General features: G+C 53.9%; 3 protein-coding genes across 4 annotated transcripts in view; 1 reads left to right on the top strand and 2 right to left on the bottom strand.

Annotated features, from left to right (window-relative positions):
* Positions 1–8122, top strand: part of LOC100089965 (coagulation factor XI) — a 13479-nt gene extending 5357 nt beyond the window's left edge. Inside the window, exons 5-14 of one of the 2 annotated variants that reach the window (XM_029076383.2) lie at positions 856–965; positions 1841–2000; positions 2895–3004; positions 3214–3376; positions 3457–3563; positions 4192–4360; positions 4585–4760; positions 4999–5094; positions 6148–6287; positions 7711–8071. In XM_029076383.2, coding sequence (XP_028932216.1) covers positions 856–965; positions 1841–2000; positions 2895–3004; positions 3214–3376; positions 3457–3563; positions 4192–4360; positions 4585–4760; positions 4999–5094; positions 6148–6287; positions 7711–7869 — 1390 coding nt within the window. In that variant the 3' untranslated portion in view covers positions 7870–8071. Of the gene's footprint in view, positions 1–855; positions 966–1840; positions 2001–2894; positions 3005–3213; positions 3377–3456; positions 3564–4191; positions 4361–4584; positions 4761–4998; positions 5095–6147; positions 6288–7710 lie in introns of both variants that reach the window. The other variant, XM_029076382.2, reaches the window with a different exon arrangement.
* A 1277-nt stretch (positions 8123–9399) lies between these two features.
* MTNR1A (melatonin receptor 1A) lies at positions 9400–17512 on the bottom strand. Its single transcript, XM_001519082.2, has 2 exons — positions 17347–17512; positions 9400–10271 (listed from the first exon to the last, which is right to left on the bottom strand). Exons 1-2 carry the CDS (start codon positions 17510–17512, stop codon positions 9400–9402), a joined length of 1038 nt encoding a protein of 345 aa, XP_001519132.2.
* A 5360-nt stretch (positions 17513–22872) lies between these two features.
* On the bottom strand, positions 22873–82285 carry FAT1 (FAT atypical cadherin 1). Its single transcript, XM_029077016.2, is given in 28 exon segments — positions 22873–24181; positions 29271–29408; positions 31334–31968; positions 32411–32521; positions 32823–32976; positions 33309–33774; positions 34600–34757; positions 34862–34993; positions 35935–36772; positions 38082–38279; positions 38596–38739; positions 38976–39122; positions 39586–39800; positions 40776–41165; positions 41880–42113; positions 43633–43786; positions 44728–44924; positions 45816–47835; positions 47837–49902; positions 50877–51087; positions 51372–51647; positions 52209–52348; positions 55966–56176; positions 56901–57215; positions 58599–58660; positions 61012–61320; positions 71508–74848; positions 82138–82285. Coding segments are annotated over 27 exon segments (13815 nt in total). The 5' UTR covers positions 74830–74848; positions 82138–82285; the 3' UTR covers positions 22873–23609.
* Positions 82286–142448: the final 60163 nt, after the last annotated feature.

The raw sequence follows: 142448 nt of genomic DNA, 5'->3' as shown, positions 1-142448 counted from the left end.
GGCCACAGTGCGATTCGGTTTGCCCTGGACCAGGGCCACTCTGCGCGCTGCGCTTTGGGGAGAAAGTTTCCAGGACCCTGCTTCTTCTAGACTGTGAGACCGCTGTTGGGCAGGGATTGTCACTATCTGTTGCCGAAATGTTCTTTCCAAGCGCTTAGTAAAGTGCTCTGCACACAGTAAACGCTCAGTAAATACGATTGAATCAAATTGGCCCGGGCCCTCAGGGAGAGCTGAGGCCGGGAGAGAGACAGGGAGGGGCGGGCGGACCAGAGGAAGGGAGATAACGCGCTCAGATCCTTCCCCAGACAGTGAAGCAGGAGCCACCCATCCGGAACAGAGAGGGGGCAGTCTGGGGGTCCTGGGTCCCCAAGGCTCCACAACCTATCTCTCTTCCCCCTCTAAATCCCCAATCTGCTAGGCCCTCTTTCAGGGGTTACAGGCCGGCTCAGGGTTTGAGGTTCCGATAATAGTAGTGGCTGTGTTTACTCTGTGCTGAGCGCTGTAGATCGGCGCGATCACAACCCCTGTGCCACACGGGGCTCACATCTAGCAGGAAGAGAGAGCACAGATCTTTTCCCCATTTTGCAGAGGAGGAAACGGAGGTCCAGAGAGGTTAAGTGACTTGCCCGAGGTCGCACAGCAGAGCAGGGGCAGAGCCAGGGAAAGAAGGGTCGGGTCTCCTGATTCGCAGCCCCGCTCTCCGTCCACACAGGTGCCGCCACGCTGCCTCGATTCACAGAGCAACTTGGTCAAGGACGGAAACGCCTGGTCCTTTCTCAAGCGGGACCGAGGGTTGGGGGGCCAGAAATGCGACGGACACAGCCCCGACCCGATTTTTCGTTTGTTGCGACTCAGGAACACCTGCCTGTTGAAACACAGCGCGACAGGGGCTCCCACCAGCATCACGATTCTTGAGCATGTCCTGTCCGGGTTCTCGCTGAAGCCTTGTGCCCTTTCTAAGATGGGTAACTATCTCTAGTCTCGTTGACGCGTTCTCGTTTCCTCTCAACACATGGGAAGATCCCTTCTGAGTCTAGGGGACCATTTGCCCGGAAGGTCCTGGAGGGCCGGGGCTGTGTCTTTCATCAATCAGTGGTATTAACTGAGGGCTTCGAACTTTTATAGTGTGTTTCCAAGTGCCTGGAACAATGCATTGCACAGAATATTTACTGAGCGCTTTCTGGGTGCAGAGCACTGTACCAAGCTCTTGGGAGAGTACAGTATCACAGACGCATTCCCAGCTCACAACGAGGTTACAATCTAGAGGAGTAGACAGACATTAATACAAGTAAATAAATTACGGTTACGTACATAAATGCTGTGGAGCTGAGGGGACGGTGAATAAAGGGAGGAAATCAGAGCGACACAGAAGGGATTGGGAGAAAAGGAAATTAGGGCTTAGTCAGGGAAGTCTTCTTGGAGGAGATATGCTCTGGGGGTGGTAGAGTAATTCAGCATCTACAAGTAATAGGCGCCCAGTACAGAGGCCTGTACATTATCTATCAATCCTCCAATCAATGGTATTCACGGAAGTCCTTACAATGTGCAGCGCTTCCAACTTTTATAGTGTTTTCAAGGGCTTGGGACAGTGCATTGCACAGAGTAGGGTAATTCAGTGTTGGACACGCAGTAGGGGCCCAGTGCACATTATCAACTAATCCATAGTATTTACTGAGCGTCTACTGTGTGCAGAACACTGTACTAAGCGCTCAAGACAGAGGCAGATGCTGAGGAAGGGCCACAGAAAGTGAGATATGGGGCCCCCCGGACTGGACTAAGCTGATCTAGTTTTTCCCGGGCCTCTTCGCCCTCCATCCCCTCCCGGTCCCCTTCTCGGTAGCCTGCCTCAGGGACATATTTTCGGAGACGGCGTTTGCGGACAACGACACGGCCAGGGCGGTGGCCCCGGACGCCTTCGTCTGCCGCAACCTCTGCACCCACCATCCCTCCTGCCTGTTCTTTACCTTCTATTCCCAAGAGTGGCCGGACCCGTCGCAGAGGTGAGGGCGGGAAAGAGAGTGGAAGCTGCAGAAAGCCACATTCTCTCCCCAGAATGGGCCAGGCCCCAGGGAAGCAGCATGGCCTAGTGGCAAGAAAACGGGCTTGGGAGTCAGAGGTCGTGGGTTCTAATCCCCCTTCACCACTTATCTGCTGGGTGACCTTGGGCAAATCACTTAACTTCTCTGTGCCTCAGTGACCTCATCTGTAAAATGGGGATTAAGACTGTGAGCCCCACGTGGGACAATCTGATTACCCTGTATCTACCTCAGGGTTTAGAACAGTGTTTGACACATAGTAAGCGCTTTAACAAATACCATAATTATTATTATTATTATTTGGGACTAGGACTGTGTCTAACCTGATTACCTTGTATCTACCCCAGCACTTAGAACAGTGCTTGACACATAGTAAGGGCTTAACAAATATCATAATTATTATTATGGTTCCTCTCAGAACCAGAACGGAGGTCCCCAGGAGAATAACGACCCGCCAGCGACAGAGGGTGGGAATGGGAGGGTGGGGGCGGGGAGGGGAAGGGAGGCAGGGCGGGGCGAGGGGCGCCCCTCCAAGGGCTATGGCTTTCTGCGGGGGGCCAGTCTCGCCCCGACCCGTTGGGGAACCGCGGCTTCTCGCTGCCCCTCGGACCCCAGGGACAGTGGACACCAGGACCTCGGACACAGGGAGGAAAGTCAGGCGGGGGGGTGGGGAGGAACGACAGTGGGTCTACCAGATCGGAAAAAAACCACTCTGCTCCCCCCACCCCCCTCAAGCTAATGCCTGAACCCCCGGGCCCGCGAGGGGATCCCGGCTCCAGGTCCGTCCATTTGGTTGGTGGACGCTTGACCTTTCAACGTCTGCTTCTCGCCATGGACGGCTCTTCCTTTCCCTCTGAGGAATCTGTGTCTCCTGAAGTCGTCCGCCAGCGGGATTCCCACGTCTCGGCTGTCCAGGGAGCGGGCTTACTCCGGCTTCAGCCTGCGTAGCTGTAGGCATGGCGTCCCCAGTGAGTCCAGGGTGGCGAAGCTGGGCTTCTGCACCCGGGGAGTGGGGAGGCTGGGAGGCTCGGGGAGTGGGGAGGCTGGGAGGTCAAGAAGAGGGAGACTGAGGGGTCCGGGGTGTGAGAGGCTGGGAGGCTGAGAGGCTAAGAAGAGGGAGGCCCGGTGAGCCTTGGACAGCTGACCACCCTCCCGCCTGAGCCTTGCCCCCCTGCAGTTTTCTGCCATCCGTCCCTTTACTCCGACACTGACTTCCTGGGCTTGGAGCTGGACGTGGCTTATGCCAACGGGCCAGCTGCCTGCCAGAAACTATGCACGGACGTGGCCCGCTGCCAGTTTTTCACCCACTCTCCGCTCCACCAAGCCGATAACCCCAGGAGGTGAGGCTGGGGAGGGGGAGGCCGGCGGGGCGGGGTCGGCCCCGGCGGGACTCTCAAAGTCCCTCGCTTCCCGCCCGCAGGGGGAAATGCTCCTTAAAAATGTCCTCCAACGGCTCACCGTCCAAGATCGTCTACGGCCGAGGAGGCATCTCCGGCTACACGCTGCGGCTATGCCAAATGGACAACGGTTGGTGGGCCGCCCCTTCGTGGTGGTGTAGAGAAGCGGTGTGGCCAAGTGGATAGAGCATGGGCCTGAGAGTCAGAAGGTCGTAAATTCTTCCTGAGTTCTAATACCGGCTCGGCCACTTGTCCGATGTGTGACCTTGGGAAAATCACTTCACTTCTCTGGGCCTCCGTTACCTCACCTGTAAAATGGGGATTGAGACCGTGAGCCTTCCCCCCGTCCCCCCACCCATGGGACAGGGACTGCATCTAACCTGATTTGCTTGTATCCATCTCAGTGCTTAGTACAGTGCCAGGCACATAATAAGTACTTAACAAATACCACAATTGTTATTATTATTAGACGGTGCCACTCAGGGTGGGGCAGTGTAGACAATACTACTGGAGATGTGGCAGTGCAAATGGTGCCGCCCAGGGTGGGGAGGGGGAGACGGTTCTGGGAAGGAGCTGACAGTGAAGACCATGCCACTCAGGGTGTGGTGATATAGACGGTGCTGCAAAGGGTGTGGTGGTGTAGAAGATCCCACTCAGGGTGTGACAGTGTAGACGGTGCTGCAAAAGGTGTCTTGGTGTAGAAAGTGCTGGGTAGGGGCTAGAGGTGTAGACCCTTCCTGGTAAGGCTGTCTTTGCAGTATGCATGACCAAAATCCGTTCGAGGGTCGTTGGCGGCGTGAGGTCTGCCCGAGGCGAGTGGCCATGGCAGGTGAGCTTGCAGGTGGTCCAGCCCCGCCAGAAGCACCTGTGTGGCGGTTCCATCATCGGGGACAGCTGGATATTGACGGCTGCCCATTGCCTGGACCGGTCAGTGCTGACTCCCGGTGCCCAAGGGTCCCCCAGGGGCCTAGTCTCAGGTGGGCCTAGCTGCTCGGGTTCTGTGGGCCAAATGGGAGAGACAGAGATGAGGGGAGGCAGCAGTGGGCAGGGGGAAACAGGGGTGGGTACGGGGAACAGAATGGCCTGTGGTCCAGGCTGGACGGAGGGGGAAAGACTGCTCCTCCTGGCCTCTCTCATCTGCCCTTCCTCAGGGTGGTAACCCTGGAGGAGCTGCGGGTTTACGCGGGATTCCTGAACCAGTCCGAGATCCGCCAGGGCACCCCGTTCTCCCGAGTCCAGAAGGCCATCATTCACCGCCAGTACCAGTCCGCCGAATTTGGGTTTGACATCGCCCTGCTGAAGCTCGCGGCACCCATCAGCTTCACCGGTACGTGGGTGGGGTGGGAATGGGTCGGGCGGGGGTGGGGGAGGCTCTGGGCAGGGGATGAGGAGGGGTTCAGGAGACAGACAAGTGGTGGACAGGGAGTGGGCAGGAGAGCAGGTATAGATGGGCTGGGGCTGGACAGAGGGCAGGCGGGAGGCAGGAGAGGGACTGAGAATTTAGATGCACTCCGGGGACCTCGGGGGTTTCCCACTAGTCACTTTCTCCCCACTTGACAACCTAGATATCCAGCGACCCATCTGCCTGCCGCCGGAGGGAGATCCCACCTTGGCTTTCAGCAACTGCTGGGTGACCGGATGGGGCTATGGCAGAGAGGACGGTACGGGAGGTTACCTGCTCCAGCCTGCAGTCCGGGAGCGGAGGACTAGATTGTCAATTTCTCCAGAGCAGGGATTATGTCTTCTAATTCTGTTGTATTCTTCCAAGCGCTCAGTACGGGGTTCTATCCTCAATAGGAGCTCAATACCTACTACTGTTTGCTCAGAAACCACATTCCTGGTCCACATTTGCATGCTAGGCAGAGGGCATTCCGTCTCCAGTTCCAAAGGGAAGCTAGTGTTTGAGCTAGTGTTGGACATAGCCAACCTCCCCTGTGTCCTGTACTGCTCTGGGGGTAGGATGTCAGCCTCAAGGACAGGATAGTGAAAGAGTTGTCCCAGGACTTTACACTAACCCTCAAACATCCCGGCACCCAAGTGTGCTCAGGGGTTTGATGCTCGACGTGACGGGAGGCTCCTGAAGAGTGCTCAGAACAGTCTGGCTTCCTCACATCCAACCATGCTGGTGATGTCAGGATTCATCCACCCATCCACACAATCATTCATTCAATCATTCAATCGCATTTGTTCATTCATTCAGTCGTATTTATTGAGCGCTTACTTTTGCAGGGAGCATTGTAGTACAACAATAAACAGTGACATTCCCTCATACTTCCATCCACCCACCCATACTATCATCCATCTACCCATCCATCCATCCATCCATCCATCCACTATCCAGTCATCCACCACCAATCGATCCATCCAATTAAGGAGCACTGACTATGTGCTGAATGTTGTAATAAAGACTTGGGAAAGCCCAAAGAGGAAAAGACAAGACCCGTTCCCCTTCCTCCTCCTTTCCTCCCTCCCCCATCCTCAGGGAGCTTACAGTCTAATGGTGAGGGAGACAATGGAAAAACAGATAAACAAGGACAAAAGCATGTTTCCACCAACCCCAGCTCTGCAGGTGGCAGGATGGGTGGTAGGTGAAGGGGATGATGATGAAAGGGGAAATTCTAGTTTATTTCCCAGAAGTTTTCCAAAGTGTTTTCCTGGTTGTGAGTTTGAGCCGGTCACTTTGACAGGCAGAATTCTGGCTGTGTCGTTGGCAGGTGAGATTCAGAACACACTTCAGAAAGTTTCTGTTCCACTTGTGGCCAATGAGGAGTGCCAGGCTTGGTACAATCCGAACAGAATAACAGACCACATGGTCTGTGCCGGCTCTGAGGAAGGGGACAGAGACACTTGCAAGGTAACACCGCCAAGCCAGCTCCCACCAAGCCAGCTCAAGCAGCACGGGAAACGTTTCATAAAAAGCGGCTTCGATTCAGCTAGTACTGTGGGCTGGAGAAGATTCAGTACAATGGGATCGGACACATCCCCTGTCCCACACGGGGTTCACAGTCTAAGAGCTCCAGGGGAGCCAGGGATCTTGTCTCCATTTTGCAGAGGAGGAAAGAGAGGCCCAGAGAGGTTAGGTGACATGCCTGAGGTTACCCAGGATAGAACCCTTCCAATACTGTAGTCTCTCCACTGGGCCACACGGCCTCCATGGAGAGCTGCTTTCTGCCCAAAGTCCACCAGCATTCTACCAACCAGCAGGCCGAATTCAATCAGCCCTTACCAGCTCAGAGGCCCATATGAGACTGAGCAGCACTGAGAAGAATTGTCACCCATGGTACCCATTTCCCTTTTTAAACAGTGAGTCAAACAATGCCAACTCCATGTGCAGAGCACCGGCTCTGCCACTTGTCTACTTTGTGACCTTGGGTAAGCCACTTAACTTCTCTGTGCCTCAGTCACCTCATCAGGAAAATGAGGATTAAGGCTCTGAGCCTCACGTGGGCAACCTGATTACTTTGGATCTACTCCAGCACTTAGAACAGTGCTTGGCACATCGTAGGCACTTATCAAAACCATAATTATTATTATTATTACTGAGCTCTGGGGAGAGCACTGCAGAAGCAGGATCCAGGTTCCCTGCCCTCCAAGAGCTTACACTGTAGTTGGGTGGGTTGAGAAAGCAGCGTAGCTTAGTGAAAAGAGCATGGGCTTGGGAGTCAGAGGTCGTGGGTTCTAATCCCAGCTCTGTCACTTGTCAGCTATGTGACTTTGAGCAATTCACTTAACTTCTCTGTGCCTCAGTGACCTCATCTGTAAAATGGGGATTCAGCCCCACGCGGGACAACCTGATAACCTTGTATCTACCCCAGCACTTAGAACAGTGCTTGGCACATCGTAAAAGCTTAACAAATACCATATTATTACTATTATTATTATTGAGTCGATGTTTAATATGAGTGCAACAATTGAAACGGCTAGGAGATCCTGGATGCTGTCTTCCTTTTGAAGGGATTTTACGTTAGGCTCAGCATTCGCTAAATCAATCAATTGTATTTATTGAGCGCTTACTGTGTGCAGAGCACTGTACTAACTATTTGGGTAAATCCAATACAACAGAGTTGGTAGACGTGTTCCCTGTCCACAAGGCGTTTACAGTCTAGAGGGGGAGACAGGCACTGATAAAAATAAATAATTGACAGATATGTACCTAAGTGCTGGGGGGCTGAGGGAGGAGTAAATAAAGGGTGCAAATCCAAGTGCGATGGCGACCTAGAAGGGCGTGGAAGAAGGTTTTCTTTGAACTCTCTTGTCTCCTCGACTTTGTCCCTTAGGGGGACTCCGGGGGGCCCCTGGCGTGCGAGGACCACGGCGTCTGGTACTTGGTGGGCATCACCAGCTGGGGCGAAGGCTGCGGCCGCAGGACCCGGCCCGGGGTCTACACCAGAGTGTCTGGGTTCTACAACTGGATTCTGGAAAGCACGCTGGCCTGAACGGAGAGCGCCAGGGAGACCCTCGACTGCATGGACGGGCCTGGCCTTGGCCTCCTCTAAATCCCTGGTGGCCCAAAGAAGCTCCTCCGCTCCACAGCCCTGGAACCCTGGAGGGGCAGGGGGGAACAGGAGGGAGGGAGCTCGGGAATAAACCCGCCCTTGTCCCCTTCTCTGGACAATGGAGCATGTTTGCTCAACGGTATCCTTATTTTGTCAGCTGAAATGATCTATATACATATCATTTATATTCCTTCCCCTAAGCGTCCTGAGTCGGAGAAAATGCTGAGAGTGTGATCTGGTGGAAATAGCTCAGAACTAGGGTTAGTCACGTCTAGTCCGAGTTCTGCCACTGACCTGTTGGTTGTTCTTGGTCAAGTCACTTCACCTCTCTGGACCACAGCTTCCTCATCTGTAAAATGGGGTCACTGATTCAATCCTATTTATTGAGCTCTTACTGTGTGCAGAACACTGCACTATGCACTTGGGAAAGTACAATACAGCAATAAAGACAACCCCTGTCCACAATGAGCTCACAGTCTGGGGTGGGGGGAGAGACAGGCATCAATATAAATAAATAAAATTATAAATATATATATATATAAGTGCTATGGGGCGGGGAGGCGGGGAGCGAGTCAGGGTGACGCAGAAGGGAGTGGGAGATGAGGAAAAGTGGGGCTTAGTCTGGGAAGGTCTCTTGGAGGAGATGTGCTTTCAGTAAGTCTTTAAAGAGGGGGATGAGTCTGTGTTCTCCGTCTCCCTGTGGGACAGAGACTATGTCCGATTTGATTATCCTGTATCTATCCCTGCACTTAACATAGTGCTTGGCATCTAGGAAGTGCTAATAAATATCCTATTAGGGGGCTGAAAAAGTAGGGTGGCCAAAGTGTTGCCGTGGCTGGGGAGACACGTGATTTTGGGGGGCAGCGCGGAGCACACACTGACACGGAGGAACCTGGTGGCTGGGTTGACATTTCTGAGGTTAGTTAAATGGGTGGGCCCAGCTCCTTCACACTCGAACAGTTTGGTGATTTTCAGGGAGATCTGGGTCTCTGCCCCTCTCTGTCATCTAGTCTCTCTTTGCATAAAGGACAAAGCGGCAAAGTAGTTTCAGGTGCTCCCTTAATAATAATTATAGTATTTGTTAAGTGCTAAACTATGTGCCAAGCACTGTTCTAAGCCCTGGGGTAGATCCAAAGTCATCAGGTTGTCCCACGAGGGGCTCACGGTCTTAATCCCCATTTTACAGATGAGGTAACTGAGGCACAGAGAAGTGAAGTGGCTTGCCCAAGGTCAGACAGCTGACAAGTGGCGGCGCCGGGATTCGAACCCACGACCTCTGACTCCCAAGCCCGTGCTCTTTCCACTAAGCCACGCTGCTTCCTACAGGGCGGGCGATGCTTCAGCTCAGATGGGAACAGCCACCACTCTTTGCCCTCCTAAGGCCTCTCCCTCACCCTAGGACCACCTTCTCTCTTGGGCATCAACCGACGGTCCCCGGACCCACCGAGTCCCCCCGCCGCTGGCCCTGGGTCACACCGATTCCACCTGGACTCGGTCGCCTTGGGAGGTGCGTGGGAGAGTCTCTCCCTGGGCTCCGGGTCCGGGTCCGGGGCAGTGGGGTTGGCACCCCCCGGCGGGGCAGAGGCCCAGGGCGAGGTTCCAGTACTCTCGGCGAAAGTGGCGGTTGAGGAGCCCGTAGACGGCGGCGTTGAGGCAGCTGTTGAAGTAGGCCAGGTAATAGCTGACCACGAACAGCCAGTCCGGGAGCCGGGGCAGTGTTCGGCCGGGAGCGACGGCCACCGCCAGGCCGATGAAGTTCAGGGGGGCCCAGCAAAGGGCGAAGAGCACGAACACCGCGAACATGGTGACGAAGTTGCGGAGGTCTTGGGGTGAGGGCCGGGGCCCGGGGGACGGCCGGCCCCGCCGCCGCCGCTGGATGCGCAGCACCAGGCCCCAGATGCGCAGGTAGCAGAAGGCCACGACGGCCATGGGCAGCAGGAAGTGGAAGCAGACCACGGCCACGGTGTAGGCCGCGCTGACCGACTGGGTGAAGGTGCAGGAGAAGATGCGGGGGTCGTAGCGGAGGGAACCGACCAGCACGTTGGGCACCACGGCCAGGAGGGCCAGCAGCCAGACCAGGGCCACGTAGCCCAGGGTGTGGCGGGCGCTGAAGAGGCGGAGGTAGCGTGGCCCGTGGCACACGGAGCAGTAGCGGTTGAGGGCGATGGCGGTGATGTTGAAGACGGAGCCGACGACGCTCAAGCCCATGAAGAAGCCGCTGACCTGGCAGTGCACGGGGCCCAGGCTCCAGCCACGCTGTAGGATGGCTCTGAGTACCAGAGGGTACGGGTACACGGCCACCACCAGGTCCGCCACCGCAAGGCTCACCACGAATGCGTTTCCTGAGGGAGAGGCGGCCGAGGGGCCGGTGAACAGGAAACCATTTCTGTGGGAGCCGTTCATGATGATGATGATGACGGTGATGATGGCATTTGTTAAGCTCTCACTATGTGCAAAGCACTGTTCTAAGCGCTGGGGAGGATACAAGGTGATTAGGTTGTCCCAAGTGGGGCTCACAGTCTTAATCCCCATTTTACAGATGAGGGAACTGAGGCACAGAGAAGTTAAGTGACTTGCCCAAAGTCACACAGTTGACAAGTGGCGGAGTCGAGATTAGAACCCATGACCTCTGACTCCCAAACCTGTGCTCTTTCCACTGAGCCACCCAGCTTCTCGGACCCCACACTCTTCAGGAGGTCATCAGTCTGTCTGTCTCTCTCTCCCCACCCCCCCACAAACTCTCTCTCTCTCTTTCTCTCTCTCTCTCCCTCCCTCCCTCTTTAGAGGCAATTAGTGATGTCTGTCTCCCCCGTTTAGACTGTGAGCCCGTTGTTGGGCAGAGATTGTCTCCATCTGTTGCCGAATTGTACATTCCAAGCGCTTAGTACAGTGCTCTGCACATAGAGGGATGGGTTTGGCTCAGTGGAAAGAGCATGGGCTTTGGAGTCAGGGCTCATGAGTTCGAAACCCAGCTCTGCCACTTGTTGGCTGTGTGACTGTGGGCAAGTCACTTATCTTCTCTGTGCCTCAGTTCCCTCATCTGTAAAATGGGGATTAAGACTGTGAGCCCCACGTGGGACAACCTGATTCCCCTATGTCTACCCCAGCGCTTAGAACAGTGCTCGGCACATAGTAAGCGCTTAACAAATACCATTATTATAGTAAGTGCTCAATAAATACGATTGAATGAATGAATGGGTAGGGGTGGAGGGACGTAGGGGTGAGTGGATGATCTGGATACTTTGCCGAGGAAGAGGGGAAGGGGAAAGAGGCAGAAGATGGTGGGGGAGGAAGGGCAGCGTGGCCTAGTGGAAAGAGCTCGGGCCTGGGAGTCAGGGTATCTGGGTTCTAATCCCTGCTCTGCCACTTGTTGCTGTGTGATTTTGGACAAGACACTTCACTTCTCTGGGCCTCAGTTACCTCATCTGTAAAACGGGGATTCAATACCCACTCTCCTTCCTACTTAGACTGTGACCCCGGTGTGGGTCAGGGACTGAGTCTGACCTGATGATCTTGTATCTTCGCCAGCGTTTAGAACAGTGCTTGATGTATAGTAACTGCTAAACAAATGCCAGGTATTATTATTATTATTATTGTTATTCTAAGGCCCACTAGATTACAAAATCCTCCAGGGCAGGAATCATGTCTTCTAACTCTCTTGAACACTCCCAAGCGTTTAGTACAGTGCTCTCAATACTTGCCATTGATTAATTGCTCAGCACACAGTAAACACTCAATAAATATCACTGATTGATTGTTTGCTCTGCACGCAGTGAGAGCTCAATAAATTCCAATGATTGCTGTTTGAATTTCTCCTTTCAACAACAGCCTAAGAGATTGGAACTGGAATCGGTTTCGGTCTGTGCTTGTCACGGCCCCAGGGAGAAGGGTGTCTAGACCAGGAAGACCGTGTGCAACCAGAGGTCTGATTGCCACCCTCCCCCCTCCCCGCGCCAGGTCGCGGGATGGAGATAGAGCCCTCGGCCCCCACCTTCCGGCCCTGCAACCTACTGTCTACATCACCCCACCTGAGTGGCACCGTCTAATAATAATAATAATAATAATTGTGGTATTTGTTAAGCACTTACTATGGTCCAAGGCACTGTACTAAGCGCTGGGGTGGATAAAAGGAAATTGGGTTGGACACAGTCCCTGTCGTGCACGGGGTTCACAGTTTTAATCCCCCATATGAGGTAACTGAGGCACAGAGAAGTGAAGTGACTTGCCCAAGGCCACACAGCAGACGAGTGGTGAAGCCGGGTTTAGAACCCATGACCTTTTGATTCCCAGGCCGGTAAGTGTCAATTTAACTTGGCTCATTCTGAAGCCCGAGAACCATCCTGGATAAGAAATGAGATAAGGAGGCTTGTCGGAGTACATTTAATCTCTCAGGAGATTAAAGACGTGCCCCCCCCCCCGGCCCCACCCCGAGCAGAGGGATGGGGCCAAGAGAGGTCACGAACCAGAAACTCAGAGGAAAACACTTCTCATCTGGCAGGGGGCAGTGGGTGAGAAGAGAGACCCATGGTTAAGGGGTCCTGGCCCCATTACTGGGGGAGAGTCAGGGATGGAGAGGGTAGTGTCTTAGAGCAGTGCTTGACACATAGTAAGAGCTTAACAAATACCATAATTAATTATTATTAGAGTCATGAGTGTTGGATGGTCCGTACTGGGTCACTGTGGGAGAGTTAGGGATGGGGAGGGGAGAGTTAGCGGTGCTGGATGGTCCATGCTGGATCATTGGGGAAGAATCAGGGATGGAGAGGGGAGAGTCCAGAGTGTTGGATGGTCCGTGCTGGGTCACTGGGGGAGAGTCAGCTAGTTGTGGTCAGGGAACTTGCCCACTGATTCTTATATTCTCCCAAGCGCAGTGCTCTGCACACAGGAAGCATTCAATACATATGATTGCTTGATTGAAAGTGAAGAGTTGGACGATTTGTGCTGGATCGATGGGAGATAGAGAGGGAGAGGGGAGAGTCAGGGATGTTGGACGGTTTATGAAGGATCATTGGGAGAGAGTGAGGGATGGAGAATGAAGAGTCAGAAGTGTTGGCCTGTCCGTGGCAGGTCACTGGGGGAGACTCATGGAGGGAGAAAGGGAAAGTCAGGGACATTGGATGGTTCGTGCTGGGTCACTGCAGGAGAGTCAGGGGTGGTGAACAGAGAGTCGGGGGGCTGGATCACTGGCCTAGAGTCAAGGATGGACTTATATAGCTGCTGGGTCGAAACGTCTGCGGGCTCCGGAACATTGGGTGAGCCAGTGGACTGACGACTAGCAGGACCAGGTGTCTTGGCCAAAATGGCGCCCGAATGCCCGGGAACCGGAGCCCTGCTCTGGCTCCTCCGGCCAGTGAGGCTGTACTCATCAGACCCTGCGGACACGACGTCTGGCTGGGCCTGTCTGCACCCTCCAAAGACGGGGCCCACGGTCACGCTTCGAGTGATGTTCATCTGTTCATCTCCTCCTTTCGAGTCAGTTAATTGTAGTGGAAGCAGAGAAGCAGCTTGGTGTAGTGGATAGAGCACGGGCCTGGGAGTCAGAAAGTCATGGGTTTTAATCCCGACTCCACCACTTCTCTGCTGTGTGACTTTGGGTAAGTCACTTCACTTCTCTGGGCCTCAGTTCCCTCATTTGTAAAATGGGGATTGGGACTGTGAGCCCCACATGGGACAGGGACTGTGTCCAACCTGAGTTGCTTGTATCCACCCCAGAGCTTAGTACAGTGTCTGGCACAGAGTAAGCCCTTAACGAATACCATAATCATGTGATCTTCTCGAGGGAAGGACGGGTGTGCCTGGCTTCTGCCAGACTCACCCACGCGCTCAGGAGCCCCCAGCACTCTGGTTGACTGATGGATTGATTAGGGTCCATCTTGACACGGGCCCTCTTGCCCAGTGGCTTCTTCTAGCCATGTTCGCCCAAACCCCCTCTCCGCCCGCTGCCCCTGGCAGGAGCGGATCAACAACCTCACTATTGGCTTTTAAAGCTCTCCATCACCTTGCCTCCTCCAACCTCACCTCCTTTCTCTCCTTCTACACCTCAGCCCACACACTCTGCTACCCTGGTGCCGCTAACCTTCTCTCTGGGTCTCCATCTCCCCTGTCTCGCTGCCGACCCATGCTCACATCCTACCTCTCGCCTGGAACGCCCTCCCTCCTCAAATCTGCCAAACACTCACTCTTCCCCCCTTAAAAGCCCTACTGAAGGCGCACCTCCTCTGAGAGGCCTTACCAGACTAAGCCCCCCTTTTCCTCAGCTCCCATTCCCTTCCATGTCACCTTGGCTCACTCCCTTTGCGCTTCCTCTCCTCTCCGCCCCACAGCACTTATTTCTATATGTATATGTCTATAATTCTATTTATATTGATGCCAGTTTACTTGTACTTGATGTCTGTCTCCCCTGCTCTAGACTGTGAGCCCATTGTGGGCAGAGATTGTCTTATTGCTATATTGTACTTTCCCAAGCTCTTAGTACAGTTCTCTGCACACAGTAAGCGCTCAATAAAAACGATTGAATTGAATGAATAAATGAATCCCTCTCTCTGGCCGGGGCACGGCTTAGGGCTGAGCCACGAGGCCGGAGTGCAGGATAAACTGAGACGTTGTTGATGCCTGGCTGAGTCACTTGGGATCATCGCTGACACGAGCTTCGTCCACGAGCGACAGCCCCGCATGCGGATCCTATTTCCCCTCACGTGGCCTTCTACACTCTCCCCTCCCACCCTATCCTGCCCCCCGAACCCTCCCAGAAAACTGGACCTTTGGGACGCAGAGTCCACGGATCTGGGGTTTGCCCAGGGTCTCTGATTCCACCCTCGGAACACGTGGCCTCACAGTGTTGGGCCACGCTTCGGGGAGAGGCTCTCCCTGCCTTTTTCCACACGTGTCTGCCCAGACCGCTCCGCCCCTGGAGACGCTAGGGTCCGTCGCCCCCGCCCAGAGCCCCGGTTCGCTTTAGTTTGGGAATAATAATAATAATTATGGTATTTGTTTAAGTGCCAAGCACTGTTCGAAGCGCTAGGATAGATACAAAGTAATCAGTTCGCCCTATGAGGGGCTCACATTCTTAATCCCCATTTTACAGACGCACAGACCCAGAGAAGTTAAGTGGCTTGCTCAAGGTCACACAGCAGACAAGTGGAAGAGCCGGGATTAGAACTCATGCCCTTTGAGTCTGAAGCCTGTGCTCTTTCCACGAAACCACGCTGCTTCCCTGCAAGATTATGGTATTTGTTAAGTGTTTAATATGTGCCAGGCACTGTACTAACAGCTAGGTAGATACAAGCAAATTGGGTTGGACACAATTCCTGTCCCACTCGGGGCTCACAGTCTCAATCCTCATTTTACAGATGAGGTCACTGAGGCACAGAGAAATGAAGTGACTTGCCCAAGGTCACAAAGCAGACAAGTGGCAGAGTTGGAATTGGAACCCATGACTTTCTGACTCCCAGGCCCATGCTCTCTCCATTACACCTATTCCTGTCTTCCCTCCAGAAGACAGGACCGGTCATGCCACCAAGCCTGACGGTTCTGCTGTGGCTTATAATAATAATAAAAATAATAATAATAATAACAATGATGTTTGTTAAGCACTTACTATGAGCCAAGCTCTGTTCTAAACGCTGGGGTAGATACAAGGTGATCAGGTTGTCCCACGTGGGGCCTACAGTCTTAATCCCTATTTTCCAGATGAGGTAACTGAGGCACAGGGGAGTTAAGTGATTTGCCCAAGGTCACATAGCTGACAAGTGGAGGAATCAAAATTAGAACCCACGACCTCTGACTCCCAAGTCCGTGCTCTTTCCTCTAAGCTACGCTGCTGATGTGGTTTCTATAGATGGGCGGGATCCGGAGTCCCGGAGCCCCGGAGAGAGCATTTGAAAGAAATAGGGCTCGGGCCTGACCGGAAAATTTCTGGGTCCGTCGGGGCAGCGTGTCCACGGTCCAGTGTCCGTGGTCCACTCTTGCTCACAGCTCTCCAGGGCTGGGTCTGCCCAAGGGCTTGCTGGAAACGGGGGCCGGTGCATAGGCGGGGGCGAGCCAGTTGGAGTTACATTAATAATAATGTTGGCATTTGTTAAGCGTTTACTATGTGCAGAGCACTGTTTCCAGCGCTGGGGTAGACACAAGGTAATCAGGTTGTCCCACGTGAGGCTCACATTCTTCATCCCCATTTTACAGATAAGGGAACTGAGGCACAGAGAAGTTAAGTGACTTGCCCACAGTCACTCAGCTGACAAGTGGCAGAGCCGGGATTCGTACCCACGACTTCTGACTCCCAAGCCCGGGCTCTTTCCACTGAGCCACGCTTAAGGACGGAGTGGGGGGAAGGTCCATCCGGCGGGGAGAGTGGCTATCGTCCCGCAGGGGCTTCGGAGGAGTGGAGAGCCAAGGTGGCAGGGGCGAAAACAGGGCCAGGCGCAGCAGCAATAAACACGTCGAAAGCAACAGAGGACGGGAGAGAGAAAACACGCAAAAGACAGAGAAAGAGAGAGAGAGAGCAGTGCTTGGCACATAGTAAGCGCTTAACAAATATCATCATTATTATTCATTATTAGGACTCGGAGGCCGAATCCCGGGAAGGCGTGGTCCGGCCTGAGGGAGGCCGGAGTGAGGGCGCAGGTGTCCAGAGCCCGAGGAGCCGGGGGAAGGAGAGAGGAAGGAGCGCCCACTCCTTAAAGTCCAGGTACTACCCCCCGGGGGAGAATGTGCCCTACAGCGCTTAGAACAGTGCTTGGCACGTAGTATGCGCTTAACAGATATCGTCGTCATTATTTAGGCCCTCACTCCCACCTCCTCCCACTTCGCACCACCCCCCAGCCCGGGCTGGTTTGCATCGCTGGACTCTTCTCCTAGCCGAGGGTGGGGAGAGGGTTTAGAAAAATAATAATTATAATGTTGGTATTTATTAAGCGCTTACTATGTGCAGAGCACTGTTCTAAGCGCTGGGGTATTCAGGGTAATTAGGTTGTTCCACATGAGGCTCACAGTCTTCATCCCCATTTTACAGATGAGGGAACTGAGGCAGAGAGAAGTTAAGTGACTTGCCCACAGTCACACAGCTGACAAGTGGCAGGGCTGGGATTAGAACCCATGACCTCTGACTCCCAAGCCCGGGCTCTTTCCACTGAGTCACACTGCTTCTCGTACTACCCCCGCGGGGGAGAATGTGCCATACAGCGCTTAGAACAGTGCTTGGCACGTAGTGTAAGCGCTTAACAAATACAGTCATCATTATTTAGGCCCTCACTCCCACCGCCTCCCACTTTGCACCACCCCCCAGCCCGGGCTGGTCTGCACCGCGGGACTCTTCTCCTGGCCGAGGATGGGGAGAGGGTTTATCCTGACGCCCCTCCACCCCCCGCCCGACCCCTCGGTTTCCCCTCAGCCCGGTCCTCAACCCGGCCCGGCTCCTACCCGCGTTTCTCAGCTTCTTGTTCCGGGCCACGGACACGATGACCAGTGCGTTGCCCAGCAGATCCCCCACGATGGTGACGATGAGGACGAATGCCAAGGCGGGGCGCACCCAGGGGGGGCGACCCGGGACCCCCTCCTCTGCTCCCTCGCTGCCATTCGCCCACATCCCCCCGCCCGCAGCCCCGCTGCCCTATTTTGGACGGTGCCGGCCAGCCCCCGCAGCGGGGTTCGTGCCCCTGGGTCGGGAGAGAAGGGACTGCGGTCACCCCGGACTGTGCCGGCCCTCTGCGGGGCCGGCCCCCCTTTTATAGCTTCCCCGCCCTTGCAGCTGCTGCTCCTCCCCCCCCCCCCCTTCCTCTTAAGCCCCAGGCTTAGTGGCAAGAGCATGGGCTTGGGCGTCAGAGGTCGTGGGTTCTAATCCCGGATCGGCCACTTGTCAGCTGTGTGAGCTTGGGCAAGTCACTTCACTTCTCTGGGCCTCAGTTGCCTCAACTGTAAAATGGGAATTAAGACTGTGAGCCCCACGGGGGACAACCTGATTACCCTGTCTCTACCCCAGCGCTTAGAACAACGCTCTGCACATAGTAAGCGCTTAACAAATACCAACATTATTATTGTTATTCCCCACCTTGACCGCTTCCACGGGAGGACTGGAGCTCTCAGTGCCTAGGTGGGACCACAGTGACCCGCCCTCGCCCACCTGCAGCGGTCCTTCACGCTGAGCCCGGAGCGGCCTACGTGTGTATGTGTGTGTGTGTCCGTGTCCCCGTTGGGGGCAAGGGGCATGGCCGGAGCTACTCACGCGTGTATGTGTGCGTGTATCCACGAGGGGCGGGGGTGGTGTATGGGAGTGTGTTCGGAGAGGCCCGTGTGTGCATGTATGTGTCTGTTGGGGACAAACTAATAACAATTATAATTATGGTACTTAAGCGCTTACTATGTACCGAGTACTGCTCTAAGCGCCGGGGTAGATGCAAGGCAATCAGGTTGGACACAGTCCCAACCCACAGGGGGCTCACAGTCTTCATCCCCATTTGACAGGTGAGGAAACTGAGGAGTGAAGGTCACACAGGCCCAAGGTCACACAGCAGACCTGTGGCGGAGTCGGGATTAGAACCCAGGACCTCTGACTCCCAGGCCCGGGCTCTTTCCACTAGGCCATGCTGCTTAGAACAGTGCTTGGTACGTAGTAAGTGCTTAACAAATAACATCATCATCAACATTCTATGGAGCAGCATGGAGGCATGGCCGTAGCAGTCCACGTGTGTGTATTTGTGTGTGTTTATGTGTGTGTGGGGGGAAGGGCGTGATCGGAAAGGCCCACTTAAGTATGTATGATGAGTCATGGGTTCGAATCCCGGCTCTGCCACTTGTCAGCTGTGTGACTGTGGGAAAGTCACTTAACTTCTCTGTGCCTCAGTTACCTCATCTGTAAAATGGGGATTAAGACTGTGAGCCTCACGTGGGACAACCTGATTCCCCTGTATCTACCCCAGCGCTTAGAACAGTGCTCTGCACGTAGTAAGCGCTTAACAAATACCAACATTATTATTACGTGGGCGGGGGGCGGGGAAGGGGGCAGGGGAGCGGCCGGAGCGTTTCACGTGTGTGTGTGTGTGTGTGTGTGTGTGTGTGTGTCCTTGGGTGTGAGCCCTTCTATTCATCATCTGTGAACACAGGGAGGGGTGGCTAACAGTAGCCTGGGACTGAGTCTCCATCCCGACCCCGGGAGCTGGGTGGAGGCCAGGGGAAGCTCCCCTGGGGGAGGAGGGCGGGAAGGCTGACCCGACTGCAGACTAGCCCCGAGCTCCGGGGGGTCGGGGGAATCCCTAAAGGAAGCCAGACAAGGATATCCACCCCCCAGCCCCACCCCCGTTTCTTCCAGACAAGGATATTCCCCACCCCGCATCCTCCAGGGGGCCTATCCGAAATTCATTTTAATGTCTTGATTGCGTCCAATCTGATTACCTGGTTACTAGTACAGTGCTTGGCACATAGTAGGTATTTAACGACTACCACAGTAATTTTACCTTCTCCAGAGTCACCAGCACCACTTTCAGTGCGCTTGTCAGCACCAGCACCAGCGCTCACGGTCTGTAGAGCCCTATCACAAGTGGGAATTTGTGAAGCAGTAAGTACCAGGGTCGGGGTAGATAGGATACAGTCAGATCAGACACCGTCCCTGCCCCACATGATATTCATAGTCTAAGAGAAAGGGGCAACAGGGGTTTCATTTCCATTTATGAGGAAATGAGGATGAGGAAACTAAGGCCCAGAGAAGTTAAGTGACTTGCCCGGAGTCACACGGCAGGCAAATGGGAGGATCTGGGTTTAGAACTGAGGACCGTACAAGTTGCATGAGAAGAATGCCAAGAAGACCACATTCTCCACAAATGGCTAGATGGGGTTCTTGAGCTGTGCAGGGGGCTCCCAGCCATGTACAGTGCTCTGCACAGAGTAAGCGCTCAATAAATACGATTGAATGAATGAGTAGCCTGATGAGTACTTGTAGTGTCGCTTATCAGTCACGGGGGGTGAAGAGTGAGGGATTTAAAGCTGAAACGGGGCTGTGAAATTGCTTGTTGGGATCTTGGAGATGCTGGGACCTTCTTCCTGGGGGGAAAAGCCTGAGGCTATAGAAGCCCCCCCAAGCCTGGCCTTCACTCGTTCCCACCACAGGGGAATTTACTGCCGAAAAGACAAGAAGCTGTTCCATTCTCCCACCCCAGCCACCCCATCCAGCTGGGCTTGGAGCCCCTGACCCAGCCACCACAAACACCATCTTGGAGGAGACTGCAGTTGAGGGCCGGCCCTGAGGCCATTGGCTGCAAGCCTACTGGACCATGGCTTGGCGAACCAAATATCTGGGGAGAAGAGGGAATAGAGACAGGGAAAGAAGAAGAGCATGGTCTAATGGAAGGTTCACGGGCCCGGGAGTCAAGAGGACCTGGATTCTAATCCCGGTTCTACGACTTGCCTGCTGTGTGAGCTTGGGCAAATCACTTCTCTGTGCCTCAAGTTCTTCAACTGTACAATGGGGATTCAATATCTATACTCCCTCCTATTTAGACTGTGAACCCCACGTGGACAGGGACTGACTTGATTAATTTGTATCTATCTACCCCAGCACTTAGAAAGATGCTTGACAAAATCAATGCTATTTGTTGAGCATTTACTGTGTGCAGAGCACCATACTAAGCATTTGGGAGAGTACAATACAGTCTGTAAACACATTCCCTGCCAATACAGTAAGTGCTTAACAAACACAATAATAATAATAATAATAATCATTGTTATTAAATAAGGCCAAACAGAAGGCCCAATAGAGACACCATCTACCCCAGTCTCTAAGCATTCCTTAGGGAGGATGGCTTAGATTGAGATGTTGGGCTTTGTTCTCCCATTAGGCCGTAATCTCCTCAAGGGCATGAACTGTGCCTTTGTTCGCATGTTCCCTATGAACCAGTACAGCTCTCTGGACACAGTAGGTACTCAGTACTCAGTGCTCAATACAGCATTCCAGACACAGTGGGTGCCCAGCCCAGTGGTCACTGGTCACTGAGAAGCAGCATGGCCTATTGGATAGAGCAAGGGCCTGGGAGTCGGGTCATGGGTTCTAATCCCAGCTCTGCCACTTGTCTGCTGTGTGACCTCAGGCACGTCACTTTACTTTTCTGGGCCTCAGTTACTTCATCTGTAAAATGGGGATTGAAACCGTGAGCCCCACTTGGGACAGACACTGGGTCCAACCCAATTTGCTTGTATCTACCCCAATGCTTAGTACAGTGCCTTGCACATAGTAAGCGCTTAACAAATACCATAATCATTCAGTCATATTTACTGAGCGCTTACTGTGTGCAGAGCACTGTACTGCAGAGCATAATCATCATCATCATCACTGCATAGAGCAGGCGGTCAGGAAACACTATTGATTAATTGCTAGGTGCCCAGTAATGGCAGTTGATGATGACAGCGATAATGACGACGATGACAATAATGGTGATCGGAGTGATGCTGGTTCTTTGGGACTGGCCTGGCCTCCGATGCCCGGCTAGCCCGGAAAACCAGGCCAGCACCATCTCAGCAACAAACAGAAATTACTTACCTTTGGCTTTATAGCACTTTGACTCCTTGCCCATGTCTTCCCTCTGACCTGGAACTCCCTCTCCTTTCATATATGACAGACCACCACTCTTCCCACCTTAAAAGCCCTCCTAAAATCACATCTTCTCCAAGAGGCCGTCCCCAACTAAGCTCTCCTTTCTGCCTGGCTTAGGCACTTGGGTCTGTTGCCCTTAAGCACTTAGTCACCCCTCCCTCAACCCCACGGCACTTATGCACATACCCATCTGAAATTTATTTTAATGTTTGACTCCCCCTGGAGTCCGTAAACTCCTCCTGTACCTACTCTTTTATATTGCACTCTTCCAAGTGCTTACTACAGTGCTTTACACACAGGAAGCACTCAATAAATACTATTGATGAAGGGGAAACTAGTGAAGGATGGAAATTGCATCACTGGGATCCAGGAAGAGTCTCTGGGGTGGACACCATGGGAGGACAAAAGAAGTGCACTGAAGCCAAGAGTCTTCCATAAGGAAGGCCCCAGCATCTCCAAACCACACACACACAAACACACACACACAAACACGAGACAGAGACAGAGAGGTAGAGACAGAGAGACGTGCTGTTTTGTGGCAAGAGAAGACTGTCATCACCATCTGACACCCAAGTCTTCCAAGGCCTTGGGAAAACAGGAAAGGGAGAGGGGTAAGCAAGATGAAACAGCATGGCCTAGTGGATAGACCATGGGCCTGGGAGTTAGAAGGACCTGGGTTCTATTCTCAGCTCCACCACCTGTCTGCTGTGTGACCTTGGGCAAATCACTTAACTTCTCTGTGTCTCACTTACCTCAACTAAAATGGGGATTAAGACTGTGAGTCCTTCATGGGACAGGGACTGCATGGATCTATTCAAGCGCTTAGAATAGTGCTTGACACAAAGTAGGTGCTTAACAAATATCATTATTATTACGAAGTGCACTGAAGCCCACACACCTACACACAAACACACATGGACAGAAACACAGAAGAAACATCGAGAGAGGGAGACCAATTCAGGGAGGTAGAGATTCATTCATTCATTCATTCATTGTGGTATCTTTTAAGCGCTTACCATATGCCAGGCACTCTTCTAAGCGCTAGGGGTGGATACAAGTAAATCAGATAGGACACAGTTCCCATCCCACGTGGGGTTCACAGCCTCAATCCCCATTTTAGAGATGAGGTAACTGAAGCCTAGAGAAGTGAAGTGACTGGCCCAAGGTCACACAGAAGACAAGTGGCAGAGCTGGGATTAGAACCCAAGACCTTCGGACTCCTAGGCCCGTGCTCTATCCATTACACCGTGCTGCTTCTCCCAGATGGAAAGATCTATACTGCTGGGTAGCAGGGGACTACTGTCATCACTGTGTGACACCCAACCCTGCCGAAATCTTGGGAAATACAGAGGAAGGGGAAGGGGGGGTAAAGCTAAATAATTTTATTAATAATTTATTGTCAGTAAGAAAGTCTGGCTAATGGTATATTTCAGTAAAAACCTTTACAAGTCCATTGCATCACAATATACAGACACTTTAAAACCGGTGTCAGAGTGACCCGTTCTCACCAGGTGTGGGCGTTGGGGCCACCCAGAACCCTCTCAGAGGGGGGGGTATTCTGGGGATCTGCCCTGGTGGGGGGCAGGGGGGGCCTCACCCCTCCCCCTTACACCTTCTGGCCATGCCTGAGGGCGTTGAAATGTTTGGAATGAAATGGCTCACACAGGGAGGGGGACAGAAAGAGACAAGACAGCGCAGGGGGCCCTGGATGTTGGGGTCGGGGTAGGGGCTGGAGCAGAGCACTAACAGCGAGAGATTGGGTGGCAAACAGAATTCACAGAAAATCTACAAAACCTATAGAGGGATAGGGCCAAACTTGGATAGGACATTTGCACTGAAGGCAGGAGCAGATGCAGGGGTGGAAAAATCAATATAAATACAGGACCACGTGAACATGGCCAAGGGGGAAGGGCTGACGACGGTCCGTCCCGCCGACGCTGCCAGGCAGGGATGCCGCCCATAAGTGCCCCGGTTATGCCAATCCCAGCAGGGCGATGGGAGAGGCCCCAAAGCTGGGGTGCACTGAGAGAGGGAGTGGGGGGGGGTCCTTAGGGTCTTTCTGGTCCGGTCAGAGTCCAGGCACTTTCTGTTTGGGCGCGGCGGGTCAGACTTGGGTGTGCTGCTGGGCATCGAGAGGCGGGATGACGGCGTCATCGAAAGGGCAGCCCTCATCGTCGTCTCCGCTTTCATAGTCGCTCAGCGCGGCCTCAGACTCCAGCTCACAGCAGGCGGACAGGTCAGAGCTCGAGGGCGCGAACCCTGCGGCCAAGGCCGTGGCCGCCGCCCCTGTGCCTCTAGGGAGCCCCGCGGGGAAGGGCCCGAGGGCGCCCCGACCCACCCCACCGCCGGCCTGCCGCCCTTCGGACGGGTTCCCGGGGTAGAAGCTGGGCAGGTATTGGCTCGGGTCGAACCTCTGCCCGCCTCTGGGGGGTGGGAGGGTCTCGAACTGGTCGCCGAACTCAGGGGGCAGAGGAGGGAGGTCATCCGGGACAGGAAAGTCATCTGGGGGTGGCGGGAAGTCGCTCTCGATGTCATAGCCACTGGGGTAGTAGTCGGCCTCCAGGGCGCTGGGGTCGGCCAAGAGCGGCATGGGCTCCAGGGCCTCGTGGTGTGGGAACTCCTGGATGTCCGGCAAGACCACGGCGGGCATCCAGTCCGACGTGTCCCAGTGGTAGCCTGTTGGAGAGAGGCCCGCCACAGGTCAGACACTGCCCTAGGCTTTGGGCCCATCGCCTGTTCCCTGCCCCCCACAGCTGGCCCTCGGGACATTTCCTGCATGCCCATCCCCAGCCCTTCATGCAGCCTTCAGGCCAACCAGAGATTGCCATGCAAGGCCCCTGGTTCCCGGGTACCTCCCGGCACAGACATCAGATCAATCACAGACTACCATGCATGAGGACCTCAGTCCCCAAGGCCCCACACACAGACACTGGGTCAACTACGGACCACAGTGCATGGGGCCTCCAATATTCCCAGGTCTCCTAACCCCTGGTGCTCCGACACAGACATCAGACCAATCACAGACTGCCATGCATAAGGCCTCCAGTGCCCCCGGTCCCCCTGTGCAGACACTGGACCAATGACAAACTGCCATGCAGGAGGCCTCTGATGTCCCCAGCTCCTGTCCCCCAGGACAGTGCCAGGGCATGTGAGCGAGGCGCTGGCTCTGTGAGATGGCCTGGCGGACCCTGTTCACTGTTCCAGCCATAAGTTCCCGGAGACCGGGTTCCATTGCTGCTTTCCCCATCCAGGCCCGCCTGCTTGGCATCTCCACCACGATTCTCTGGGAGAGGCCCAGCCGCGGCAGCCTGTCTGAGAGCTTCCAGAACCGCCGTGAGTCCGGTCTGGTGGCCCCGGCCCCGGCATGTCAGCCATCGGACCGCACGCCCCATTCCGCTTCCCGTCTGCCTCGTGCCCACTGGGCAAAGTGGCTCCCGTAATCGAGCAAAGATCACATCGCCTCAATGGAAAGCTCTGCCCGGGTCCGCCAGCTGGATGGCAGGATCCTCCATCTTCCCGCCTTTGCCGTCACTCCCACTCTCCCCTGGCTTGGCTATTGCCAGGCCCTCAGGCCGGCCAGTGGGGCTGGAGGGGGCTGCCTGTTGGGGTTCTGGCCCAAGGTTTACAAAGAGTAAACATCTGAATAAACAAGAGTAAAAAACAGTGAGGCCCCAGCATGCAGACTTCACCTCTGGGAATGCTGAGCTCAGGAGCAGCGAAAGGCTCTTGGGGAGGCACAGTGGAGAGAGAAGAAAACATTTTCAGTAAGAACCAGGCACAAAAAGCCACCGAGCTATCGGAGCAACAGGGAATAGGGCAGCAGAACTCAGGGGAGTTGAGGGGGTTAGAGGGAGGAAGACGGGACCAGTGAGGGCCAGTGTGGGGCAGAGAGGAGAAATGGACAGCAGTTCTAGAGTTCCATCCGGGAGCTTAGAGCTCATTATCAGAACCAACTTGCCTCTGTCGAGATGGGTGAAAGTCAAGCCCCAAACAAGGAACTTTGCCTTTCCGTGCTAACATCAGGCCTTAGGGCTAGGCAGGCCCCAGCATCCAAAGGAGTTTGACACCAGGGCCTCATCCAGAAACTCCATACCAGAGGTTTTGAAGTACTCAGTTATAATAATAATAACAGTATCTGTTAAGCACTTACTATGTATCAAGCACTAAACTAAGAGCTGGGGTGGATACAAGCAAATTGGGTTGGACACAGTCCCTGTACCACATCGGGCTCACAGTCTTAATGGCCATTTTACAGATGAGGTAACTGGGACACAGAGAAGTTAAGGGACTTACCCAAGGTCACACAGGAATCAAGTGTTAGAGCTGGTATTAGATATTAGAAACCAGCTCCTTCTGACAATCTCCTTCAGCCCAGCTGGGAAGCAGCGCAGCCTAGTTGATAAAGCACGGGCCTGGGAGCCAGAGGACCTGAGTTCTAATCCCAGCTCTGCCACATGCCTACTGTGTGACCTTGGGAAACAACCTCTCTGTGCCTCAGTTTCCTCAACTGCAAAATTCATTCATTCATTCATTCAATAGTATTTATTGAGCGCTTACTATGTGCAGAGCACTGTACTAAGCGCTTGGGATGAACAAGTCGGCAACAGATAGAGACAGTCCCTGCCGTTTGACGGGCTTACAGTCTAATCGGGGGAGACGGACAGACAAGAACAATGGCACTAAACAGCGTCAAGGGGAAGAACATCTCGTAAAAAACCGATGGCAACTAAATAGAATCAAGGCGATGTACAATTCATTAACAAAATAAATAGGGTAACGAAAATATATACAGTTGAGCGGACGAGTACAGTGCTGTGGGGATGGGAAGGGAGAGGTGGAGGAGCAGAGGGAAAAGGGGAAAATGAGGCTTTAGCTGCGGAGAGGTAAAGGGGGGATGGCAGAGGGAGTAGAGGGGGAAGAGGAGCTCAGTCTGGGAACGCCTCTTGGAGGAGGTGATTTTTAAGTAAGGTTTTGAAGAGGGAAAGAGAATCAGTTTGGCGGAGGTGAGGAGGGAGGGCGTTCCAGGACCGCGGGAGGACGTGACTTGCAAAATGGGGATTCAATACCTGTTCTCCCTCCTACTTAGACTGTGAGACCCATGTGGGATAGGGACTGGGTCCAGCCTGATTACCTTGTATCTACCACAGCACTTGATACATAGTAAGTGCTTTAAGAAATACTGTAACAAAAAAAAGTCCAGCACACTAACTTTGCTCCTCTAACACCAACCTATCATTTTACCTTGAGCTCGTCTATCTCGCTGCCAACCCCTTGCCCACAACCTCCTTTGGGCCTGGAACTCCCTTTCCCTTCTTATCTGACAGACCACCACTCTCCCTACCTAAAAGTCACACATCTCCAAAAGTCTTTAATGTTGGTATTTGTTAAGCGCTTACTATGTGCAGAGCACCGTTCTAAGCGCCGGGGTAGATACAGGGTAATCAGGTTGTCCCACGTGGGGCTCACAGTCTTAATCCCCATTTTACGGATGAGGGAACTGAGGCCCAGAGAAGTTAAGTGACTTGCCCACAGTCACACAGCTGACAAGTGGCCGAGCCGGGATTCGAACCCATGAACTCTGACTCCCAAGCCCGTGCACTTTCCATTGAGCCATGCTGCTTCTCATGCTTTCCCTGACTATGCTCTCATTTCCCCTCACCATTCACCCTCCCTTCTGCATCACCTACGCCCTTGGGTCTGTTCCCATTATGCGCTTTGATACTAGTAATAACAATAATATAGTATTTTGTTAAGTGCTTATTATGTGACAAGCACTGTTCTAAGTGCTGGAGTAGATACAGGTAATCAGGCTGTCCCATGTGGGGCTCACAGTCTTAATCTCCATTTTACAGATGGGGTAACTGAGGCACAGAGAAGTTAAGTGAGTTGCCCAAAGTCACACAGCTGACAAGTGGTGGAGCCAGGATTAGAACCCACAACCTCTGACTCCCAAGCCCTTGCTCTTTCCACTAAGCCACGCTGCTTCTCGTCTACCCCCACCACTTCGGCATTTATGTAAATGTTCATCTGTTATTGATTTTAGTGTCTGTTTCACCCTCTAGACTGTAAGCTCCTTGAAGGCAGAGATCATGTCTACCAACTCTTGTTGTACTGTACTCTCCCAAGCGCTTAGTACAGTGCTCTGAACACAATAAGTGCTCAATAAATACCACTGACTGGGGTCAGAAGACCACCAGCCTTTCCACCCAGCTCCGTGCTGAGCCGGCAAAGGTGCACCCTCAGCATCCTCTCCTCCTGGGTAGTCCTGTCTGACAGCCGGCCCAGACACTGAGGAAAGTGACCGGCATGGAGGCCTCCCAGCCCCCCACCCTGGTGAACCCCTACCCTCTGGAAAAGCTGCTTCAGCTGCTCCTGTTCCAGAGCTGTGGACACCCCAGGGGCCTCTTCCTGGACCCCTCTCCAACCCACAGCCCCTAGGGTCATCGACGGGTCTAACGGGGGCCATTAGTGAACTCCAAATGGCTCCCATGAACAGTCATGTCCAGCAGAGAGGGTTGTCAGATAACGGGGGAAAAGTCCATCTTCCGAGTCTACGGACCGCACAACCCCTGGTAGAAAATTCCTCCGTCAAAACCCAAGCTTGGAAGCTCCAAGGGCAGGAAACGTGTCTTTGGCTTCTGTCGGGTGGTCGAAAGTACTCAGGACAATGTTCTACTCTGCAGACAGCTGGTGCGCAGGACAGTGCTCTGTAAGGTGGGACCCAGCCCTACATAGAGAAGGCATCCAGTCCAGTGCTCTGCATGTGGAAGGTGCCCAATACAACCTAGAGTACAGTGCCCTGGGGGAAGACCAGCAGTACCTTCTATGGGGTCAGAGTAAAGTGCACAGAGAATGGGGGCAGGGAGGATGGGGGCAAAGCCTGATATTCAAAGCCCTCTGGCCTCACTGATCTATCTCCCTGTGTCTCCTGAGCTCTACAGCCTGATGGGGTGGAAGGGTGTTTGGGAAATGGGACCTGAGGTTTGGAGGGAACCTGCTGAGGAGCTTCTGGCCACGTCCCGGGGGGTCTGGAAAAGAGTCCAACTCTGGGTCACTGGGGGAGGGGGGCCACGGCGACCCAGGTGCCACTGGAGACAGAGATGCAGCATGGCCTAATGGAAAGAGCATGGGCCTGGGAGGCAGAGGACCTGGGTTCTAATCCCAGCTCTGCCACTTGCCAGCTGCGTGACCTTGGGTAAGTCACTTCACTTCTCTGTGACTGTTTGCTCATCTGTAAAATGGGGGTTCGGTATCTGTTCTCCCTGTTACTTAACCTGTGAGCCCTGTGTGGGACAGGGACTGTGTCCAACATGGTGATCTTGTATCAACCCCAGTGCTCAGGACAGTGCTTGGTACATAGTAAGCGCTTAGAGATACAGTTATTACCGTACTGGAGCTGAGGCCCCACCACTGCGGGATGTGGGTGAGGGAACGAGTGAGCATCGTCACATAGAACACAGCACCCCTGACCCCTGGCCTTTCCCGCGACCATCCAGTCAGAAAGCCCATCTCTTCCCCTGGACCACTGCCCACCCCATCAAACGGCCTATCCCTGGCTGCGCAGCTTTTCCCAGTAGTTCCCCGGGGATCAGACCCCAAAGCTGTTGGGACGGGGCCAACGAAGACACTTGTTCTCCTTCCCAGAGTCAGCCCAGGCTCGGGCTGCCCCAGGTCTTGCAGAGTCCAAGAGATTTAGGGTGCTCAGGGGAGCCCAGGAAAGCTCAGGGGAGCGCTGAGGGGGGAACTCGGGGAGGGGCTGTCATACCGTTGTCATCACACGACTCTGACTGGAAGGAGCTGAGGGACTGGACTTCGGACAGGCTGCCCCTCGCGCTGTACGGCTGGGATCCCTTCTCCTCCAGGGCCTTCTTGGGCAGGCACGGCTCCAGCTCCACCTCCTTGGCTGTAAGGACGGGGACCAACAGAGCTGAACCGAAGCAGCCCCCAACCCCAGGAACCGCTAGAGCCCACCCAGAGCCTCGCCTCACTTGCTTGGCACCCCACCACCCCACCCAGGTAGTCGTGGACCCCAGAAATCCACAGGAATTGTCTACAACAGAATCCGTGTTATCTATACTGTAACGGACAGGACAGTGCTCTGTAAGGTAGGGACCCAATACATTGCCCTACGTAGAGAAGGCGCCCAGTTCAGTCCAGTCCAACACCCCAACCAGGTATCCATGGACCCCAGAAATCCAAGGGAATTGTCTAGAACAGAATCTGAATCTGGGGAAGCCACGTGGCTTCGTGGAGTAGAGCATGAGGCCAGAAGTCGGGAGACCTGGGTTCTAGTCCCAGCTCTGCTGAGTGATCTTGGGCAAGTCACTTAGGCTCTCCGAGCCTCCGTTTTCTCCTCTGTAAAATGGGGAGATTACCCGCTCACCCACCCTCTGAGATGGTGAGCCCCATCTGGGTCAGGGAGGGTGTTTTAGCTGATTATCCTCTATCTCTCCCAGGGCTCAGCATAGTGCATAGCACAGAGTCAGGGTGTGGGAAATGCCACAGTAACTACTGTGATCCAGATGTGATTTGCCTAGAGAAACAGCACAGGCTGGGATCCAGAAAACCTGGGTTCGACTCCTGGCTTTGCCACTTGGATGCTGTGCACTATCTGTTCTTCCTCCTACTTGGATTATGAGTACCATGTAGAGCAGGGACTGTCTCTGACCTGACAAACTTATATCTAGCCCAGCACTTAGAACGGTGTTTGATCCACAATAAGCACGTAATATTAAAAAAAAAAAAGCAGCACGGTTTGGTGGAAAGAGCACAGCCCAGGAGTAGGAGGACCTGGGTTCTAATCCTGCCTCTGCTGCTTGCCTACTGGGTGACCTTAGACAAGTCAGTTAACTTCTCTATGCCTCAGGTTCCTCATCTGCAAAATGGGAATTTCAGACCTGTTCTCTTTCTCCTCTAGTGCTGAACACTGACTGCTTCTGGCTTGATTAACTTGAATCTACCCCAGTGCTTGGCCCATAGTAAGTGCCTAACTAACTAACACTATTACTACTAGTACAGAACATTATAATAATAAAGACAATTATAATAAAAACAATAATAATACTAATACTGAATGGCTCATGGCCCCGAACAGGCCCATGTTGCCACAACCCGGCCTCTGCCCCAACTCTCTGCCTGGACTGGTCCCTGCAAGGAAAGTCTGGGAATAATAATAATCACGATATTTGTTAAGCACTTATTATGTGCCAAGCACTGTTCTAAGTACTGGGGTGGATACAAGGTAATCAGGTTATCACACATGGGGCTCACAGACTTGAAGCAGTGTGGCTTAGTGGAAAGAGCAAAGGCTTTGGAGTCAGAGGACATGGGTTCTAATCCCGGCTCCACCACAAGTCTGCTGTGTGACCTTGTGCAAGTCACTTAACTTCTCTGTGCCTCAGTTACCTTATCCATAAAATGGGGATTAAGACTGTGAGCCCCCCGTGGGGCAACCTGAAGACCTTCTATCTACGCCGGCACTTAGAACAGTGCTTGGCACATAGTAAGTGCTTAACAAGTGCCATCAGTAGCATTATTATTCTTGTCATTATTATCATTAATCCCCATTTTACAGATGAGGAAACTGAGGCACAGAGAAGTGAAGCAACTTGCCCAAGGTCTCACAGCAGACAAGTATATCTGATCTTGGTCTGCATCCCAGACCAACCCCCTCCCTTAAGTCCCTACATCTAGTACTCAGCCTGGGTCCCTGCCTGCTGTTGTCCCCAACTGGCCCCCGGCTTCCATAGGCACCTCTCCAGCCTCCCCCATCCTCCTGTGCAGAAGCAACCCTTCTCCTCCTCCCCTGCCGCCCACCCCCATCCTCACCATCGTAGTCAAAGTCCCAGCTGGGCTTCCGGATGGAGTCGCTGTCGGATGGGGAGCTGGAGGGGGGAGGCGGGGGCAGGTTGGGGGCCACGCTGCAGACCGCTACGGCCTTGCGGGGTCCATGGCCGGCATCCGGGCTGAAGGTGCTGAACTCAGGATGTTCGGGGATGGCCGAGCCCTCGAAGGAGTGGCGGTCCAGGTTGTTGCGGGAGTCGCTGGGGACACTCGGAGTGTAGGAGGCGGGACGCACCGGCACCTGAGGGGGTACCTCTGGGTAGCCGCCCTTGGCTGGCGGGCCAGCCAGGAAGGGCCGGTGCAGGAAGGGGGCGGTCACGGCCGGGCGCTTGTCCTCCGGGTTGGGTGGGAGCTGGCGGCGCCGGCGGCCCAGGCCCCGGCGGCAGGCGACGAAGGCGGCGGCCAGGAGTGCCACGCCAGCCAGGAAGACGACGATGCCCACGCCCTCAGCGAGGCCGATGTTCCAGGGTGTGGACACGTACAGGTTGGGTACAGCATCTTCGCAGTGCTGTCCCCGGAATGCCCGACTGCAGTTGCACCGGTAGGAGCCGGGTGTATTCTCACATAGTGCGCCGTTGTGGCACGGGTTGCCCATACATTCGTCCACGTCGCTCTGGCACCTGCCGGGAACAGTGGGAACTCAACAGGGACACAGCACAACCGGGCACTTCCCGCAGGCAGGACGCCAGGCTGGGCGCCTGCTGTGTGGTGGACACTGGACTGGGTGTTGGGAACATACAATAAAAGGAGAGACGAAGCTCTTGCCCTCAAGGAGCTTCTAGTTGAGGGGGACTTCACTCTTGTCACAACCATGGCCACATGAGAGATCTGGGCAGCTGGTACAGGTCGGATTCCCCCAATGCCCGCATGTAGTCAGTGCTCAACAAGTCCCCGCCCCACCCAGACACAGGCCACAGATATTGCTCCACCCTCAGGAACCCCAGGGAAGACTGGGACAGCAAGTTTCCTGGCGGCTGCGGGGCAGGGGGTGGGCATCGGGGAACCTCTGGGAGGGGGTGCAGGGTCCGACCTCTAGTCCCACTGAGACGCATGGGAACTCACCTGTCTCCCCTGAAACCGTGAAGGCAGTGGCACACAGCCCCGTCCAGACTGTCGAAGCAGGTGCCACCATTTTGGCACGGGTCAAACTTACAGTACGGGCTCAGCTGGCACCTGGACACGCAGATGAAAACATATCTCTGACCACACCCATTTGCTCCAGCCCCCACCCCAGAAAAAGGGGAAGATAGAGGACAGCAGAGGGAACCTCAACCAGCAGGGAGCTGTTTCAGACCAGCCACTCATTGGGTAGAAGCAGGGTGTTCCACCCTCCCAGCTCAGAAGTCTGGGACAGGAGTGAGGAGCACAGCCCCTGAGTCAGGGACAGGGGCATCCCATCCACACTGTCACCACGGGTCAGGGTCAGGGACGCATCCGACAAGACACACACACATACCCACACACATACACACACCTGTGCCCGCTGTAACGTCCCCGGCACTGGCAGGAGAAGTCGCCGCTGTTGACCACGCAGGTGCCTCCATACAGGCAAGGGTTGGAGGCACAAGGGTCAGTACTCACTTCACAGAAGGGGCCCAGATATAGGGCTGGACATTTGCAGTAAATTCCTGGTGTGAAACAGAGAACAGTCTGTCTGGAACAGAGAACCCAGACTTCCAGCCCCGCCTGAGTGTCGGCCTGACCGTGTGGAGTAAGGGGTCACAGTGGAGAGGGAGGGGCAGGCCCACGGGGACAGGGAGCGATGAGGAGGGAGGGGACATGCTGGTGACTGGTGAGCAGGGGACATAGAGAATATGAGGGCCAAGGGGTATAGTGGAGATAGGGACATGCGGAGGCATGTGGGGTAATGGGAAGGGAAGGGGGCATAGTGGGGAGGATGATGGGGAGGGAAGGGGCACGGCAGGGGGAAGACTTTGGAGCAAAGGTACACTCATCTTACCTCCACTAGGTGAGGGAAAACAGGTGCCACCGTTCTGACAGGGGCTGACAGAGCAGTCGCCCGGGGCGGTCAACGAACAGCCCGGAGAGACGCCCACGGCTGCCTCAATGTGGGCGGAGCTGCGGGGCGGGACGCCGGGCGGAGGCAGTTCCTGCCCGTTGAGCACGACAGAGTCCAGGCAGCCACGGAAGCCGCCACCCGGCTGTGGGGTACGGCCGGGCCTCAGCCCAGAGGAGTGGATGTGGCCCCCAAGGTAGACGTGGTGGTCCAGGTTCAGCGTCTTCAGGTTGCCCGGGGCTGTGCCCGATGCCGAGTGCACCCGGTCCAGGACCAGCCGGGCGTGGTTCCCGGCCACGTCCAGTGACACCGCGTGCCACTGTCCGTCGTCCAGCTGGGCGCTCTGCACAGATACGATGCCGGGGCCGCTCCCGCAGTCAAACCGGTATTGCAGCCGGCCGTGGTGGACCTATGCGGGACATGCCATGCTCACTGCCATGCCATCCCACTCTAACCTTGGCCACCTGGCGCACCACTGACCATGCGCTGGGTGTGAGGACTGTACGATCGTTAAGGGCAGTGAATGTGCGTGTTGTGTTGTAATAGTGTACTCTCCCAAGCACTTAGTACAGTGCTCTGCACAAAGTAAGCACTCAATAAATACGACTGATTGATTGACTGATTGACTGATTGTGAACTCAGCCCTACTGCTGACAAGACCAGCGGTCAGTTTCCCATAGTGGCTTGGGGACACCTGCAAGAACTGTGTGCTAGTCACCACCTTCACGGCTAGGGTCTGTAAAATGGGGATTAAGACTGTGAACCCCACGTGGGACAACCTGATTCCCCTATGTCTACCCCAGCGCTTAGAACAGTGCTCGGCACATAGTAAGCGCTTAACAAATACCAACATTATTAGGGATGGACCAACCAACAGCCCTAACGCTCCCTTCTCCATCCTTGACTCTCCCGCAGTGCCCCAGTGTGGACAGTCTAGTATCCTTGACTTCCTCCCAGTGACCCAGCACAGATGATCTAACACCTCTGATTCTATCCCAGTGACCCAACAAGTGTGTCCGACAACACTGACTCTCCTCCAGTGACCCAGCAGAGACCATCCAACACCCCGACTCTCCCGTCTCCAACCCTGTCTCTCCCCCAGTGACCCAGCAAGGATCGTCCATAGCCTTCGACTCTCCCCAACTGACCCAGCATCCCTGACAAAAGAATACCCACAGGGGAGGCCGCTGCGCCCATCCCACCTGCCGCCCGGCCCTGAGGAGCTAGCAGGTACCTCGAGGATGCTGTAGTCGGTGCCCTGTGCGTACATGATCACGCCATTGGCTGCCAGTGTACGCAGCCTCAGGGTGAGCTTCAGTTCCAGAGGGTTCTCACGCTCGGCCAGGCGGTACCTCACGTAGCCATTACCAGAGAAGGTCACCGAGGACCCACCTGGGGATTGTCGGGCCAGAGAAGACAGAAGATACAGTGAGCCAGGAAGTGGGCGGGGTGTGGGGAACCCCCTCCCTAAAGAGAATCCCAAGGGAGAACCTTACCTGGGCACGGCCCCTCCGTCACCGGGCACACACAGGTGTACGCATCTTCATCCTCCACGTCGGGAACACAGTCAGTCCCCGCGGGGCACGGGTTGTTCTCGCAGCCGCGGCTCAGCACGGGGCACTTGCCATCTGCAAAGCAAGGACCGGGCGGGGAGGGGGTGTCAGGCCTTGGCCCAGCTGGCCCAGTGGGTGGTCACAGAGTGAGGTCCAGTGGGTCATTTCCTCCGGAATTTTGGGTGCTTTGTTTGCCCGGAGCAGTTTCCCATCAGGGATCACAAGCCGGTCTCACCGGGCTCCGGGCATGTCGGGAGAGCTGGGGAGACCAGCCCCTTTATTCAGTTCAGGGTACGGAGGCCCGGGGAGTCTGAATCACTCATCCAAGGGCAGATGGGGACACTGAGGCTCGGAGAGGGTGACTCAGCTAAGGACACACAGCAGACGAGGACACAGAGGCCCAGAGAGGCTATGGCACTCGTCTGATGATACTCAGCAGATGAGGACATGGAGGCCCAGAGAGGCTAAGGATCTTGTCCAAGGACACACGGTAGACTGAGGCCCCGAGAAGATGGGTGACTTAAGCAAGAGCACACAGCTAATGAGGACTAGGAGACCCAGAGAGTAAGAGAAGCAGCATGGCCTCTTGGATAACTATGGGTCTGGGAGTCAGAGGACCTGGGTTCTAATAGCAGCTCTGCCACTTGTCTGCTGTGTGACTTGGGGCAAGTTACTTAACTTCTCTGCGCCTCAGTTATCTCATCTGTAAAATGGAGAGCAAGACTGTGAGACCCATGAGGGATCTGGACTGTGTCCAACATGATTAGTTTGTATCTACCCCAGTGCTTAATACAGTGTCTTACACAGAGTCGGCGTTTAACAAAGACCATTAAAAGAAAAAGAAAAAAAGGGACTCTCCCCAAGTTGTGCAGTGGGTTCTGGGTGGAGCCGAGCCTAATGTTCCTCTCTCTGGCCCAACATCTCTTCCCCTGCTGCCTTCCCCTCACCCCGCTCCCCTTCCCCTCGGTCCCCCCGACCCCAAGCCCCTTCCTCTTGGGCCCCCGGGTAGCTCTCACCTGAACAGAGGCACTGGGCTGTGCGGTGGTGGCGGGGGGTGACGAAGCTGAGCCTGGCTGTGCTGTGTGTGGACACGACCTGCTGGTCCAGGGTCACCCGCTCCCGGCAGAGCTGGCCCGGGCAGCGCAGCCCCATGCACAGGCGGCGGTAGGCCCCCAGGACCCGCACCCCGGTCAGCTCCTCCAGCTCTGCCGCTGACGCATTGATGGCGCGCAGGACGGCCCCCGCGGCCAGCGGCGCTCCCCCAGGCCCCTCCACCAGGAGCAGGGCATCCAGTGCCGGCGGGGCCGGGGGTTCGGATGGCTGCAGGCCGAGTAGGTGGATGTGGCCTCTCCGTACCCCCAGGATCGTGGCCAGAGCGCGCCGGACGTCGCGCCAGTAGTCACCGACGAACTCCTCGGGCCCGAGCCCGGGGAACAGCACCGCCACGCTGTGGTCCAGCAGCACCCGGCCCAGCCGCCGCACCCGCACCGTGACCTCGGCCAAGGCGGAGAAGCGCCCGTCCGTCACTGTGACGTTCAGGATGTAGTGCCCTGGCTCCAGCCCCCGCCGGGCCACCAGCTTCCCGCCGGCCGCAGTCACGGAGAACAGGCGGTCAGCCCCGGGATCTAGGCTGTAGGTCAGCGTGTCGTAAACATCCTGGTCCGTGGCGTGGACTTTACCGATGACGCCGCCAGCGTAGCCCCCGGAGGCTGCATCCCCCGTGGCTGCATCTGCCGCGGCCACCACCACCAGGATCTCCAACGGCAGGATGGCAGGCGGGTGCACGCTCTCCTCAATCACGCGGATGTCCACGAGCGTCGTCGAAGATAGAGGCGGCTTCCCACTGTCGGTCACCTGGAAGGGACGAGCAAGAGCAACAGATGGTACCCTTGAGGCTCCCCGGGGAATGGGCGTCTTCGTGCCCCGGGTCCCAATCAGGGTGATTTTTCTCTGAGCCAGGCGCACTAGCCATAAGTATTAATTAATTAATTAATTCATTCATTCATTCATATTTATGGAGCTCTTACTATGCGCACAGCACTGTACTAAGCACTTGGAATGTACAAATCAGTAACAGATAGAACAGTCCCTGGCCTTTGACGGCTTACAGTCTAATCGGGGGAGACGGACAGACAAGAACAATGGCAATAAATAGGATCGACAGGATGAACATCTCATTAAAACAATAGCAAATAAATAGAATCAAGGCGATGTACATCTCATTAACAAAATAAATAGGGTAATGAAAATATATACAGTTGAGCGGACGAGTACAGTGCTGAGGGGATGGGAAAGGAGAGGGGGAGGAGCAGAGGGAAATGGGGGGAAAAGAGGGCTTAGCTGAGGAGAGGTGAAAGGGGGGTAGAGGGAGCAGAGGGAAACGGGGAGCTCAGTCTGGGAAGGCCTCTTGGAGGAGGTGAGCTTTAAGTAGGGTTTTGAAGAGGGGAAGAGAGTTAGTTTGGTGGAGGTGAGGAGGGAGGGCATTCCAGAACCGCGGGAGGACATGGCCCAGGGGTCAACGGCGGGATAGGCGAGAACAAGGGACCCTTAGGAGGTGGGCGGCAGAGGAGCGGAGCGTGCGGGGTGGGCAGTGGAAAGAGATAAGGGAGGAGAGGTAGGAGGGGGCAAGGTGATGGAGGGCCTTGAAGCCTAAGTAAGTAAGGAGAGTGAGGCCAGGGGCTGGGGCTCCTGTCTCTCTTCTCCCCTGTACCCCCATCCACCCCTTTGCATGCTATCCCCAGGGCTGAGAGGGGCAGAGTCTCTTGGCTTTACCCCCGGCACTCCCTATCTGGACTGGGCGCCTGTTGGGTGTATAGCACTGGACTGGGCATCTCGTGGTGGCAGGGAACTGGACTGACTGCTTGGGAGAGCACAATGTAAGTAGGTTAGCCAGTCCCCACCCCTGCCATGGTCCCTGCCCTCACTACAGTTCCTGGCTCCGCCACAGCCCCTGCTCCAGCTATGGCCCTGCCAGTCTAGTTGGGGGAGGAAGGGAGGCCCAGTCCGTTCATATACAGTGGAAGCAGGACTGTTAATGGCATGGGGATGACCCTTGTGCTCCCTCTGCCCCCCACAGTGCCCAGGCTGCCAGCTGCCCAGGTGCCAGGCCACTGGGCTTTGGGAGGGGAGAAGGATAAGTGGGGCCAATGCAAAGCCCATATACCTTGACCCGCAGGCGGTAGCGATCGCGCACTCTGCGGTCGAGAGGGGCGGCGGTGGTCAGCAGTCCATCGGCATCCAGTCGGAACACACCTTCCTCGTTCCCGCTCTCGATGGTGAAGACAAAGGGTGGGCCATTGTGGGAAGAGTCCCGGTCGCGTGCCTCCAGCTGCAGAACGCTGAAGCCCACTGGCTTGTTTTCCTACAATCAAGCCCAACATTGCCCTGGCTTCAGACTCTTCTGGCGGGTTCCTGCGGCCCGGCTGAGCAGAGGCAAAGCTGACCACCCGCTGGGACTGGGGTCTCCTGAGCCACCCCAAGGGAGGGAAGTCTGGCCCCCTGCTATGGAGTGCTAGGCTAGCAGTGCCCAGCCCTGGAAAAGTGGGCCCTGGGTGCCAGCGGGGGAGTTGTGGGGCTAGGGGGTTGGGCTCATGGGAGGGACTGGGGGCGGGTGGAGGGAGTGTGCAGGGGGTGGGCCAGTGCCGGGGGCTAAGAGGGGCCGGGTCATCATCCTGTACCTGGAGGATGATGCTGTGATTGGCGGGGGAGAAGAGCGGGGGGTTGTCGTTGACATCCGACACGTCGATGTTGGCAGTGGTTGTGGTGACCCTCGGGGGGTGGCCGTTGTCTGAGGCTCGGATGGTCAGTGTGTAGCCTGAGACCTTTGGAAGAAAAGGTAGTCGGCCAGCTGGCACAAGTCACCCGGTCTTGTCTGGGAGAACAACCGTGACCCACGTGAGCCCTGATACTGGCCAGGAGAAAAAGGCTCGCTCTCCGGGCTAAACAAGAGCAGGGCCCCAGCCATCGGCTCCCAGCCCACAGCACGCCACCTCAGCCCTCAGCCCCCAACCCTCAGTTCCCGCCCACCCCGCCAGCCTCCTCCAGAGACTTTGCTGACCGTTTCTCGGTCCAGGGGTCCGGTCAGGATCACGTGGCCCTTCGCTGGGTCGATGATGAACGGGGTCCCGCGGCCACCACCGTTGCCGTCGACGATGGAGTAATGAATGAGGCTGTTGGATGGTCCATCTGCATCGTCAGCTGCCACCTGGATTGGACAATGCTGTGTCAGTACCCAAGAGGGGTAGGGAGGCCAAGGGGTGCACCGCCTGTTGGCAGCCCCACACATACATGGAGCAGAGCTCACCTGTTCCGGGACTGACCAGGAACAAGCAAGGAGCAGTACACATGTTCTGAGATTGACCAAAACTCTATCCCACTGTCAAGCCAATCCCTTCCTTGGGAATCTACGGTCTTCTAATAATCACCTCCTACTGCTACTCCCCATCCCCCACCACCACACAAAAAATACACAAGCATAACCTCTCCCAATTGCTTAGTAAGTGCTTCAGTAAATATGATCGAATGAATGAATAAAAGCACATGTGCATACGTGTCCCTGGAGCAGCACACACAGGGAGTATGGTAGGCCTCTGGCAGCTGGAGCCGCCAGGCTGCTGGTGGGGAGATCCTTCTTCCAGAACCCCACCCCCAACTGGCAGTGTGCGTACTGTGAGGATAGACTGGTCCGGTGCCGCATCCTCACTGACGACGGCCGTGTAGGAGTCCTGGCTGAATACAGGGGCGTGGTCGTTGATGTCGGTCACGTTGATGTTGACCGTGGCCACGTCGCTCAGAGGAGGGCTCCCGCCATCGGTGGCTTCCACGGTCAGGCAGTAGTCGCGGGCCTGTTCATAGTCTAGGCTGGCACTGACGAACACGGCTCCTGCCCGACCAAACAGAGACCAGCCAGTCAGAGGGTGTGACACCCGCAGCTCTCGGAGTCTGGGGGCAGGTTGACCGGAGGCAGACAGGAACACCTCTCTGTGTGCCAGGCTGCCTCACCTGCCGTGCCAGAGCTGCCCTTCCCGCACAATCTCGCCCTCCAGGGGCCAGTTGCCCCGAGGGTTCCTGGCCTGCCCAAGACTCTGCCCACCTGCTGCCCCCTGGACCGACTGAGGTACCAATTTCATATGGGATCACTCTGTGCTGACAGGGTCCCTGGCCCAGCTTGCTACAAAGTCAAAAATGCAACAGGGGTCTGAAAGAATGTTACAAAACCTCTGCCTTATTCCTCTCACTGAGCAGAGCCATGGGTCCGGGAGAATTTAAAGCCCTGACCACCCGGGCCCAGTGGTTCCCCTGTTTACCACCCCTGTCTACTGCAGGGACCTTGGAAATCAGGTCTTGGGCCACGCCGGGACTCTTCAACCCCCTTTGAATCTGCTGGGACTTTCTGTCCCTCACCAAAGTGTCTGGGCCGACACCAGAGGCTCATTCTGCCACCCGCCTGCTGTTATCATACCGGAGGCCCAAGGCCTGGCACCATCACCCCGGGGAGACGGCTACATCTATTGGCCATTGTTCTAAGGAGCAAAAGCCCCGCCGCCTTGTGGTCCAGATCGAGTACACTGGGCTCCACCTGGATTCTCTCTTCTCCCACCAGCACCTTTACTCCAGCCAACTCCCTCCACTCTCAGCCCCACCCTGGGAGGCAGGAGGGGCAAGTATGACCCTCCCATTTTAGAGATGGGGAGACCGAGGCCCCCAGAGAGGCAAAGCGACTCACCCAAGTTCTGCCAGCACCGGCCAGTGGCAGAACCGTGATGCAAACCTGGACCCCTTGCCCGCCCAGCCTATGCTGCTTCCACAGGCCCCGCACTTTATTTCTCCCCACGGCTCCAGATGCAGACGGACGTACCCGTGGCCGCGTCCACGCCGAACCTGCCATGCTCATTTCCGCCAACGATCGCATACGTGATCTCTGCGTTGGCCTCAACATCACGGCTGGCCGCGTACACGCGTAGGACCTCGGTCCCGACAGGCACGTCCTCGGCCACGGCGCCGCCGTACTCCCGGTACTCGAACTCCGGAGGGTTGTCGTTGATGTCCAGCACGGACACCACCAGCGTGGCCGTGGCGCTCAGCTGCCCGGCGGGGCCCCGGTCCACGGCCCGCACGGTGAGCGTGTGGACCGCCTGCACCTCTCGGTCCAGGGACCGCTCCAGCCACACAATGCCCGAGTCCGCATCCACGGAGAAGTGGCTGTCAGCAGGGGGTACCAGCGTGTAGCGGATCTTCCCGTTCAGCCCTGGGAGGGGAGAGCATCAGAGGGGAGGTCAGCGGCCGGCTGGGAGCTGCCTGCAGTGAACCTGGAGGACTCTCCATGGGGCCCCTCCCAGCGTGAACCAGGGGGCTGCCAGCTGCCTGCTCTGATCTCAAAAACAGTCTGAGACACAAGGGACGGTGGGAAACAAAGCCTCTTCGTCACAGGGGGAGCTGCTGTGCCGGAGCCCACTGGCGAACCCCAGACCAACAGTGCTGCTGCCCCCTGACTCGGTCCCACCTCTCTGGGTCAGGAATTGGTTCTCCCAGAGGAAAAGGACAGCTCTAAGCAAGTGAGTCACACCCATCTCGACTCTCAGCTTACTTGGCTCTCCACTTCCACCCTGCCCCTTTCGGGGCTGCCAACTCTGCCCTGCTCCCCCGCCCACTGATCAGGACAGAGTAGGATGGCAACTCCTCCAGTCTGGATACCAGTTGCTGCTGAATCTCCCATCTCTCAGAGCGACTCCAGATGCTGCCGGGTCAGCGATGGCTCCTTCCCAATGTCCCCAGATCTCCCACCGTGCCACTGGGCAACATCTGCTTTACTTGGCAGCACCTAGGACCTCAGGGCAGCACCCACCGGGCCCGATTCCCTACCTCCACTGTGGCACGTCCCAGTGGCTCGTGGCAGCAGCAGGATGGGATGCTGCTTGCCAGACCCCCAAGGTGGGTCAGCATCAGGGGTGGATCATAGTACCTGTGTCGGCATCTGTGGCCTGGATCCTGGTCAGCGGAGTCCGGGGCTCAGTGTTCTCGAAAACGGTGGCGGTGAAGGGGTCGGCCGTGAAAACCGGGGCATTGTCGTTAACGTCGTCAAGCCAGAGCTGGACGCTGGCGCAGCAGGATCGTCCCCCGCCATCTGTGGCCGTGACCAGGAGGTTATAGGTTGCTTGCTGCTCACGATCCAGAGGGCCGAAGGTCTTCAGTTCGCCTGTCAGAAAATGGCCCACGGTGACGAGGCAGGTCCCGGGGCTTTCACGGGAAATTCCCACCCCACCTCGATGGTCGCCCTGTTCCTCCCCAATACTGGTCATCTCAGAGTGGCCGGCAGTCAATCTATGGAATCTGTGGGCTGCCTTTTGTGTGCAGAGCACTGGACTCAGCGTGGGTGTGTGTGTGTGTGCGTGTGCTTGCATAGGGTGTGCAAAGGATGCCTCTTGTGTGCAGTGTTGCAATGGATGCCCGCTGAGTGGGCAGCACTGTGTTGGGCACCTGGTGTATGCAGAGTGCTGTCCTGGGTAATCAACACCTGCCTATCATCATCAGTGGTATTTACTGAGTGCTTGCTGTGTACAGAGCACTGTACTATGGGCTTGGAAGAGTACGATACAAGAGAGTTAGTAATAATAATAATAATTATGGTACTTGTTAAGTCCTTACTATATGCCAGGTGCTGGGAAGGATACAAGCAAATCGGGTTGGACACTGTCCCTGTCCCACAAGGTACTCACAGTCTCGATCCCCATTTTACAGATGTAGCAACTGATGCACAGAGAAGTGAAGAGACTAGCCCAAGGTCACACAGCAGACAAGTGGCAAATTCGGGAATAGAACCCAAGACCTTCTGACTTCCAGACTTCTGTTCTATCCACTGCACTATGCTGATTCTCTAGTAGATAGTAGTAATAGAGACATTCCCTGCCCACTTTATAGGGGGAGACAGTATAAATAAATGATTTTATAGATATGTACATGAGTGCCGTGGGGCTGAGGGTGAGGCAAATATCAAATGCCCAAGGGTCAAAGATCCAAATGCATAGACAACACAGAAGGGAGGTCCGGGTTCACCCCGGCTCTGGCTCCCGGCTGCTCAGCCTTGGATCTCAAGAGCCAGCCAGCTGCATCTGCTTTCTCAACCTCCCCAAACACCACTATCTCTTAGCTTCAAACTAATTATCCCCCACCGTTTGGCTGAGTGGAGAAACATCATGGACTAGATGGTTTAGTGACATTCACATTGTGGGGGAGGAAGAGTCAGTTAGGGTGTGGAGAACCAAATTCAACAACATTCAGGATTTTAATGAGGACTGAAAGGCTGCGGCTTCGTGGGAGCTCAGTGCCAAGCCAGGAGCTGCTCAGGGGAGAGAGTAGCTCACCGACTCCAAGGAAAATCAGTGCTGCGCTCTTCCGGTGGGCAGGGCAACTGGGTCGGGTAACAACTGGCATCTCCCCTCAAGCCCCGCAACTCCTGCTGCCTAAACGCACCCGCCTCCAATAGTAGTGGAGCAGCTTCAATATATAGAATCTTAAGGATTCAAGGACAATAATAGTCATCATTGTAGTGTTTGTTAAGGGATGATTATTATTCCGAGGACTGGGTGGACACATAATCAGGTTGGACCCGGTCCCGTTCCACCCGGGGCTCCCGGTCCAGTGACACGCACTTCAAACCCATTTTCTGGGTTAACGCAACCTGTGGGCTGGGGGTGAAGGGAGGGAGGGATCCTCACCTGTCTCCGGATGGAGGTTGAAGTTTTCTGCCCCGGGGCCGGACAACGTGTAAGTGATTTCCGCGTTAGTGCGGATGTCTGCATCTGTTGCAGACACCTGAGTGATGAGTCTCCCGGGAAGAGAATCCTCTGGAATAGTTTCTGTATACAGCGTCTAAGGGATTGGGAAAGCACACGGGAATGTGAGGGAGTGGGGCATGGAAGGATTGGACAGGGTCTGTTTTTGGCCCATCTGGGGCCCCTGAAATGGCCAGATAGACAGACGTGCCTAAAGTCAGAGAGGTCTAATTGAAGTCAGAAAGATCTTCTTCTAATTAAAGTCACAGAGATCATCTTCTAATTAATTGCATTGCATTTCCTAGATAAGTGAGGTAATTGACTGCCCACGGCTGCCCAAAGCCCCCGGAGCCGTGCTAGGCCCCGCGAGGCACAAGTTACAGGTCGGCGGAACAACTCTGTAATCGTGCAAACCCAAGCCAAGTTATCACAGATGATGCAGGTTCTATTTGGCTTTAAAGATTGAAAAAATGAAAAAGGAAAAAACCAATTGCTTTAGATAAGAGAGTCAACCCGGAGGGTTTGACTGTGACCCCACGATTATTCCCAAGTTGGAAAGGGAAAATGCTGAAATAGACTTTGGTCCTGAGCAGTCAGAACTGGATTTCTGTTTATTGTCTGGCCACACCTAGGAACACACACACACTCACACCCATATGGCCCATAAAGATACACATGCACACATTCACACAGATACAGGCTTGTACATACGCGCGCTCACACACACACACACACACACCCCTTCTCCCCATCCCCCCCCAACATAAAGGCAGACCCACAAACACCCTCCCACATGACACAAAGGCAGGACCTGGGTTTCAGTTGGGAAATCGGCAGCGAAGGTCCAAGTCAAAGCCCATACACAGGGACCAACGTCGTTTAAAATAAGGAAATGGAGTTCGACGACCTGAGGAGCTCCAGACCGGCCCTGAATCTTGGGGGGTCAACAAGGGGGGGGGACCCTGATTCTGGGGTCCCGAAGTGTGGCTGGCGGTCACTCCCACATCGCAGACATGTGCCCGGCCATTGGGAGCTCACCTTGTCGCAGACAGGGCTGTTGTCATTGGCGTCGAGGACCTTGACCTCGACCACGGCCCCGGCCGTGAAGGTGCCGTCGGTGGCAGTAACATTCAGCAGGTAGCTGTCCTTCTCCTCTCGGTCCAGGGCCCTCTGGACGAAAACCCTCCACTCGTCCTGAGCCTGCTCCACTGCAAACTGCCCTTGAGGGTCCCCACCTGCACACAGCCAGTGGGGAGGGAGGTATTATCAGGATGCGCTGAGAGACGGCCTCCCAGTGGGAACCCCCCACCCCAGGGCCCTCCTGCCTCTGCTGCCTCCCCTGGCCGGTCCCCGCCCACTTCCCCCACAGGTCTCCCACTTTTCCTGCCCAGGGATTATGGCCCTTGGCTCTACAGGGCTCTCCTGCATGCTTAGCACAGTGCTAGGTGCCTAGCAGGAGCTCAGCACATCCTACCGACTGCCCGTGCTCACTATTCGAGAAAGTCAAGCAAGGGCTCTGAGCATAAACTGCCTACAGGCCCTAAAGATTCCTCTTGTGCTGTGGCTCTCAGGATTTAAGGAGGGCACAACTCTCTAAACTGCTTGTGGGCAGGGAATGTGTCTGTTACATTGAAGTAATAATAATAATAATGGTGGTATTTGTTAAGCGCTTACTATGTGCAGAGCACTGTTCTAAGCGCTGGGGTAGACACAGGGGAATCAGGTTGTCCCACGTGGGGCTCACAGTCTTAATCCCCATTTTACAGATGAGGCAACTGAGGCACCGAGAAGTTAAGTGACTTACCCACAGTCACAGAGCTGACAAGTGGCAGAGCTGGGATTCGAACCCATGACCTCTGACTCCAAAGCCCATGCTCTTTCCACTGAGCCACGCTACTTCTCATTGTACATTGTTATACTGTACTCTCTTAAGAGCTCAGTACATTGCTCTGTACACAGTAAGCGCTCAGTAAATACAACTGACTGACTCTCCTCTTCCCCACCCCTTAGGGAGGATAGGCCGGAGCCCCCTAGACACCTCAAAGCACTGCAGTACCAGGGCAACAGGGAACCCCTTCCCACCTTCCTCCGTCCGTCCATACCCACCCGCCCGCCACCACCCCTACCCGTGATGTAGTAGGTCACCCGACGATTCATCTCGTCCGCGTCCGCGTCGGAGGAGCTCAGCACGGCAACCACACCGCCAGAGGGGTCGGCCTCACTCACTGTACCCTTGTAGACCTCTGCGGAGAAGCGGGGTGGGTTGTCGTTCTCGTCGGCGACCGTGACCTCCACCGTGGCCGTGGAGGACCGCCGCTCCCTCTCACCACAGTCCGAGGCCACCACCAAGACCCGGAACGTTGCCCGCTCCTCGCGGTCCAGCTCCCGCAGTGTGGTCAACCAGCCAGAGTCCGGATGGACAGCAAAGGCCTCCAGCACTGCCCGGTCCTGAGCCGGGTCCAGAGCATACTGCACCTGGCCATTAGGGCCTAAGTCCGGGTCACTGGCCCGCACCTGGACCACCGGGCTGCCGACTGGCCGGTTCTCTGCCACGGATGCAGCATATGGGTCGGCCTCGGGCATGGGGCTGTTGTCATTCACGTCACCGACCCGGATGCTCACGTCCACTGAGGCCGTAACCTCGTGGCCCCGTTGACGGCCCCGTGCCCTAACAGTTATCTGATACCACCTGGAGGCCTCGTGGTCCAGACTGCGCAGCAGCGTCAGCCGCCCGCTGCGCCGGTCCACGGCGAAGACCTCGCTGGGGTCGTTGTCCTGGCCGGCGGGACCCCGGTCCAAGCTATAGTCCAGGGCCGCTCCGCCCAGGTCGGCACGAAGCGTTCCGATCTCTGACCCGAGTGGCAGGTCTTCTGGCACGGCGAAGGAATAGAAGGGCTCGGCGAAGTGGGGCAGCCGCACGTCCGGAGGCAGGACACGGACGCGGACGGGGACGGCGGTGGCCAGAGGGGGTGAGCCTCCATCCCGTGCCTGGACCGAGAAGGATAAGACCTGGCCATCCAGGCCTACCAAGGTCTCTCGGACGGAGATGATGCCCAGTCGCGGGTCGATGGCCAGGAGCTCCCGGGCCCGGGACGCATCCGCCTCCAGGGCGTAGGTGACATCTGCGTTGGAGCCCTCGTCGGCATCGGTGGCCAGCACCGTGAGGACCGGCTTGCCCCGCGGTGTCCCAGCATCCACGTCCGCCTCATAGATGGCCGCGCGGAAACGGGGCGCGTGGTCGTTGGTGTCGGTCAGGATCACGCTGACCGTACAGAAGGCTGCCCGGCCGCCACCGTCGCGGGCCATTAGGCGCACCGGGACCACCCTCTCGGATGGGTTCTCGCGGTCCAGCTCCTGGATTGTGAAGAGCCTTCCACGGGCATCCACCCGGAAGCGGGCAGCGGCAAAAGCATTCACGATGGAGTAGGCCAGGAGGCCATAAGGTCCCACATCCTTGTCCGTCGCCTCTGCCGTGGCCACCAGAGTACCGGCCGGGGCGCTCTCTGCCAGCTCCGCCTCAAGCTCACTCTGTGCAAAGGTAGGTGCGTGCTGGTTGGCCCCGGTTACGGCCACACGGACTCGGGTCTCACTGCGGAATACCCCATCGGACACAGACACATTCAGTTCGTAGGTGGGGGGTGGCGGCGAGGGGAGCCGCCCAGCCAGTGTTATCACACCCGAGGTGGTGTCCATGGAGAAGAGTCTGCCCCTGTCACCCGCCACAATGGCATACTCGAGCAGGCCAGGCCCATCTGCATCGATGGCCGCCACACGGGTCACCAGGTGGCCTGGGGCAGCCAGCCCCCCCACTGTGGCCTCGTACAGTGGCTGGTCGAAGAGCGGCAGGTGGTCGTTGAGGTTGCTCACAGTCACGGTCACCAGCACCTCGGCGCTGAGAGGGGGCCGGCCCCCGTCCACTGCCCGGATCAGGAGCTGGTGCTCCCGGGCCTGTTCATAGTCCAGTGGCCCCACTAGTGTGATAGCACCACTGTCCTGGTCCAAGAGGAAGAGGTCATCGTCTAAGCCAGCATCCAGGTGGTAGGTGAGACCCCGGCCAGACTCCAGGTCAGCGTCGGCCGCCCGGACCCAGACCACGAGGGTCCCTACGGCTGCAGCCTCAGACAGGGTGGTGGCATAGGCCATCTGGTTGAAACGGGGGGGGGTTGTCGTTGACATCTCTCACCACAATGTCCACGAAGACATCTGCGTGGGCACCGGTTAACGAGTCAGTGGCCCGCACAGTCAGCTTGTAGGCTGGGTGTGCCTCAAAGTCCAGGGGGGCGGCGACGTGCAGAGTGCCTGTGTGGAAATCGGCATCAAACTGGCCGAGGGGATCCCCATCCACAATGCGGTAGCTGACCCTGAGGCCCTCAGGGGCGCTGGCCCGCAGGTGCACCACTGGGCTGCGTGGCGGGGCATCCTCGGGCACCTCTGCCCGGTAGAACGACTGCTCGAAGATGGGCGCAGCCCCACCGACCACGGCAATGTGCACGACTGCCTCGGCCGAGAGCGCTGGGTCCCCGCCGTCCTCAGCCACCACGGTCAGCCAGAACTCTCGGCCCAGGGCGTCTGGGCCGAGCTCCCGGACCAGGGTGATCTCGCCGGCTGGTCCGATCCGGAAGTGCTCCCTGTGCCCCCGCAGGGAGTAGCGCACCAGGCCATTCCTGCCCACGTCGCGGTCCACAGCCGTCACCATACGGACTGGGTGGCCGGCCTGGGCATCCACACTCACGGAGGCTGAGTACGGGAGGTGGAGAAAGGTGGGTGCGTTGTCGTTCACATCTTCCACTGCCACTCGGACTAGCACATGGGCCCGGGCCGCCCCGGGTTCCGGCTCCGCCCCCGGCTCCCGGCCCGCCTCTGTAGCCTCCACCACCACGTCGAAGGCTGCCTGCTGCTCCCGGTCGAACGGGACCCCGGTGGTGGACAGCACCCCAGATGTGGGTCCCAGCCGGAACCGGCCATCTGGGTTGAGGATGCGGAAGATCAGGGGCTCGTTGATCGGGCGGCCGGGGAGTGTCACCATGACCACGTCCCGGGGCTCAGTGCTGTTCTCCAGGACCGTGGCTTTGTAGGATGACTGGCTGAAATGCAGCGGACCCACGGGGCCTTGGCGGACAAGGACCCGGACCACTGTGGTGTCAGAGAAGCGGCCATCCGAGACCCGGACCGTCAGCTCGTACCGGCTCCGAAGTCCCGTGGCATTCCATACACTGAGCACCCCAGAGCGCCCGTCCAGGTGGAAGGCCTGACCCACGTTGCCGTCAGCGATGGTGTATGCTAGCGGGGCAGAGGCAGCCGCATCAGCATCTGTGGCACTGAGTGTCAGGACCTGGACATCTGGGTAGGTGGGCAGCAGGAGCAAGGCCTCGTAAAGAGGGAGGGAGAATACTGGGGGGCAGTCGTTGACATCCACCACGCGGACGATGACATGGGCAGGGTGTTCGGCTACCAGGCGTGGGCTACCCGCATCCTGCGCCTGGACAGTGAAGCGGATCACGGCAGCGTGCTCATAGTCCAGGCTGGCACCTGTGCGCACAGCGCCCGTGCGGGTGTCGATGGTAAAGAAGCCCCGTGCGGGGGCCTCGACTATGTGGTAGCTCAGCATGGCATTGGTGCCCGAGTCCTCATCCACTGCTCGTACCACCAGCGGGGCGCCGTCTTCTGTCAGGACCAGACTGCCGGGACCCGCTGCCTCACTGACCAGCCCAGTGTAGCCAGCCTGTGGGAAGACTGGCGCGTGGTCATTCTCATCCCGGAGCCGCACACGGACCGTGGCCTGGGCCGCCTGACCAGCCATGTTGGTGGCCCGCACCTCCAGAAGGTAGGAGGCCTGCACCTCAAAGTCCAGGCCCCTCCGGGTGGTGATGACCCCCGAGTGTGGGTTCACAGAGAAGGCATCGCCCTCATTGCCGCTGCTCAGCTCGTAGAACACCGCTGACCGGCTGGAGGCCGTGACCTCGGCCACAGGGGTGCCGGCAGGGGCTGCCTCGCTGACCTCGCCGGCGTATTCCCCGGCCGAGAAGCGCGGGGCGTCGTCGTCCGAGAGTGTGACCAGGACATGTGCGGTGGTCTCTGCGCTGAGTGGCGGGAGGCCCCGGTCAACAGCCCGCACCACCAGTGTGTATTCCCTGTGCCGTCTCCGGTCCAGCTCTCTGGCTGTCCTCAATGAGCCCAGGACGGGGTCAATGGTGAAGGCGTTCCCCACGTTGCCTGGAATGAGACAGAGGCAATTGAGCAAACGGGGGAGGGTGGGGGCAGCGGTGACAGCAGGGGAGGGAAACAGATGGGGAGAGGGGCAGAGGGAATCAAGGCTTAAGTCTGACCGACTGGCGGAGCAGATCTCCAAATTCAAAAGGAGAAAAATGGTGCTGGTGTTGACCGTGCATTTTGTTTGTATATGTGCACATATATGTGAGAAATGGTAAACTCCATTTTCTTTCCACGCATTTCTGATCCAGAAAATAATCCCTGGCATGCATTCTGGCCTCCCCAGGACTTCACTCATTGACCTGTTGCAGAGGCAGTGGCCAGAAAGCAGCCAGAATTTATGAAGCAGACTCCTCCAGGCTGAGGGGGTTAGAACTCTCTCACCGACCCCATCACTGCACCCCTACCCCCGCTCCCACTTCCCAAAAGGCCAAGGAACAACCCAGGCTTGCCACTGGTGGGCATGTTCCCAACAAGACTTTGGGATGGGATTTCCTTTAAGGAAAGAAGATGGCTTTGTTTCTACGGCCAGCTTCTCCTGCTTTTTGGAAATTACTGTACCCTTTGGGAACTTCCTCTCCCCCTCCCATCTAGGCCCGCAGGCTGCAGTTCTCATTGCTTAGACCCTCCCTGAAGTTGCCAAGGGAATCTGGCCCCAGCTCTTTGCCATTACAAGTTCGCTGTGGGCAGGGAACTTGTCTACCAACTTTGTTATACTGTACTCTCCCAGGTACAAAGAAAGCGCTCCATAAATGAGATTGATTGACCGACTGATCGATTACATGAGACACTTCCCAGTAAGGAAGCGGTTGGGGAGGAGTGATCACCTCCACCATCACTGTCGAGTGTCACCACCCACCCCCTACTTGGTAAGGGTGACCTGGGGTGCATCCCCTGAGAGCAACCCAAGGAAAAAGTAGCATCGGTGGGGAGGGAGGAGCCCCAGGTACTGGGAAGCAGTGGCGGCGATGCTATACCTGATTCGATCGAGTACTGGACCTCGGCGTTCTCCCCTTGGTCCCGGTCGAGGGCGGTGATCTGGAGCACCTGGGACCCCACCGCGGCCGATTCGTAGACCTGACCCTCATAAGAGGCGCTGGTGAACCAGGGCGCGTGATCGTTGGCGTCAATGACGTCTACCACCATCCGGGCAAAGTTACGCTTGACGGGAACATCCTGGTCTCGGACCTGTGAGCATCAAAGTGTCCTCGTTGGCACAGTGTGGTTAGGGGGTTGGGAGGGGTAGCAGTGGATAGAAGGACGCTGCAGGCAGGGGGGGGAGGCTGGAGGGAGAGGGTAGTAGCTGAGGGGAGGAAGTGCTTACTGTGTGCAGAGCACTGTGCTAAGCGCTTGGAAAGTACAGCAGGAGCAGGGTGGTGGCGGAGGGTGGAGGTGGTGGGTGAAGGAGGCTGCAGGAGAAGGGTGGCAGCGGAAGGGAGGAGGGCTGCAGGAGGAAGGTGACGGTGGCTCACCATGACAGTGAGCACGTGCTGGCGGATGGCCTCACGGTCCAGGGTCTCGGCCGCGTAGAGCGCGCCGGTGGCGGGGTCCAGGCGGAACAGCTTGAGGCTGGCGGGGTGGGCGCTGCTCTGCAGAGTGTAGACCAGCCTGTTCTTCTCATCCCCATCCACCGCGTGCACCCGCAGGAGCTCGGCATCTAGGGCCACATCCTCGGGGACGGCCACCTCATACCGCGGCGAGGAGAACCGCGGCCTATGCTCATTGGTGTCGATGACGCGGATGGACACCTATAGGAAGAATGGGATGGCTCAGCACTTGGGGCCTGGGTTGCGGGGGGGAATCGCCCCCTTGGCTCACAGGACGAGTTGCCAGCCTCCTCCCCACAGTAGCAGCAGCCTTTCCCCCACCCCCAGCAGCAGGCCTCTCCCAACAGGGGCAAGGCTCCTCCCCAACCCAGGATTTCAAATGTGGGAAGGGGCTGCTCCAGCTCCACTGACATGGGCCTGGAACTGGAAGAGATCTCAGTAAATGGGGGTTTTGGCTGGCTTCAAAGTGACCTCTGGCCCTCACACAGTTCCCAGTGTTCCCTGTGGATAGGTATGTCTCCACAGTCATACCCAGGGAGTCAACGGAAGCTCTCCCCCAGGGGAATCCCAGCTTCAGCTAGCTCAACCCAGCCGCTCCACTGGAAGGCCCCCAGAGACATTTGGGAAACCTCAGGGGCCCAGACCCTAAGGTCCCTGGCACTTTCAATCAGGGACCCAGAAAGGTCAGCTCAGGGTCGTGAGAGATCTCCACCTTTGGGGTTCCCCCCAATTCCCCACGGCTCCTGGCCAAGGATCCGGTACCTGGGTGGTGATGGTGGTTGTGCCGTCGGTCGCCTCCACCGTCAGGTTGTAGAGGGATTTCTGCTCCGCATCAAGTGGCCTGGCCACGATGACAGTGCCCGTGCTCTTGTCCACATCAAAGCGGCTTTCGGCATCGCCCCCTGTGTCCACAACAGTGACCGGACAGGAGTGAGAGGATGGCGGTGCATGCTTCGACCTGGTCCCATCAACACCCCCCATCACATATGTATGCACACACACACACACATTGTCACATTGAGTGTCTGCAGCTTTGCTGGAGGAGAAAGGAGCCGGGTTTGGCTGGGAGAGTCAATGCCATGGTTGGAAATCTGTCACCATCTGTACCTTCACACTAGGTTCCCTGGCTGCTCAGGGGCACTGGACTCACCACAGGCATACAAGGGAGTGTGTGTGGAAGGGTGTGCGTGTGTGTATGTGTGTGTGTAGTGGGGTGGAAGGTGGATGCGTATGGTGTGTTTGTGTGACAGGGTGTGTGTGTCTTTGGCATTATAGGGAGGGAGGGGGAGAAGGAGAGTCGCTCATGACTTGTGCCCTCCCTTGAACCCCCAACCCGACAGGCCAGCCCACCCTGGGGCCTGGGGGCAGAGAGTAGCGGTGCCAGGTGCCTGACAGACAGGGGTCAGAACAAGAGGCACCAGCATCCTTCTCGGGACTACCGAGCCAGGGTCATGGGGGACACTGCCGAGATGTCCAGGCATGAAAGGACCACAGATAGGTGGGGTGCAGGGGGACCACCACAAGGGGCCACAGTAAGGGCGTGTCTGGACATCGAGGGGCCATGTACGAGAACGGAAGGACCGCCATGGGGGGTAGAGTCAGGAGGTGTCCAGAGGGGGAAGAATCATCATTGAAGGCATGCCCAATTGGGAAGATTGGGCAGAAATGACCTCCTGGGCCCGATCCCTCAATGAGAGCTGGGCTGGTGGATTGTAGGATCATGTGGTATCTGACTTGGCCGCCAGGTCCAGGGTGAGGGCCATCACAGAGATGTGAAATGTCTCCCATGAGAGCTCCTCTCCTGCCAACGCCCCCAGAGGGCCAGTGTGGAAAACAAGCAGAGCCTTGACTGGGGCGGTGGGGGGAATGATAGCATGGGGGCACAGAGGGGACAAGGAGAGGAGGCACAGAGGGGGTAGACAGTCCAATCCTCAAGGAAGTGGGCAGAACTGAGAAGCCTAATCCCTTGGAGAACTCATTTGTTCCCACAGTTTCAGGTACCATCTCTATGCACACGATTCCCAAATCTACATTTTCTCTGCAGTCTCACATTTTCTCCTGCCTTCAGGACATCTCTATTTGGATATCCCACCGATACTTCAAACTTAACATGTCCAAAACAGAACTCCCCTTTTTGCCTCCCAAACCTTGTCTCTCCAGATTCTCTTATCACTGAAGACAACAGCGCTATCCTCCTTGTCTCACGAGCCTTTAACCTTGGCAAGTATCCTCAACTCATTTCTCTCAACCGACCTTTATATTCAGTCTGTCACCAAATCTTGTCGGTTCTATCTTCACAGCATCTCTAGACTCTGCTCCTTTCCTCTATTCCAGTTGCTACCACACTGGTCTAAGCAATTCTCATATCCCACCGCAACTACTGCATCAGCCTTCTCACCGACCTCCCTGCCTCCAGTGTCTTCCTGCTGCAGTCCATACTTCACTCTGCTGCCCAGATCATTTTTCTAAAAAACATGTTCACTTCATATCTCCCCACTCCTCATAAACCACCAGTGGTTGCCCAACCACCTCCGCATCAGACAGAAACTCCTTACATTTGGCTTTAAGGCACTTCAGTCAGCTTTCTCCACTACCTATCCTTGCTTCTCTCCCACTACACTGCAGTCATCTCACTTCACTCATCTCACACCAACTTACTCACTATAGTGTGATCACATCTATCTTGTCACTGACCTCTCACCCATGTCCTCCCTCTGGCCTGGTACTCCCTCTTTATTTGAGGGTATTTGTTAAGCATTTACTATGTGCCAGGCACTATTCTAAGCAGTGGGGTAGATATGAGGTAATCAGGTTGGACACAGTCCTTGCCCCACACTGGGCTCACAGTCTTAATTTGCATTTTACAGATAAGGTAACTGAGGCCCAGAGAAGTGAAGTAACTTGCTCAAGGTCACAGAGCAGACCAGATTAGAACCCAGGTCCTTCTGACTCCCAGGCCCATTCTCTATCTACTAGGCCACAATACTTCTCATTTTTGTACCTATCCCTCTACTCTGCCCCTTCCTCTACTTGTCATTTATTTTAATCTTTGCTCCCCCCAACTATTCTATAAACTCCTCGAGAGTTCAGATTGTGCCTACCAACTCTATCATACTGTCCTCTCCCAAGGACTTTGCCTAATGCGCTGCACACAGTAAGTGCTCAATAAAACCATTGATGGATCGATTTGGGGAAGGCTCCAGGCAGAGGGGGACAGGAAGCCCTCTCACACAGTATTTTCCTAGCCAGCGCTACCAGACTCCTTCTGGAGCTCTGGGAGCAAGGAAGGAAAGGAGACTGGGGGCAAGGAGGAACAGGACCTCCCTCTACCATTGGTCCCATGGTCACGCCCTGGACTCCAATGAGTCACAGCTGCTTTGGGGACAATTCGCCCCACCAATCCATTCATTCATTCAACAGTATTTATTGAGCACTTACTATGTGCAGAGCACTGTACTAAGCACTTGGAATGTACAAATCGGCAACAGACAGAGACAGTCCCTGCCCTTTGACGGGCTTACAGTCTAATCGGGGGAGACGGACAGACGAGAACAATAGCAATAAATAGAATCAAGGGGATGAACATCTCATTAAAACAATAGCAACTATATAGAATCAAGGCGATGTACATTTCATTAACAAAATAAATAGGGTAATGAAAATATATACAGTTGAGCGGACAAGAATAGTGCTGAGGGGATGGGAAAGGAGAGGGGGAGGAGCAGAGGGAAATGGGGGAGAAAGAGGGTTTAGCTGTGGAGAGGTGAAGGCGGGTGGTAGAGGGAGTAGAGGGAGAAGGGGAGCTCAGTCTGGAAAGGCCTCTAGGAGGAGGTGAGCTCTAAGTAGGGTTTTGAAGAGGGAAGAGAATTAGTTTGGCGGAGGTGAGGAGGGAGGGCATTCCAGGGAAAGGGTTCTAAAAAAAAGTGCCCTGCCTGGAGCAGACTCAATCTGGCCTGCAGCAGAGTCCCACTGGCCCTGAGAGGAGTAGGTCTGCCCTAGAGCAAAGTCTGGCCCAGAGCAGAGTCTCACTACTGGGTCTCAGATCCTAAGGTCTTGGAGCACCGGCCTGCAACACGGTCAGGACTTTGAGAGCTCTGACCTATGGCATCCCAACTTTGGAGGAGCAATTCTGAAAGGCCTCACCAGGTTCATATGACAAGTCCCCTCTCCTCACAGCAGTTTCCCCGGTAGAATGGTGAGATCCCAGGGGGCCTGGGGTCCACAGGGGGCCTCAGGGTCACTATCCTCACTATCATCTTGGGAATCAGTCAAGCTCTTTCTGTTCTCCCCAGCATGTCCACATCGACACCCCATTTACCCCATAGCATCTATGTGATGGATGGAAAGGGGGCAGGGATCCTATTCTACAGAAAAGGAAACTGAGGCCCAGGGAGTGCGTGGTCCTGAGACATACAACCGGCTGGGCAGAACCAGGCCCAAGCACCGGGCCCTCTGACCACCATCAGCCCATGGCCACCCTCTGCCCTCTCCTGCCCCTGCCTCCAGTGGCCCCGCTCACCGACGATGTCGAACCAGAGTGGTGACCTCGGGGGCTCAACTGCAATCACGCCGATCATATGTGAGACCGGGTCACTCTCCATGACGGTGAAGGAGAACCCCGGCTCCTCAAAGGACAGGGGCTCGGCTGGCGGCCGTGGCCTGGCAGTCCACTCGATGTGGAGCCGCGTCGTGGATGTACTCTGTGGCCGCCCGTTGTCTACAGCTCTGATCTGTGGAGTGGGAGACAGACACAGGCAGGAAAGGGTTAGGGACACATTAGGGAGGATACACTGGGCCCACCAGGCGTGGAGCGGAGAGGCCCACCACAGGACAGCAGAGCGGGGTGGACAGGCCCAGGGTGGGTGGGCCGGACAGGCTGTGGGCTGGGTAGTCAGCCCCACCAGAGATACTCATCATCATCATCTTCAACATCAGTGGTATTTATTGAGCACTTAACTGTGTGCAGAGCACTGTACTAGGCACTTGAAAGAGTACAATATAAGAGAGTTGGCATGGGGTAGACAGGCCAGGGGCAGGTAGATATGCCCACCAGGGGTGGAGCAGATAAGCCACTGACTATATGGACAGGCTGAGGATGGAAGGGACAGGCATGTCAGAAGGGCAGCGTGGGGCAGAAAGGCTCACAGGGCATGGGGCAGACAGACGGGGGCAGGGCAGTCTGGCCCACTGGGGATCATAATCAGTGGTATTTATTGAGAGCTTAACTATGTACAGAACACTGTACTAAGTGCCTTGGAAGAAATACAATATAGCAGAGTTGGCAGGGGGTGGACAGGCTGGTAGGGGGCAGGCAGACAGGCCAGGGGCAAGGCAGACAGCCCCATTCGGGGTGGGGTGGACAAGCCGGGGGGCAGAGCAGACAGGTCTACTGGAGAAGGGGTGGGTGTGCTGGGGCGGACAGGCATACTAGGGGCTGAGGCACTCCCCACTCACCGTAAGGATGTCGTACTCCCCAGCTCCTGAAGCCTTCTCGGAAGAGACGAGGCCGGTCCTGGGCTCAATGAAGAATTTGCCATGCTCGTTGCCCGCCTCGATGCTATAAGAGATCTCGGCGTTGGCCCCCGTGTCCCGGTCGGCCGCTATGACCCGGTACACAGGCACCCGCCTCATGCTGCGCTCTCGCTCTGGAAGCTGGATAGTGTAGAACTTCTGCAGGAACTGTGGCTTGTGATCATTCTCGTCCAGAACTTTCACGATAACCCTGGCCACCGAGGTCAGCTGGGGGCTTCCGCTGTCTGCCACCATCACCTACGGGAGCAAGTGGCCAGGTTGGATCCGTCCCCCAACTCTGGTCCTTGTGAAGCCATCTTGGGCCACAGTTGGGGCTGGGACATCACAAGAGGGAACTAGGTCACCACTCCCCACTTTCGACCTGATTTCACCCTGGCATGCAAGCAACACTGCTCGGCACAAACTGCACGCCAGCTCACCCCTGGATGTAGTTCCTTGGTGGAACACCCCATGAGGTGATAACTGGGACTTTCTTTCTGTGTGAATTTTCACCCCTCAAACACCCAGGGGTGTTTCCCCAATTTGGGGAGAGCCTGGGTTTGAGGAGAAGAAGCCTGACCCTCACCAGCCTGGCTGTAGCCTGGCCTGACTGGCACGCCCCCTATTAGACTCCCCACCCTCTGAAGGCTGCACCGCCATGGGTCACCTTCCTCTGCCAGGTGCTGGGGCGGCTAGTGAGCAGGCACAAAGAAGCCCATGAGAGGTTCTGGTCCTGCCTTGTCTCCTCTCAGAAAGACCAGCCCTGGGCATAGAAAAGGGGCCACTGGGAAGAAGTAGATGCCAGAGGAGGCCGCTGGAGAACCACTTTCACAACTTCCTTTCTAGTTCCAGGCTGAGGCCATGCTCTGAGAACTGGGAGGGGTGCGGCTGGGGGTGGGATGACTCTCTGCCTGCTTGTGAAATGTGGGGATGGGCTGTCCAGTTCACCGCCCCCGCAGGCTGCCATATACCCCTTTCCCAGCTCAATCCCCAGGCTTCACCCAAGTAGCCCAGGGCAACCTCGGTCCCAAGGGAAAGAGGCTTCAGAAACAGTTTAACAGGGCAAGCTGTGTCATGGGGACACCCTTCTGGAAGGTTGGGGAGACGAAGGACTTAGAGAACTTGTTTCCCTTCTGACTTGTAGAAATGGAGCTGTTCTGGGCCCTCCCAGTGGCAGGCCCAGTGTATAAGACACAGACTGTCTTACAGCAACACAGACTGTCTTACAGCTTGAACTAGGGATTTCACTTGTGGCTCAGTGGTCATTAGTATCACAGGATTTGCACCATTTAAAATCAGTTTTTGGTAAACACAAATTTTAAATACGTGCAATTGGTTCCCTTTGAAATGCAAATGAAGGGCCGATAACAAGGCTCTCACAGATCCTGTCATTTATCTGAAACAACATTTTCTAGCCTTACAGAGCTAGGTCCTTTTACAGCACATTTCCACAACGCCCCGAATTCTTCCTCACATACTATCCAGATGGCAGCAGAGCATCAGGCAGAAACTCCACAGTGAGTGAGGGACTCAGGGCTCCTGAGGGGCGAGATCAACCGTTTCCCAGGTGGAGGTTGATGGAACTGTTCAACACAGGTCTAGACCACCGGGGGGGGGCGACGACCCTCAGAAGACACTCACCTCCAGGACGTGCTCCTCTTGTTGCTCTCGGTCTAGCTTTCTTGATGTGGTGGTGATCAGACCTGAGAACGAGAAGAAAACTCATCAATTTCAAACGGCAAAGGCAAGAAAACTCTGTGTGCACCTGCTACAGGGAACCAGGGCTGGGGGAAACCACTGTTCATAATGTTCGATTTCTTGCTTAGGACAGTACTCCGCACACAGCAGGCACCCAGAGCAATGCTCTGCATTACAGCAGGGCCCCAGTAATAATAACAATTAATTATAATTGTGGTATTTGTTAAGCACTTACTATGTGCTAGGCACTGTACTAAGGGCTGGAGTGGATACAAGCAAATCAGATTGGACAAAGTCCCTTGTCCCATGTAGAGCTCATAGTCTCAATCTCCATTTTACAGATGAGGTGACTACAGCACAGAGAAGTTAAGTGACTTACCCAACATCACACAGCAGACAAACAGCAGAACCGGCATTAGAACCCACGACCTTCTGATTCCCAGGCCCATCCTCTATCCACTACACCATGCTGCTTCTGCACACATCTGGTGGACGGGACAGCACTCTGCACACAACAGGTGCCTAGTACAGTACTCGGCTCACAGCAGTTGTCCAGTACTTTACTCTGCAAACAGTAAGTGCCTAATACATTGCTCTGCACACAACAGGTGCCCAGTCCAGCACTCGGCAGACCTGGTGTTTCCCTTCCAGTCCAGGTGAGGATATGATATTTTTAGAGTAGAAATCAGCAAAATCTCTCGCAGTCTACTTGAAGACTCAGTGGTGAAATTTATCTTTACTGCTGTCCACACAGGGAGGGGAAAGGAGGAAAAAATAGGGGTCTGGGGACAAGGGGGGAAGGAAGGAGGTTTCCAGATGGTTGACCTTCCTGGCCGGCCACCAGGCCAGTCCACTCTGTTTGCTCTGTAGGGTGGGGGGCACAAAGCAGGAGCTCTCTCCCCTCTGCCATACAAGCCAACCCCACAGACCATCTGATTCAATCTACCGGAAGCTGCCTCCCTGCTACAGAGAGCACAGAACCAGGCTGATTGCCCTGGGAAGGAATGATAAACTCGAGGCTGACAGCCCCTGTAGGCCTCAGGACCCTAAATCGGCATCATCGACACACACTGTTTGCCTGCTGGGTGCAGAGTGCCCACCGCTCGCCACTCCTCCAGCGGCCCCCCCATGCACTCTCCCGACACAGAGCTCCCGGAGGCCTTCCCAGTGGCCACGGCGGAGCCATCGGAAGTCACTGGAAGTTATTAACGGCCCAAGGGCTTCCTGTTTCCCCTGGCTGAGGCCTGGCCGTGGGCGGCCACAGGAAGCGCTGGGCGGGATGGGGGGGTAGGGGTTTCCGGCACCAGGTGGGGGACGGAAAGTGAGAATGGCTGGCCTGAGGGCTAGCTATGGCCTCCTGCAGAGTGGTTGGTGGTGGCAAGGTGTCCCTGGAAGGGAAAACTTTCCCCTGAAAGCTCTGGGGATGGAGGAGTCAGTTGGTCTGATTGCAGCCCTTCCTTCCAGGGAGGGGACTGGGACATCCAATTCATTGTAGTGTCCCAAGCACCCAGGATAGTGCTCTGTACCGGGAGGCACCTAAGACAGTGCCTTATACATGGCAGACACCCAATGCAGTGACCTACATATAGCACGTGCCCAGGACAGGGGTCTGTACACAGCAGGGCCCTAGGACAGTGTTCTGCACAAAGCTGGCACCTGGTACAAGATTTTCTGGATTGCATCCCCAGGTTTTCTCTCAGGAAGTTCCCCCCAACAAATAGCAGAAGGCATGACCCCCGCCTGGTAGCTGGGCCCCTGCAGGCTCAGAGAGTCTGCATTCCCCTCACAGGGATCGGATGGACCTGGACTCCGTGCCCCTCCTCCCTGTGCCCACAGCCTCCCTCCACTTCCTCAATTGACATGGCCACAGCATCAGAAGGCTGACCACACTGGAGATCACCTGCCTATGCTGGCTAGAGGACCGCCGGGGAGACACTGCTGCCGGGCTGTGGAGTAACCAGCAGGGAAGGACTGTGGCAGTGGGGAGGGTGGTATCTGAGCTGCCCCATGGAGAGCCTGGCATGGCTGGACACAAACCACCACTCAAAATGAAAACGAAGGTACAGGGGTCTGGACGCCAGCATCAGGGAAACGGAAGCACTGAACTCTGAACTCTAGGCATCACAGATGGAGATGCTTGGGTGACCGGCCCAGCCCCGCGGCTGGAGCTCGGACCAGGACGGACTTTCTCTTTGGAGTCCCACAGTGCCCTGCCCCAGGAGACAGACAGACAGACACACACACACACACATGCATGCTCCTGCAGAAAAAAAGGCACATGGGCCAGTCTACCCATGCATGTATCTACAAGGCTCTACACAGACATGTACACATCAGTCAGGCTGCCCACCCGTACCTGTTTTGGGGTGGATGGCAAAGAAGCCCTGAGGGTTTCCACTGGTGATCCTGAAGCTGAGCTGGTCACCAGCGTCAGGATCGGAGGCCTCGATCTGCACGACGGATACGTCCTTGGGTGAGTTCTCCGGGACAGCGGGGTGGTACACAGGCTGCGTGGTCAGGGGGGCATTGTCGTTCACATCCTCCACCTCGATGTACACCTCGGTAAAGGACGACAGGGGGGTCGCGCCCTGGTCCGTAGCATACACAGTCAGCCAGTAGTGTGTCATGGTCTCGCGGTCCAGCTGGGCTGCCATCTCGATGGTGCCTGGGGGGGGAGGAGATGTCATTAGCCCTTGAGTCATCAGCCACCCCCTTCCTCCAGCTGGGTCAGGACCAGGAACCACCAGGAGCCAAGGCCACCAGCCACCCGTCCCCCCACACCACTGACTGGGCCAGAACCAGAAGCCACCAGAACCCAAAGCAACCAGTCACCCAGATACTGGCTGGGCCAGGATTAGGAACAGCCAGGACCCAAGGCCACCAGTCCTCCTGCATCACTGCTGGCTGGGCCAGGACCAGGAACAGTCAGGATCCAAGGCTACCAGCCCCTCCACCACTGACTGGTCCAGGACCAGAAACCACCAGGACCTAAGGCCGCCAGTCCCCCCGCCGCTGGCTGGGCCAGGACTAGGAACAACCAGGACCCAAGGCCACCAGTCCCCCCGCACCACTGTTGGGTGGGACAGGAACAGGAACAGCCAGAACCCAAGACCACTAGCCACTCCCTGCTACCGGCTGGGCCAGGCCTAAGTACAACCAGAACCCAAGGTCACCAGCCCCTCTCCACCACTGGCTGGGCCAGGACCAGGAACAGCCAGGACCCAGAGCCATCAGCCATCCCTACCTCCAGCTGGGCTGGGACCAGGAACATCCAAGTTCCAAGGACAACAGTCACTCCCCACTATAGGCTGAGCCAGGAACCAGGACTGGGAACTGCCAGGATCACCAGCCACCCCCTGCCTCCAGCTGGGCCAGGACACAGGACTAGGAAGAGTCAGGGTCCAAGACCATCAGCCAGCTGGGCCATTACCGGGAATAACCAGGACCCAGGGCCACCAGCCACCAGCCCCACACACAGTCACATACACTGGGCCAGGCCTCAGGGCCACTCGTCACTCCCACCACCAGATGGGCCAGGAACAGGACCTGCCAGTCAACCTCTGCTGCCAGTTGGCAAGGACTCCTTCTGTGGATTGACCCCACCCCCACCCCGACAATCTGATGGTTCAACCAGACTGGGAAGCGGCACTGGGCCCAGGGTCCTAACACTGACTGGTCAGATGAATTAAGCAGAGACTCGGTTTGCACTCGGCCTCTGTTGCAAACTCTACCCATTCCACCACACAGGATATGGTAGAGGGAGCCAACTGAACCTTACCCATCAATCATGAGCACCTGGGCATACAGTGCTAAACACAACATAAGCACTCAATAAATACCCTGATTAGCACTAAGGATTTAGGACACAGACTCTACCCTGAAGCTGCTTCCTCACCAGCCATGGCCATCCAGCACCTCAAAGAGAACTGCCCCCACTAGCCTCACACCCACCCACTGGCTTGAAACTCCTAGATAGTTTAGGGGAAACGGGCACACCCCCACCATCCAGCTGGGTGCCATGGCACCATCAAAGGAGTGATGTTTGGGTCACCTGGTCTGCCCGGGCTCACTGTCTCCTCAGACAGTGGCAGACATTAAAATATATTACAGTACATTAGTGCTATGGGGCTGGAGGTGGGATGAATATCAAGGGCTTTAAAAGATACTGATCCAAGTGCTTAGGCAACGCAGAAGGGAAAGGGAGTATGGGAAAAGAGGGATAAATTGGGGAAGGCCTCTTGGAGGAGATGCCATTTCAATAAGGTTTTGAAGGTGGAAAAAGTGATGATCTGTTTTATATGAAAAGGGAGAAAGTTCCAGGCCAGAGGCGGGATAATAATACTAATAATAATAATTATGGGTGAGGGGTCAGCGGTGAGACAGATGAGTTCGAAGTACAGAGAGTAGGCTGACATTAGAAGAGCAAAGTGAGCGTGCTGGGCTGTAGAGAAGCAGCATGGCTCAGTGGAAAGAGCCCGGGCTTGGGAGTCAGAGGTCATGGGTTCGAATCCCGGCTCTGTCACATGTCAGCTGTGTGACTGTGGGCAAGTCACTTAACTTCTCTGTGCCTCAGTTACCTCATCTGTAAAATGGGGATTAACTGTGAGCCTCACGTGGGACAACCTGATTACCCTGTATCTATCCCAGCGCTTAGAACAGTGCTCTGCACAGAGTAAGCGCTTAACAAATACCAACATTATTATTATTAGTAGGAAATCAGCGAGCTAAGATAGGATGGGGGGAAGGTGATTGAGTGCTTTGAAGCCAATGGTAAGGGTGGGCAACCACTGGAGGTTTCTGAGGAGTGAGATGTGGATTGAATTTATTTTAGAAAAATGGGTGGTAGAGTGAAATAAGGGCTCGAGTGGGGAGAGATAGGAGGCATGGAGATCAGCAAGGAGGCTGAGGCAGTGGTCAAGATGGGATATAAGTACTTGGATCAGCCTAGTAGCTGTTTGGATGGAGAGGAAAAGGAGAATTTTAGTGCCATTGTAAAGGTAGTACCTACAGGATTTGGTGTCAAACTGAATATGTGGGTTGAATGAGAAGGATGAGTTGAGGATAGTGCCAAGGTTATGGGCTTATTGATACAAGGATGATAGTTGTGATGTCTACACTGATGGGAAAGTATGGGGGAGGACAGGGTTTGTGTGGACATGCTAAATTTGAGGTGTGGGCAGGACATCCAAGTAGATGTGTCCTGAAGGAAGGAGGAAATCCAAGCCTGTGGAGAGGGAAACAGAACAGAGTTGAAGTGGTAGATTTGGGAATCATCAGCATAGAGATGGCAGTTGAAGCCACAGGGGTAAATTAGTCTTCAAGGGAGGGAGGGAGTGATGCAGAATAGTAAGATGGAGAATAGTAAGGGACCCAGAACTGAGCCTTGAGGGACTCCCACAGTTAGAGGGTGGGAGGCAGAAGAGGAGGAACCTGTGACAGAGTGGCCAGACAGGAGGAGAACCAGGAGAGGACAATTTTAGGTTGGATAACGTTTCCAGAAAGGGGTGGTCAACAGTGTCCAAGGCAGGTGAGTGGATTAGGATGGAGTAGAGGTTGTCAAATTTGGCAAGAAGAAGGTAACTGGTGATCTTAGAGAGGGCAATTTCAGTGGACTGAAGAGAGTGGAAGCCAGACTGGATGGGATCAAGGAGAGAATTGGAGGAGAGGGAGTGGAGACAGCAGGCATTGACAACCTGCTCAAGGAGTTTGGAGAAGAATGGTAGGAGGGAGATGGGGCAATAGGTCTCCTTCCCTGACTCTTCCTCCAGTGACCCAGCACAGACTGTCCAATACCCTTGGCTCTCTCCTCTCCATCCCTACCCCTGTTCTAAAGACCCAGCACAGACCATCCAACACCTCTAACTCTTCCCTCCCCATCCTTGACTCTCCCACAGTGGCTCAGCCTGAACTTCCCCAGCACCCCTGATTCTTCCTTTCAGTTACACGGTCTGCACTGACAGGGGCCCTGGGACACTTGGGAATAATAATGTTGGTATTTGTTAAGCGCTTACTATGTGCCGAGCACTGTTCTAAGCGCTGGGGTAGACACAGGGGAATCAGGATGTCCCACGTGGGGCTCACAGTCTTAATCCCCATTTTACAGATGAGGTCACTGAGGCACAGAGAAGCTAAGTGACTTGCCCACAGTCACACAGCTGGCAAGTGGCAGAGCTGGGATTCGAACTCATGACCTCTGACTCCAAAGCCCGTGCTCCTTCCACTGAGCCACGCTGCTTCTACATACCATGTGCTAGGCACAGGTAGCCCCCTGACAGAAGGAATATTACAGATTTTTTATGTATATTAATGTCTGTCTCCCCCACTAGCAAGCTCATCGTGGGCAGGAGCTGTGTCTACTAATTCTACTGTATCATACTTTCCCAAACAGTACAGAGCTCTGCACCTATAAGGCCCTTAATAAATACCACTGGTGATGATAAGGAGTCTTCTTGAGCTTTTCCCAAGTTGCTCATCAGTGGGTGTGAACTACACTAGAGAGAAGAGGGAGGGGATCCTCTGACAGGGGAACCCCCCTTCCCCTTCCCGTCACCTCTCATCTGTTTCAGAGGTGGGATGGAGGCTTAGAGATGGCTCTGAAATGGTGATTATCTGCAGGCGCCCAACGAAACCATAAGTGACTAGCGCCAACAATGTTTCTGGGAACCTCCAGGGGAAAGTAACTCCTTCCAGTGTGGGGAAGGCAGAAGGGGAAGCCCAAGCAGCTCTGAGAGCAGGCCTGATACCTGGAAGGTTGAAAGGAGCAGTGTGGCCTAGTGGATAGAACAGAGGTCTGGGAGTCAGAAGGACCTGAGTTCTAATCCCAGCTCTTCCACTTGTCTGCTGTGTGACCAAGGGCAAGTCATTTCACTTCTCTGTGTCTTAGTTCCCTCATATGTAAAATGGAGATTAAGACTGTGTGCTCCATGCGGGACAGGGGATTGTGTCCAACCCTATTTGCTTGTATCCACCCCAGCACTTAGTTCAGTGCCTGGCACAGAGTAAGCACTTGGCAAATATCACAATTATTATTATTATTATCACAGAAAGGTGAAACGGGTCCCCAAGGATCATCCCCACAGATCCGGGCTCTGGGCTGGTCAGAACCAGAAGAGGAAGTGTGGCCTAGTGGAAAAAGCATGGGCCTGGGAGACAAAGGACTTTGGTCCTAATCCTGGCTCCATCACTTGCCTCTTGGGTGACCTTGGTTGGACATGTCATTGCTTTAGGCCTCAGTTTCCCCATTAGTAAAGTGGGGTTTAAGTACTTGTTGACCTGGGAGCCCCAGGTGAGATGGGGACTGTGTCTGACCTGATTATCTTGTATCTACCCCCGCGTTTAGTATAGTGCTTGCCCCATAGTCAGCTCTTAACAAATACTTCAATTATTATTATAGTTGTTGTTAGAATCAGCTGACTTTCCCTGCCTCAGAGTGGCTCCTGGAAGAGGGGCGGGGAGTAGTGGTCCCATTTCACAGACCAGGTAAACTGATCCCCAGGACTAACTCTGCGACTAGATGGATGACCATCACCAAGGAAGCAGCAGAGTTGACACCCAGAACTCTGAACTCCAGACTCTCCCGCCACCAGGCCCTGCAGCCCTGGGGACACAGCTGACCAGTAAACATCGTCACCATTACAACGGGGTGGTCGTGGTGATGATGAGGAAGAGGAATGTTGTCGGGGGGAGAGGTATTTGGGGGAAGAGTCTTTTGCCCTTCCAAATGAAAGGTGCAGCTACTGTAAACGGATCAAATGGCCGGACGGCACCCCCAAAACTCCACCCTAGAGCACAGCCTGCCTTCCAATCAGGCTCTTTGCTCCCCTGCACATAGCTGCGCTGGATGGGGCATGTGCGGATAATGGATCCAGCAGGAGACCCCCGACAGCTGCTGTAGGGAAGAGCCAGAATGGGATGACGGTGGGGATGGAGGAAACGTTGTAAGGATGCAGCAAAGGCAGGCTGGGACCCTGCAGAGCTCAACAGAGAGCCGGAAATCCCCTATGGCTGACCAACCAGAAGATGCAGCAAAGTCAGGCTCGGATCCCACAGTGTCCAGCAGGGAGCCGGGAGACCCTTTCCTGGCACACTAATAATAATAATTATGCTACTTGCTAAGCCCTTATTATGTGCCAAGTACTCCTCTAAACACTGGGGTAGATACAAGGTAGTCAAGTTGGACACAGTCCCTGTCCCACATAGGGCTCGCACTGTCAATCCCCATTTTATAGAAGAGGTAACTGAGGCCCAGAGAAGTTAAGTGACTTGCCCAAGGTCAAACAGCAGACATGTGGTGGATCTGGAATTAGAACCCATGACTCTCTGACTCCCAGGCCCCTACTCTATCCATTAAGCCACACTGCTTCTCCCGAGGATTCGCTGAGGGGCAGCTCCACGGGAATCGTGAGGTAAAAGGAGGCATGAAAACAATGTCAGGGGCTGCCAACAACACTCACAACATGGGACCCTGCCACAGCCCATCCAGCCACCCCCTTGGCCACAGGTGGGTGGCACTGCCAGGGGCTGTTTAACATTCAAAAGACAGTAGGGGGCAGGGTGTACTTCTGTGTATGTATAAATATCAATCTGTAAAGCGAGGGAGACAGAGTGTGCCAGGTCTACAATTACAATTACAATCACATCCAGTCTAAACCAAAGCAGCCCCTCAATCCCCCATCTTTTAATCAAGAGTCCCCTTCCGCCCCTCGCCCTCCCTGCCACCACAATGACTTGCCAGGATTTTACTCGGGGCCAAAACTGATGGTTCCCCTGCGGCAGTGGGGGACGAGGGCGGCCTCAGACACCGCGTCCCGGCTCGTCGGGAGGATCAGCCATGGGGCCAGGAAAGGTTCTGCCGGCGGGCACTCCCCACGCAGGATGCACACTGGGCTGGCTATGAGCCGGAGCAGCTGCTTCAACGTCATCCTGAACCCAATCACAGCGAGTCACTGGACCCAGACATTGTCCTTCTTCTTCCCTTTCTCCTCCCTACCTTCCTCCCCTTCCCCTCCCTCTTCCTTTCCTCCTCCACGTCCCCATCCCTCTGAGGAATGGCCAATCATGGTCTTCTGTTTCTGGGCCCTGACAATTTGGGTTTGGGGGTTTCTGGGCCCCCCTCTAAGGAGGGGCAGAGACTCTCTCCTCACTCTTTGAATGAGGGCAAGGGTGCAGAAAGGTTGGTGCTTTCTGGCCTAGGACAATCTGACAGATACTCTGTTTGAGAACACAACGGGATCTGACTCTTCCAACCGGAAAGTGGGATGTCAGAGGAAAGCCCAACTCTGCTGGGTAGGTGGCTTTCCCTCAACTGCCTGGTATAGTGCCCTGCACCCAGAAGGTGCAGAACAATACAGTGTTCTGCACAGGAAGTGCCCACTACAATATTCTGCATACAATAGGTGCCACCTGATACAATGACCCAAAACAACCAGTAAGGGCTCAATAAATGAATCAAAATAGATGATTTTTCCAACACCTCTGACTGGGGAAAACAGCAAAGCCAGCAGCCTGAAAGAGGCTAGGAGTGGGCAGACCCTCAGACTCTCCACATGGGGCCCAGTGGCAACTTCTGCTCACAGAACGGGGTGCCTTTGGGTTGGCTGCTGGCAGTGAGGGCCAGTGGTACATACAATATATAACAATAATGATAATAATAATAGTAGCATTTACTAAGCGCTTACTATGTGACAAACACTGCACTATGCACTGGGGGGGGGTACAGGCAAATTGGGTTGGACACAGCCCCTGACCCTCATGAGGCTCACAGTCTTAATCCGTTTTTTACAGATGAGGTAACTAAGGCACTGAGAGTGAAGTGACTTGCCCAAGTTCACATAGCAGACAAGTGGCAGAGCCAGAATTAGAACTCAGATCCTTCCGACTCCCAGCCCCATACTCTATTATCCACTAGGCCCTGCTGTTTCTCTCTAGGTTTCGCTTTCCTTTCCGCCATGAGAACGAGCTCCTTCATTTTTCACCCTGACTCTTCCCCCAATGCCAGCCACCTTCATTCAGGGCATCACACTTTGGAGCTTTGCTCTGAGGAGTATTGAGAGGCAGGAGAGCCTGGCGGAGAGCGGGACTGGGAGTCAGGAGACCAAGGTTGTAGCCTTGCCTTTCCCCCTGGCCTGCTGTGTGCCATCGGGCAAGTCTCCTAACCTCTCTGGGTCTCAGTTTCCTCCTCTGTGAAATGGAGATAAGATCCCTGATCTCCCACCCCGTGAGACTGTGGGACCCATGTGGGAAGGGGACGTGGCCGATCAGATTCTACTGTGTTTAGCACAATAATAATAATAATCGTGATATTTGTTAAGGGCTTACTACGTGCTAGTAAGCGCTGTACTAAGTGCTGGGGTGGATACAAGCAAATCAGGTTGGACACAGTCCCTGTCCCACATGGGGTTCACAGTCTCAAACCCCATTTTACAGATGAGGGAACTAAGACACAGAGAAGTGAAATGACTTGCCCAAGGACACAGAGCAGACAAGTTGTGGAGCCGGGATTAGAAGCCATGACCTTCTGACTCCCAGGCCTGTTCTCTATCCACCATGCAATAATACTGTTAAAAAGTCTTGTTCAATCAGTCTAAGGCCTGCATCAGAAGCAGACGGATGGGAGGGGGCACAGCCAGAGACATTTCCAAGCCCCCAGCCCCAGAGCACTTACGTCCATATCTGTAATTTATTTATATTAATGTCTGTCTACCCCTCTACACTGTAAGCTCATCGTGGGCAGGGAATGTGTCTGTATTATTATATTGTACTCTCCCAAGTGCTTAGTACAGTGCTCGGCACACAGTAAACGCTCAATAAATACCATTGAATTGAACTGAATAACCAGCTTCCAGACCTCCAAGGTCTTATGAGGGACCGAAGATGCCCTGGGAGAGACACCCCCAAATGGAGAGAGCAGAGAGCCCCCAAGTCCTGAGAAGCAGGGGGTGGGCTTCCCGTGCTGCTGCCCAGTTCACTCAGCCTGGAGGGGAGGCACAGAGGGCTGGAGTGGGAGGGTGACTGAGGTCCACGGGTTTTTCCTGGGAGTGTCTGATGGCCCCTGCTGGGGGCTGGGGTCTCAAAGAGTGAGCACATGCCAATGGAGGGCACCTCAGGCGAGGGCGCACCATGTTAGGGTACAGTGGGCGAGGGCATACCGCGCTGAAGGCCCACAAGGGAAGGGACCACTGGGTGAATGCAAGGCAGCGGGCAGGCTGGGACGGTTTCGGGTTTCGCAGTTGGGATGGGCCCCTCCCAAGGAAGGAATCCGGAGGAATCGGAAGCCAGTCCTTCCCCAGCCAGGACAAGGGACATGGCGTGGGGAAGGGCCTGGGCGATCCGCCCTCCCACCCCTTAACGGAACCTCCGAGTCCCCACCCCAGGTTCCCAGAGGCACAATCCTAGGCCGGGCCCCTGGCACTGTCCGGACGGCCCTTGGGGAAGTACCTGGCTGGGTTCTCCCCCAGCCACCCTGGCCCCCCAAGCAGGGCTGGGGTCGCAGCGGGGGCCAGCAGGGGGTCCGGGATCTTGCAGCCCCACCACAACATCTATAGTACTGAGTACCAGTCCAGTCTGTTTTCCCCTGGAATATGGAGGCAGTACTCAGCACAGAGGGGGTGCCTAGCACAGTGTTTTGCACACAACAGGAGTCCAGTCCAGTGCTCTGAACCCAGTGGGTGCCTGGGACAGCCAGTAGGTGTCCAGTCCAGCAAGAATTGCCACCGTCCCCCGCCAACCCCTACACGGCACAGAGCTTCCTGCTGACTGGGGGCGTTCAGCCCCAGGGACCAGGGAAGGACGGGACAGCCTCGTCCCCGCCTGCCTCAGCTATAAGACCATCAAGGACCAGCAAGCGAAGGCGTGGGCTCAGCCCTCCACTCTCTCCTCTCCTCTTCTCGCCCCTGGAGCCGAGGTTGGGGGTATGGGGAGAGGGAGCGGAGGCCCAATATGCCTATCAGAAGCAAATTTTACCACCTTCAACTAGGTCTCCCCATGCCCCATGCCCACCAGCTCCATACCCCCCACCCTGCCCCATCAGCCACTGCCAGGACCCCTGAATACAGCCCCCACCATCCAACATACTTTGTCAGTGCCAGACACCAGGACAGAGGGAAGGGAAGGGGGGAGGGGCGGGGGAGAGAGAGACACACACAAATGCAAAAAAATTTGTGCAACCTCCCCCAGCCCTCCCGACTCTGTATCTCTCTCCCCAGGACACTGAGTGCCCACTACAGTCATTTGTGCTCTTCATGGGGTGGGGGGGGGCCGGACAGCCCTGGCCCAGCAGGCACTGCCTATAGGAGACCTCTCCTCAAGGTTAGCCCCTCCCCGCCCGGAATAGCCCGGGACCCTGGGGAATGACCAGTCCTTTGCCTTCCCACCACTGACCCATCTGGACTTCCTCTGGCAGTGGCAGCTGGGCTAAAGCCTGCAGGGTCCCCGGCCCAGGCACAGAGGAGATGGGGGTCTGGGGCAGTCTCTGCTGCCTGATCCTCTCCCGCCCCAACCCTCAGGGCCTGAGATCGGGTCACGGGAGGAAAGACCAGCAGAGGCCAGGGGAGAAAGACAAGTACGTCTCAAAGGAGCTGGGATATGTGAGACAGGGGACTGTGGCCAATCTGATGCTCCTCTACCTTCCCCCGTCACTTAGCACAGAGCTTGGCACCCAACGAGTACCCAATAAGTGCTTCTGGGTCTGTCTTCAAAGTCCGGGCCCAGGGTGGTGCCTTAGGAAAGTACACACACAGGCACGCCTATGCGTACACACATACACATGCGCACATGTTCACATGGGAACCCATGGTCCCGCACACGCACCCCAGGTGGGGATGGGAGGGTGTGGAGGAGAAGGAGCAGTTTTACCTTTCTCCTCATCGATGCGGAACACTCCGAGACCAGAGCCATCACGGATGGAATAGCGGATCCGGCCATCGCGGCCCACGTCTTCATCCCGGGCGGACAGCGTGAGCACAGACGTCCCCACGGGCGCATCCTCCCGCACGACCCCACCTACTGCAAAGCTGGCGAAGACCGGGGAGTGCAGGTTCTCGTCAACATCCACCACCTCCACCTCCACGTGGCAGGTGGCCGACAGTGCCAATGGCCGCCCCTTGTCCCGGGCCCGGACCGTCAGGTTGTACAGCTGCCGCATCTCAAAGTCCAGCGGCCGGACCAGGCGCAAGGCCCCACTCAGTCTGTCCAGCTCAAAGAAACCTGCGCCTGCCTCCAGGAGACTGAAGCGCACCTGTCCGGCCGGGCCGAGGTCAAGGTCACGGGCCTCCAGCCAGGTGACCAGCGCCCCCTCGGGCAGGTCCTCTCGCACCCGGACGCGCTGGAGGGGCGGGATGCAGGCGGGCGCGTTGTCGTTCACGTCCTCCACCGTCACGGTCAACACTGCCGTGGAGCTCAGCCGCTGGCCCTCCTCCGCCTGGTCCCAGGCTGCCACTCGCAAGACGTGCACAGCCCGGGCCTCGCGGTCCAGGGGCCCAGCCAGCCGCACCTCGCCCATGGTGGCATCGATGGAGAACTGGTCCGTGTCTGAGAGTAGCCCGTAGCGCACCTCACCATTGGGCCCCAGGTCCCGGTCCGTGGCCTCGAGCTGCACCAAGACGCCACCCGGCTCGGCCGCTTCACTCACAGCCACCTCGTAACTGTCCCGGTGGAACTCGGGCCGGTTGTCATTGGCGTCCAGAATTTGGATGCCCAGCAACCTCCAGGCCGCGCGCTGCGGGATCCCCAGGTCAAAGGCCGTCACGTTCAGTGTGTACTCGTCCTGTGCCTCACGGTCCAGCGGGGACAGGACCCGCAGCAGGCCGGACTCCACATCCACAGTGAAGTGGCCAGCATCGTTGCCCCCAGAGAGGGCGTAGACCACCTTGCCATCATAGCCGCAGTCAGCATCGCTGGCGTTCAGCTGGGCCACGACCGACCCCACCGGGACCGCCTCGCTGACAGCCACGGCCGCGGGCGGCCCAGACCAGAAGTGCGGAGTGTGGGCGTTGACGGCGGGGGCGGGCACCTCCTCAGCCTCAGTCCCAGCCCTGGGGTGGGCGGACCGCCGGTCGGCCTGCAGGAGTTTCTGGGCCAGCATCCGGGCCACTCCGGTCTCCCGGCAACGCAGCTCGAGGGGCCGGCCGGGTGCCGTCACAGTCACGTTGATGCGGAGAGGTACCGATGCATGCTCCCCATCTGTGGCCAACACGCGCAGGTCGAAGGGTCCCGTGGGGGCGCCGGGGCCGCTGCCCAGTGGCTGCCGCAAGGAGAGGACGCCAGAGCCAGGGTCCAGGTGGAAGAGGCCAAGAGGGTCCCCGGCGTCCAGCCGGTAGCGCACCAGCTGGAGCTCATCCGCGTCGATGGCAGACAGGGTGGCCACGGGGACGCCCAGGGCCTGGTCACGGGGCACAGCAGCCTGGCAGTCTACGCGCTCAAAGAGCGGTGCGTTGTCATTCAGGTTCAGCAGAGTGAGGGTGACGGGGACCTCGGTCTCGCGGCGGAAGGGCCGGCCTCGGTCCGAGGCGCGCACGCGGATTGTGTAAATGCGGGGCACGAGCTCGTAGTCCAGCGCCTCAGTGGTGCGTACCTCACCGGTAAAAGGGTCCACGCTGAAGGGCCCGGGCACGGCCTGGGCGAGGCTGTAGGTCACTTGGCCGTCCTCGCCTGTATCGAGGTCTGACGCTTCCACACGCACCACGCTGGTGCCCGCCGGTGCATTCTCGTCAAAGGTGGCCCGGTAGGCGGCCTGAGCAAACTCTGGGGCGTGGCGGTTGGAGCCCACCACCTGCACTAGCACCCGGGTAGATGCCCGCCCATCAGCAGTGGCCACCCGCAGCTCCAGCTGGGCCGGGGTCCGGGCGGGCAGGGGCTCGCGTGTGCTCAGCAGCCCCGTACGGGGGTGCAGCTGGAAGCTTGTCCCACCCGCGGAGCCAGCGAGGACATAGCGCAGGCTGGGGGAGTCCGGCACGGCCCTGACCACGGCCACCAGGGTGCCGGGGGGCGCGAAGTCGAGGACCCGGGCCCGGTAGACGTCTTCCTCGAAGTGGAAGGGTTGGGGGGCGGCCCCAGGGGGCGGCGGTGGAAGGTGGAAGAGGCGCACGGCAGAGACGGCACGGGGGGGGCTTCCACCATCCTGGGCCTGGAGGCTGAGATTGAAGCCTGCGGGGTGACGGGCCCAGTCCAGGGCCTTGATACTTTGAATCCAGAACTCCCGGCCGCCAGGTGCCACGCGAATGGCCCGAAACAACCCGAGCGGGTCCCCCGCCACGATGCTCAGTGCAGCAACATCCTGGCTGGGGCCCACGTCGCAATCCTCCACTGTGACCATGGCAAGCGGGGCGGCCCCGGCCGGCTCCCCGGGTCCTCCCGCCCCCACAGGCCGCAGGTCCACGGTCAGGGCCGGGACACAGGTGTCGGCCGGCTCCACCCGGACCGTCAGGCGGGCCAGGCTGCTCACGCCGCCCCCACCGTCCCCGCCGCCTCCATATAGCCTGCGGCCCCGGTCCGCCGCTAGGACGTCCAGCTCGTAGCGTGGGGTCTGGGTGTGGTCGAGCCGGCCGGTCAGCACCACGACCCCGCTAGTGGGGTGGATGGCGAAGGTGTCGCTGCGCTGGCGGAAGCTGTAGTAGAATTGGCCGTTGGTGCCGAGGTCGGCGTCGGTGGCGCTGACCCTGGCCACGCTGGTGCCTGGGGCCGTGTCGTCGGGCAGAGCCGCACTGTAGGACGTTGGGGAGAAGAGCGGCCGCAGGTCGTTGGCGTCCAGCACCCGTACCAGCACCTGGGCCTGAGCCTGGGCACCGCTGCGTCTCTCCAGCGCCTGTACGGTCAGCACGTACCGGTCCCGCACCTCACGATTCAGCACGGCTGCGTTGCCCGCCTTGGTGCGCAGGCGCAGGAAGCAGAAGTCGCCGAGGACCAGCTCCTCTGCCTTAAACAGATTCTCACCATCGCCGGCCACGATCTTGAAGCGCAGGTCCCAGCGCCGGTCGGTCAGTGCCACGCCCATCCGGGCCGGCTGCCCCACATAGGTCCGGGCAGCTGAGTTCTCGGGCACCGTGACGTGGTAATGAGGCCGCGTGAACCGGGGGACGGGGGCCACCGCTGCCGCCTCCCCGGGGCCTTGACCTCCCTCACTAACCCCCAGGCGCTGCAGCAGCAGCAGTAGGAAGATGACAATCCAGTGGCCGCCCATCTCGTCCACTGAGGGCAACCTGGAACAGACAAAGGCACCATGAGTGACCTCCCTGGGCGGGGCCCGTCCAAGCCTGGGATTGACCGCTCCATTGTGACTGCTTGCACATGCCCGGGGCTGGCCTAGCACTTCTATGAGACCACACTCATGTACCTGGGAGAGAGATGGTCCTGGGCCAGCCCCAAACATCTCCTGAGCATTTAGTACAGTGCTCCACACATAGTAAGTGCTCAATAAATACTACTGAATGAATGACGAATGAGAGGACAGTGGCGAGTTCTACAAAGGGACAGACCCACCACACACACAAAGACAGGCACCCGCGACTCTGCTGCTTGTCCCCACGTGACCCCGAGGACCCAAGGGCCTCAGCAGAGACAGGACACCCTCCGCCTGTGAGTCAGGCCACCGTCCTCATGGATGGCCTGTCAATCCCACAGCGGCTGCCCGCCCTGTACCCATCTTGGGGATGCCATAGCCCAGGGTCCAGTCACGGGCTGTGTGCCAGGCTCGCCCCAGAGCAAAACCCATCCTCCTGGCCATAGGCAGGGTGGGTCTGACGGTCGTTCTGCAGTGCTTTTCTCCTTCTCCTTAAGGACACCTGCTCCAAGGGCTCCAGCTTACTTGACCCCAAGAGACAGGAAATCTCTGTCCTGCCCCTTCTCCCCTTCCTCTCTCCTCCCCGCCCATCTTCTCCCCCCTCTTCTCTCCCTCCTCCCCTTTCTTTTTTTCTTTCCCCTCCACCCCTCCCTCCTCCTCCACTCTCTCCTCCACCTCCTTCCTTCCTCCCTCCCCTCCTCCGCCTCCACCCCTCCGGGTCCTCCCTGCCTCACTCAAACCTAACATTTTGGAGTATTTTAAGCAGCCTAGCAGCTCCCACCCCCAACCCTCCAATTAGTCCCGGCCCTTCCGCCAGACTCCATGTGACGTGGCAAAAGCTGGACACGGGGCCCATGCCTGACACCAGCCCCTGTGCCAGGGCAGCCAACAGGATCAATGCTCCTGTCCTATCCAGGGCTCACAGTTCACATTCTTGTCACTCTAGACTGTTAGCTCATTGTGGGTAGGGAATGTGTCTGTTTCCTGTTGTATTGTACTCTCCCAAGCATTTAGTATGGTGCTCTGTACTCAGTAAGTGCTCAAGAAATGCGACTGACTTTAAGGGGGAGAATCATGAAACCCCATTTTACTGATGACTAAACTGAGGCACAGAGAGATTAAGAGCCTTGCCCAAAGTCACAGATCAGCAAGAGGCAGAGCCAGGACCCAGGCCTCCTGACTTCCAGTCCCAGGCTCTTTCCACCAGGCCTCCCGGCCACTCCAACGAGCCTTCCCTTGGCACAAAGCATGGCCACAGGCGGCTTTGTGCTGGACCCCAGAGTTCCATCCGCACACCGCTTTTGTGATGAGGTGTGCCCCCTAGGACATCAGGATGTCTCCACACCGAGCATCCACATTTTCTATCTATGGTCCCAAATCTCAAGTTTGAATCCACAGTCCATTGGCAGAACAGGGAACGGAAGTCTGGCTGCTAACCAATGTTCTCGGGCCTGGAAAGTCAGCCCATGCCGCTTGCCCCAACACCCAGTACAGTGCTCTGCACAAAGCAGACAGTAATAACAACAGTAATTGTGGTATTTGTTAAGTGCTTACTATGTGTCAGGCACTGTACTAAGCCCTGGGGTGGGGTGGGGTGCTCTGCATACAGTAAGCGCTCAATAAATATGATTGAATAAAATACGATTGAATAGAAGAGAAGCAGCATTGCTTAATGGAAAGAGCACAGGCTTGGGAGTCAGAGGACTCCCACGTAGGACAGTCTGATTACTTTGTATCTATCCCAGTGCTTAGAACAGTGCTTGGCACATAGTAAGTGCTTAACAAATACTATAATGATTATTATTTTACAAGCAAATCGGGTTGGACACAGTCCCTGTCCCACAGCGGGCTCAGTCTCAATCCCCATTTTACCTATGAGGTAACTGAGGTACTGAGAAGTAAAGTGACATGCCCAAGGTCACACAGCAGACAAGACACAGAGCCAGGATTAGAACCCATGACCTTTTGATTCCCAGGCCCATGCTCCATCCACTACACCGTTGCTGCTTCTGCACCCGGTAGGGGTCCATCACAGTGCTCTGCATACAAGAGACGTCCAACTAATGCTGAGGTTTCCAAGGTATCAAATGCCAAAAACATTTGACCTTCTCTTCTGAGACCCTGCAGCTGCCCCAGACCCATCCCCCTCCCAGCTCTGGCCCCTCGAGCCCCTCTCTAGCCAAGCCCGCTCCGCCCCAGGGGCTGTCCAGAAACCAGACGGAAGCACAGCTGGGCCCCAGGAGGGTCTGTAGGAATCCCCTGCAGCCCCAGGAGAAGCAAAATGGGAGTGAGAGGAATCCGTGGGAAGGTTCCCGAGGGCGACGTTTGGAAAGATTAAAAACTGATAAATTGCTTTAATGAATGGTTTTAATTAGACTTTTCCGTTGAATGTTTTCCCTGCAGCTTGTTAGAGCCCCGACAACCCTAAAGGTGTGGGGGCTGGAGGTCATTCCCCCCACACCCCCCACAACCAGCCCCGGGATTCCCATCCTGGTGGATTGCTGGTGCTTTGATCACTTGGTCCCCCAAAGGGCTCGGACTACTGGTCCCACCAGCCCCTTCAGTAAAAAGAAAACAGAATGAGGAAGAGGGCTCAGAGTCCCAGCCCGACCTGAGTGTGTTGGAGGAGGGGGCCAAGCCGTACACCAGACAAGGACGCTGTCCTCCCGGCACTGCCGCCTGGTCGGACACCCCCCTTTTCGCCTCCCAGGGCCCCCTTCCTGGGGGCTGCAAGGACTCCTGGAGGCTGCCACGACTGGGGGAAAGTGGGGAGCAATGGGACCCGGCCTGTGAGCACACCCTGCTGCCATCCAGACCTCCCTCGGGTGGCTGGAGAGGGGAGGGGGCAGGTGGAGAGCAGAGGATGCTTGGCTGTCCGGCCCGTAGGAGAGCTGACTGCCCTGAGGCTGAAGGGGAGAGGAAATGAGAGGTGGGGGGGGCGGGGGGAGAGGAATGGAGGGACAGGGAGAGGGAGGGGTCAGCGAGAGGGAGGGGTAGGGAGTGGGGAGCCATCTGAGGCCGAGGGGGTCCAGACACCTATCCATCTTGCTCTGCTCTGAACTCAGTCTCCAGTTTCCCTTTCAGTTTTCAAGGCAGCTTAAAGTTTAGTCTCCCTGTCCCCTCATCCACTCCTCCCAGTCCCACCCTGCTCCACCAAGCCCCCTCCCTGGCTGAGTCCCTCTTCTGCCAGGCCCAAATACAACAGTCAAGGAAACTGGGTCCCTGGGAGGACCCGAATGTAGGACAGAGCTGTAGCACAGCATGGGTATCTGCTTCCTGGGGCTGGGGGGGGGGGGGGGGGCAGTCAATCAATCCATGCAAAAGCTCTTCTGAATCCAGTATAAGCTGCCCAAGGGCAGGAAATAGGTGTCTTGTTCCTGTGGTACCTTTCCCATTGTTTACTATGGTGTCTGCACAGGACAAACTCTCAATAAACTCTCAATAAACACCACTGACTAAGGTCAAAGCGGCCATCTCTGCCCTTGGGGTGCCAGCAGTCTAACTTGACAGAAAGCTCCCTGAGCACAGGGACTGTGTCTACCAACTCTGTTGTACTGTACTATCCCCAATGCTCAGTTGATGGATACCAGGAGAGACAAATAGGCATAAATGGCTAAACAGTGAACATCACAGGCACAAAGGAAAAAGGAAAAACCACAAAAATGAGTGGGGAGAGAGAAGGAAGGAGAGAGGGAGGGAGGGAGGGAGGAAGGGAGGGAGGGAGGGAAGGAAGGAGGGAAGGAGGGAAGGAAGGACAGAGGGAGGGGGGAGAGAGAGAGAGAAGAGCAGAGAACAAGAGACAGAGACAAAGAGACAGAGAGAAAGACAGAGAGAGGGCACCCAAGGGGTAGAGGTGGTCATAATAATAATACTGGTATTTGGTAAGCACTTATTATGTGCTGAGCGCTGGGGTAGATACAAGATAATCAGGTCCCACCTGGGGTTCACAGTCTAAGTAGGAGGGAGAACAGATAATGAATCCTCATTTTGCAGATGAGGGAACTGAGGCACAGAGAAGGAAGTGACTTGCCCAAGGTCATAGAGCAGACAAGTGGTAGGGCCGGAATTAGAACTCATGACCTTCTGATTCCCAGGCCCATGCTCTATCCACTAAGCCATGCTGCTTCTGACCTGATTATCCTGCATCTACCCTGGGGCTTAGTACGGTGCTTGGCACATATAAAGGCTTAACAAATAATTATTACTACTTATTATTAATCATACTTGTTAAGCACTTACTATGTGTCACACATTATACTAAGTGCTGGGGTAGATAGAAGCTAATCAGGTTGGATACAGTCCATACCTAACATGGTTCACAGTCTTAATACCCATTCTACAGATGAGGGAACTGAGGCAGAGAAGTGAAGTGATTTATCTAAGTTCACACAGCAGAGAAGTGGAGGAGTCGACATTAGAACCCAGGTCCTCTGACTTCCAGGCCCGTGCTCTTATCAGTGACCACTGCTCTCAGGCCTCACCAGGCCTTCTCTCTTCACCTGCTAAAGGAAGGAGATCTAGGGCCCCCCTTGGGTGTTCATAAATATGGGAGTGGATGGGGGTTCGGGAACCCCTGTGATCAGCCTGGAATGGCTTAACCCAGGGCAGCTAGGAGAATGTGTGAGACATGTTCCGACATGAAGCCGTGTGCTCCTGATCCCAGACAGATGGGGTGGGAGGAAGAGTGTGTGCACGCATATGTATATGTTTATGTGTGTGTATGTGTGTGTCTGTTGGCATGGGGGGGGGAGGGATAATAGGACCCCCCCCAACACAAACTGAACACAAAATCCACAGGGCCAGAGGGCAGGCATTCCAACGGTCCTTCGGCTGTCCTTCCTGACAGTAGCTTTTATTGAAATAATTGTGGTATTGATTAAGCGCTGGCCATGAATCCAATAGGGCATTAGGTGCTTGGGCAGGCACGGTTGGGACACCCTCCCTACAATTGCTGAGTAACCCAGCCCCAGGGCACTACTTGGTGCTCTAGTACTGCCACGGGGCACCCGCTGCCCAGTGTCCCTAGTCACCACCACAGAGTACCGCTGCGTCTAGTTAACTGCTGCAGGGCACCCACTGCCCAGTCCCTATATATCATCACAGGGTACTCTCTGCTCGGTGCACTGGGCACCCGTTGCCTGGTGTTCTAGTTACTGCTGCAGGGCACTTGTGCCCCAGTCATTACTGCAGCGCACCCACTGCCAGGGTGCCCTAGTTTGCCATAGGGCACCCACTGCCCAGTGCTCTAATTACCTCCACAGGGCACCTGCTTCCCAGTTTCCTAGAATGCCACAGGGCACCCACTGCCTGGAGCTCTAGTTACCATCATAAGGAACTGACTGCTCAGTTCCCAAGTTTGCCACAGAGCACCCTGCTGCCCAGTGTTCCTGTTTGCCACAGGGCACCCAGTGACCGGAGCACTAGTTACCACCACAAGACACCCACTGCCCAGTTCTCTAGTTTTCCACAGGGGACTTCCTGCCCAGTGCTCTAGTTACCACCACAGGGAACCGAATGCCCAGTTCCCTAGTTCGCCAAAGGGCACCCACTGCCCGGTGTTCTGGTTACTTCCACAAGAAACCCACTGCCCAGTTCCTTAATTTGCCACAGGGCACCTGTTGCCCAGTGCTCTAGTTTGCTATGGGGCACCCCCTGCCCGGTGCTCCAGTTGCAGCCACAGGCCACCCGCTGACCAGTGCTGTAATTATCACCATAAGGCATCTATGGCTCAGTTCCCTAGTTTGCCACAGGGCACCCATTGCCCAGGGCTCTAGTTGCCAGCACAGGACACCCGCTGCCGTGTGCCCTAGTTTGCCACAGGGCACCGACTGCCCGGTGTTCTATTTACCACCTCAGGGCACACGCTGCCCAGTTCCCTAGCTTGCCACAGAGCACCCACTACCCAGTGCTCTAGTTTCCACCACAAGCCACCCGCTGCTCTAGTCTGAGGGCAGCATGGCCTAGTGGCAAGAGCATGGGCTTGGGAGTCAGAGGAGGTGGGTTCTAATCCCGCCACTTGTCTGCTGTGTGACCTTGGGCAAGTCATTTCACCTCTCTGGGACTCATCTGCAAAATGGGGATGAAGAGTGTGAGCCCCACGTGGGGCAACCTGATTACCCTGTATCTACCCCAGCGCTTGGAAAAGTGCTTGACACATAGTAAGCCCTTAACAAATACCACTATTATTATTAGTTTGCCATAGGGCAGTGATCAGTCCAAGAAGAGCAAACACCCCCCCCCCACGACCCCTCCCCGGGCTGGGTCACTCTGGCCCGTGGCCCTTACCCCACTGCCCCCTTCCAGTGCCCCCCCTGCCCCAGCCCCAGGCCCAGCCCCATCCCCAGCCCCGCCCGCCGCATTCCAGGCCCTTGAAACTGCAGCGGAAAGTTTTGGCCTTCGCCTCCCCCATGGCTTCTTTCTCCAAACCCGAGAGATCCCGCGCGGGCTACTCGGTCCATCCGTCCGTCCGGTGCAGACAACCGGCCCTCGCCCCGGGTGCGCACTGACCCCTGCTCCCTGCCCCTCCCTGGGCCGCGGTTTGGGGGGGGGAGCCGGGGAGTCGGGGGGCTCCTGCAGCACAAAGCAAGGCCAGACCCCCGGGGAGAGGCCCGACGCGGCCCCCCGGACGCTGCCCAACGCCCGCAGGAGCCTCGGGTCCGACTGTCCGGTCCGGGAGCCCCGAGGGGACGGGGGTCGGGGGTCGGGGGGTCAGGCGCAAACCGAGCATCCTTTATTCCCGGCCGCCCCGCGGACTTAAGCTCTTGGGGGACAATGCCCGGCCCGGCCAGGCCCAGCCCCGGCCCAAGCCCCCTGTTCCATGTCCCGGGACCGGGACCGACACCCTCCCCGCAACGCGAAGCCGAACCTGCGGGTCCGGGGAGGAAGGGAAGATGGGGGGGGTGGGAGGGAAGCGACCCCGATCCCTTGGCCTCTCCCTATTCCTGCAACCCGGGTGTCCCCCAGCCCCCACCCCGCCGCCTCCAGGCCGCCCGGCGGGGCTCTCCTGCTCAACTTTCCCAACTTTTCCCAACTTTTCCAACTTTTCCAAACTTTCTCATTTTCTGAAAGCTCCACAGCTGGAAAGTGAACCGGGCTGGGGGGGGGGGGGGGGGGAGAAGAGTAGGCGGGCGCCCGGCAAGGGGCTTTGCGAAGCCCACCCTCACCCACCCAACACACACACACACAACACACACACAAACACACACTCACCTGTGTCCCTCTTTTCCCCAGGTTCTTGCTCACCTTCAGCACCTCCGAGCCCCGGGGGCTGCGGATGCGGGGCTGAATGCCCGTGCGTCCCGCATGGACCCGGCCGCCCTCCCGCACCCCAGTGTCCAGGACCGCCCCGCCGTCTCCGCCTCGGACGCAGCACATTGCCCATCGCAACCAACCCGCTCCGTATCCCTCCGCCACTCCTCCCCAGCCGGAGCTCGTTTCTCCTCTTGGAAAGTCCACAGCCGGCGGGCGGAGGTGGGGGTGGGGACAGGCTTGGGGCCTGCCCGGGGCGGATAATGGGCCTGGAGGTGGAAGGGGGACAGAGGCTGGAGCTGGTGCATTGGTAGAGGGAGACAGGGGCAGGGCCGGATTGGGCAGGGGTCTGCCAGGGTGAGACCCTGGCCTGGGTTTGAGCAAGAGCAGGGGGAGGGGCTGGGGTTGAGGCTAGAGCTCAGACATAGAGGGAGGCAGGGGCAGGGACAGGCCGGCCTGGGCCGGGGTCTGCTGGGGCAGACCCTGGCCTGGGTTTGAGCAAGAGCAGGGGTAGGGGCTGGAGCTGGGAGGGGGACAGAGCCTAGTACAGAGAGGGAGACAGGGACAGGGACAGGCTGGTCTGTGTAAAGGCCTGCCAGAGGCAGAAGCTAGGCTGGTTTGAGCAAGGACAGGGGCAGGAGATGGGGCTGGGGCTGAGGTCTGCCAGAGACGGGGGCTGGAGTTGGAACGGGGACAGAGGCAGGGGCTGGTGCAAAGACAGAGGAAGATGGGGCATGGCCAGGCGGGTCTGGATAGAGGCCTACCAGGGACAGACACTAGGCTGGTTTGAGCAAGGACAGGGGCAGGAGATGGGGCTGGGGCTGAGGTCTGCCAGAGACGGGGGCTGGAGTTGGAACGGGGACAGAGGCAGGGGCTGGTGCAAAGACAGAGGAAGATGGGGCATGGCCAGGCGGGTCTGGATAGAGGCCTACCAGGGACAGACACTAGGCTGGTTTGAGCAAGGGCAGGGGCAGGAGTTGGGGCTGGGCCTGAGGTCTGCCAGGGATGGGGGCTGGAGTTGGAACTGGGACAGAGGCAGGGGCTGGTGCAAAGATAGAGGGAGATGGGGCATGGCCAGGTGGGTCTGGATAGAGGCCTACCAGGGACAGACAACTAGGCTGGGTTTGAGCAAGGGGCTGGAGCTGGGGGTAAGGCTGAGGTCTGCCAGGGAAGGGCTGGAGCTGGAGAAGGGATGGAGGCAGAGGCTGGTGCAGAGACAGAGGGAGGTGGACAGGAGCAGGGGCCAGAGCCAGGCCAGGGCCGGGACAGATCCTGGGCTGAGGACATCTGGGCTGGGACCGTCTGGGCTGGGGCCAGGATTACTGCTGTCTCCAGAGTCTCCTGGGTCTGCACAGGTCTGCACAGGGTCTACTCTGCCCTCCGTGCCATCCAGAGGAAGCCACTGACTCCACACACTGCCCAACATACCTGATGGTGCCCACAGAACACACATGTATCAAGACACAGACTCTGGACTCCAGGACTCCAAGTCAAACCCCAAATCTGCTGAGAGCAGTACTCAGGGTCCTGCCCTTGGGATCCTGGGTAGCACACACCCACCCTGCACATACACACAAACCGTGCACCCCTGCACACTCACTGTCAAATACCATCCACGCTTTGCACACCCATTCCCCCACACTCACACTCTTGCCTCACACACGCAATGGTCTACATATACTCTAAAATGTCCCCAAATATCCAAGCACACAAACATACACAAATCATTCACTCCCTCACACACAATCCCACATACACTTGCCTAACCTACAATCACACATCTCAGTGCCTGCGCGCACACACACACACACACATACCCCAAGAAACATTCCTGCACACACAGCCCACACCCCCCTCATAATAATTATGGTACTTGTTATGCGCTTACTATATGTCGAGCACTGTTCTAAGAACTGGGGAAGATACAAGTTAATCAGGTTGGACACAGACCCTGTCCCACTTGGGGCTCACACTCTTAATCCCCATTTTTACAGATGAGGTAACTGTGGCCCAAGAAGTCAAGTGATTTGACCAAAGTCACAAAGCAGACAAGTGGCAGAGCCAAGATCAGAACTCAAGTCCTTCTGACTCCCAGGCCTAAGCAGCGTGCCCCCCTTCCACGCACAGGCTCCCTGCATAGCCCAGCAGCAGAGCAGAAGGTTGGCGGGAGCAGCGGGAATGCTGGCGTCGGTAGGCCCGTGGCCCCCTGCTCAGCTTTCTGGCTCTGCCGTGGGAACCGAGCAGAGGTAGGGGGACTTGTGCTCAGAAACCCAGACACAGAGACCCCTCCAGCATCCCCTCTCCCATGGCAGGCGGAACCCCTCCTCTCCAGAGGGAAGGGGAGGGGAGAGAAGGGATGCCACAGATTCAGACTCCTCCCCTTACCACACGCACTGCATATACAAAACCCACCGAGTACACACACGAAACGCACCTGCACATTGAGGTGTACATTCGTATACACCAACCTTCTCATACCCTCACTCCCACCAGGACCCCCACCTCTCTTCAGAGGGAAGGGGAGAGGAGAGAAGGGATGTCACAGATCCATACTCCTCCCCTTACCACAGGCACTGCACACACAAAACGCACCGAGTACACACACGGAACGCACCTGCACATTTAGGTGTACATGCGTATACACCGCCCCCCTCATACCCTCACGCCCACCAGGACCCCCACCTTTCTTCAGAGGGAAGGGGAGGGAAGAGAAGGGATGCCACAAATTCAGACTCCTCCCCTTTCCACACGCACTGCACACCAAAACGCACCGAGTACACACACGAAACGCACCTGCACCTTTAGTTGTATAGCCGTATCCACCGGCCCCCTCATACCCTCACGCCCACCAGGACCCCCTCCCCGCACACACACAAACACACACACACACAGACCACCACAAACTTTCCCCTAGCCCAGCTGCAGGGAGCCGCCGATGTCCCCGCTGAAGAAGGGGTGGCGGCGGCAGGGATGGAAGGGGGGACAGGTGGGTGGTCGGACCGGACCGGACCTGGCCGAAAGGGACTGTGGTGGTCGAGCAGGACACGCTGATCCCCCGGAGGAGTCTAGAGGGCTCCCCGGGCCCTCCCCGCCCCTCCCGCCACTGACCACCCCCAGCCCCATCCCCCCCCCCGACCAAGCAGATGCCCAGCCTGGCCCAGGGTAACGCTGCCCATCAGCGTGTCCGTCCTCCTGTCTGAACACCTGTCCTCCTGCCTGTCCACCCTTCCTCCTGTCCACCCATCCGTCCATCTGTCCGTCGGCCTGGGCGTCTGTGTGTCTGCCTTCTCCCTCGGACACTCCGCCTGCGACCGCCTGTCGGTGTGTCCGTCTGCCCCCCGGTTCGCCAGGCCCCCACGACCCCCTCTGCTCCGTCTCCCCCCTCGGCCCGGCCAAAGCCCCTCGCCCCTTCCCCCTCCCACCCGCTCCCGGGACGAGAGTAGGGGTCTCCCCTCTGCAGGCCCCACCCCCTCTAGCCCCCCGCCCCCGGACACTCACCGGACACACAGGCACCGCTGCTCTCCCCGAGTCCAGCCAAGGGGTCCCCACACCCGAGCGAGAACCCGGGGCCCGATGCCGGGGGGTCCCATGGCTCGGTAGCCCCCCAGGCAGGGGGAAGGAGGAAGAGGAGGAGAGGATTTGGGGCGGGGGGCGGGGGGCGCCGCAAGGGGAGGGAGACAGTTTGGGGGCATCCAAGTTTCTCAGGACATGTCCAGGCAGAGAGTGGGCAGAGTTGAGGAGTTGCAGCAGACGGAGAACCGCAGAGATCCCAGCCCCCTCCCTCTTCCGTCCCTCCTCCTCCCTCCTCCTTCCCTTCTCGCTCCTCCTTCCCTTTCGTCTCCCCCGTCTCCCCCTCCTCCGGCTTCTTTCCCTGTCTCCCCGGGCTCGGCCCCGCTCCGGCCGGCCATCTACACCCCGAGTCCGGCCTCCGAGCCCTCCCTGCCCCCCGGGACCTCCTGCCCAGGAGGCCCGAGGCTGGTCACCCATCCATCCATCCGTCCATTCGTCCTCCGGTCAACCGCTCAGATGCCCACCAGGCCCCTCGGATCCGGCGTGACTGCTGGGCGCTCTTGGGGCTGGGGGCGCGGGAACTCCGGAGTCCCAGCTTTCCAGGAGCCCGAGTTGAGCCCGAACTCTCTTTAGCCCTGAAGGACCCAAGAGGGGAGAGGGTGCTGCCGTGTCCCCATTCCTCCCCAGAGCACGTTCCATGCCAGGATGGTCCGAAGTGGCTGGGCAGTGCCCTGGACTGATCTCTGCCCAACGATCATGGAGATAGCCCCAGACTGGCACTGACCATCTTTTCGCCTCCCCATGTCCCTAATCACACTGTCCCGCCCACCCTGTCTCCGCTTGGGTGCCACCAAAGCTGGGGCAGAGACAGAAGCTGAAAGTCACCCTCTTTTCTCCCTCTCTTCCACCCCAGCACAGCCAGAAGCTTGGAGGCACTTGCCCTGTACCAAATCCTCCCGGTTCCTGTGGCCAACTGGGAAGAGAATGATCCAGGGGTCAGAGCTTACCACAAGCCGGACACGCAGCGAGAGCAGGAAGAGGACAGGGTGGCTACCGGAGGATGTGAAGACCTGGAAGGGTGTCTGTCCAGACAGGTCCAAGGAAATTATTACAGATGGAAAGCAGACTGGGAAAGGAATTGGGGTTGCTCAGCATGGAGAAGAGAAGGCCGGGAGCATTTCAATTATCATAGTGCTCACTTGGTGCCAAGCATTGTGCTGAGCCCTGGGGCACATATCAGATAATCAGTGTGGACACTGTCCCTGGCAAGGACAGGTAAAGGGCTGGGAGGCGGACCTACCCTGGGGCCACCAGGCCCATTCAGGTCTCCCCAGAGCCTGCCGAGTTTGTGTTTGGAGCAGCAATTTGGGGCTCTTCTCTGAGGAGACTAGGACCCAAAGCCGACCTGCATTTTTCATTTTCTTCTTCACTTGTCTGGTGAATTCCTAAACAGTCTCCCGAGCCCAGACCTACCTTACCTGGGGGCCTCTCTGAGGCATCATCTCCACAAGAGTCATGTCAGGATGAGCCATGAGGGACTAATTAGGCCAGTGAGCCTGATTATTTGGGGAAAATCAGGACTTTTAGTTTGAGAAAGTTTTGGAGAATTTCATGGGGATAGATTCCAAGTGGGGGTTTTTTAAATGGAATTTGTTCAGCACTTACTGTGTGTCAACAATAATAATAATAATTGTGATATTTGTTAAGTGCTTACTAAGTACCAGGCACTGTTCTAAGTACTGGGGTAGATACAAGATAATAGGGTTGGACATTTTCCCTATCTCACAGTCTTTAACCCCCATTTTACAGATGAAGGGAACTGAGGAACAGAGAAGTTTAGTGATTTACCCAAGATCACACAGCATATAAGTGGTGGAGTGGAGATTAGAAACCAGGTCCTTCTGACTCCCAGATCCGTGGTCTTTCCACTAAGCCATGCTGCTTCAGATTGCTCTCAGTAATAATAATAATAGTACTTATTAAGTGCTTACTACCTGTCAAGCACTGTTTTAAGTGCTGGGGTAGATACAAAGTAATCAGGCTGTCCCATGTGGGGCTCACAGGCTTAATTTCCATTTTATAGATGGTGTAACAGGCACAAAGAAGTGAAGTGACTTGTCCAAGGTCATGTAGAAGACAAGTGGCAGAGCCGGAATTGGAACCCACGTCTTCTGACTCCCAAGCCTGTGCTCATTCCACTAGACCATGCTGCTTCTCATGCTGTCAAGCATTGAAGCATTGTTCCAAGTGCTAGGATACATACAAAGATAATCAGGTCAGGCACAGTCCCTGTCCCACATGAGGCACACATTCTAAGTTGGAAGGAAAATAGGAATTGAATCCCCAATTTACAGTTAAGGAAACTGAGGCATGGAGAAATTAAGTAACTTACTCAAGGTCATACATTGGTCAAATGACTGACCTGGGAGAAGAAACCAAATCCTCTCACTCCCGGGACTGTGCTTTTTCCACTAGGCAGCACTGCTCCCCCTGTTAGAGGGGAAAAATAGGGGTGAAGAGGGGAACATTCAGTTGTTTTGGGGTGGTTGGCACTGGGTCATTGGATGGAGAGTCAGGGGTGTTGGATGGTCCATGCTGGATCACTGGAAAAAATCAGGAGGTCTTCCCCTAGACTGTGAGGTCATTGAGGGCAGGGAATGTGTCTGGTTTTTGTTATACTATACTCTCCCAAGAGCTTAGTGCAGTGCTCTGCACACAGTAAGCGCTCAATAAATATGACTGAATGAATGAGAGGGGAGAGACTGGGGTGTAATATGGTCCATGTTGAGTCACTGGGGGAGAATGGGGGATGGTAAATGACCCTTGCTGGTTCACTGAGGGAAAGTCAGGGAACGAGGGGTGAATCAGGAATGTTAGATTGCCCATGTTGAGTCACTGGAGGAAAATCAGAGGTGTGGATAGTCTGTGCTATGCTGGGGAGAGGCAGGGATGGAGATGGGGAGAATCAAGAGAGTTGGATTGTCTGGGCTGTGTCAGGGGGAGGGAATCAAGGATGGAGAGGGGAGAATCAGGGGTGTTGGATCGTCCATTCCGCAGCACTGGGGAAGAGTCAGGAACGGAGAGGGGAGAGTCAGAGGTGTTGGATGTCCAGTGCTGGCTCACTGGAAGGGGAGTCAGGGGTACTGGTTGATTCACACTACATCAGTGAAACAAAATGCAATGTTCTTTGGAGGCAAAAACTGGAACAGGAAAGGGGGTGCAGGGGAGGGGCAGGCAGCAGTCTCACACTCTGCCTTTCCGTGTTCCGGTGAGTTCTTATCTGTCACCCTCTGTACCCTTGTTTTCTGGGGTTTGTGCTAACACCCCAACGTCTTACATGGCATCATCTGCTTCTGCACATCCGCATTCCCAGGCTTTTACCCAGGAGCCTCTGTTCCTCGACTTTCATCCACAAAGAATGTGCACGTAAACATTCCGCTCTGCGCACTTCAACCAACATCAGGGGCCCCCGAGGAACAGCGCCCGCCTCCCCCTGGGCCTCCTTACACTCTCCTCCCCTCCCTCTGCCTGACCCCCACTCCCGGCCTTCCCTCCACCTACCCCCCTCCCCCCGCCCCCAGACTGCACCATCCAATCCCACCTATCCTCCGATTCCCGGCCTCCCCCTCCACCTTCCTCCCCACAAGCCTGCTCCATCAATCCCACCTGTGCCCCTCCCCCAGCCTCCCCCTCCACCTACCTTTCCCTCACAGTCTGCACCAACCAATCCCACCTGTGCCCCCTCCCAGGCTATCCCCCCACTCCCGGTCTGCCCATCTGCCCACCTGAGTCACTCAGCTCCCCTTTCCTCCCCCAGCCTGCACCTTCCAATCCCACCTGTGCCCCCACCCAGACTGTCCACCCACTTCCAGACTGTCCCTACGGCCATCTGACCCCTGCTCTGGGGCCACAGGGCTTGCTTTTGGTCGGACCAGGGGGCCTTCCCTGCAGCCTTTGTCTCAGGTGGGAAAACAGGCCACGGCACTTCCTGCACACTCGGGTCCCTCCGGCTCTCCTGACCCCTCTGAGACTGGACAAGGTGAAACCCACAGGGGAGCTCGGGAAATGTGAACCATCAACAGCAGGAGGGTGAACACTAGGGTGAACCAGGGAGGGCAAATCGAGGGGTAAATACCCCCCATCCTGGAGACTCCCTGCCTCTTGGGAAACAGAGGCCCAGAAAGTGCTCAAAGATACACAGCTAACCAGGGCCATAACTGGGTCCCTTGCCTCCCAGCCCCATGCTCTGTCCACTTCTGCCCCTCCCCCAATTTAGCTCCCATTGCACTAGACTAAGAGAGAGTTAAAGCTTCCCTGAGCGTTTCTTTTCCTTAATGGGCATAATTCCTCCTGCCCGGCCGCAGGGTCCCCACTCTGCCCATGCTGAGGTCCACCCCTTTTTCTGGCGTTTTCACACCTGAAATAAATCAGCTGCTTCTGCCTCATTTAAATGCCGGAGAAAGAGGAGCTCTCTGGGGCCAGGATCTGCAGGAGATGGCACTGTCACTGCCACAGCTGCCACTGCACAGTACTCACCCACCCCTCTGCCCACCCGCCATCTACCTGGGTATCCCCCAGTGCCCCTGTGCATCTCTGGTTTGTTTGCTGCCCCAGCCCAACAACTCAACCACCTGGCTGCACCGGAGCTGCCGAGTTCCGAATTGCCGTAACCTTCTGGCCTGACTGCCTGCCTGTCCTTGTGCCAGCCTGCCTATCTGCCTGCCTGCATGCCTGTCTTCCTGCCAGCCTGCTGGCCTGCCTGTTTCTTACCAGTCTACTTGCCTGTCTGCCTCCCTGACTATCTTCATGCAGCCTGTCTGCCTGCCCGTCTTGTTTTTGTCCATCTGTCTCTTCCGATTAGACTGTAAGCCCGTCAATGGGCAGAGATTGTGTCTATCTGTTCCCGAACTGTACATTCCAAGTGCTTAGTACAGTGCTCTGCACATAGTAAGCGCTCAATAAATACTATTGAATGAATGAATGTCTGTCTTTGTGCCAGCCTGCCTGCCGACCTCCCTGCCTGCTGGCCTCTCGGCCTGCCTGTCTTAGTGCCAGCTTGTCTGTATGCCTGTCTTCGCACCAGCCTGCCTGCCTGCTTGTCTTTGCTCCAGCCTGCCAGGCTGTCTGTCTTCATTCCAGCCTGCCGGGCTGCCTTCCATCTGGGGACACCTCAGTGGTTCTCAGCTCCCAGGATGCCAAGGTGCAGAGAAACAGAAATCAGTCAATAAACCGATCACTTGTATTTACTGAGTGTTTACTGTGTGCAGAGCACTAAGTGCTTGGGAGAGTACCATTAAACAGAGTTGATATATCCGTTCCCTGCCCACAATGAGTTTATAGTCTAGAGGGGGAGGTGGGCATTAGAATGTTACCACTATGGAAAGAAGGACTGTGAGCCTGGACCAGCTTCCCATTGCTGGCCCAGGGACTGCAGCTGTGGGTGGAAGTGGGCCTAAGCCTGGACTCTCCTTTTCCCTGCACCAGTCTGCCCACTGCTTCCTTCCTAACCAAGAACTTGCAGGGGCGGTGGGGCCACGGTGGTGGCGGGGCCACCTTTCAACAAGCCCAGTTAAAATGGACACAGGGAACTACTGTTCTGCCCCTGCTTGGAATGTCCACCCTGCTTCTCCTCTATACACTACATCCTCCCCTCCCCCAAACTCTCTGAAGGACTCACCTCTGCCAGGAGGCCTGCCCGATAGACTACCTGTCCCAACTTCCCCAACTCCCCCAGTCTGTTGTTAGTATTATTATTTTTATTATTATTATCATTATGGTATTTGTTGCATGCTTACTATGTGCCAAGCACTGTACCAAGCGGTGGGGTGGATACAAGCAAACAGGTTGGGCACAGTCCCTGTCTCATGTGGGGCTCACAGTGTCAATCCCCATTTTACAGATGAGGTAACTGAGGCACAGAGAAGTGAAGTGACTTGCCCAAGGTCACACAGCAGACATGGCAGAGCCGATATTAGAACCCGTGACCTTCCGACTCCCAGGCCCGAGGTCTAACCACTATGACATGCTGCTTCTCAGTACGATGCTCTGCACACACCGGACACTAAAAATATACTGTTGATTGACTGATTGATCGATTTCTCCTTTGTGAAGCTCAACATAGCTCAGTACAGTGATCTGTACCTAGCAGGTGCCCAGGACAATTACCTGCACCCAGCAGGAGTTCAGGACAGTGATCTGCAAAGAGCAGGCACCCAGGACAGTGCTTTGCAAACATCAAATGCCAAGAACAGTGCTTTGCAAACAGCAGGTGCCCAGGACAGTGCTTTGCAAACAGCAGACACCCAGAACAGCGCTCCACAAATAGCAGGTGCCCTGGACAGTGCTCTGTAAACAGCAGGCTCCCAGGACATTGCTGTGCAAACAGCAGGCCCCCAGAGCTGTGCTCTGCAAACAGCAGGCTTCCCAGTGCTCCACACACACATTGAGATTTAAGCTCATTGTGGGCAGGGAATGTATCTGTTGTTGTATTGTACTCTTCAAAACACTCTGTACAGTGCTTTGCACACAGTAAGTGCTCAGTAAATATAATTGAATGAATGAATGAGTCTGTGGGCAAGGGTCTGCTATTCTCCCCTGACCCCACAGGAGGTTTCTCTGAAGTTTGACCCAGTAACATCAGCCCACCTAGATTAGCCCCTCAGTCTGAGTCCTGGGAAAGTGCTAGGATAGTTGAAAAATAATAATTAATAATAATAATTGTGGTATTTGTTAGGCACTTACTATATGCCAGGCACATTAATAAGAGCTGGGATAGATACAAGTCCCCATTTCCTTTTTTAGAGAAGCAGCGTGGCTCAGTGGAAAGAGCACGGGCTTGGGAGTCAGAGGTCATGGGTTCAACTCCCAGCTCTGCCACTTGTCAGCTGTGTGACTGTGGGCAAGTCACTTAGCTTCTCTGTGCCTCATTTACCTCATCTGTAAAATAGGGATTAACTGTGAGCCTCCCGTGGGACAACCTGATTACCCTTTATCTATCCCAGCTTAGAACTGTGCTCTGCACATAGTAAGCGCTTAACAAATACCAACATTATTATACAAGCAAATTAGGTTGGACACAGTCCCCATCCTACATGGGGATCACAAACTTAATCCCCATTTTATGGATGAGGTAACTGTGGCACAGAGAAGCTAAGTGATTTGCCTAAGGCCACACAACATACAAGTGTTGGAGCCAGGAACAGAACCCCAGGTCCTTCTGACTCCCAGGCCCTTATCCACTAGGCCACGCTGCTTCTCTGTCAAATTAGATGGTAAATGTCACCTTAAACCAGACAGGACTGACCCAAAAGGTGCCGCAAATGCACAAAGACTCCTGGAGGCATCTAGACCTCCTCCCCTACCAGTCCCTGCCAGTTCCTCCCAGGGCAGCCCAGCCTGTCCAGCCCCTTCCGGGACAGCCCAGACCAGCTGTCAGGGCTGTCCTTTTCCTTGCCACTGCAGATGGAGAGGACAAGGTCCAGGCCAATCCTGAATCATGGCTCCGTCGCTGGCCCCGTCTTTGTTTCCGTTGCCGTACCCTCATCCAGGCCCCGCCCTGAACCAGGCTCAGTCAGGAAGTGGAAGCCCAGAGTAAAGGTCCCCTACACAGCTGGGAACGACTCTCCCTGTGGGAGTCCAGCCCCTGTGGGTGTCCAGCTCCAGGCCTCAACCTCGCAGTTTTCTGCATTCCCCAGGAGTGGCTGAGGCTCATTTCATTCATTCATTCATTCCATCATATTAATAGAGCACTTACTGTGTGCAAAGCACTGTACTAAGCACTTGGGAGAGTACAATATAACAATAAACAGACACATTCCCTTCACAACGAGCTCAGAGTCTGACCCGAGGGCCAGCATGTCAGGGCAAGGGGCCCCCAGTCATGGAGGTCACACCAAGGCAAAAGTGAGAACAAGCAACCAGACACTACAGACAACAAACACGACAGTGCAGCAGGACGGTCTGCAGACGGCAAACACTTCATCGCAGCAGGGGACCTCTGCAGACAGCAAGCACAACACTGCAACAGGGACGGTCTGCAGACCAACAAACTCGTCAGCGCAGCAGGGTGGCCAACAGAGTGAAAACGCAAAAGGGCAGTAGGGATGATCTGCAGGCAGCAAAAGGGACAGCACAGCAGGGATGGCCTGCTTATTGACAGTTTCAGCAGGGCTATGGTTCCCACATCAGTCTTTCCAGCTATACAAACTTCTTTGTTAATGATGTCATCTTTGAATACAATGCTGTGCACACAGTGATGCCCAGAAGAGCACTTGCACAAACGAGTGTCCATTACAGTTGTTTTGTAAGTGGTTAGGCACCCAGTGCAACACTCCACGCTGTAGATACCCAGTTCAGAGTTTCACACACAACAGATTCCAAGTATAGCACACTGCACACAGTATGGCATTCTGTACACAAGTGACCAAAAGAACCTTCTGTAGTAATAAAAATAATAACTGTGGCATTTGTTAAGCATTTACTATGTGCCAAGCACTATTCTAAGCTCTGGGGTAGATACAAGGTAAACAGGTTGGACACAGTGCTGATCCCACATGGGACTCACATTCTTAATCCCCATTTTACAGATGAGGTAACTGAGGTACAGAGAAGTGAAGTGACTTGCCAAGGTCACAGGGTAGACATGTGGCAGAATTGGGATTAGAACCCACTTCCTCTGACTCTCAGGCCCGTGCTTTTTCCACTAGGCCACGCTGCTTCTTTCATTCATTCAGTAGCATTTACTGAGAGCTTACTATGTGCAGAGCACTATACTAAGCGCTTGGAATATACAATTCGGCAACAGATAGAGACAATCCCTGCCCAGTGACAGGCTTACAGTCTAAATCCATGCTGATTATGCATGTGAGAAGAGGAGGAGGTGGAGAAGGACAAAGAGATAGTGAAATAGGGCCCGGGCTGGCCTGCCGTTGGCTCCAGGAAGGCCCTCAGGATAGGAAGAAGTCCCTAAATAGAGCCCGAGAAGTGAGGAGCTGGGACTGACCCTTGGAGAGTGAGGGATGGGATGGGGGCCACATGACTGTGTGACCTCTGGGTTCAAGGTGTACAGAGTGAGACCAAGGACCTTCCCTCTGAACAGTCCCTGGCCGGGATGGACAGGAGGCCACATCCTTGGGACAGGTCGGGGTTCTTAGCTGGACACAGTGATGGGAATTCTCGACTGGCAGATGGGGCGTTGGGGGCAATCAATCAATCATTGGTATTTATTCAGGGTTTACTTTGTGCAGAGCAATGTACTAAGCACTGGGAAAGATAATACAGTGGAGATGCTAAGACATGTTCCCTGCCCCATGAATTACATTCTAAAGAGGGAGACAGACATAATTAAATATGTAATCTATAGATATGTTGATAAGAAAGCAGCATGGCTTAATGGATAGAGCATGGCCCTTAATGTCAGGAGGACCTGGATTCTAATCCTAGCTCTGCCAACGTCTGCTTTAGAGTGTGAGCCCCATGTGGGGAGCAGGGACTGTGTCCAACCTGATTAACTTGTATCTACTCCAGCACCTAGAAACAGTGCTTGGCACATAGAATGTGCTTAAAGTACCAATAATTATTATATGTACATAAGTGCTGTAGGGCTGAGGGTGGGGCAAATTCCAAATTCCAAGGCCTCAGATCGAAAATGCACTGATAATGCAGGGACAAAGAGTCCCAGTTGGCTGGGCTAAGCAGCTGCCAGGGCTTTGGCAAATTCAGACCCATCTATGGGTCCTGAGGGGGCTTTCTTGGGAGAAGCAGAGGGCCTGAGGTGTAGGGGATGTGAACTGGTGCTGCTCTTCATGTAGCCAAGGGACAGAGAAGTCAGATGGTCCCTGGTGTGTCCCATTGAGTGACCACATCTTCTCTGGCCACCAACAGCCTCCCGGTCCCCAGAACTCCTGGCCTCTGGGCTAGAGAACACCACACATGCTGTAATTGGCCATAATAACAGGAAGCAGTTGTGGCAACTTTCAGATGAGATCCAGTCTCGGCATGAAGAGAAGGCTGAGATGTGTCTGCTGGACCTGAACTGTATCCTGGAGGGAGGGAAAGAAACAAACGGCGGGGTGAGCAAGACTCAGAGAGGAGACAACTAAAGCCTACGAGTCAGGAGATCTGAAACCCCTAGTCCCAGCTCAGACCCAGCCCCCTATGTGACCTCAGAGAAGTAGTTGATCCTTGCTGGGCCTCCATTTCCTCTAAAATGGGGACGGATCTCTGCTCTTCCACTCACCTAAACTATGAGTTCCGGGTGGGACAGGAACGCTATTTGATCTCACTTGTTTGCTGTGTGACTGAGCAAGTTACTTCACTTCTCTGTGCCTGTTACCTCATCTGTAAAATGAGGATTGAGACCATGAGCTGCATGTGGGACAGGGACTATGACCCAATCCAATTTGATTATACCCACCCCAGCACTTAGTACAGTACCTGGCACATAGTAAGCACTGAAATACAATAATAATAATTATTATTAGTATTATCTCATGTCCTGTATCTACACCAGTACCGAGCACAGTTTTTGCATAGTGCTTGGCACCAAGTAAGCTCTCGTTATATTGTATTATAGTGTAATAATAATAATGATGATGGTATATGTTAAGCACTTGCTATGTGCCAAGCATTGTTCTAAGTGCTGGGGTAGATACAAGTTATCAGGTTGTCCCACGTGGGGCTCACAGTTTTAATTCCCATTTTACAGATGAGGAAACTGAGGCACAGAGAAGTTAAGTGACTTGCCCCAAGTCAAGCAGCAGAGAAGTGGCAGAACTGGGACTAGAACCCATGACATTCTGACTTCCATATCCAAGCTCTCTTCACTACACCATGCTCTTTCTCACTTGGCCCCTGTCCTTCCTGGGGGCTACCTGTGGACCTTGAGCTCCATCTCGGGCATCATGCTGGGCAGAGTGTGCAGAATCAACTGCTCAGGGCACCAGAATGGGCACCTGGGGTCAGACACTAATAGTAAAAGAGGCAGCCCTGCCCTCGAGGGGCTTGCAGTCAGCCGAATGGCAGAGACTGTGATGTGGAGTGTCAGGCTCAACGAGAACAAGGTCAGGGCATTGACACAAACTGTCAGAACTTCCGGCAGCCATTCTGCACGGGCAAATGTTCCCCTGCGGGCTAAGGACAAGGCCAGACTGGCCTGGGCCAGAGGGGAGTATTGCTCAGGAGGACCCTCAGAGGTGCCATCCATGGTGGGTGGGGGTCGGGGGGTGCGGGGAGGGAGGGCTAAGGGGAGGACGGACCCAGGGACCCTGAGGCATTTTGGAAAAATCTTGGACAACAGGGAACTCCACTTTCCAACTCCAGTCCCCCAGGGGGAAATGGAATCTGCCTGTTTCTGATTCCTTTCCCTTCAGTCACCAGTATGTTGGGTTGTCAGAGCTCTTTGAAGTCTGGGAAGCCTTTTAAGTACATTTTTTTAATGAGGCTTTTCCAGGCGTCTTTTCTTAGAAACAGGAAGTGGGGCGGGACTAACGTTGAGCAAACTACATCACCCTGAGCCTGAGCAGGGTCTGGACCCGTGACCCGGCTGGGGGTCATGCAGGGCTTGTGCCCGGCTGGGTGTCAGCAGCTCTGGTGTAGGTGAGTGGGTGGGGGAACGCCTGGTGGGGCTTAGCAGGGGGTGGGCATGACTAGGCTCCCTGCAGTCCACTTCCCATAATTGGCTACTGCCCAGCCTCCCAGTGGGAGATTGGAGTTTGTAAGCCAAATGGGAATGACAGGGCGTGGCTGGACAGAAGACTCGTCTGCCTGTCTGACTATCCGTCCACAGAATGGCACTCTCTCCAGGGCCTCAACTGAAATTACGATAGTAATAATTAATAATAATTATAGTATTTGTTAAGCACTTACTATGTGCCAGGCACTATACTAACACTAGGGTCGATACAAGCAAATTGGATTGGGTCATAGTCCCTGTCCCTCATGGGGCTCACAGTCTTAATCCCCCTTTTACAGATGAGGTAACTGAGGCCCAGAGAAGTGACGGAGCCAGAATTAGAATCCATGACCTTCTGATTCCCAGTCCTGTGTTCTATATATTATGCCGTGCTGCTTCATCGGCATTTACACCGATGAACCCCCGGTGTAAATGCCATGTCCTCAGAGGTGCTGATCAGCCTGTGGTCAGCTCTCCAGCTGCAGTCCAGCTACCTACCATGACCAGCTCTGGGGAGAGAGTGGGCCTGTCCATCCTGAATGGGATTTTCCCATGACTAGCTGACCCTGGAATTTTAGAGCTGTATTTCTAGCACCGAGAATATCTTCTCTGGCTTCCAGAGACCTGGGCCAGAAGCCAACTTCCACATGGGTGTTCTCATGATGGGGAGCTTTCTCTACCAATCCTCCCATCCACCCCAAATCCACCTCGTGCCCCCACCTAATCCCCTGCCCATCCCCCAATCGCCTCCTGTCTGTCTCTACCAACTCCCCACCCATCTCCTGTTAGCGGCAGAGTTGAGGTGGAGAGGGCTGTGCCCCCAGTTTCCAGGCAGTGAGAGGTCGGGTCACCGGGGAGCTGGAGCAGGGGGCCAGAACCCTATGGCTTAGCTTTCTCCAATGCCATGTGGCATGCCTGGGAGCTGCTAAGGACAGGCTGCCTTCCTGCTCAACACCCTGGAGGGCTGGGAGGAGGGCAGGAGTGTGCTCAAAGTGGAGTTTCAGGAAATGATCTGGGCGACACAGTGCAGGATGAATGGAAGAAGGGAGAGGCTGGAGGCAGAGAAGCTGGTGAGGAGGCTGAGAAAAACAAAGGAATCACCACCTCCAGGCAGCAGTTCCCAATCAGGGCATACTCAGTGCAGGGCCAGTTCTGGTTCAGTCTTAGGTCAGCAGTCCTGCATCAGTCCTGGGGCAGCCATTCTGGGTCAATTCAAGGCTAGTCAGGAGCCAGACCCCGGAGTGCACTCTCGATGAGGAGGAAGCCCCATTCTGAGCCCCCAGCCTTGGGCTCTTTAGTGAGCTGGGCTGATTTGCAACAATGGTACTGAGGCCTGGGGCCTGGCGGCCCAAAGGAGGAATCACTTGAAGTCTGCGACTTTTCTCCTCTGGCTTTTCCCCGCCCCTCGGCCTCCTGCCCTGAACCCCCTGGAGAGTCTCGAAGCTCTCGCCCAGTCTCCTGCAGGCGCCAATTTTCTGTTTAATTCTGGACCAGCAGCCTGCCTAAGCCACCTTCTAATCTCCCCGCCTTGCTCCAGGAAACCTTCTTTTAAACATGATTATACACTGGGAGCGTGGAAAGGCTAATTTTTCAGGGTGTGAAACAGCTCGTGGCAGCGGTGTGTGGGTGACACGGCCCCAGCCCCTGTATTATTTATATCCCCTGGCAAGGACAGCTCTGACTGGCTCTGGATACACTGGCTGGCACCTCCCAGTCATGGTGCCCCCAGTGGAGATGGCTCTGGCTGGTGCTGGGCCCACCCTCCCGACCAGGCACTGGCAGTGGTATCCCCAGCAGGGATGGCTGTGGCTGGCACTGGGAAACTCTGGCAGCCCTCAGCTTTCTGGCTCACCGGACTGGACCATTTGAATCCAGATCCAGTGGAAGTTCACCATGGGGCAGCTTTGGCCCGGCACCAGGTAGTCCCTAGAAGTGCCATGTGCATTTAGGTGAGTCCAGCTGGAATCCCAGACTAAGCCCCCCTTTTCCTCAGCTCCCCCTCTCCTCCCCATCACCCCACCTCGCTCCCTTTGCTCTACGAGAAGCAGCGTGGCTCAGTGGAAAGAGCACGGGCTTTGGAGTCAGGGCTCATGAGTTCGAATCCCAGCTCTGCCACTTGTCGGCTGTGTGACTGTGGGCAAGTCACTTAACTTCTCTGTGCCTCAGTTCCCTCATCTGTAAAATGGGGATTAAGACTGTGAGCCCCACGTGGGACAACCTGATTCCCCTATGTCTACCCCAGCGCTTAGAACAGTGCTCGGCACATAGTAAGCGCTTAACAAATACCAACATTATTATTATTATTACCCCCCCTCTGCCCCACAGCACTTGTGTATATATGTACATATCTATAATTCTATTTATTTATATTAATGACTGTTTACTTGTTTTGATGTCTGTCTTCCCCCTTCTAGATTGTATGCCCGTTGGGAGCAGGAATTGTCTCTCTACATTACTGAATTATACTTTCCAAGCACTTAGTACAGTGCTCTGCACACAGTAAGTGCTCAATAAATACGAGTGAATGAATGAATGAATCGGCTATCTTCCGTGACTGGCCGTGGTGTGAAGCTGGGGCTGGGTTCCACTGAGATTATCAAACCAAGAAACAAGCCTATAGAACCCCTAACACTGTGGAATATTTGCCTCCAGCCTCCCACTGCATCCCATCAGGCCCTAGGGCAGGGCAGGGCTTCAGGGAGCAGGGAAGGGGAGGGGTGGTCAGAAATCCTTGGCCTTGCAATGATTCTATCCTTCTCCCCAAACCCACCCATGGGGAGACACAGGCTGTGGGTTGACCCAAGGAGCCCATCTGGTGCCCTGTGCCCACTCTGGCACTCTGCTGCCTTGTGCCCTCTCTGGGCCTTGCCTGGCACCCTGTGCCCACACCAGGGTCTCATCTGGTTCCCTATGCCCACCCCAAGCCTGTGGAATAGGGTCAGTGCAAAACTGGGAGCCGGAGGGAGGTCGGGGCAAAAATGCTGGGACAGATGGGGGAAGACAGGAGGCCTGCTCAGCTCAGCTCGGCACAGTTCAGGCCTCTCCTCTGCTCTTCTAATTAAATCTCCTCCCTCCGTGGCTCGTCTCACTCTGTCTGCTGTGGCTCCAATCTCATGGCATCCTCTCTGTTTCCCCACACCTGCTTGGAGCCTGAGCAGACGTGCCCCCTGGCATGAGCTGGGCACCAGTGCCAGCCTCTGCAGCGAGCCTTGGCTCTCCCACTGCTGAGGGACACGTGGGGTGGGCTCAAAAGTCCAGCCCTTCTCTTGGGCCTGAAGGGGTTTCCCCAGCCCTCCTGTCAACTCTCCTGCCTGTCCTCCCGCCCGTCCTCCTGCCTACCCTCCTGTCCACCTACCTGCCTAGGCTGCACCACCCTCCCTCAACCCCCTCCCCCCCACTGCCAGGGCGACATCCCCACTCTGGAGGACAGCAAGCTTGATGAACAGGTGGCACGAAGGGCCACATACCGCTGTGGCTGTGGGCTCTGCTGGGGCTGTCGGGTGGGTGGTCCTCATTTCTGTGAATCCAACAGGCCCCTTCCTGCCCTAGCCGACTCATCGGTGAAACAGCGTGATGTAGTGGAAAGAGCACATGTCTGGGAGTTGGGGATGGGGATTCTAATTCTGACTCTGCCACTTACCTGAGGTGTGATTTTGGGCAAGTCACTGAACTTCTCTATGCCTCAGTTTCCTCATCTTTAAAGTGGAGATTCAGTGCCTGTTCTCCCTCCCCCAAGACTGTTGGCCCCATGTGGGACAGGGACTCTGTTCGACCTAATGATCTTGAATTTACCCAGTGCTTAGAACCATACTTGACATACAGTTAGCACTTAACAAATACCACAGTTATGATTATTATTATCCCCTGCTGCCTGGGCTGGATTTATGGAAAGAATTCCCTAAGCATTCCCCCCCATGAGGGTCTGCCTGGCATCTTCCCTCAGTTGCTTGTCCACCAGCATGTGCCAACCCTAGCTCATGTGAACTCATTTGCACCTTCCTCAGCACTAGTGACAGTCTGTTTAATCACTATTCTGGACCACTTGAGTTGGTCTTCTCCAGTAGAGTGGAAGCTGCTTGTAGTCAAAGAACAAACAGGACACACTTTCTAACCATCTAGTACAGTGCACCCCATGAAGTAGGCCCTCGATAAATATCACTATTACTACTACTCTTATTGGAGAAGCAGCGAGGCTTAGTGGAAAGAGAGCTGGCTTGGGAGTCAGAGAATGTGGGTTCCAAATCCGCTCCGCCCCTTGTCTGCTGTGTGACTTTGGACAAGGCACTTAACTTCTCTGTGCCTCAGTTACCTCATCTGTAAAATGGGGATTAAGACAGTGAGTCCCACGTGGGACAATTTGATTATCTTGGATCTGCCCCAGCGCTTAGAACAGTTCTTGGCACATAGTAAGCACTTAAATGCCATTATTATTATTATTGTTATTACTACTTCTACGATACTGCGTAGGGGCCACAGCGATACAGGATGCCAAAGTACACAACAAGAGTCCTTCCATATCCTCTGTTGGTGGCCTGGTCAGACTCGCACCCTGCTGAGGACTGACAGACTTTGAGAATAATAATAATTGTGGTATTGACTAAGCCCTTACTATGTGCCATGCCCTGTTGTAGATACAAGATGATTGGTTCCTTGTCTCACAAAGAGCTCACAGTCTAATGGGGAGGGAGAACAGGTATTTAACTCCCATTTTACAGATGAGCAAATGTAGGCATGGGGAACTAATGTGACTCACAAGTGATAGAGACTCTTTGCTCTTGGCCACACTGCTTCTTGGGGTAGAACCCTGGCCCGCTGCCTCTCCTGGCTTGGGTTGGCTGCAGCGTTGGGAAAAGCTGGTCCCCAGGACATAATGCTACTTCTCAGCCTCCAGATCCACCTCTTTACAGCTCTCACCAATCTGCCCCACGCTTAGGACAGTACACAGCACTTAGAACAGTGCTTAACACATAGTAAACATTTAACAAATACCATCAACATCACTCTAGACCTAGAGAGGCAGCATTGACTAGTGGCAAGAGCATGGGCCTGGGAGTTAGAGGATGTGGTTCTAATCCCAGCTCTACCACATGTCTGCTGTGTGGAAAGAGCCCGGGCTTGGGAGTCAGGGGTCATGGGTTCGAATCCCAGCTCTGCCACTTGTCGGCTCTGTGACTGTGGGCAAGTCACTTCACTTCTCTGGGCCTCAGTTACCTCATCTGTAAAATGGGGATGAAGACTGTGAGCCTCAAGTGGGACGACCTGATTACCCCAGCTCTTAGAACAGTGCTCTGCACATAGTAAGCGCTTAACAAGTAAGCGCTTGTTCATCCCCTTGATTCTATTTATTGCTATTGTTCTTGCCTGTCCGTCTCCCCCAGTTAGACTGTAAGCCCGTCAAAGGGCAGGGACTGTGTCTATCTGTTACCAATCTGTACATTCCAAGTGCTTAGTACAGTGCTCTGTACATAGTAAGCACTCAATAAATACTATTGAATGAATGAATGAATAACAAATACCAACATTATTATTATTATTCTCTGGGCCTCAGTTACATCATCTGTAAAATGGGGATTAAGAGTGTGAGCCACATGTGGGACAGGAACTGTGTCCAACCTGATTACCTTGTATCTACCCCAGCGCTTAGAACAGTAGATGGCATATAGTAAATACTTAACAGACCCCATAATTATTCATCATTATTATTCATTCATTCATTCAATAATATTTATTGAGCGTTTACTATGTGCAGAGCACTGTACTAAGTGCTTGGAATGTACAAATCCTTCAACAGATAGAGACAGTCCCTGCCCTTTGACGGGCTTACAGTCTAATCGGGGGAGACAGACGGACAAGAACAATGGCAATAAATAGAATCAAGGGGAAGAACATCTCATTAAAACAATAACAAATAAATAGAATCAAGGTGATGTACATCTCATTAACAAAATTAATAGGGTAATGAAGATATATACAGTTGAGTGGACGAGTACCGTGCTGAGGGGATGGGACTGGAGAGGGGGAGGAGCAGAGGGAAAGGGGGGAGAAGAGGGTTTAGCTGCAGAGAGGTGAAGGGGGGATAGAGGAAACAGAGGGAAAAGGGGAGCTCAGTCTGGGAAAGGCTCTTGGAGGAGGTGAGCTTTAAGTAGGGTTTTGAAGAAGGGAAGAGAATTAGTTTGGCGGAGGTGAGGAGGGAGGGCGTTCCAGGACAGCAGGAGGACGTGGCCCAGGGGTCGACGGCGAGATAGGCGAGAACGGGGGACGATGAGGAAGTGGGCAGTAGAGGAGCGGAGCGTGCGGGGTGGGAAGTAGAAAGAGAGAAGGAGGAGAAGTAGGAAGGGGCAAGGTGATGGAGAGCCTTGAAGCCTAGAGTGAGAAGTTTTTGTTTTGTGCAGAGGTTGATAGGCAACCACTGGAGCCCAGCCACAGGATGGAAGAAAGTGGATGGAGAAAAGGTCCCAGGAAAATCCCAGCCACGAGATAGACAGCAAAGACCTGCCCTCAGGACCCTGGGCCACCAGTTGCCGGAATGGAAGGAAGAGGACTGACCGGATTCTCGGGAAGTCGCTCAGCCCGGGGCAGGAATTTGCAACAAGTTCTGACAGAGGATGCTCAGTCGTTTCCTAGCCCCCCTCTGGAGCGGAATGCACTGTGGCTTCATGGAAATCTTTGGCCAGAGAACAATTTTTCTTACTCAGTATAACCCTTTCCTGGGAAGAGAATTTGGCTGGGAGTGCTGGGTCCGCTGTGTTGGGTGCGGGGTCGCGACCCAAGCATGCAGAGAGGCTGGACTCAAGGCAGACTGGCTGGGCTAGAGGCCCAAGGATGCCCCTGTTGCCTACGACATCCCTGGTACTCATAAGGGGAAGAGCCTTGGCTTTGTTGAGAGCCACTACTGCCCACATTAATGTGGATGAGCAGACTGACCCCCTGCCCCCAAATGGAGGAGGAGGTAGGATGGGTGAGTATCTTTTACAACCTTTCCATGAGGGGAAAATGACCACCAGGCCTACAGCCTATGAGCAAGGAAAGTAACTAATGGGTCTGCTGTCCCTGAAGGGGAGAGTAACCACAGGCCTACAGCCTAATAATAATAATAAATTATGGTATTTGTTAAGCGCTTACTATGTGCCAGGCACTGTACTAAGCATTGAGTGGAGAGAATGACCATGGGAACTGCTCTCCCTAAGGGGCGGGGGGAGAGTGACTACGGGGCCTGCTATCCCTGAAGGGGGAGAGTGACCACCAGGTCTCCTGTGTTGGTTTTCCACTGCTGATGTTGAATTTCTCTCAGATTCCCCTTGGGTTTCCATGAACCAATCATGGTCACGTGGACTGCTGAGAAGAAAGCGTCGCCCCCACACTACTAAACTCCAACCAGTTCTAATTACCAATCCATCAGTCAACAAATTGAAGGATTTAACGGTGAGGACTGAACTCCAACTGTGTGCAGAGCACACTGGGCTGAGCATTTGGTAAAGCACAAGGGGGTAAGAGACTGAGCACAGAGCAGTCACAAATCACCACCGTTGTTGGTAGTGGAGATCTGCAGGGGTAAATGGATGAATAAACTGTAAGTTGCATCAGGTGACCCACAGGGGGGCACAGAGGCATTAGGGATGGGGATGCTGCAGTGGGGAGTTTATAGAGGGAGACCCTTGGGGGCTGGGAATGCTTTAAGAAACTGTCTTGGGCCTAATTCCCATCGAAGCAACAACGATGAGTCTAGGGGCAGTGCAATGAGTTGTGGGGAAGTAGCGGGCGCATGCTGGGTTCTGGATCCCCTTCTAGACCTGAGACAAATAACAAAATGGTCTGGTTTGTTGTTGTTTTCACCTGCTTCTGCTGCCTGTGGAGGATTTTCCAGGGATTGAGCCAGTTAATTAAGCTTTCTGCCAGATGAGAGGATGGGAAGTGAATCCTTTGACTTCTAGCCTCCTGGGTCATCATGGGAAGGCTCAGAACTGGGACTCTGGCACAGAGAAACCATATTTTATTTAAATTTGACCAATCTTGCAAAGACATTTTCAGTGATGGGGCTGTAATGCAGAATTTTGAACTCCAACTGTGAAAAAGCTGCCTATGAAAGCTTCCAGCTCAGTCATCGTGAAGACTCAGGTGGTAGGTGGGAGCCTCTGTCCCCCATCCGTGGGATACTATCAACTTTATTATATTGTACTCTCCCAAGCACTTAGTACAGTGCTCTGCACACAGTAAATGTTCAATAAATATCATCAATTGATCGATTTATTCAGCTGGAGATGAGATGGTGGCCTCATCATTCTGTCAAAGAGGAAAGGCTGAGAACCACCTCCCAGCTCCACCACTTATCTGCTGTGTCCCCTTGGGCAGAGATGCAGCGTGGCTCCATGGAAAGAGCACGGGTTTGGAAGTCAGAGGTCATGGGTTTTAATCCCGGCTCCACCACTTAGCAGCTGTATGACCTTGGGCAAGTCACTTAACTTCTCGGTGCCTCAGTTACCTCATCCATAAAATGGGGATTAAGACTGTGAACCCCACGTGGGAAAACCTGATTACCTTGTGCTTAGAACAGTGCTTGGCACATAGTAAGTGCTTAACAAATGCCATCATTATTATTATTATTCCCTGTGCCTCAGTTACCACATCTGTAAAATGGGAATTAAGACTGTGAGTCCCTTGTTTTGCAAAGGACTGTGTCCGACCCGACTAGCTTGTACCTACTCCAGCGCTCAGTAGAGTGCCTGGCACGTAGGAAGCGCTGAACAAATGCCATCATTATTATTATTATTCTCTGTGCCTCAGTCCCCTCATCTGTAAAATGGGGATTAAGATTGTGAGCTTTACGTGGGACAACCTGATTACCTTGTATTTACCCCAGTGCTTAGAACAGTGCTCGGCACATAGTAAGCGCTTAACAAATACCTATATTATTATTATTATTATTATTATCAGATACCACTTCAGTGTAGCTCTGTGGAAAGAGCCTGGGCTTGGGAGTCAGGGATCATAGGTTCGAATCCCAGCTCTGCCACTTGTCAACTGTGCTACTGTGGACAAGTCACTTCACTTCTCTGTGCCTCAGTTCCCTCATCTGTAAACTGGGGATTAAGATTGTGAACCCCAAGTGGGACAACCTGATCACCTTGTAACCGCTCCCCCCAGCGCTTAGGACAGTGCTTCACACATAGTAAGTGCTTAACAGATGCCATCATTATTATTATTATTATTCTCTGTGCCTCAGTTCCCTCATCTGTAAAATGGGGATGAAGACTGTGAGCCTCACATGGGACAACCTGATGACCCTGTATCTACCCCAGCGCTTAGAACAGTGCTCTGCACATAGTAAGCGCTTAACAAATACCAAAATTATTTTTAAAAAGCGGGAGCACCCTCCGTGGAAGAGTCAGACACTTTGGGAGAAGCAGGCGTAGCGCAAACCACTAGGCGCGGTTTAGGGCCTCACTGCCTACACGAAACATCCACGGCTGCAGCGACTGAACACCTCCTAGTGTCCTGAGAGAGCACTGCAGCGTCGTTTAAAGCCCGGCCTTGGGAGTCAGAGGTTGTGGGTTCTAATCCCGCCTCCGCCGCTAGTCAGTTGTGTGACCTTGGGCAAGTCAGTTAACTTCTCTGTGCCTCAGTGACCTCATCTGTCGAATGGGGATCAAAAAACTGTGAGCCCCACGTGGGACAACCTGATCACCTTGTATCCCCCAGCACTTAGAAGAGTGTTTTGCACATAGTAAGCGCTTAACAAATACCACAATTTATTTATTTTTTTAATCCTGACTCCTCCTCTTGTCTGCTGCGTGACCCTGGGCAAGTGACTTCATTTCTCTCTGACTCAGTTCCCTCATATGGAAAATGGGGATTAAGACTGGGAGCCCCCATATGGGATAACCTGATTACCTTGTATCTACCCCAGGGCTTAGAACAGTGCTTGGCACGTAGTAAGTGCTTAACAAATGCCATCATCATCATCACTGCGCCTCTCAAAGGCCCGAGTACGTTCCCAGGGGCTAGCTTGGGCACTAGGGTAAGGGTTTTGGGGCGCGAGGTCAGCAAAGAGGCTGATGCCATTGTCGAGCCAGGACGTGACAAGTGCCTGATCCAGACTGGAGGCCATTTGAATGGAAAAGAAGCAGCCTGGCATAACAATAATAATAATAATAATGGCATTTGTTAAGCACTTATTATGTGCACAGCACTGTCCTAAGCGCTGGTGGGGGGGATACAAGGTGATCAGGTTGTCCCACAAAGGGCTCACAGTCTTAATCCCCATTTTACAGATGAGGGAACTGAGGCCCAGAGAAGTTAAGTGACGTGCCCAAAGTCACACAGCTAACAAGCAGCAGAGCTGGGATTAGAACCCATGACTTCTGACTCTCAAGACGGGGCTCTTCCCACTGAGCTACGCTGCTTCCCTGCGAAGCATCCACGCTGCTTCCCAGGTATAGTGGACAGAGCACTGACCTGGAAGTCAGTAGGTCATAGGTTCTAATCCCACCTTCATCACCTGTCTGCTGTGTGACCTTGGCAAGTTACTTCACTTCTCTGGCCCTCAGTTACCTCATCTGTAAATTGAGGATTGAAATTGTGAGCCCCACGTGGGACAGGAACTGTGTCCATCCCAATTTGCTTGTATCCACCCCAGTGCTTAGTACAGTGTCTGGCACATACTTAGCCCATAACAAATATCATTATTATTATTATTACCCCTTACCTTCCTCTCCTCCTCTAATCTGTGATCATGTCTACATACTCTGTTGTATTGTAATCTACCATGTACTTTGTAGAGTGCTCTGCGCACAGTAAATGCCACTGATGGCTTGACTGATTGATTTCCCCTTCCTTCCTACCTTTCCTTTTTCCACCACTTCCCTCTTTCTTCCTCCTCCTCCTCTTCTCCCCTTCTACCCCTTTTTCTTTCCTTCCTCTTTGACTCCTCTATGACTCCTGGTCATAGTCTATCCTTGATGAATCACTGGGAGAAAGTCAGAGATGGATGAGAGAGTCAGAGCTGTTGGATGGTCCACTGGATAGAGATTCAGGGATAATAATAATAATAATAATGATGGCATTTGTTAAGTGCTTAACTATGTGCCAAGCACTGTTCTAAGCTCTGGGGGAATACAAGGTCATCAGGTGGTCCCACGTGGGGCTCACAGTCTTCATCCTCATTTTCCAGATGAGGTCATGAGGCCCAGAGAAGTGAAGTGACTTGCTCAAAGTCACACAGCGGACAAGTGGCAGAGCAGGGATAGAGAGGGGTGGATCGGGATAATGGATGGTCTGTGTTGGGTCACAGGAAGAGAGTAGGGGATGGATAGAGGAGAGTCAGGAGTGTTGGATGGTCCATGCTGGGTCACTGAAGGAGAGTCTGGAACAGAGAGGGGAGAGTCTACCTATATTGATTATTATTAAATTATTATTTATTACATATTAAATTCTTATTTAATTAATTATTTATATTGTTTCCCCCTCTAGACTATAAGATAATCATGGGCAGGGAATGTGTCTGTTATATTGTTGTGTTGCATTGTCCCGAGGGCTTAGTACAGTGCACTGCACACAGTAAATGCTGAATAAATATGATTTATTGATTGACTGATTGATTGAGAGTCAGGGGTGTTGGATGGTTACTGGAGGGAGAGTCAGGGATAGAGAGGGGTGGGTTGGGGTAATGGAGGTCTCTACTGGATCACACTGGAAGAGTCGGAGAAGGCGTATTGGATGATCTGTGCTGTGTTACTGGGGGAGAGTCAGAGGTGTTGGATATTCTGAGCTGGGTCACTGGAGGAGAGTCAGGGATGGAGATGGGAGAGTCAGGGGTGTTGAATGGTCCATGCTGGGTCGCTGGGGGAGATTCAGCGGTTGAGGTTCAGGGCCAGCACATAGTAAGTGCTCAATAAATACGATTGAATGAATGAATGAGAGACAAGATGTGTTGGGTGTTCCGTGCTGGGTCACTGGAGGAGAGTCAGGGGTCGTCGGGGTGAGTCGAAGGGTCGATCGGGGTCTTGCGTTCACTGTGGAAGAGTAGCGATGAGCCAAAAGCAGCCCTAGACCAGCTGGCCCTGAGCCCGGGGGTGTGGGATGGGGGATGGGGGGCTTTGGCAGTGTTCAAGTGGAGCCTGGAGTGAACTGCCCCCTCCCAAGAAGCATGTTTAACCAGTGGCAGAGGCAGGGACGATGGTGCCTGACAAGGCTGAGTTACTCTGTTAATTAAATTGGCGCTGGAGAATTGACTGGCTTTAATTAGTATAAAATAAGTCTCAGGCTGAGGGTTGGGGAGTAAAGCCGATTTTTTTCCCCATCAGGGATGCAGCAGGCTTCTCCAGGGTCAGTGGGAGTCAGGAGGCTTCCTGACAGGCCCTGGGACCTTGGGAACGTTCTTCACCTGGACAGTTGGGTTTATTAAGCACCCACTGTGTGCAAAGAATTGTACTGAGTACCTCAAGTTGCAAAGTACTGTACTGGGCTCCTACTGTGTTGACCACTAAACTAGGGGATCTACTTTGTGCAGCATGCTGTACTAAATGCTTAGAAACCACTGACCTTCTTCTAGCCAAATCCAATGGCCTCTACTCCATCCTAATACTCCTCTACCTCTCAGCTGCTTTCAACACTGTGGACCACCCCCTTCTCCTGGAAACATTATTCAACCCTTGTTTCACTAACACTGTACTCTCCTGATTCTCCAATCTCTCTGGCTACTCATTCTCAGTTTCTTCCATGGGCTCCTCCTCTGCCCCCACCCTCTAACATTGGGAATTCCTCAAGGCTCAGCTCTGGGTCTCCTATTCTCCACCTACACCGACTCTCTTGAAGAATTAGCTTTCATGGCTTCTACCATCATCTCTATGCAGATGATTCCCAAATCTACCTCTCTAACCCTGATCTCTTCTCCTTCTCTGCAGTCTCTCATTTCCTCCTGCCTTCAGGACATTTCTACTTGGATGTCCCCCTGACACCTCAAACTTAACAGGTCCAAACAGAACTCCTAATCTTCCTACCCAAACCCTGTCCTCCTCCTGACTTTCCCACTACTGTAGACAGCACCTCCATCCTCTCGGTCTCACAAGCCCGTAACCTTGGTGTTACTCTCAACTCATCTCATTCAACCAACATATTCAGTCTGTCATCAGAGCCAGTCAGTTCTTCCTTCCCAGCATCATGAAAATCTGCCCTTTCCTCTCCATCCAAACTCCTACCACATTAATCCAAGCACTTAGCCTATCCCACCTTGACTACTGCCACAGTCTCCTTGCTGACCTCCTGGCCTCCTGTCTCTCCCCACTCCAGTCCATATATCAAATCACTTTTCTACAAAAACGTTCAATCCATGTTTCCCCACTCCTCAAGAACCTCCAATGGTTACCCATCCAACCTCCCATCAAACAGAAACTCTTTACCTTACTCTTTAAAGCACTGAATCACCTCTCCCCTCCTATCTTATCTTGCTGATTTCCAACTACAACCTAACCTGCACACTTTGCTCCTTTAATGTCAACCTACTTACTGCACTTAAATTTCATTGATCTCACCACCAACCCCTCTCCCATGTCCTGCTTTTGGCCTGCAACTCCCTCTTCCTTAATATCCTAGAGACCAAAACTCTCCCCAGCCTTATTAAAATCACATCTCCTCCAAGAGGCCTTCTCTGACTAAGCCCTCATTTCTCCTACTCCCTTTTCCTTCTACATTGCCCTTGCACTTGGATTTGTTCCATTTATTCACCCAACCCTCAGCCCCACTGCACTTACGTACATTTGTCTTTAGCTGTCCAGTTGTTTCCGGCCCATAGTGACTTCATGGACGCATCTCTCCCGGAATTCCTCACCTCCATCTGCAATTGTTCTGGTAGTGTATCCGTAAAGTTTTCTTGGTAAAAATACAGAAGTGGTTTTGCACTGCCTTCTTCCGCACAGTAAACTTGAGTCTCTGCCTTCGACTCTCCCCCAAGCTGCTGCTGCCCAGCACAGGTTAGTTTTGACTTGTAGCAGATTGCCGTCCACTCATTAGCCACTGCCCAAGCTAGGAATGGAATGGGTATGCCTTTGCTGGACTCTCCCTTCTGTAGCCGAGACTGATAGAGAACTGGAAACTTTCCAGGTGTGATTCTCAGAGGGGACTTATGTACTTACCTGTAATTTATTTTATTGTCTGTCTCCCCATCTGAAATATAAGCTCCTTGTGGACAGGGAGCATGTCAACCACTTCAGTCATTTGTACTGTCCCAAGAACTTAGTACCATACTTAGTACATAGTCAGCACTCCATAAATATCATCGATTGATTGGGAGAGTACAATAGAATTAAGGGACACAATCCCTGACCTCAGTTGACATTCTAATGGAATCAGTCTGGAAATGAACTCCTATAGCCCGGACATGCTGTTGTCGATATCATCGTCATCAGTATTTACTGAGCACTTACTGTGGGTAATGCATCATACTAGTCACCAGGGGATTACAGGAGTCAGATAACACAATAAATAAAATAGGCTGCATCACAGTCTGGTTATGCCGGGAGTGCACAGAGGATGGATATCAGCAACTGCTGAGCTGAACATATGAGTGGTATAATCCATCAGAGGAACAAACGGCAACCTAACCCAACTCTCTGCAATTCATTCATTCATTGAATCGTATTAAGTGCTTATTGTGTGCAGACCACTGTACTAAACGCTTGGAAAAGTACAATACAACAGCAAAGAATGACAATACCTGCCCACAATGAGCTGGCACAGGGTGCACATTCTGAGTGCAGGGGTAGACCAGAAGGGTTGCACTTCCTAGACTGTAAGCTCACTGTGGGCAGGGAATGTGAGCGTTGATTGTTGTATTGTATTCTCCCAAGCACTTGGTAATATAATAACAAAAAAAAATAATAATGACATCTGTTAAATGTTTATTATGTGCCAAGCATGGTTCTAAGTGCTGGGGAAGATATAAGGTAATCAGGTTGTCCCACATGAGGCCCACTGGGGGAGTACAATACAACAATAAACAGACATATTCCCTGGTCCCTACTGGGTCGCTAGGGGAGAGTCAGGGATGAAGTGGAGAGTCAGAGGTGTTGGATGGTCCGTGCTGGGTTCCTGGAGGAGAGTTAGGGATGGAGAGGAGAGAGTCATGGGTGTTGAATGGCCCGTGCTGGGTCATAAGGGGAGAATCACAAATGGAGAGGGAAGAGTTAGGGGAGATGGTCTTACAGTCTAGGAAGTGCAACCCTTCTGGTCTACCCCTGCACCCAGAATGTGCACCCTGTGCCAGCTCATTGTGGGCAGGTATTATCATTCTTTACTGTTGTATTGTACTTTTCCAAGCGCTTAGTACAGTGGTTGTCCCTCATGGGCTTCACAGTCCTACTCTCCATTTTACAAATGAGGTAACTAAGGCACAGAGAAGTTAACTGACTTGCCCAAAGTCACACAGCTGACAAGTGGCGGAGCTGGGATTAGAATTTATGACTTCTGATTCCCAAGTCCATGTTCTTTCCATTGAGCCATGCTGCTTCTCTGGTACAGTGCTCTGCACACAGTAAGTGCTCAATAAATACAACTAAATAAACTTCCAAGATAAACAGGTCTTGCCAGCACCAGCTTCCCTGAGTGCAGTGAACCAGCCTGGACCTGGTCACCTACTGGGGCACCAGGATGCTCGGAAGGACCAGGGGCTGGTCAGCCACCCAGACACCCACCATCATAGCTAGGGATAAATCCTTAGCTATGAACACCCCTGACTTTCCTCACTCCATTTTTGATTCTCCCAGTGAACTAGCATGAACCCTCTAATACCTCTATCTGCCTCTCCCTTCTTCATCTCTGACTGTTCTCCCAGTGACCCAGCATGGACCATCCATTTCCCCTAACTCTTCCCTCTCCATCTGTGATTCTCCCCTTATGACCCAGCACGGGCCATTCAACACCCATGACTCTCTCCTCTCCATCCCTAACTCTCCTCCAGGAACCCAGCACGGACCATCCAACACCTCTGACTCTCTACTTCATTCCTGACTCTCCCCTAGCGACCCAGTAGGGACCAGGGAATATGTCTGTTTATTGTTGTATTGTACTCACCCAAGCACTTAGTACAGTACTCTGTACATAGTGAGGGCTCAATAAATACAATTGAATGATTGAACGACCATCCAGTGGCCCTGCCTCTCCCATCTCCATCCTTGACTCTCCCCCAGTGACCCAGCATGGACAGTTCAAAACCCCTAATTCTTCCCCAGTGACTCAGCAGGGACCATCCAACACCAACTTTCCCTTTTCCATCCCTGACTCTCCCCCAGTGACCCAGTGTAGACCATTTAACACCCCTTACCCTCCCCTCACCATCTCTGACTTCCCCCAGTGACCAAGCATGGACATTATAATAATAATAATAATATTGGTATTTGTTAAGTGCTTACTATGTGCAGAGCACTGTTCTAAGTGCTGGGGTAGATACTGTCTCACGTGAGGCTCACAGTTAATTCCCATTTTACAGATGAGGTAACTGAGGCCCACAGTCATACAGCTGACAAGTGGCAGAGCCGGGATGCGCATCCGTGGATAAGCCCAAGTCCCTCTGGACTCTGCTGGTGTTTCTGGCTGCTCGGATCCTATAGAGGCCGGATCTCCATGCTCACCCTACTACTCTGGGAAGACACATTTTCTGCTGTTTGTTCTGAACCTGATGCCCTCCAGGAAGGGCCCTTCACCTGGTGGAGTGAGATTTGGGGAACAGCAACTGTGCTCTCCTTGCCCACCCCCTTGCCAGTGTAGTAAACCCAAACTCTGCCCATGTCTCAGCCTCCTTCTCTCCAGCCTGCAAAATCCCTACCCTTCCAGATTTTCCAATAACGGAAAACAGATTATGCAGCCAGACTACGTTCAGGACAAGAGGAAATTAATCTTTAAAAAAAAAACTATTAATAAAACTCAGAGAAAATTTCCCACTGCAGGAATGTTCAGCGATTGGTCAGAGCCTGCAAATGTGAGGCATTTGCCATTTCTCAAATAGACATCTGCAGTTACAAAGTTTTTACCTAGTTGGTGAAAAATCAACATTTCTGCCAGCTGGATTCTATGAATGGCAGCTCCCAGGTGCCCCCTCATGTGGGGCTGGCCTGGGGCTAGAGCTGGACCTGCGGTAGGGTTGGTCTGGGACTGGTCTGTGCTGGGGCTGGGCTGGGCTGGGCTGGGCCTGAGACTGAAGCTGGAATGAGGGTGGGACTGGAGATGGAGCTGGGCTAGTGGGCAACGTAGTGGTTCTCAATGATAGTCATGATAGCTGTCAGTCACAGTGCAGTTTGTGCAGAAGTGTTATGGGTGTGTTGTGTAGCCTAGTGGAAAGAACCGAGGCCTGGGTGTCAGAGGACCTGAGTTACAATCGTAACCCCACCACATGACTGCTGGATGGCCTTGGGCAAGTCATTTTTCTTCTCTGGGCCTCAGTTTCCTCATCTGAAAAATGGGGATTAAATACCTGTGCCCCAGCTCTTACTTAGACTGTGAGCCAAGTATGGGACAGGGACTGTGTCCAACCTGATTATCTTATATCTAGCTCAGTGCTTTGCATGGTGCTTGACACAAAGTAAGCTTGTAACATAAACCATAATTATTCATTATGACCATACTGAACGTTGGCACACAGAGGAGAGCAAACATGACACACACTGAGCACAGTCTTGGATGTCAGAAAGAACTGAGTTCTAATTCCATGTCTGACACTTCTCTGCTATGAAATCTTGGGCAAGACACTTAACTTCTCTGTGGCTCAATTCCTCATCTGTGGCGAAGCAGCATGGCATAGTGGATAGAGCAAAGGCTTGAGAGTCAGAAGGTTATGGGCTCTAGTTCTGGCTCTGCCATTTGTCTGCTATGTGACCTTGGGCAAGTCACTTCACTTCTCTGTGCCTCAATTACCTCATCTGTAAAATGAGGATGAAGACTGAGCCCCATTTGGGACAGGGACCGTGTCCAACCTGATTTGTTTATATCCACCCCAACGTGCAGGTACAGTGTCTGGCACAAAGTAAGTGCTTAACGAATGCCATCATTATTATTAAAATGGAGATTAAGGCTGTGAGCCCTACGTGGGATATGGACTGTGTCCAAACTGATTCTCTTCACATCTACCCCAGTGCTTAGTACAGTGCCTGGCACATAGTAAGGGCTTAATATATACCATTAAAAAAAAAAGTTCTTCTTGCACGGATTTGGCTGAAATTGGTCTACACGAGAGTAGACCATTCACGGACTCCTGAATAAAGATCCCAGAGCAGGGCAGTGGGTGTGGCAGAGGGTGACAGAGAGAAGTAGAGGAGCCAAAAATACAAGCTTAGGGGAGAAGGCAGAAGGAAGGGGAGGCAGAGATAGAGAGACAAGGGGGAAAGAGAGGAGAAAGATGAGAGGGAAGAGCTGGAGAGAGAGAGAGATAGAAGGGGGAGAGGAAAAGGGGAAAAGAGCGGGAGAAGAGGAATAAAAGACCAAAAGGGAAGAGTAAGATTAAACAGTCTCTTTCTCCTCCCCTTCCTCTTCCCCTTCCTTTTCTATGGACAAATGGTCCATGCTGGGTCACTGGGGGAGAGTCAGGTTGGAGAGGGGAGAGTCGGGTCTGTTGGATAATCCTTTCTGGGTCACTGGGGGAGAGTAGAATAGAGAAGGGGGAGTCAGGGGTGTGAGATGGTCCATGGTGGGTCACTAAGCATTCTGATCAGAATTTTTTTTTTTAACTTTCAGGTCTGGGGGCAGAGGCGAGGGTGAGGGCAAGGGTGAGGCCAGGAGCAGGGGCCTGGGCTGGAGCTGGGTCACTCGGGTTCAGGCCATCTAGATCTTCTAGTCTTATCAAACGGAGAATCTCTTGAAATTATTCCAGTCTCGCTTTAGCTCTGCAGAGCGACACTTCAAGGCTGTTAATTCCTCGCCCTGCGCGTGGTTGTGTCTGCCAGCTGCAGATCCAATGTCTCCTTCTAGGTGCGTTTCATGTTTCCATTTTCCATCGAAAAACCGCCACAGGTTTGCAGCAAAGAGAGCCTCTGGATCAGCCCAGGACTATGGGGAACTCAGTCTGGGATCCGGAAGAATGGCGGATTCTAAAGCTACAACTGGGCAAACAGCCAGGCCGGCGCCTGTCAGACTCCATCCCCACTCAGTGGGGGCAATGGGGGGCTGTTGCCCTAGGAAACCTCAGTGACAACATGCTGGAGACTCCGAGCATGGGTTTTTCTGAGGAGCCTGGGGTCTTCGGTCCCTCCCCCGGGCCCAGGGCAGCAGGGCATCAAGGGGGAGGGGTCCCCTAGAAGGTCAACTCCCTGAGGACGGGTCTTGTGCCTCTATTGTTCTCTCCCAGGTAATTAGTATGAGCATTGTACACACAGTAGGGTTCCAGTTCAGTGCTCTGCATTCAGTAGATGTCCACTTCAGTGCTCTGCAGCCAGTAAGTGCCCAGTTTGGTGTTTTGCATCCAGTAGGTTTCCAGTTCACCTGAGAAACAGGCTTGGTTTAGTGAAAAGAGCACAGGTTTGGTAGTCAGAGGACAGCCACATATTTGCTGTGTGACCTTGGGCAAGCCCCTTAACTTTTCTGTGCCTTAGTTACCTCAGCTGTAAAATGGGGATTAAGACTGAGCTCCATGTGGGACAACCTGATTACCTTGTATTTACCCCATTGCTTAGAACAGTGCTTGGCACATATTAAGTACTAAACAAATACCATCATCATCATCAACAGTTCAGTGCTCTGCATCCAGCTGAAATATTGTTCTGTGCTCTGTGTGCAGGAAGCAGTGCTCTGCATAACAGTAAGCACTTAATAAATACTGTTACTCCTACTGCTATACTGCCCACAGGAGTTGCTCAGTATAACTCCCTGACTACAGCAGGCATCCGGTACTGTAGGTATCTTTTGTGGATCCTTTCCCTGTTCCTCAGACTCCAGAGCCCGGGAACTTTCCTGCTGCCGGCACAAGCCAAGCCCAAAGGAACACTTTGTGGCCAGTGGTTCCTTGACTTTAGCCTGACCCAATCTGTAGATTGTGGCCATGCTGAGGGACCCACTGTGTGCTCTGCTTCCCCTCTTCCTCCCTGTTACCATACGCTGGTTGGACATTGCGAAGACCCACTTCTGACCTGGCGAGGTATATGCAGTATAGAGCTGGGATTTGGGAGAACGTCTTGGCACTGAACAGTTCTGACAACATGGAGAGCCCCTTGCATAACTTGGGGGGCCCCATGCACACCCTGGATGCATTTTGAGGGACTCCTGACACAGCCTAGGCCTACACCTACACAACCTTGGGGGACCCCTGCACACCCTAAGCACACCCTGGACACCCCAGGGACCCCAATTATACCCTGTGCACACTCTGACACACCCTGAGGTATCCCCTACTCTCTTTGACATATCCTGGGAGACCCCACTGCTCCCTGGGCACACTCCAGGGACCCCCATCAGAACCTGGGCACACTCTGACACACCCTGAGGCAACCTCCCATGATCTTTGACATACCCTAAGGGACCCCACCCCCACCCCCTGGGCACACCCCAGGCAACAGGGGAGTGATCCAGGAGGGTCTTTGGAAAGAACTAGGCCAGAGACTCGGCTCAGGACGAACTCTCCAACCCCACCATCCTCCATCCCCCACTTCTCTCAATTCTCACTCTATCATTTCCCTATCCTTTCATTCTGGCAAGTGGTTCCCACAGGACTTTACAGCTCTTGCCCAGGATTGTTTGTGCCAGGGCCGAGTGACAGCAGAGTCAGAACCACAATGCAGAGCCCCGATCCCTCCACAGGGCACATCAGGGGGCTGTCCACTAGCCGCCCGTCTCCCCTGGCATGAAGCAGAAACTCCAAGAGAGCAAATTTCCCTGCTCTCCAGGGGTTCCACCCACCTTACTTGTCTGCTTTCCAGACCTCCTCATCCCTGGCTCACCCCTCTCTGTTCTTCCCGCCCTCCCTATCTCACAGCTCCTCATATTCTACTTCCCCACCTACAGCCCCTCCCTCACACTTTTCTCCCTGCCTGGAGCCCTCCCCACATCCATGGTACACTAATCCAGGAGGCACGGCTCTCCCCGTTTCAAAGACCTCTTTAAATCCTAAAATTCTACTTCTTCCACTGAACTCCTGGCATCCCAGTCAGGTTCCCCAAAAGCTGCACCAAAAGATGTGGTTCCTTTCTCAGAGTGCCAGGCTAGGAGCACAGGGCCATCTAGCCTGGGCATATTTACCCATAAATCCAGGTTTTGTTCAGCTCTTCACTTCTGAAAGGTTTTTTTACTGATTCTTAATAATGATCATGATGATCATGATGATTTGTGAAGAGTTTACTATGTGCCAAGCACTGTACTAAGCTCTGGAGCAGTGCACTCCACATTTCACATCTGTGCCATTGGCTGTGGGACAAGGCAGAGAGGAAACATAAGTGCAGGTAAAGGAGGGAAGCAGTTACAGTTTCTCCAGGTGAAATCTGAACTTGACAGAGCGTCTCGGAAGCCCGAGGCAGCGGGCTGAGCCCAGCCATTAATAAGAACGTACCAGCGGAACTCAGCCTCTCAGAAACCAAATTGCCATAAATTCTATGTTGAAAAAACGATAAACTTTTATCCATCACTTCCTCCATCCAAACCGTAAAACCCCATCAGCAGTTCAGAGTCTAGGGAAAAGCACCCTTGTTGGATGGCTAGTACAGGAACACGGAGCAAGACTGAGATTGGGGGTGCAGAGAATGGGTTCCTGGGGCCAGGGAGAAGCATTTGCACAGGAAATAGGTTTAAGCAGTGTGGTCTAGTGGAAAGAGCACAGGCTTGGGAGACTGAAGACCTGGGTTCTAATTCTGGCTCTGCCATTTGTCTGCTGTGTGACCTCGGGCAAGTCACTTCACTTTTCTGTGCTCCAGTTTCCTCATCTGCAAAATCAGGGATTTGATACCTATTCTCCTGGCTATGTAGGCTGTGGAAGCAGCGTGGCTCAGTGGATAGAGCCCGGGCTTCGGAGTCAGAGGTCATGGGTTCGACTCCCAGCTCGGCCACTTGTCAGCTGTGTGACCATGGGCAAGTCACTTCACTTCTCTGTGCCTCAGTTCCCTCATCTGTAAAATGGGGATGAAGCCTGTGAGCCTCACGTGGGACCCCCTGATGCCCCTGTATCTCCCCCAGCGCTTAGAACAGTGCTCTGCACACAGTAAGCGCTTAACAAATACCAACATCATCATCATTTTCTGTGCTCCAGTTTCCTCATCTGCAAAATCAGGGATTCGATACCTATTCTCCTGGTTATGTAGGCTGTGAGCCCATGTCGGACCTGATTATCTTGTATGTACCCCATCGGTAGTACTTAGGACAGTGCCTCGCACATAGTAAGCAGTGAACAAATACCATTATTCATTAATTAAATATCTCAATTATTAGTATTAGTATTATTTAGTATCCATACGTGCAGCGGTGTTTACATGCAGGATTTACCGATGGCACATAGGCGGCAGTCCACGCTAACGCTGGACTCTAGAGCAGGGACCCAGTGGACAGCGGCCTCCGGGGCCTCCGGGGCCGTCATGGTTTTTGCCACCCATGTCAGTCAGTGATCTTAGTAGGATTCCGGCAGGGGCATTTTGTTCACAGAACACTTTTGGGGTCCTTCCATCAGAAACCTCCCCCTACCACCCTCCCACAGGCAGAGCAGGTCTAAGACCCAGGTGGCCATGGGTCAAACCCCTCGTGACCTTTTCTTCCGGCAGCTGGATTATGCCTCCATCTCATCTATCTCGCCTCTGACACCTCGCCCATGTCCTGCCTCTGGCTGGAACTCCCTCCTTCCTCAAATCCGACAGACAATTACTCTCCCTGTCTTCAAAGCCTTATTGAGTGCACGTCTCCTCCAAGAGGCCTTCCCTGACTAAACCCCCCTTTCCTCTTCTCTCACTCCCTTCTGCATCAATCTTACTTGCTCCCTTTGTTCACTCACAGCTCCACAGCACTTCTGTACATATCTGCAATTTATTCATTCATATTCATGTCTGTCTCCCCCACTCTAAACTGTAAGCTCATTGTGAGCAGCGTGGCTTAGTGGAAAGAGCACGGGGCTTGGGAGTCAGAGGTTGTGGGTTCTAATCCCGCCTCTGCCACTTGACAGCTGTGTGACTTTGGGCAAGTCACTTCTCTGCCTCAGTTACCTCATCTGTAAAATGGGGATTAAGACTGTGAGCCCCACGTGGGACAACCTGATTACCTTGTATCTACCCTAGTGCTTAGAACAGTGTCTGGCACATAGTAAGCACTTCACAAATATGATGATTATTATTATTATGTCTGTTTATTGTTGTATTGTACTGTCCCAAGCACACAGTTAAATACTACTGAATGAATAAATGAATGAAAACCCATCTAGCAGCCTGCCAGGCTGCTCTCTGTGGAGATGGGGGGCGGGGGGGGAGGGATTTGAGCCTGAAGCAGGTTTATTACACAGCCATAGTCCCATGGGGAGGCCCTTCCAGGGGAATCCTGATCCAGTGAACTTCACCCCCCTCTGCATACTGGGGTGGCATACTAACTCTCTCCTCTCCTCTTCTCTGAGGTCCTCAGTGCTCCAACTCCCTGCTCCCTTCTGGGAAGTTCAGTGCTCCAGCTCCTTGCTCTCCTCTGGGATACTCAGTGCTCCAACATCCTGCTGCCCTCCGGGACATTCAGTGCTCCAACTCCTTGCTCCCAGTGGGGAGCAATGTGTGATCAAGAGCGTCGGCACTCTGGAATAATGAACTGCTCCAGCTCCTGTCAAAGGATTAAGGGAGATTTAATGAAACCCTGTGCCGTTTGTCCCCTGTCACGTTAAAACACAGTCGTATTTTCTCCCGACGACTACAGCACTGAGAATTATGGAGTGTGGAACATTCAGCTTCAGTAATTTTTAAACAAAAAAGTTGTCTGGTAACTTATTTCATGGATGAAGCTCTTAAAAGCAGTGAGCTGAGTCCTAAGATCTCTGAAAAGAGATGCTTTATGGAGCCTCTTGCAGAGGTCACCCAGGCTTGTGGCCCCCGGAGCCGAGATTCTAGGCCCTCCTGACCGTGTGGGTTACTTCTAGTGATTGCCCCCCTAGTTAGATGGTTAGCTCCTTGAGGATAGGAATCCTGTCTACTAACTCTATTGCACTCTCCTGAGTGCTCAGTACAGTGCTCTGCACATAGTAGACTGCCAGCTCCTAGGGGCAAGGATCGTGTTTACTAACTCTACTGTCCTCTCCCAAACACTCAGTATAGTGCTCTGCACATAGCAGGATGTCAGCTCTGAGAGGGCAGGATCATGTCTACTATATTGTATTCTTCCAAGTGCTCAGTACAGTGCTGTGTACATAGTAGACTGTCAGCTCCTACAGGGCAGGGATCCTGTCTGCTAACTCCATTGCACTCTCCCAAGAGTTCAGTACAGTGCTCTGCATACAGCAGACTGTCAGTTCCTAGAAAGCAAGGATCATGTCTACTAATTCTCTTTCAATCAATCAGTCATTCAGTGATATTTATTTAGCCCTTACTATGTGCAAAGCACTGTACTAAGCACTTGGGAGAGTACAATACAACAGAATTAGCAAACTATGACCACGTTCCCTCTCCCAGTACAGTGCTCGGCCCACAGCAGACTATCTTCTCCTAGAGGGCAGGGATTATATCTACTAACTCTATTGTCCTCTCCCAAGCGCTCAGTACAGTGCTCTGTACACCGTAGACTGTGAGCTCTGAGAGGACAAGGATCATGTTTACTAAACTCTACTGAATTGTCCCAAGTGCTCAATCTAGTGCTCTGCACCCAGCAAACTGTCAGCTCCTAGAGAGCAAGGATCAAATCTGCTAACTCTTTTGCATTCTTCCAAGCGCTCAGTTCAGTGCTCTGCACACAGTAGGCTGCCTCCTCCAAGAGGCCTTCCCAGGCTAAGCCCTGTTTTCCTCAGATCCCCCTCCCTTCTGCATCATCACGACTCGCTCCCTTTGCTCTTCCCCCCTCCCTGCCTTACAGCACTTATGTATATATGTATATATCTATAATTCTATTTATTTATATTGATGCCTGTTTACTTGTACTGATGGCTGTCTCCCCCCACTAGACTGTGAGCCCACTGTGGGCAGGGATTGTCTCTCTTTATTGCTGTATTTTACTTTACAAGAGCTTACTTAGTACAATGCTCTGTATATAGTAGGCACTCAATTAATACGACTGAATGAATGAATAAATGATGCCCAGTAGCCTGGGGTTTGGTGTCTGGAGACTGATGGAGTTTGTCGTTCAGTAGCTGCTGGGCTGCTGGGTCTCCCCGTCTGTCCCCGGTTGTCGGCGTTTATAACGGTATTGGGACAGGGCTCGGATAAGGCCCGATGGAAATGGCTTCCTTCTGCAGGGATCTCGGCAGCCAGTCTCTTCCACTCCCCACCCCCAGCACTCGGGGAGACCTCAGCCTTTCTCAGAGTCAGAAGGTCCGTCAGCACGGCGTTCTGGGCCAGCTGCAGGAGAGATAAGTGTGTGGGCAGGATGATGGATTGACTGAGGAAGCAAACCATGACCACGGGCTGGGGGAAAGATAAACAAAATCTCATTAGCTCCAGGTAATTTATTATTATTATTGAACCACTGAGCTCCAAGCCCCATTTTCTGATTGGTAACAGATTTCTATCATTGAGCAATTTGGTGGCAGCCTCCTCCTCCTCCTTCTCTTCCTCCCCTTCCCCCTTTTCTTCCCCCTGCTCCTTCTCCCCCTCCTCCTCCTCCTCTCCTTTTTCCTTATCTCTGCTGCTTTAGCCCCAGGACAGGTGGAGGATTCAGTGTCAACCTGATGGAAATGTAGAGAAAACCTCTCTCCTGTTAAAACTAACCAGGGCACCAAACATTTCAGAAGTTGTGGAATCCAAATGTCATCAGCAGCTGAGGGAATTTCTCCATTGGCTGTCTGGCACTGTTCTTTGTGGAAAAGGGCCGGCTAGGCCTTGGTGTTGGGCTCTTTCCTGTCTTCCGGCTTCCCGATGTGTTCCTCGACAGTCTAGTCCATTCCCATGGTTCCCTGCAACCAGGGCCCCGCAGAGCACTGTCACAGAGTCGGATTTCACAGCTGTCTTACCTCTTCCAGGAAGTCTTCCCTCTTTAAATCATTCCAATATGAAGAAACAAAAATTCATTCTAGTGTCAGTTAATTTAGGGAGTCAGCATCACTTAACAGGAAGCACACAAGGCCAGGAGTCAAGACATCTAGTTCCTGTCCTGCTGTGTGACCTTGGGAAGTCACTTACCCTCACTGGGCCTCCTATGTCTCATTAGTAAAATGGGAAGAACAATCCCTGCTCCATGGAAACACTGAGGGTAACAGCGAATCACTAGTGAGGAAGCCAGGGACCATTGTTACTGGGTGGGGGGGCGGGGGGGCACTGTCTTCACCAGCTGAAGCCCTCACCCCAAACCATGCTCCATCCCCAGTAGCTGTGTCCCCAGGTGGGCAGTGGAAGGGACACTCAGTAAGGCCTATCTTAGCTGGCAGTCCCTTGAACTGTCTGGGGCAATCCTGCCTCAGTTGGCCAGTGGGTCCGGCTGGGTGGTGACAACAGTAATAAAAACAATAATAATAATAATAAAATTTTGCATCAAGCACTGAGTTAAGTGCTGAGGGAGAAGCAACACAACCAGATTGGACACAGTCCCTGACCACATGAGACTCAGATTCTAAGGGGGACAGAGAATAAAAAGTCAAACCCCATTTAAGAGGTGAGAAAACTGAGGCTCAGAGAACTCAAGCAACTTACTCAAGGCCACACAGCAGGCAGAAGATAGAGCCGAGATTAGAACCCAGGACTCTGGGGGATAGGGGCGGTCTCTTGGAAATCATGGGAATTTACATGGCTAGCCCACTCCCAGTCACCCACAGTTATGGCAATTGAATGGAGAAAATTAATGATCAATTTGTCCTGGGGAGCCCTTGTCCCTCCACCTGTTTGCAATTTAAACATAGGTTATGATATTTGTGCAAGTTTATTATAAAGCCATTGATGTGGGGGGCAGTTGCTTCTGATGATAATGAATCAATCAAACTGCAGTCCCAGCACGGATTGAGATATTTATTACTGGGAAAACCAATTAACATCTCACTTCCCACTTAAAAGTGATTTCCCACCCAAAATAAATGGTTTTAATAAGCTCTTCTCTCCCATCCTCCAGACACACATGCCCCACGCCCTGCAGACGTCAGAAACAAATCTCCTGAGTGACGAGGAGCAGCATGTTTGGAGAAACAGTGTGGTGCAGTAGGTAGAGCACGGACCTGGAAGTCAGAAGGTCATGAATTATAATCTCAACTCCACCACCTAATTAATTAATAATGGCATTTGTTAAGCGCTTATTATGTGCCAAGCATAATCAAGTTATCCCATATGGAGCTCACAGTCTTAATCCCCATTTTACAGATGAAGTAACTGAGGCACAGAGAAGTGAAGTGACTAGCCCAAAGTCACAGAGCTGACAAGTGACAAAACTGAGATTAGAACCCACGACCTCTGACTCCCAAACCCCTGCTCTTTCCACTGAGCCACGCTGTCACCTTCCCCTCTGTATCCTACTCACTCCCCCTCAGAAGTCCCCTGGTTTCTGGCCATTTCCCACCTCAAAAGTGGGCTGACCTTGGGCTGATTGATCATCCATCTTCGATGACCAGTTCAGCCCCTGGCAAGACCCTCCCCAACCCAGTGCAGCCTCAGCCTCACATCCTTCATGCCGCCAAATCCATATTTCCGGCCCTAGAAATGTACGATTTCTCTCAATCCATCTTCGGCTTGCCATTTTCTTCTTCCTACATGAAAATAGTTTAATGAGTTTTTTTAAGTGATTGATTTGGCCCAGGCTTGTGCACTGCACTCCGTAAAGCCTACTCCATTAGTTGAGATTATTAGTGTGCTCAAACAGTGCTCGAAGCACTGAGCCCATGGAAGACTGAACAGTGGGAACCTGGGGGAAAGGAGACAAGGAGACAGGAAGGGGTTCAGGAGCATCTGTGGGGGGCAAGAAGTGGCCAGTGGTGGTTCTGTCTGGAGAGACACCAGATGGATCCCCAACACCAGGCCACGGAGAATACAGATGCAGTGCCAGCAGGGTTGCAAACAAAGTGTGACAGGGCAGATTCAAGCTTAGAGAAGCAGATGATTAATAATAATGATGGTATTTCTTAAGCATTTACTATGTGCCACGCTCTGTTCTAAGCACTTGGGTAGATACAATGTCATCAGGTTGTCCCACATGGGGCTCACAGTCTTAATCCCCATTTTACAGATGAGGTAACTGAGGCACAGAGAAGTTAAGTAACTCGCCCAAAGTCACACAGCTGACAAGTGGTGGAGCCGGGATTAGAACCCACAACCTCTGACTCCCTAGCCCGTGCTCTTTCCACTAAGCCACGCTGCTTCTCTATTAATGCCTCTATTAAATGTCCCTGGACCCCAGGAAGGCCAACCCCACAAATGGTTGCTGGTGCGACAACTTAGGTAACAATCCTGAAGGGGATACAAGTGACCACTACAGACTCTCTGACCCCTAGACCCCAGGCTACCTGTGCCCCAAGCATAGCTCCATCTCCTAGGTCATTTTTCTCTAGACTGTGAGCTTGTTTTGGGCAGGGACTGTGTCTGTTTGTTGTTTTATTGTATTCTCCCAAGCGCTTAGTACAGTGCTTTGCACACAGTAAGCATCTGATAAATACAATTGAATGAGGCTGGTTCACAACAAACCATCTTCCTCCAGCAGAGGAGAATACAGGAACTATGACAGGACAAGAGCTATGCGGCCACTCCTCTAATGCTAACCTTCTCACTGTACCTCCATCTCATCTAGCTCATGGTGGACGTCTGGCCCACATCCTGCCTCTGGCCGGGATTGCCCTCCTTCCTCACATCCAACAGACAATTACCTCTGGCCTACCTCTCCCTACCTCAGACAATTACCCACCTCTGGCCTGGAACACCCTCCCTCCTCAAATCCGCCTAACAATCTCTCTTCCCCCCTTCAAAGCCCCACTGAAGGCACACCTCCTCCAAGAGGCCTTCCCAGATTAAGCCCCCTTTTCCTCAGATCCCCCTCCCTTTCACGTCACCTAGATTCACTCCTTTTGATCTTCCCTTCCCTCCCCACCCCACAGCATTTATGTATATATGTACATATCTATAATTCTATTTATTTATACTGGTGCTTATTTACTTATTTTAATGTCTGTCTCTCCCCATCTAGACTGTAAGCCCATTATGGGCAGGGATTGTCTCTCTTGCTGTATTGTACTTTTCAAGCGCTTAGTACAGTGCTCTACACACAGTAAGCTCTCAATAAATACAATTGAATGAATGAATGAACAATTACCCTTCCTTCAAAGCCTTACTGAAAACACATCTCCAAGAGGCCATCCTTTCCTCCTTTCCGCTTCTCCCACTTCTCCCACTTCTTTCTGCATCCCCTTGACTTGCTCCCTTTATTCAATCTCCCTCCCATCCCCACAGCACTTGGGTACATATCTGTAATTTATTTATTTATTTATTTATTTATTCATTTATTTATTTATTTATTTATTTATATTATTGTCCTTCTCCCCCTCTAGACTGTAAGCTCGTTGTGGGCAGGGAATGTGCCTGACATATTGTTATACCGTACTCTCCTAAGTGCTTACTAAAGTGCTCTGCACACAGTAAGTGCTCAGTAAATACAATTGACTGACTGACTGATTACAGACTTTATATCCACCCCCAGCCCCACAGCACTTATATACATATCCTTATACTCTTCCATTTTGGCTATCTGTAATTTATTTTAATGTCTGTCTCCCTCTCTGATCGGTAAGGTTCCTGTGGGCAGGGACTGAGTACTCTGTTGCACGGTGTACTCTCCTAAGCACTTAGTACAGTGACTGATTGAGAGTCAGAGATGTTGGATGGTCCATGCTGGGTGACAGGGGTGTTGGAAAGTAACGGTTGGAAAGGGCAGTGGCAGGGATAATAGTAATAATTATAGTGCTTGTAAAGCGCTTATTAAGTGTCAAGTCCTGGGCTAAGCACTGAGATAGGTACAAGATAATCATTTTGGACATAGTATCTGTCCCACTTGAGGCTCATAGTTGAAGTAGGAGGGAGATCAGATATTCAATCCCCATTTTCAGATGAGGAAACTGAGGCACAGAGAAGTGAAGTGACTTGCCCAGGGTCTCAGAGCGGGCAAGTAGCAGACCAGAATTAGAACCCAGGTCCTCTGACTCTCAGGATTGACCTCTTTTCACTAGACCCCGGTGGCCACTGCTGCTGCCTCTAGCCCTCGTTGACCTCCCTCAGGACCCCAGTGTGGCTCCGGGCCCTGGCCTTTACTGAAACCACGCTCTGGGCCTCTTTGCTGTTGGCAAACACTCACAGTCATGTGAGCAGGGGTGTCTCTGAGGCAGCAACAGGGCAGCAATGGGGCAGTGCCACCCCTGGCCCCAACCCAGCCTCCACCCACAGGATCCATCCACCTTCTTCAGCCCCCACCAGCTTGTTCTGGTGGATTAATTCTTGCTGGGTGGGCGGCTGGGGAATCCGGGCCCATTAGGGGGCAGGTTTGTCGGTCACAGAGGGGCAAGGGGGCAGGAGAGGGTGACAGTAATAGTACTTATGGTGTCTGAAAAGTGCTTACTATGTGCCAAGCACTTTTAGGCTAGCTGGTCAGGATGCCCACCTGCCAGGCCCTGGAAGCAGCCCATTAGTGTGTTCATGAAGGCTGTGGACCCCAGAAAGCCATCTTTCTGTCCACTTGTTGGGGCACCAGGGTCTTCTGGGACTAATTGGCAAATTAGTCTTGATGACAAAATGGTGCTAACATCCTCCCTGGTCTCCCCACTGGTGATCTCCACCGTTGTGATCATGGTCCACCCCCTGGCCCCACTCCCAGCACCTCCAGCGCCAACACCAACAGGATGGAGGTCATGTTCCGCATGCCACCATCACCATGGTCCTGGGATAAGATTCCAGAGGGTCTGCAAACCCTGCAGGACCTGGCCGACTGTCTGTCTTAAGTCATGTTTGCCATCTCATCTTATTACTTCAATACCACAGACTTTCACATTTCATTTTTCTCCAGGAGTGCTCCCCAAGTGCTGACTAATTTCTTTAAAGGGGACACTATCTCCCTCACCCCCTCCCTCACCTCTTTCCTTTCCTCCTCTCTCCCTTCTCCATTTCTTTTTCCCTTTCTCCTCCTTCCCTCCCCTTCTCCCTTCTTCCCTCCTTCTTTCTCTCCCCTGCTCCTTTCCTCCCTCCTTCCCTCCCTCTCCCCTTCCACTTTCCTTCTTGTCTCTCCCTTCCCTTCTTCGCTCCCTCACTAGGAGAAGCAGAGACACACTGAGGGGTTCTGGGGGGATTCTGTGGAAGGTTTGACCCTAACCCTGGTCCAGACCAGCTGTGACTGAATGTGTCCTTTGGCCCACACCTCTTCATCGTGCTCCCCATTCCAGACCTCTTACAAAAATAATGGTGGTGCCTTTTCAGCACTTACTATGTGCCAAGCACTGTACTAAGCATTGGGATAGTTCCACTTAGTTCCAGTCTAAGAAGGAAGGCGACTGGGGATTGAATCCCCATTTTACAGTTAAGGAAACTGAGGCTCAGAGAGGTCAAGTAGCAGGCCCAAGATCAAACAGCAGGCAGGATGCAGAGCAGGGATCAAAACTTCAGGTTCTTAGCTCCTGGTGTTCTTTCCCCTTATCCATGCTAGATTTTGGTGCACCTCTGATTGAACTGTCAAGGGGAGAGCTGTGGCCTGGAGCTGTGGTCCTTCCTGTGGGAAGGAGCCGTGGTTGTATCCAGGAGCTGGGAGCCAGATCTGGGACTGTGTGGATCATGTTACTCTTGTAGTTTTCTCTTTGCCTTTGGCCAAAAAAAGACTCACTCTAATTTCGGACTGCTCGGGAACTAATTAAATTTAAATGTGTTTAAGTGTCATAAAATGTAATGTAATAATCTGTCGGAAAGAGTGGCGTTGGAGCATTGTGAATTTACAGTCCCAGTGCTCAGCACTCAGCGTTCAGGGAGGGAGCCCTGGAGCCTGGAGGCCATCCAAGGGATGGCGCAATCTTGGCGGGCACAGCTGCTGGCCAAGGGTGGGGCAGGGGAGCAGAGGGGCCTCTCCCCGGGCACTCAGGGGGATGGGGATGGGGATGGGCAGCCCAGACAAGGCACCAAACCAGGTATGGAGCTGCATGGGCAGGGGGAGCTCACAGGAGGCTTGTTGTTACTACTGTGGCCCGAAATGAATGGCTCGGCCAAGTCCTGCCAGGTCCAGCCAGGGTCCAGCCGGGCAGCAGCATGAAAGTCAAGAGGGATGAGAAATGGCCACTGACTGAAACCGAGTCCAGTGAGGGAGCTCCATCCCAGCAACTGTGATTAACATTCTCTGCCAAAGTGCACGGGCTTGGGAGTCAGAGGACATGGGTTCTAATCCCCGATCTGCCATTTGTCTGCTGTATGTCCTTGGGCAAGTCACTTAGCTTCTCTGTGTCTCAGTTACCTCATCTGTAAAATGGGGATTAAGACTGTGAGCCCCACGTGAGATAACTTGATTACCTTTTATCTACCCCAGAGCTTAGAACATTGCTTGGCACATAGAGTAAGCACTTTTCAGATACCATAATTACTATTACTGTCGGCCTCTCCTGCCCCCCTGCCCCTCTGTGAGTGAGGGGCAATGCAGTGGAAAAATGTCCGGGAAATGCTCCTCCCTCCATTAGTTCACCTCCCAGCCACACTGGGGCCTTGCGTTTGGTACAGTGCAGAGAAAATGGTGGTATTTACTGAGTTCTTCCAGTATGCCAACCACTGTGCTGAATGCTGGGGCAGTTCCTGAGAATCCTATCAGATACAGATCCAGGCCAACAAGGGGCTCACCATCTGAGGGGACAGGTTTCTTATCCCCATTTAACAGGGGGAGAAACTGAGGCTCAGAGAGGTGAGACGAGCTGCCTAAGGTCCCCCAGCCGGCTGGGGTGGAATATGGGGTTTCCCTGGCAAACCTGGGCCCCTTGGCTATGGGATCTCATTGTCTTTTCCGATGACGATGAAGGCACAAGGCGCAGTGGGGGAAGCTTGGCTGCAGCGAGTAGAAGATATCGAGCAGTGGATGGAAAAAAGGATACAGGAATGCTGTTGTTGTCATAGCAACACTCTTCAGACTGGAAAGCCTTGGAAATGGGTTGAGTGTACACCTCGCTGTCCTTCGTGGTTGAAGTGAGTACCTGTGCTGCACTGTGAATCAGTGAGAGATCCAAGAGGGAGGGAAGGCTCCAGGTTAGTCAGGGTCTCTGGCCTGACAGGAACACTTTCCCAGCTGGCTCAGTGATCGCGAAACCCCATACTTCTCTTCCTGCACTGGAAATCATATTCATAGAGCCATCTTTCAATCAATCTATCATTGGCATTTATTGAGTGCTCACTATGTGCAGAGCACTGTACTCAACACTTAGGAGAGTTCAGTATAGCGGAGTGGGTAGATGCGATCCCTACCCTCAAGAAGCTTACAGTCTAGAGGGGGTGACAGGCTCTTTGTTGCCTTCCTCCTATCTGCAAATGCTTTTGTGCTCATCTTTCACTTCATACTGGAAACTCCTTGAGGGCAGGGGATTGTGTCTTCTACCTAATAATGTTGGTATTTGGTATTTGTTAAGCGCTTACTATGTGCCGAGCACTGTTCTAAGCGCTGGGGTAGACACAGGGGAATCAGGTTGTCCCACAGTTTTCATCCCCATTTTTACAGATGAGGGAACTGAGGCACAGAGAAGTTAAGTGACTTGCCCACAGTCACACAGCCGACAAGTGGCAGAGCTGGGATTCGAACTCATGAGCCCTGACTCCAAAGCCCGTGCTCTTTCCACTGAGCCACACTGCTTCTCCTCTACTCTGTACTCTCCTGAGAGCTAAGTACAGTGCTTTATTGTAGACACCCAGATTGATTGATGACATGCTACTGTCTGTGAGACCTGGTCCATATGTATGGCACTCATTCCCCCCAACTCTGTGGGCACATAAGGACAGATTCTCACTGCTCTGTAGGGTTATCCCTGGGCAGAGCAGTCACAATGCCCGTGGTTGAGAAGAGCAGCCCCCCTCCCAGTAACTGCCCAACAGACTCATTTGTCCACCGTGCAGACACTGCAGTGTTTCCTAGCATCCTCTGTTTAAAGGGAGCAACCCCCTCTCAATCACTCCTTATCGGGCTGGTCTAACCACTGTAGTGTCTCCCAGCACTCTTTGCTTGAGTAGAACAGCTTCTCTCCTGAATGTTGCCCATCAGGCTGGCCTGTCCCCTGCCGTGTCTTCCAGCAACCTCTGCTTGAGGAGAGAAAAATCTCTCCCATTCCAAGGATTGAGTCTCATTCATCCCCTTCCTGGGGTCTCCTTGGTGCTTCCTTCATACAGTGCCCTGCACAGCAGGTGCTCAGGCAACATGGTTGGTGGATTGACTGCAGCGGGTGGTGGAACACTTCGTGCCCCAGGGGAGGCAGAAATGACACGTCTTCCACTCTGTATTCTCACCCCAGTCCCTCCCCATGGTCAGAGGGAGCTATCAATCAATCAATTATAGTTTTTATTAATAATAATTATGGTATTTGTTAAGCACTTACTATGAACCAGGCACCGTACTAAACACTGGGGTGGAGACAAGCAAATCGGGTTGGACATAGTCCCAGTCCCACATGGGGCTCACAGTCTCAATCCCCATTTTATACATGAGGTCACTGAGGCACAGAGCAGACAAGTGGCAGAGCGGGGATTAGAACCCTTGACCTAATGACTCCCAGGCCTATGCTCTATCCACTACACCATGCTGCTTACTCTGTGCGGAACACTGTACTAAGCACTTAGGAGAGTACAGTCCAATACTATAACACATTCCCTGCCCACAACAAGTTTACAGTCTAGAGTGGGAGACAGACATTAATATAAATAGATAAATTACAGCTATGAACATGAGTGCTTTGGGGCTGGGAGGGGGGAATGAATAAAGGGAGCAAGCCAGGGTGACCCAGAAGGGATTGGAGGAAAGGGAAAAGAGGGCTCAGCCAGGGAAGGCCTCTTGGAAGATATCTGCCTTCAATAAAGCTTTGAAGGTGAAGAGAGGAACTGTCTGTTCGGTATGAAAAGGGAGGGCATACCAGGCCAGAGACAGGACCTGGATAAAAGGTTGGTGGCGAGATAGACGACATTGAGGTACAGTGAGAAGGATGGCATTAGAAGAATGAAATGTGTGGGCTGGGTTGTAGTAGGAGAGTAGCGAGGTGAGGTAGGAGAGGGCAAGTCCTGGGAGCTCAGGAATACCAGCTGAGACCAGGAGTGAGGGAGGGGCTTGTATGGGAGCCCAGGGCTACCAGCTGAGGCCAGGAAGTGGGGGTGAGGGGTGGGAGACCTTGCTGGAGCTGTGAGAGTCCAGGGCTACCAGCTGAAATTGGCAAGGGTCCTTGCTGGAGCTACAAGAACTGAGGAGCTAAGACCAGGGTTGAAGGGCTAGAGAAGCAACGTGGCTCAGTGGAAAGAGCACGGGCTTTGGAGTCAGAGGTCATAGGTTCAAATCCCGGCTCGGCCACTTGTCAGCTGTGTGACTTTGGGCAAGTCACTTCACTTCTCGGTGCCTCAGTTACCTCATCTGTAAAATGAGGATTAAGACTGTGAGCCCCATGTGGGACATACTGATTCCCCTGTATCTACCCCAGCGCTTAGAACAGTGCTCGGCACATAGTAAGCGCTTAACAAATACCAACATTATTATTAAGGGCTAGAAGCTGAAGGCATGAGATGGGAGCTTGCTGGGGCACTTTCCAGCAGGGGAGCAAGGATCCCAGGATGGGAAGGGAGGAGAAAAGAGGTGACAGGGACCTTGTGCCCTCTCCTCCACCTGGCATTAAGTCCACTCCTCTGGGAGGAGCAGTAGCACTCAGACCACTAGGAAGAGCTGGCAATAATCTGTCAGCACCCAATGCTCCTGGGCAGATGGTGCCCATGCCATTTTTCAGGGACTGAGGACCCCCGGAGTGCTGATGGTGGATGGATGGTAGGCATATAAATCATCAATTAATCAATCAATCAGTGGTATTTATGGCACGCTAACTGTGTGCAGAGCCCTTATATAGACATCCATAATTCATTTATTTGTACTAATGTCCGTCTCCTCCTGTGGACTGTCAGGTCTTCGTGGGCATATTGTATTCTGTTATATTGTACTCTCCCAAGAACTCAGCACAGTGCTCTGCACACAGTAAGCACTCAATAATAATGATGGCATTTGTTAAGTGCTATGTGCCAAGTACTGTTCTAAGTGCTGGGGTAGATACAAGGTAATCAGGTTGTCCCACGTGGGACTCACATTCTTAATTTCCATTTTACAGATGAGGTAACTGAGGCACCAAGAAGTTAAGTGACTTGTCCAAAGTCACATAGCTGACAAGTGGCAGAGGCAGAATTAGAACCCATGACCTCTGACTTCCAAGCCCATGCTCTTTCCTACCATTGATTGATTTCAGAGTCCTGTACTAAGGCAAAGCCCCCGAATCCTCCGGACCTGCTGTTGTCGTGGTGATGGGGCCAGTGGCTTGGGATTGTGTTGGCCCTGAGCCATTCCTGGGTCTCCAGGCAGTCTTGCCCAGAAGATTTGGAGAATGGGATTCTGGGAATGTTGCTGTCTCCCCTTCACTCCCCACCCCCCACCAGCACGCCTCACTGCCCACTCTCGCTCTCGACTCGTAGCCTAAATATTTGGGTTTGGGAAAGTTTCCATGACAGATTGGCACATTTTGCTCTACAAAATGTTAATCAGGGAAAATATGCCCAGAGAAATTAATCAGCCAACCCAATGTCTCTTATGCAAATTGCACCCTCATCACAGGCGGTTGCAGAACACTGTACTAAGTGCTTGGGAAAGTACAATACAATAGAGTTGGTAGACATGATCCCTGCCCCCAAGGAGCTTACAGTCAGTCTAGTGGGGAGAAAGACATTAAAATAAATTGCTGATAGAAGGAATAGTTAAGTATAAGAATATGTACACAAGTGCTGTGGGGTTCAGGGGGGAGTGAGTATCAAAGTGTTTAAGGGGTACAGACTCAAGTGCACAGGTGATACAGAGGGGAGGGTGAATAAGGTGAAGAAATCCAGGTTAGTCAGGGAAAGCCTCTTGGAGGAGATGTGATTTTTAGGAGGGCTCTGAAGGTAGGGAGACTAATTGTCATGTAATAATAATAATAATGCTGGTATTTGTTAAGTGCTTATTATGTGCAGAGTACTGTTCTAAGCGCTGGGGTAGGTACAGGGTAATCAGGTTGTCCCACGTGCGGATCACAGTCTTAATCCCCATTTTACAGATGAGGTAACTGAGGCACAGAGAAGTGAAGTGACTTGCCCACAGTCACACAGCTGACAAGTGGCAGAGCCGGGATTCAAGCCCATGACCTCTGACTCCCAAGCCCGGGCTCTTTCCACTGAGCCACGCTGCTTCTCCAGGGAGAGGGAGTACCAGACAAGGGGTTGGTGGTGATATAGACGAGAAGCAGTGTGGCTTAGTGGTAAGACCGCGGGTTTGGGAATCAGAGGACATGGGTTCCAGACCCAGCTCCGCCACTAGTCTGCTGTGTGACCTTGGGCAAGTGACTTAACTTCTATGTGCTTCAGTTACTTTATCTGTAAAATGGGGATTAAGACTGTGAGCCCCATGTGGGGCAACCTGATTACCTTGTATCTACCCCAGAGTTTAGAACAGTGTTTTGGCACATAGTAAGCACTTAACAAATGTCATAATTAATATATTATAAACACTTAACAAATGCCATATTATTATATTATTAGATCAAGGTACACTGAGTAGGCTGGCAATAGAGAAATGTGGTGTGTGAGTTGGGTTGTAGTAGTAGATCAGTGAGGTGAGTTAGGAAGGAGCGAGTTGATTGAGTGCTTTAAAGCTGATCGTGAGGAGTTTCTTTTTGATGCGGAGGTGGATGGGCAACCATTGGAGGTTTTTGAGGAGTGGAGAAATAGGACTCAATGGTTTTTTATAAAAATGCTCCGAGCAGCAGAGTAAAATATGGACTGGAGTGAGAAGAGACTGGTGGCAGGGAGGGCAAAGAGGAGGTGACATAGTAGCAGATGCAGGACAGGATAAGCTCTAAGTCCCTCCACCGTTAACGCTGTCCTGACCTAGAGATCCCAGGCTCCCCAGACAAAACTCCAGACCTTCCAGTTGAGACCGCCGCCCCCAGCTTTGTGGCAGATGAGGCAGCATCCCGCTCCTGCCACTCCCCAGACCCCACTGATCTCCCTGGGTCTCTGGTCTAGTGACTGTGGCAGTTTGGCGGGAGGCCGGTGGGCTTGGACAGGCCAACCTTCTGTCCTCCCCGGGATGACCAGGGGAACTGCAACTTGAGATGTGTCCGAGCCTCTGTCTGCCCTCTGTCTACACAGCTTCAGGCCATACAGAGCCGAGGGTATGGGATTTAGGAGAACACACGGGCTCATCTGACTCTCGAAGCAGAACTGGGCAATGAACAATCTTGGCAAAACTGCTAATTGTCTTCTAGCTGTTCTCCAAATTAGCAATCCCACATTCTGCCCCGTGATTTATGTTTTTTTTAATGAGTTGGGGGTCAAATAAGGAGGAAAGAGGTGGAGGGGAGGCAAGAGAAGGAGGAAAGAGTGTGGGCAGAAGGGAGGGAAGAGAAGGAGGAAAGAGAAGGAAGAGGTGGGAAGGCAAGGGAAGGGGTGAGAAGGGGCTGTTGGGGGAAGGGAAGGGAGGAGAAGGAGGAAGAGGGGAGAAGGGAGTGGTAGGGGAGGGGTGGGAGATGAGATGTAGAAGGGAGGGAAGAGAATGAAGAGGGGGAGAAGTGGGGGGAGGGAAGATATGGGAGAAAGGGTCCTGGAAAAGGGGAGGGAAGAGAAGGAGAAAGGGGAAAAGGGAGAAAAGGGGAGGGAGAAGGGGTGTAGGGGAAGGGAGGAAAAAGAAGAAAGAGGGAGGGAAGGGGGAGGGGAATGGGGGGAGGAAAAGAAGGAGGAGGAGTAGAAGAGAGGAGCGGGAAGAGAAGCAGGAGGGGAAAAGGGGAGAGGAAAAGAAAGGGAGAGGGAGAAGGGGGAAGGGAGAGAAGAGAAGGAGGAGGGGAAAGGGGGGCAGGGAAGAGAAGGAAGAGGAGGAGAAGGGGGAGGAGAGGGAAGAGAAAGAGGAGTTGGGGAAGGGGGAGGGGACCCATTCAGTGATCTGAATGAACAACACCAACCCCTGCTCTCTGAGGGCAGAGCAGCTAAATGAATGACATTTCTGCAGCGAAAAGGGAAGTAAGGGACAACTAGTCGCATAGCCTTAAAAAGCACTTTCTCTATTAATTCCAAAGTTGACATTCTGCCTGACCCAAAAAATGAGCAATCCTGATCCCATTAGCAAGCGAACGGCGATGGCATGATCGTCAACTGATCCCCGGGTGAGAAGGTGAGTGAACTGAGAGCTATGTCGGAGTCCCTGGGGGAACCCCAGGAGTTTAAACAAGCCGAGGTTGGGCTTACAGTAGCTAGGCATGCGCACCCCTGGACTCACAATAGCCTCCAGTGCTCCATCCACCTATGTCACCCACAAACGACCTTCAGCATCATGTGATGGGGCAGGATCAGGGTCCCCCAGAAAAGCAGCACAACAATGCAGAGGTTCTGCAGTGCGGCAAATCTGGGGGCCTGCAGGACAGTGAGACCCCAGCAATTTAGTACAGCAATGTTGGAGGTCCTCCAGGCCAGATTGGGGTCTGGGAGTGCAGGGAAGTCATGCTGGGGCCAGGCAGTTCAGTGCAGCAATGCTGGGAACTTGCAGAGCAGCGCTAGAGTTCTGCAGCAGAGGGCAGCAATGCTTGGTGCCCTGCAGTGTAGTCTGACCCCCAGCAGTCCAGCACAGTGCAGTGATGCTTCCCGTATTTCTCCCGCACTGGAGGGTTTTGGGAGGAGCTTCTCCCCCACATCTGCTCTGTGGGGGGCCAGGTTGAGCAAGGACCAACAGAGTGGACAGAAAAGAAGATGGAGAGTAATAACCTTCGCACATGCTAAGACCTTGAATCAGCTCTCTCTCCCCTCTACTTATCAGTGCTCTTCTCCCACCCCACCCCAGACCACACACTTCACTCCTCTAACACCAACCTATTCACTGGTCCTCGATCTTGTCTCTTTCGTCGTGGGCCCCTTGCTCACACCCTCTCTCCTGTCTGGAACTCCCTCCTCACCTCACATCCAGCAGCCCATCAGTCTCTCTCTTTTCAAAACCTCAATAAAATTCCACCTCCCTCAGGAAGCCTTCCCTGACCAACCTCTCAACTTCCCACCTTATTTCCCTCCCGATGTTATTTCAGCAGTTCTGTGTCTCCCAAGCACATGGATCCTCACCCCAGTCTCAGTGCACTTTTTCACTCTCTTTAGAGTCGATTGCCACCCTCTGCCTGTAATTTATAAGGTCCTCTAGGGCAGGGATTATCTCTATCTCCTCTACTGTATTCTAGTACACCTAGTACAATCTAGTACACTGATTGTTTGATTGAGTTTAACCCTCACCGGGCCTATCTCTGTTTCGGAGCCTGTCTCTTGGTGATTTTAATCTCTTTGAAAACTTGGTTTTGAGGAATTGTGGGTAATGGATGGTTAACATATGGTAAATATGGGATGGACATGAGACAAACATGGGATTAATGCATGGCAAGCATATGATTGACCCCTGACAAACATATGATGGACAACTGATAAACATGTAAAACCGCAAGAAGACCCCTGGCGACCATTCAGGCTTTGACAATAAGGCTACGTGTCGGAAGTTGTGACCTCTCTGTTTAAAAAAAAGATTATGGCATTTGTTGAGCGCTTACTATATGCCAGGCACTTTTACTAAGCACTGGGGTAGTTACCAGCTAATCAGGTTGGAGACAGTCCATATCCCACCTGAGGCTCACAGTCTTAATCCCCATTTTAATAATAATAATAATAATAATGGTATTTATTGAGCCTTTACTATGTACCAAGACTGTTCTAAGCACCAGGGTAGATACAAGGTAATCAAGTTTGTCCCACATGGGACTCACAGTCTTAATCCCCATTTTATAGATGAGGTAACAAGCACAGAGAAGGAAGTGGTTTGCCCAAGGTCACACAGCAGACAAATGGAGGAACCAGGATTAGCACCCACATCCTTGGACTTCCAAGCCTATGTTCTTTCCACTAAGCCACTCTGCTTTTCTCCAAAGTTCTCGCCAAACCTCTCGCTAAGGTTTCTTTCCATTCCTGGCTGGGCAGCTCAACCAAATTCTGATGACTTCTGATTTATGGCCTCAGTGCTCATCTCTGCTCATTTGGGAATGCCGCCATTCCACTAGAAACAATAGCGCCATGGGATTTTTAAATCTTGTTTGTGGCTTGTTCATGGTTCACCTGTGGTTGCTTCTTAATTTGTCTTTTATCTGGAACCCCATCACCAATACACGGTCTTTTTATCTCCCAAGGAAACAGCTGACAGTACTATTTTGCAGTTCAGAACTTTTTCATAATTACACTTTTAGCCTCGAGGGAAAAATTGTAAACCTCATCAAATCCTCCGGCTCTGCAGCTGGATAAGTTTCCTAGCGCTGCCTGCCACTTGCTCATGTTGTAATTTAATTGTGATTGTTATGCCCTCCCCCCAGGCGCTTACTGCTGCCCCCCATCCCCTGACCTGTGACAGTGCTGAGCCGAGTTTGAATGGAAGTCTCGTCTCTGGGATGGATGCATCGCTCTTAGCCAGTGTCCCACACAGCTCGCGGGCCCCGCGGTCAGAGGTGCAGAGATGACCTTCCCACCAAGGATCGTTTAGCCCTCCTGCCATCCTTCCCACCTCCCGAGCCCATCCGAGGGGGTCTCCGGGGTCACTAGGGGCTGCTGAAGACCGATGTCCTTGGCCGACCTCCATGATGATGGCGATGCCTACTGGCGGTGCTCTTGGCTGCCCTCTGCTCAAGCCCACTGCTTCTGGGCCCTGTGTCTGCCTGTTCTTTCTGTGCTCTGGGCCTTGTGAACCGGGCTCTGCTCAGTCAATCCTGTGGCGATTGTGGCTGAGGACATGTAGAAGGCTGCTGGACCTGAATAGTCCAGCCATCAGCAGTCCTGACTGAGTGCCTCGTGGGTACCAAGCACCACAATGAGCATGTGCGAGCTTGCAAGTGAGAATCAGTGTGACCTAGTGGAGAGGGCATGGGCCCTGGAGTCAGAAGGACCTGGCTTCTAATCCTGGCTCAACCACTTGTCCTTGGGTAAGTCACTTCATTTCTCTGGGCCTCAGTTACTTCATCTGTAAAGTGGGGGTGAAGACTAAGCCCTTTGTAGAACAGGGACTGTGTCCAATCTGATTAGCTTGTATCTCCCCCAGAGTTTACTACAGTGGCTAACACATAGTAAATGCTTAACAAATTCCATTTAAAAAAAAGTTCCACAGATGAAAAAGAGGAAGCCTACTCCCCACAATCTGGGAGCTTCCGGTGCAGCGGGGGAGACAGGTTCCCAGTTCATCTGGCCTGGAGCTGGACCATAGCTTGTCTCTGAGCAGCCTGGGGCCAGAACCAACCATAGATGGGGAAACAATCTGCAAGAGTCGTGGTCCCCAGCTGTGTGGCCAAAACACAGAATCATAGCTACCTATTCTATTGTATCGTACTCTCCCAGATGATAGCTGCATGGCTCAGTTCACATTAAGTGCTCAAAAAACACCACCCATTGATTGAACAGTACCCTGTAATCCAGCAGCCCAGAAATCCAAGAATCCAGCTATCCAGCAATCCAGCAACCTGGGAATCCAGGAATGCAGCCATCACAGCCATCCAGAAACCCAACCAACCATTTACACTTCCCTAACCTTAACCCTCTTCCTGTCTCCTCTCCTTACCTGTAAATTACATCCGTTGCCATCTCTTCTGCTAGACTGGAAGCTCCTTGAGGAAAAAGATCTTGTCTTCTGACTCTACAATCCTTTCCCAGCTGCTCAGTAGAGAGCCCTGCACACATTAGACTGTCAGCTCTTTGAGAGCAGTGATCATGTCTACTTTATTGTATTTTCCCATTCATTCATTCAATCGTATTTATTGAGCACTTACAGTGTGCAAAGCACTGTACTAAATTCTTGGAAAGTACAATTTGGCAACAGATAGAGGCAATCCCTACCCAACAACAGGTTCACAGTTTAGAAGGGGGAAGCGGACAACAAAACAAAACAAGTAGACAGGCATCAATACCATCAAAACAGATAAATAGAATTATAGATATGTATATATCATTAATAAAATAAATAGAATAATAAATATGTACAAATATACAAAAGTGCTGTGCTGAGGGGAAGGGCGTAGAGCAGAGAGAGGCAGTAGGGGTGATGGAGAGGGGAGCAGAGGAAAAGGGGGGCTCAGTCTGGGAAGGCCTCCTGGAGGAGGTGAGCTCTCAGTAGGTCCTTGCACAGAGTAGGTTGTCAGGTTCTTGGGGACTAAGATTGTGCCTCCTGTCTCTACTGTAGCCTACCAACTACTCAGTTTGGAGCTCTGCACACAGTAGAATGCCAGCTCACTGAGGACCTGGATCGTGGCTATCAACTCGACTATATTGTCCTCTCCCAAGTACTCAGCAAAGCACTCTACACAGAGGAAACACTCAGTAAATACTATTGGTTGATTGATGATAAATGCTTTTATAACAGATTTCACTCTTCTCTCACAGGGAAAATAGTTGTCCCCAATAGAGTGTGATTATTATGAAACTTTGTGGATTTTGTTTTTATTTCAGTACTTTTAGGTACTTCAAAGAAAGATCCAAGTGAAGAGTAGGAGAAGAAAAAGGGGGGAGGGAGGAGGTGAGGGAAAAAGAAAAGAAAAGGGAAAGGAACTCTTTCTATGAAATCGTAGCAGAGTACCTCGAGGGCAGAGACCCTATCTTTCACTTTAATTGTACTCTCCCAAGGATTATAGAGTGCTCTTCCCACAGTAAGAGCCCAATACAGTGCTCCACACAGTGAAGGTACTCAATAAGTACCGCTGACTGACTGGTTGATCTTCTCTTTATTATTATTATTATTATTAATTGCCATCAAGTCCTTTCCGATTCATAGCAACTCCATGGATAGACGTTCTCCAGAACATCCCGTCCTCTGCCATAATCCGCAATCTTTCTAACGGTTCTTCCGTTATCGTTGTTACAGTCTCTATCCATTTAGCTGCCAGTCTGCCTCCTCCATGTTTTCCCTGGGCTTTTCCTAGCATTAGAGTCTTCTCCAGAGATTTAGTCATCCTGATTATGTGTCCAAAATATGCTAATCTTAGTCGAGTCATTTGGCCTTCCAGAGACCACTTTGTTCAATTTGCTAAGAAACTGAATTAATGTCCTGGTTCCCTCAAATCCAGATTTTTTCAAAGCTTCCCATTTTCTTGTCCCCTTTTGAGGGCTGTCCTGAGTGCCCAGGCAGAGAAGCAGCATGGCTCAATGGAAAGACCCCGGGCTTGGGATCAGAGGTCATGGGTTCTAATCCCGGCTCCCCTGCTTGCCAGCTGCGTGACTTTGGGTAAGCCACTTAACTTCTCTGGGCCTCAGTTACCTCATCTGTAAAATGGGGATTAAACTGTGAGCTCCACGTGGTACACCTTGTATCCCCCAGTGCTTAGTACAGTGCTTTGCACATAGTAAGAGCTTAAAAAATACCACCAGTATTATTAATATACGTACCATCACCACCACCACCAACACCATCATTCACCACCAGCACATCACCACCACCATCAAAGCCGCTATCGACACCATCACCATCAGCAACACCGCTACCCCACCATCGCCACCACCAACAGCAACAACAACACCACCACCGTCACCATCAACACTGCCGCCGCCACCTCCAGCACACTCCCCATCACTCCTGCTAACCCCTCAGGGCTCAGTTGCCTGAAAGATGCCAGAGTGTAGAGATTTTTCTCCTTTCAGAGAGGTTGTTTCACCTCCTTCCAAATTCCAGAAGAGTTTGCGGAACTGGATTAATTCTTCTCTCTCCCCCCAGCCCCAGGTGCCCTCTGGAATCCCGAGGTCTCTGGGTGGCTTGG

The sequence above is a fragment of the Ornithorhynchus anatinus genome, chromosome 12, assembly GCF_004115215.2.
Source record: "Ornithorhynchus anatinus isolate Pmale09 chromosome 12, mOrnAna1.pri.v4, whole genome shotgun sequence".
Classification (NCBI taxonomy): Eukaryota; Metazoa; Chordata; class Mammalia; order Monotremata; family Ornithorhynchidae; genus Ornithorhynchus; species Ornithorhynchus anatinus.
Note: the sequence above shows the minus strand (reverse complement) of the source record. Positions and strands in the feature narration are given on the sequence as shown.

Coding starts and splice junctions, on each gene's coding strand:
- MTNR1A (XM_001519082.2), bottom strand. CDS start 17,512: ATGTGGGCGAATGGCAGCGAGGGAGCAGAGGAGGGGGTCCCGGGTCGC. Junction 10,272..17,346: donor CAAGAAGCTGAGAAACGCGG/GTAGGAGCCGGG, acceptor CCTCTCCCTCAG/GAAACGCATTCGTGGTGAGC.